Source organism: Phaethon aethereus, assembly GCF_964289735.1.
Source record: "Phaethon aethereus genome assembly, chromosome: 1".
Classification (NCBI taxonomy): Eukaryota; Metazoa; Chordata; class Aves; order Phaethontiformes; family Phaethontidae; genus Phaethon; species Phaethon aethereus.
The window spans coordinates 10,264,073-10,372,211 of record NC_138575.1 but is presented as its reverse complement, the minus strand read 5'-3'; the positions used below and the strand labels follow the sequence as shown (position 1 = coordinate 10,372,211).

Genomic DNA, 108,139 nt, shown 5'->3' with positions numbered 1-108,139 from the left:
ATTTCCTTTCGTTATCTTTAGAAATAGCAGTACACTGTATTAACACAACTCACTGTTCTTAGTGGTAAACTCAGACAGGTCACAATCAAAAGGAAAGATCTTAAGACATGCTGCTCTCAGAAGCATGAGAAAATTTGTGAAATGAGGAAAAAATATGTTGTTTTTTTCATCCACTTGAGAATGCTTAGCTATTTGAATTTGCTTAAATTATGCCATCGTATGCAACAATATACAGCGCAAGCACGGTCCACACAGGAAACTGATTCAAGCACTCAAAGTCTGAAGATTGTCATGTCCTCCTTAACGAGAAACTCTGATTGTGTTGACCTACTTAGAATCAGACAGTTAAGAAGATTTTGTTTAAAATTCTTCTAAACAGTCATCATGAGTGTACAGTATAACTTACCGTAACATTTTTGTTTTCAGTCCTGATATTTTATATATATAAACTTGTATCATTTACCATAATCAAGACTGATTTCTCCCTCTTAAGTCCAAATAAAATTTTGCCCAGAAAGAGTAGATGGATTTTGTCCATCAAGAGTCAGCTATGTTCCTGGGCAACCGGTAATGCTCTGGCCTGATCCTTGCCTTCTTCTCTGAGGGTTGGCGTATTTCCACTTGGATGGAGACATTTTCAGCTTTTTCCTTTTCTTATCTGTACACACACTTTTTCACAGTATTCCTCTACCCTCTGGAAGTTGCTGTAACCTATTAGTTGAAGAAATTCCTTGTACCATGGCTTTGATGCCTGAGGTATACTGCTCTGCATTGGGCATGGCATTTTGTGAGGTTATCTCCTCCTCATAGTCTTTATTGAACATTTCATCTACACGTTCTTCCTCAACTATTTCCAGGGTAATTTTCCTGACAGTGTGAACAATGCTGTGTTCCACCGTCTGACAAAAATATGTCCCTTTATCCAGCCGATGCAGCTTCAGGAATAAGAGGCCAAGGTCCATTTTGATTATTCTATCATCTGTCTTCACCTGAGAAGGAAATTGATGCAGTTATAGTGTACAGGCCTTTACTATTACATTAAATCTGTACAATTATTTCTGAAATGTACTTTCATGAATATAATACTAAATTTTCAGAGGAAAATTAGAGAACCATGATCCTTTAATTCAGAGTTTTTAAGTAACAAAATATTTTCTCAAAATAAAGAAGATGTTGAGCTGTGAAAGGAAAGTGGTCTAGTCAATCTGGCAAGCATGGCAGAACAGACAGTAGAGCAGATAGATTCCTGTTTGCCCAGCATGGGTTAGTCACTTGTGGCTAAATCACGGAGGGAAATAAGGCTGAAACATGCATATGGATGGAAAACAAATGGGCATTTGCGAGGTGACCTGCAATAACTCTTCCCATGAATGCTCTTATACATTAACAAATGTTTTTGAGACAACACTCATAGTTATTTGTATATCTAACTGCTGGACCTTTGTGATCTTAAAGCCTTAGTTCTGAGTTTGGTGTTTGAATTCCTCCTACAGCTCCTGAGAGCTGGGTTATTAACTGTGAGGCATTTGTGGATGCTAGCAAGCAGGGAGCACTGAGCTGCTTAATCCAGCCAGGAGAAGTGCCCAGGAGAACAGAAGCCTCATCTTTGTATTTGACAGCAAGGTGCGGAGGTGGAGGGAGGGGATTCTGCCCCTCTACTCTGCTCTGGTGAGACCCTCCCTGCAGTGCTGCGTCCAGCTCTGGAGCCCTCAGCACAGGAGAGACATGGACCTGCTGGAGCGGGGCCAGAGGAGGCCCCAGCAATGCTCCGAGGGCTGGAACAGCTCTGCTGGGAGGACAGGCTGGGAGAGCTGGGGGGGTTCAGCCTGGAGAAGGCTCCAGGGAGACCTTGTTGCAGTCTTTCAGTACTTAAAGGGGGTTTATAAAAAAGACAGAGAGAGACATTTTACCAGGGCCTGTAGTGGTAGGACAAGGGGTAATGATTCTAAACTGAAAGGAGGTAGATTTAGATTGGATACAAAGAAATTTTTTGCAGTGAAGATGGTGAGACACTGGAACAGGTTGCCCAGAGAAGTTGAGACTGCCCCATCCCTGGCAACATTCAAGGTCAGGTTGGACGGGGCCTTGAGCCTGAAAGATGTCCCCTGCCCATGGGAGGGGGGTTGTACTAGATGATCTTTAAAGGTCTCTTCCAACCCAAATAATTTTGTGATTCTATGACTCTACTTCTCCCTGCTTTTATTTGTCTTTTTCCAATAACTATATAATTATTCATGGAAAATGGAGTCACTTTTAGGGGAAAACATGAAAACAAATTCATCCTAGTAGTATAAAGACATACTGCAAGACTAGAGTCTGTTCAAATTTACAGTCCTGGTATCTAGTATCTGAGCTACTGAGTCTAATGGGGTGTGTACATGATAGGACGTCCTCCCCGCCTCACACTTCACTACCTTTTGTGAAAGGCCTGATTAATAGTTCTGTTGTAAGAATGATTATGCACAGCTAGGGATCTTCCAGCTAAATACATGAGGAAATATCAAGTGTGAAAAACCATGCAGAGATTTGGGACTTGGACAAAACTTCAGGCAAAAATGTGCCTGAAGTGGGGATGGCATTCATCTTGCTTAACTTTAGGTATTTAAAGCAGACTGTGGCATCCTTCGTTATTTTTTCATTCATTATTTACCTGACCAAATGAAGCTGTCTAGCTTAGGATGAGGTGATACCACTGCAACACCAGCTAGTTTGATTTCAAAGGTAGCCTATATCAACTAGCTCCTGCATAGATGTCTTTTTATTATAAATTTACTTTCAGATGAGTCCCAATCCAGAGATCTGCAGATGTCTATGGCTAAGCTGGCATCTCCCATCTGCAGTAGAGCCCAGCTGCCGGGCAGTAAGGCAACCGTCAGCGGCTTTTCTCCCTGTGTCCTTGCACATCCTAAGTGGGGATAGCTACACTGATGTGCATCAGAGAGGTACTGAGGAATAAAGATAGTAACACTTATGAAGCACTTTCATAATAGGGAAATACATGTAAAAGAGGCAGAGAATCCACCAACACCCATTTTTAAAAGGTTCTGTAGTGTAACAGGTGAGGCAGCAAGAATGAATACGTGTTAAGCTAGACTAACTTTGGGAGTAATATGTACACATTTCACCTCTGCAATAACGTACCAAGAGAAGTGCTGGATTCTCTTTTGAGATCTTAATTCAAGTTTTGCTACATTTCTAACATCTGCGTTCAAGATGTTGAATGCAAATGTCAGATGAAATTCTTATGTCTGTTAGTGCAAGAGAACAGATGAACATAATGATTTTCCTTTACATCCATGTACACTCCAGCAACCGATGACAGACCTTTCAGTGAAAATGTAATATTCCTAACCATGGGCTCTTTTAGCTAAAAGGTTAGGCTATAAGAATATTTACCTCTTCCTTCTTAGTTTCATGCGCTCGCTGGACAAACCAGATTACTTTTGCTTGTAAGGTCCGAGGGGTGCACTCCAGAAGGGTGCTGTTGTACTCTATTCCATAAACAAGTCTCTCCTCAGTCTTCTCCAGGACTTCACCTGGAAGGCAAATAAATGTTTTTAAAATATGTGTTACTGCCAATACTTGTTACGCTCCAAGGGTTTATTTACTTTTAAGAGTGAAGTTAAAATCAGATAGTGACTGAAAAGTAGTGTCTGGTGAAGGTCTGACCTGCTAAGTGAATTTTCCCATCATCTCAAACTCACAGGATCTGGCCATAATATAAATTGATCAAATTTTGCTATGACTCATCTAAGGTTTTACACCAAGAAACAGATCTCAGACTTCTACACTGCTAATTGCTTGTGTCTGGTTCTGATGAAAAGTTTATCTATTTCATTTTCAGTCAATGGAACAGGAGAATTTAATACATGTTTAAATATAATAAATAACTAATTTTTTAGGGGTAAAAATGAGAACACATAGCCTTTTGCAGCACAAAACTCCTAAAAACTGTAAATACTGTAACCAATATGATACATATTAATGTTATACACATGTAAAATGAATGTATAGTTTTGGCCCAAGGGTGCTAATAAAAACAAGGTGTATGAAATTAATCAAAACTCAATTCTGTTTCTCCATCCAACAAAACATCTGGAGGAATATAAGCTAAATATGACACTGGAGGAGAGCAATTGCATCATAAATGAAATAATTTTATTCCACAGAAGTGAGAAATATTCTTGAGACCAATCAGTTTTATATCCTAAAAAATACAGGGTTTGATATCACTATGTTTTCTCTGTTGTAATTCAAACTTACTGTATAATTAATATTTCATATTGAAATATACTTTTCCAAAATCCACTATATCCTCCAGTGGACTGCAATTTTAATGAAGCTTTCCCTAGTAAAACATCTATCTGATATTTAATATCTAAAATATCTTTTCTCCGGCTATCTATCTAAAAGAACCTTTTATATTTGATTTTTTTTTTCTAGAAATATATTGAGTGTTACCTTGCAAAATACTGAAGATGTCCAGGCAACACTTTTCTGTCTGTTTTTCCATTCCCACAACCAACGTTTGAAATCATTACTTTCTAAGATTTGGACAACAGCATTAGACACAATAATCTATAATTTTTTAGGACAAAACTTGATAAGGATCATAAATACACATTTGCGTTCTGACATGTCATTGCCCTTGCCTGTGCTAGGGAGCTCCTTCAATTCCCACTTCTGGCTGAGTGTCCTGGCAGTATTTCATACCCATGTCAGGATGCAGCCCTGTTGTTCGCTGTCTCTACCCCATCTTCCCACTTCTGTTTCCATTGGAAGCTCTTGAGATGCATTAGCCACATCCCTAATCTGAATGACAGGGCTGCAGAAGTACATGAGTGCTAGGGAATGAACAGGACCTGCCATCGAAACAAGGTCATTCTTAGACCTGGATGACATGGGTACATCCCCATGACTCTTACAACTTATTATAGGAATATGCCAGTAAAAACACTCAGGTGAGATCATGGTCTGGCTCACACTCGTGGCAGTCTGTGCTGTCTGCTCCAGGCATTTGCTAGCAATTTGTAAACGTGTGAGTAGATTACCAATGAACTGCTGGCCAAAGCACTGCTGCGCTGCATTTCCGTGCCGAACATCTTGTCTCCGGAAACGTCTGGAGGGGAAAAAATTCAATTGATTGAGATAACGTGTTTACCTTACAGATTGTTGGGTTCATGCTCAAGTGACATTCATTAAAAACATAAGGAGATAAATCTTGATTCTTAAAAATGTAGCATTGTTGTGAGAAGTACTTGTTTATGCAACAGTATTTTCTCTCTACTCAACCTATTGGGAATCACATATCTGAAAAAAAGAAACACACTTGTCTGGGGAAGAAGCACAACTATGTGTCCAGTTTATACATAACTACACTGTGTTATAAATACTAAAACAAGATCCTCTGAAACAACTGGGCAACATTCAGTGCTAGGAAGAGTCAAAGGGACTGTTAGCTTGTGTTTGGGTTCTCTCTCTCTGGAAGCCAAGGAAATTTTCCTTTTTTAGTTTACAACAGTTTGCCATGTATGGGAATGGTAGTTCTTTTATCCTTCAATTTCATGTTGGTTTTTTTTCACTTGGGAATCTCAAAGCACAGAGCAAATACTTTATTTTATTACATCTGTGTAGCAAACTTTTAAACCTCATTTTTCTCAATAGGGAAACAGACGTATTCATGACTTGCCCATGCCTAGAAAGTGAGCTAGTGGCAGAACTGCTGTCAGATCATGGAAGCCCTGGCTGCGACCTGGAAAATAATGCAATTGCTTTAAAAATTGAAAAAATGGTTGTGAGTTTTGGGCTTCGGGGTTTTTATACACATTTACAAAAAGATAATGAAAATTATAATTGTAGGGTGCATTCCCAGAAGAATTGTGCTTTTATATGGCAATTTTTTTCTCTGAGTCTCCTGATAAATAAGATTGCTTACTAGCGAAACAACAGAGCCTATTGGAATGGCGTATCTTGCCAGATATAGTATTTCCAACAACCTGAAATTTAGTTATACTAAGGATACCTTTCCTGTATTTGCATAAAGAATAATTCTACAGAGTATTACCAATGCCATACATAACAGATTAACAGAAATACGCAGTGCAACAAATCTTACACAGCAGGTATGTGTATAGTATAAATCATATATGATAGAAACAAGCAAAGCCAAGGAGTTTTGCTATTCTTTGCATCTACTACTTCACTAATGCTTTTCTCCAGTACTATGTGAATACAAAAGGCAGAATTTTTATTTGGCACAAACTGAATTTACTGAAACTATGTAGATTTACACTAGTTCAAGATCTTGCCCATGGATGTTGCTCACTCTATTTCTAAACTGGAAATAGACAATGATTATTTTCTGAGTTCTGCCACCTGTGTGGACTTCTGATGCAGTGGTGCTGGTGGACCAAGAGGAGAGCTTTAAGCTTTACTGGTATTCACAGCAGAACCAATGTTTTGCCATCATTGTTTTAGGGGAATCTGCAAATTCAGTGAGGATTATGTTGGGCCTTTTAGGCAGAAGCGCTAAAAATATATGCACATTATTAACCAAAAACTGAGATTCTGAGATAGCAACAGGGTTTTATCATGCCCTGGGAGTTGTTGTTGTAATGTATAGAGGCTTCAGCCCTCCTTACTGATAACTCTGCAAAGTGTCAGTGCTGAATAATGCTGCCACCAGTTTTGCATATCTGTGTATACAGATTATTCAGAGGAGACATTCTCTTGTACAAATATACATAAATAGTAGAGATTAGCCTCGAAAGAAACAAAAAAGGAAATCCCACTGCTGTCAGGCCTGGCAGCCCTATGTAGAAGGAACAGTTAACAGGCAATGTACTATTTACTCTTCAGTTCCTTAAGATCATTGTAGAGCTAAAAAAATCCTAGTCCTGTAAGGTAGGATATTTTTCCAGTTGTTAGAACCATTCAATAAAAAGAAATGTTATTTTGATGGAATTTTGCCGTTGTGAGTGTGAAGAGTGGGGAAGATGCATTTGCCTGTGCCTTCACTTGTTACTTTTCTGAGGAGAAGGAAAAAACGGGGAAGGTGTTGAAAGAGAGGGAGATGCTGAGAGATAAACACATTTCACAAATACTGACATAAGCCTGGTATATGCTATTTTTTCTTAGTAATCATTTCATTCAGAATTCCACGAATAATAGAGTACCAGACAAGTCCTGACATAAATTACTATGAGGAACAATTTTCAGTGACTAGCAAATGTACTGAATATATGGAAGTGTCTTTTGCAATCTATAATTTCATGAATTTAGATTTCAGTCTGTAACTCTGTGCTTTCAGGGACTTAGTGAAAATGATCCACAGGAAAACAATACAGTCGTCATCATCATCATCATCACCATCATCCTCATGTTTCTTAACCATTTCGCTGGGATAGATGAGGCAAAGTCAAAGTGGTTCAGGCAGGACAGGCATCGCTGCAGTTTGCATAAGTAAATCCGTGGGCTGAGTTTTGGGTTGCTGAACCCAACGTTACAGCAGTGACGTCTGGGTCAGCACCGGGGTTTAGCCGCAAGGCGAAGGCGGCCCTTTAACCCCGCCCCCCGCCCCGCCCCCGGCGCCGCTCTCCGTGGCGCCCCCTGTCGGGAAGCTGCCGTCAGTGCCGCTCCACACCTCCCTGCAGCCTGGGCACCCGAGGCCTGCAGACGGGCAGCGAGGAGAGCCAGCAGGCTTGGAGGTAAAAACCCATAGATTTGGGAAAAAAAAAATCTGTGAGGAGCTCTCTTGCCAACCATGAGAGACGGGGGTGCTCGTGCTGTCTGGGCATTTGCTGATGGAGTGGGTGGTAAAGAGGCCAGAGTGGAGAAGAAGCAGGAGGGTGACTGTCAGCTTCTTAAAATTAGCTAAGGAATCACAGGTTACCAGACCTACCCAAGCTGAAAGAAATTTTAAAATTACTCCAGCCCTTTTTCAGCCTGGATGGTGATCTGGCACAGAAAAGAATCTCACTTGTAGAATTTAGTGCTTGTTTAAATAAAAATTGAATCTGCCTAAATCAGATTGCAGAGCTGATAGAGAACTAAAGCATTTATTTAAAGTCCTGGACCTCTTTGCTTCCTCAAGCGTACTTCATGGAAGTTGAATGTGACATAATTTCCATCTACCGTCTTAAGTATTTGCAGCATTCGGGAGCTATGCACCTGTAACTGCCATGACATTGTAATATGCCACACTGCCAGCATCAAGATATGGGATTTTGGGCTTGGTTTTTATTTGTCCTTAATTAAATCCTATATTTAATTAAGTATTCAGGCTATGCATTTGCAAGGAATTATAGTATAAACTTTCAAAATTCAACACGTTAGTACCAGCGGCCAAGCAGAAGGATTTTGTGTTTATGTTGCAGTTCTCTCTATATCCTGTACATTCCTGAGTTTACAGTTTTTCTATTTCATGTTTCTCTAAACACTTGTCATATCTTGGAGGCATTAGGAGGTAAAGCAGAGGGCATCTGAGTCAAAGTGGGGAGGACACATTGTATATCCCTGCTTCGGTTCAACTCTTCACCAGTAGGACTGGAATTAAGAAGAGAGCTCTTAAGCAGTGCTCTTACTACACTGGCCGGGCTGCTTTTACAAGTCAAAAGCCCACCTAAGCGTACCGTAGCAGGGCACATTTGAGCAGATAGTGGTGGTATTAAAGCCAGCACAAGTATGCTGTAATGTACGGCACAGCTCTGTAAGTCCTGATGAAGTGAGGCCTGCCAGGTTCGGTGGGGACAAGTGCTCTCCAGTGCCCCTTGTACTCACATTACTTGTACTACCCTGTACAGCTTGAGCAGAAACCTGTTGAGAAATCATACACAAGGCCAAATCAAGATGTGTATGCTTTGTGACACAATGTTAATTGTATCTAGAGCCCAGGGCATCCATGGCAGCATTATTGCCTGCTCAGAGTCATGTGGTATCAGAAAACTCCATGTTGTCTACTGAGACCTGCCTTTTCCAGCAGTGCTTTCCACATGGTACCCAGCAGGAGGCAACTTAAAACAACTTCCATACACATGTCCTGAGTGGCTCTCCCCACCTCCCCATGTACCACATAGTTAGTATAAACGCGTAAATTTAAAATACTCTGGGCTCCAGCTATGAGCTAAAGTGAACAAAGCAAATGCCATCCGTCCCTCTCAACACTATTAGTTCTTGCTGGCTGTTCCCCGAACTCTTTATGTAAAACAAGTTTTGCAGACTTCAAGAACATTCAATTGAGTGCAAATCCCTTCTCCACTGCTGTAGTGCTTATCTTAAGAGAAGGAGCGTGATAACAGCAGTATTTTCTTCTTTTAGAGACTGACTTGCTGAATGTTGGGGAGGTGCCGCCCATATCACTCAATCCTGGATAAATGTGTGTGTCAGGGGACTTAAGGGCTGCTGCTCTGGAAATTTTCTTAGGTGAGAAATATGCTAAAAATGTACAACAGAGTTCAGGACCAAGTGAGTTTCTCTTATCTTTTCTTAGACAATAAGTAGCCTGCAGAACAACATAAATGCTGATACAGCCCTAGGAGGCTGCTGGGAAATTTTTTAACCCTCCCCTTCCCCAAATGTCTTTTACATCATTAGATGAGTCACCTATATGCTTTGTAATTATGATAATCTGATTTCTACTCACACTGTAGAAAATTAATCTCCCTGGCCCACTATACAGCTGCTCATCTGTCTTAATCTGGGGCCTGGAAGTTTTAGCTAGACTTTTCTCACACCAAGCAGACAACCAGATCCCGCTTCGTCCCTTAGGTCTCCTTACAAGAGGCATGAGAAGACTATGCAATCCTGCTTGCAAAAGAGGTGTAGATTTCCTACTTGGTTTAACCTATGCCATAGTATAATAGTCCAAGAGATTCCTAATTAAGCTGTGTCATTGTCTGTATTTCTCATTTTTTTATGTGACTTACCCAAAAACTTGTGTTATCCAATGTAACATGACTGTGTTCATTATCTTTTAGAAAAATCCACAGAAATGCCTGTTGTGCCTGGCTATAGTCAGCAGTGCATTTGTTTGAGTTCATGGAAAGATAAGGTGCGCAGGACGCACACACACAAAAAACCACAAACAAAAAAACATCTCCCTGGTTTCCTTAAGAAACAATAATCAATTTGGGATACTGTGACTTGGTTTTGACTGAACCATCTCCACTGGCTTTCAAAACTGTCTCCAGAAGTTACTCAATACATTTTAATCTTTGCAGTGCATGTAAGTCTAATATATATATAGATAAGCACATATTTGCAGAAACAGTAATTGCAAAAAAGCCACAGAAAGGATTTGAATTATACAGTACCAAAATTTTGCTGACTAAGGTTAGAAATTACTCTCTCTAGTGGCAAAGCTGACTTAAAGTCTTGTGAAAAGGCCTGGATTAAAATGTGTACGTTCTAGATGCTTGATCAAGGATCTGTGTAGCTGAATTGCAGAACCTGTGTTTGAGAGGGAAGAAAGGGAAGAGGACAGGTAAATGGGGAAAAAGAGTGAAAGCCAAGAGCTGCAAATAAGTGAAAGATGATAGAGAGGACAAGTCTCCCCAACGGAAGAATTGAAGCACCCAAATCAGGTTAATGTTTTGAACTGGCTTCTAGAGTAACTTGTCTTTATAAATTCACTGGAGAAAGCCTAAGCCTAACCTTAGCTTTTGCAGATAATCTGGTTTCATTTTGGCTGGTGAAGGTATTTGACTATTAACAGAAATTCTCCTTTTTTTTTTTTTTTTAAATATTGTTGTATATGTTATTGCAGTGTAATATATTTGCTGTATAATACTACCAAAATAGGTCTCTGATATTGTAAAAGATCTTTCCTCTACACACCAAAAGATGCATAAGGAAATTGATGTTTGTTTAAAACTTACTGTAAATAATTACTAAGTGACTTTGCTTCATTCATAAAAATATTCCTGGTACTGCAGGTTATGTCATCCTGCTAATCTTGATCTTTTGCAATCCCCTAAGGTTGTGCTAATAAATTAGCAGCTAACATATCTTCCTACTGCTCAGTTATTTTTATGAGGGGGAGATATGAAGAGTTTTGTGTTGCAGTAGGAACTCTGTAGTAGTAGCTATTTTTCAAAAAGGTTATCGCAGAAAGCAGAGGTTGTTACCTCTTTGCCTGCATTCCTGTGGGATAGTATCGGGAGCAGGAGATGCCATCCCAAGCGCAGTACGGATCTCGAGCGAGGCAGCAGTCAGCACAGGCGGTGCCGTACATGTCACACTGGTGGAACTTCACTTGTGCTATGACCGCCTCGGATCCAATGTAGAGCTGTTGCTGGAAAAAAATACACCATGTACAATTAAATTCCTAGAACTTCCACAAAAACTTCCGTCACCGATGGAGTTATTAAAAATACTAGCTTTAGCATTGCTTGCCAGTTGTGCATCCAGCCTGTGCCCTGAGGGAGGCAGAGTTACTCTTTAGGAGAATATCTGACTACAGACTAAACTCTCCTGCATGAGGACAGAGGAGAGAAAGAAGGTAAAATGAACAAGTTTACTCTGGTATTTCCTTGCTTCTGAAGTTTCAGCTTTATAAGCTTTGTGTTTGAATAGGCAGGGTTTTAAGTTTCTTTTTCTTCCTCAAGATAGTTTCCAATGCCTCCCTCTTTACATTTCTCTGCCACCTCACTGATCTGCAGAAAAAAACTTGTCAGGCAAGACTTTAAAAACAAAGAAGTTCTAATGTGCAAAAGTTATAAGCAACCTCAATCTTAAAATGAGAGTTATCATATAAGTTTAGCTCTTGACGTGGCTACTTACAATATGGTCATATATACACATGCACAGTAATATTATAATTTGTATTATCCCTCAGTACACAAGAGAGATATTTTTTTTTTTCTGGTCCTGTTCAGTCCTTCCTTGCAAATTAACTAGTCACAATCTACTTTAATATTTATTTGTAGGGGTTTGTGGGTTTTTTTCAGCATTAGTGCTAAGACTGTTTGAACCTTCTGAGTTCACATAAATGTCTTTTTCAAACAAAGTGAAAGTTGATTAGTCTGATTAATGAGTTGCTGGCATAATAAATTCAGAAGATAATAGACTGAATTTACTGAGATTTGAGAAAAAATCTTGTTGCTGGTGAATTTAAATGGAGTGAATACAGAAAAATGCAGTGTATACTGCAACAGGAACTGCTTATGCACAACTCACTTCCATGGTTTTACCAGTCAGAAAAAAGATTCCTAATGAACATTTTAAGCTGTGCTTATCGTAATGGACAAACTTAATCCATAATTCCCACTCTTAGTCCAAGCTTCCAAAATCTGATATTTTAAAATTCTTAAAGCTGGAAAATACAAGTAGCTCATATAGACCGGTTTGCCTATCACAAATCATGACATTTAAAACTAGGAGAGACTGGTAACAGTAATGCTGGAAGACTTTTTCAGTTGAGGTAAACCAGATGATAGTAGCAGAACTCAATCTGCCAAATGAAGAAGAAACCTGGGACCCTTATTTGAGGGGAATTCTTTCTTGTCTGCAAAGGCTGCACTGTGATAGTCCCAGAAGACATGAACAATATTCAATGAGACATACGAGATGGGATTTTCTCTTTCATCTTTTAGAAGGGCTAAAGACTACTGTAGGTCTTGGTTCATCAGAGGAAGGTAAAAAGCATCTGATATCTAGCCAACTGAACATCAAAGAAGAACATTCCTTCCCAGTCTTTGCAGATAACTAACTCACCCCTGAAACATGATATTTTTATTGTACCGCTGACTTAGTCAAGACTGGTTAGTGTTATAAGGATATTGAGACAAAACTAGCAAGGATGTCTCCACAGGCTCACAAACTCTAAGGTTGAAAGAGACAAGCCAAAATGTTCAAGCAGAAAGGCTACATAACTTTTTTCACATAAACTCAACTAAGTTATACTTCTGCTTACAGATCTCATTTTAAAGACAAAATTACTTGGCGCCAACCCTATACCTAACATGTATTCCAACATTTAATTGTCTTCAGTACCAGAAAACTGCAACCTCTTTCAATTTTAAGTTTATCTGTCTTCAACAAGCTGAGCTTGGCTATATAATCTTGATATCGTTTTGCTATCAATGTTCAAGAATCCCTATAGACATAGACTAGGAAGTCACTTAATTGGGTAAAATATTCTATCTGGCTATCCTGTTCTCTCTCAGCCTTTTCTCTGATATCTTGAAAAAGTTGTTACTTTTACTTCTCACAAAGTTTGTTCTTCAACCACTAGATGGCTTTGGCAGCTTTTTTACAGTTCTCACCAAGTTTGCCAGATACTTCTTGAATTAGTAGTGTTAGCAGTCCTCTTGGGAGCTGGATGTAATGGAGGATGACTAGTTCACTTTTATATCATATCTCCTTTTTACTCTTTCAACACAACACTTTTACCATGACATTTCACTGAGAGCTAAAGGTAAGGCAAATACCTGGAATGACACCAAATTCTTTCTCCAAATAATCACTTAGGTGCAGTGTTAGACAATTCAGAGCTGCTTTTCACATGGGAAAAAAGTTAGATCAATCCAGGAAATAATTCAGAATACTTACACCTGAGATCTTTCTCTGAATCACCATCAGAGGATTTTGTCTTTCTACATTACCTACAGAAAGAGTGCAAGTTGACAGGACGCCAAGACTAAAATGATCTTTTGGGCTACACACACACCCACACCCCTTAGTAATGCAATTTTCATTCATTCTTTGTTACTTGTGTTTCACTATGCTTATGTGCACCTATATTGTGTCAGATCTCTAAGATCTATTAAGATATAACTATCCTGTGATGTTTATAAGGGCTCCATCCTGAGATGATACAATGATACGGTACGGGTATCTGTGATGTGGTACAGATGAGAATCTACCTACAAGAGTAATAAATTGGGTATTTATATTAGCAGAAACTAAAAGAAACTCGAAAGGGAGTCACATCCAAACAGCCCTGCCTTTCCTGGGCAACTGAATATGTGGGAGAGCCAGCAAGGCTTTTTTTGCACTGATTCCCCAGGGGGCTGAATTCTGTCTGGATTTATCAGCGAGGATCTTTTCTGTGAGTTGCCATATCCACCAAGATAATCCCTACTGTGATTACTATGCCAGTAACTCATGAAACATATTGGGTTTTTACTTGCTTAGATACAAATGATAGTGTGAACAAAGGAGATTTAACATTATAACTGAAAAACATAAATGCTTCATAAAGGAACAGAGCATATAACCTGAAATTTATCTTACACAAGGATTACATGTATCAGACCAGATCTCGTTCTAGATAATGTACATCCATCTGTCTGTCTACCTATTTATGTGTCTGTCTATCTCTATACAGTTTATAGCTTTGTTACATTTGAGTCACAATCTTCACATTTCAAACTTGTCAAATGCTTACCCTTTTTGAAGAGATTTCCATAGAAATAATAGGAACTGGCTCCTAGAAAATAGGAAATATTTCCTTGCTTAGAAAAAAAGAATATCTTTTTTGCTATGACAATAAATTAGGTAAGATAGTGTTGATATTTACTTATTATATTCAGCTTTGCTAGATACTTTGACTTTCTGTAACTTCTGATGCCACAGAAACAGATGAGGGAATTGTGACTTTCAAAAGTATTGCTTTAAAAGAGTTTATTTAAAAACAACCAGCCAACACTTAATTCAGGATTTTCAGAGCCACAGGAACACTACAATTTCCCTGTCAAACATGACATTAGCTCTTGCCACCACTGAATCTCTTTTGTCCTACTTGAGAGTAACAAGTGGAGTGTTCTTTATAACAAAACATTCATTGAAGATAAGATAAAAATAGCAGGAATTCCTTCTTTTACCATTGTCCTCTCTGCCCTCTGCTCAGATTTCCTGGAGCAGTGGCAAGACATAGCGCTTAATAGGTCTATTGAAAACCAGCTTTATCAAACGGGACAATTTCTGTGATTTTTTCCCCAGGCAACAAGTCAATAGTTACACTGCCTAAATGCAGGTACCGTATTTAAATATCTAAGTCTGGATGTCAGATTTTTCCTAACTGATTTACTCTTTCTGAGGATTGGGCTTTTTTTATCCAGATTTCATTTAAGCTTCCAAGATTGTAGTAGGCACATTGTTATGCATGCAGTTATACTCTTTTAAAACTTAGTTGTATATGAGGGAAAATTAGATTAAATGCAATACATTTATAATTAAAAGTCACACTACAAGCTCCAAGCATGTAAACAGAAAGTCAGTAGTCCTGGTTTGCTGCAATACGCTTCAGTACTTCAGTACTCGGGCTATAAATCCACCTCAGAAAAACTTCAGTTGAAAATGAAGATTCCCTGTCATAAAATAACTAGACCATTAGAAAATTTCTTGCACACAATTATTATATATTTTACTATCCTCAGATTTTTTAGACATTTTAATTCTGCAGAAAATTCAAGACTTGCATATATGCTTCATATACAGCACAGTTCACCTTGAGTGCTTGCAGCTCTTCAAGAATCACTTCTTCCATTGATTCTGTCTCTTGATTGTAAATTGTAATGACTTTCAACACAATTCCATTATCTGTGAATAAATTTAAAAACAAAAACCAAAACAAAACGAAGGTTATAATTGGTGGAAATATTTATATGGCCTTTAAATACATTAAATGACCTTTTCAACCTGACAATGGATAGAAATTTGTAAATATATACAGGTAGTTGCATGTTGCTGTTATTGCTCTTACTTTTAGAAAATAAACACATATGACAATTTGTCCCTGGTAAATAAAAGTCAATTGAGACATATCTGAGCTAAACGATTAACTGACTTGTATTTTTTAAACTCTGGGTCATAACCCCTTGGTGAGCTGCAAAAGGATCAAAGAGGGTGACCATATTTCAAAAAAAGAAATGAGAATAGGCAGGACCTGTCTCCATCAAGGTAAGGGACTGTAAAGTAGCTTCAATTATAGGATCTGAGTGTTTGCACTAGTTAGGAAACTACTAACTATGCTTAATTGCTGTCAGCGGCTCCATTCCTCAAGGCAAGAGAACAAAAACCTTCAGGGATTCATTGTCTGAAGTTCTTGCTCTCCTCTAGGGAAACACTGAGCTGCTGTTGAGCTGAAGGTGTTAATCAAAGGAAGATGAACCCCAAAAAAGCTGCACATTCAAAAAGTCTAAGGCACATTGGAGTTTAGATTTATCAGCCTCTGTCACTACAACTCTTGCAGGAAATTAACACACGAATAGCATCTGGTCTTCCACCACTTCAGCTTTGGCTTGCTGACTATTATTAGAATACTCTTGCTTTCCTTAATCTGAAAATCTGTCATCAACAATGGCAAATATCACTTCTTTTCTGCTGTTACTTTCAGTCACCTTTGATTTAAAGGGGAAATATTAAGGAGACAAGCACTGGGAAAATGTTCAGCAGAAGATCAAAGGGGCATAAATAAAGAGCAACCATTAAACTGAGGTCATACACTACTTCTCAAAGAGAATACATAATCAAAGGCATCCATTTTGTGATGGAACAGTAGGAAGAAATCACATTCTGAGCTCTGATTTTCATAAGTAAATTCCTGTTTGAATCCTGCTGATGGACGCGTGAAAGTTAGTCCTGACGTTCAGACTTTGCCTTTGATGAACTTTTGTAACCTGCACTGCTACCTTAAGGAAACTTCTGCTCGGCTGTAAGACCCTGTTTACTTACGTTACACAGCAGGTGTTGGACTTGGACAAAAAAAAAAAAAGATTAACCCTTTCTAACATTATATCGCCAAAAGAAGCAGTGAGTTTTTGATGGGAGCTTTGCCAGAGCAGGGACTGTAGGGTTTGTTTCAGAGTTTCTAAAGCCCAAATTCCTATGCCAGAATTTCTTGACACCTAAGATTAAACATCACGAGAAGACTAAGCAGCTGTTGGGTGCCAGTCCAGCACAGCTCTAAAGTGCACACTTAAGCTCCCTTGGATTCAACTTTGCTGAACATAAGACTTGTGTACAAGAGTATTGGATACAATATCTCAGTCACAAATGCAAGTGGAAAATATGAAAAATATAGGCACCATTATAATATCTGCTGTACAGAAATAAGTGACACATGGCGCAATGTTTTATAGACCAATACCAAGACTATACCGAGGCCATTTAAAGGCTTAGAAAACAGCACTAATATAAATAAGCCTTTGCTGTTCTACAAACATGCTTCTTTTGAATGTTCTCAACACTGAAATGTGCTTATCAGAGGAATTTCATTAGTAAAAAATAATTCACTGTAACTGCTTTCTTAGACAAAACGGTCAAAATGATTTGTGATACCACTCCTGTTGTTAAATTGATAAAATGTGAATGTATGCTCCCTTGGATTTTTTCCAGACAGATTAGATGTGGCTAAAGTATTTTTTGGTTCCAGGCTTTTCTCTTATTTTCCTAAGTTTTCTTATTTTCCAAATACCCTTAGAATGTGGTTTTTTCTCTGGTTGCTTAGAGTTAGGGCAGGTCTATGATATATTTTGCCTTAATCTTATTTGTTTAGTAGATGTTTAATAATCCTTTTTAAACAAACTCTCTGTATGTTATGAAAATGACAGAAAAGAAAGACAAAAAAACTTAGCATAAAACTTCTAAGAGTTTCTTTTTAAGAAACTTAGGTATTTCCTCCTTCCTTCTTTGAGCTGTGTTGTAACCCAAATCTGGAAGCTGGCAGTTTCTTTATAATGATATCAGCTAGACTTGTAGTCTCCAGACTTGGGGAAAATAAACTGTGGAATAAAGTCAGTAACTTGAATTGATATTTTTGAAAATCATGTCACATTTGTTTCTCTCAGGTCTCTAGGTCTCAGCTCAGAACTATGCTGAGATACATGGTTGTGTTCTGAAGTTTCAAAAATACGGCCAGTTGTTCAGGAATTTAATTTAAGTTTCTTGTTTGGAAAGAAAAAAAAAGTAATCCTATAATTAAGTTTCTCTTCCCAGTCTTTAAATGTTTCATTGTCATTATTTTTCTATATAATTTTATCAGCGCAGTGAAGCACGTGTCTAGAATGACCAACCTCCTCTCTAAGGTGAAGACTAGCAGAGTCATGCAAAGAATGATTGTTAAAAAGAAATGTTGTATTGATTTTTTTTTTTTTGGAGTATACACAAATTAATTTCATTCATCCTGGAGATAAAAATCCCTATTAAATCAATTGTCTTCCTTGATTTCTTTAATTTACCTGTGCCAATAAACAAGACATCATATTGCCCATCTTCAGCTTCCACTCTGTCCACCGCTATTTGTTTAAGATTGTACTTTCCATCTGTTTTAACTAGTATTGGTCTCTTATGAACAGGCTTGATGGGCTGATACATCAGTGGATGAGTCCTGGCAAAATGAACAGCTTCATCAGGATAATCTTTAGTGGTAGTGTACAGGCCACCATTCACCTTGCTGGCACACTGCAGAAACATAAAACATAGGTTATCCTGAAGGTTTGCCAAATAAATTGTCAGAGACAGACCTTGTTTTCAGGGGTAATGACAAACCTACAGAAAACCTGGCATAAAAACAAGCACAGAAGACCATGGTAGGAATTGGGACAGTGAACTCTATGCTTTATGTATGTGTGGATTATTAACCATGAGGAGTGAAGAAAGGGAATACTGCACAGACTCTTGGCATTGTCATGTTTAGAAAGAGGGAGCTCCTTCCTCTCTGGCATACTAAGAGCAGAATAAACAGTGACACTTTCAGAACTTGACAGAAAACATAGCGCTTATGTCTTCCCCAAATTCATACTGAAGATGTAATCAAAATGATCATTGACAGAGTTAGGAGAAAGGGGTTTCCTCTCCCAGTAGAGACACAGCCATGTAAAGTCAGCAGAATACTATTGCTTGAAATCAATCTCTAGTCTTATTATTTTTGATTGCAAAGTGTATTACCATAAGAAACTAAGCACACTTAAAAATGATGCCAGCAACAACAGTAATTCTTGATCTCAGGCACTCTAGCAGTATTAGATTTGATTCTAATTCTTAACTCACATTGACAATAGCATATATAAGAGTTTAGCTTGAAATACCAATGTTTGCATTGACCAATCTACTATTTTGCAAAGCAAATAGACTTTATGCCAATGATTGATTAGAAGAGGCTTATTCCTTCGGTCAAATGTGTAATTAGGGATAATTTAATGCGTTAAACAGAGAAGTTAATTTTAGGATGCTTTGTGAAGGATATAGTGTTCCTTAACTGCACATAGATTCTACATTTCCAATTTGCTTTGTGATGTCTTACTGAAACCATTTATGATCAAGCTGGAAATATCTCAGTAACCGTTTACTTTCTCCGAATATTCTTAAAACAGTGTGGTTTTAAGAAGCATTTCAAGCAAAGCCACAGTAGCAGCCTTTCCCTACTTAAATTGGATTTTTCAATCAATAAAATGAAATAAAATACTTTTTATGTTTACTGGAAACAGTAATTTTAAACTTGTGGTCAACTGTAATTGACAATAACAAACTCCTGCACTTCTCAAGTGGGGCAATGTTTGTTTCCACTTTTTGGACTTAGCTACAGGAAAGTGTTTGTTCAGTGTTGACTTTAAAGTAATTGTCTAATCAGCCTAGTGATGGAATTTCACTGGCTGTTTGCAATAAAGAGGCAGAGCTGGAGCATGAAGACAGGCTAAGCCTCTGCTTTCCATTCGCTGCACAGCATACCAAGTGAATAGGCATTGCCAGATTCCCTTTGCAAAGTTCAAGCCCTGGAGAGATTTAATAAAAATAATCCTTCACAGGCCTTTCATTTTTAATTAAATAAAATCAAGTAGTCTAGAAATGAAACAGTAGATGCAGCCATCTCTGAAGTCTATCAACACCATTTTTGAGGCAATTAATGTCATTCCCAGAAGCATAACAGTCCAAGTGTACTAAAAGAATCAGCAAAACAGGAGCAGAGATTATGGCAGAAGCAGTGCTTCAAGCAGATTTCAGAGACCAGAGGACTGCAGAGTCTGTCAGAACCTGTGTGACTCTTAACAGTGGTTTTCTGTTTATTTAGCTTTAAGCTCTACTCTTATTCCTTATAGACTCTGTCTTTGTCCATTCAATAGCTAAGATCAAAGAGTGCTGACTCTGAGAGATGCCTAAGACTAGGTTATTTTTGGCCTCTTGTCACTGTCACTCCTGTAATGGGAAAGGTGGTGGGATTCAGTTTACCAATATGCTGACCTTTGGTGTGTGAAACCGAACGCTGCAGGCTACAGCCCGAAACATGCTTTCTCTTCATGTTACTGGAAAAGCATTGAAAAGACCTCTAAACTGTGCCCTAAATGAGCAGACAAGAATGAATGAATTAGTAGCAGAGCCAGAGCTGGCAGAGCCAGCTACTTCAGCCTCTGATGTCCTCTGCAACATATAGAGACAAACTTGATTAAACCAACTAACACCCGGGAAAGACCTGGTTCCTCAACTAACTTGTTCCATGACTTCGGGAAAATTACTTGCACTCTTTTATATCTCTTTCAAATCCTACGCCTTGCCTGTTGGGAGGGTACAATCCAGTCTGACCCAAATGTGGCCATTCAGAGCCAAGGTAGAGAAGCGCTGAAAGAACTCAGGGCAGCCTTTCTATAAATAGTTGTCAAATTTGCTGAAGTGTTGTTCAGTGTTCTCTGCTTCTCACCAAAAAAACACAATTCTGCCCCTCTACTCCACTCTGGTGAGACCCCACCAGGAGTCCTGCATCCAGCAATGGAGCCCTCAGCACAGGAAAGCCATGGACCTGTTGGAGCGGGTCCAAAGGAGGCCACAAAAATAATCCAAGGGGTGGAACACCTCTCCTGTGAGGACAGGCTGAGTTGGGGTTGGTCAGCCTGGAGAAGAGAAGGCTCTGGGGAGACCTTACTGCAGCTGGCCAGGACTTAAAGGGGCTTATGAGAAAGATGGGGACAGACTTTTTAGCAGGGCCTGTTGCAATAGGACAAGGGGTAATGGTTTTAAACTAAAAGAGGGTAGATTCAGACTACACATAAGGAAGAAATTTCTGATAATGAGGGTGGTGAAACCCTGGCCCAGGTTGCCCAGAGAGGTGGTAGATGCCTCATCCCTGGGAACATTCCAGGTCAGGTTGGGCAGGGCCCTGAGCAACATGATCTAGTTGCAGATGTCCCTGCTCATGGCAGGGGGCATTGGACTATATTAATGGTCCCTTCCAACCCAAATTATTCTATGTTTCTATGTTTCTATGACTCTATGATTCTATGATTTAATCTTCAGTGCTAGGAGACATCAATGTAATGACTGTAGTCCTTAATACTGAATTTATGCGCATGTTTAATGTTAGTCCAAGTAACACATGTGAGATATTCTACTGCCTGGAAAGAAAAAAAGGATACCACTCAAAGAACTTGGACCATATCATCTTTGTAAAGCGTAGACCATTCTGCAATCATGCATGGTACAGTCTCATTACTTAGTAAAACTGCTAAAACTGTAATTTTGCTACACAAAATGTCGAATAGGAAACCAATAATTCCTTTGAATTCAACCATTTTTTTCAAAATGTTATAGTTTACTTATCCGTTTTTCTACCCTGACTCAATACCAATGACTTTGATCTTCATCAAACAGTGAAAAAAAATTTGGTATTGGTGTCAGCACTGCCACAGTGGTAGCTTATTGGCCAAGATGGTCAAATCATAGTCATAATGTTTGTTTTTAAACAGATACTCTCTTTGTTGGAGCATCCACTTCTGCATTTTGACATATGTCTCTAACCCCAAGAGAAGGAGAGGAAAACATTAATTTAAACTGAGAGAGGACATGCATTCAAAATCATACTACAGGGAAAAAGGCTGTACTGGCATGGACTAGATAAGCTAATAGGCCTTTTCACCTCTGATGCCTGTGATTCAGTGATAAATGAGTTGTATGCAATGTTTAATTCTGCAAGTGATTCCTTTTACTATTAAAGACAATATTGATTCAGTTAGCAAAGGAAAAACAACATTGAAAGTAATTCTCCAGCAACTGTTTATACTAGCATTAAGCTCAAGGAACTGAACCCTAGCCTGTGATAAAGAGGTGAAGTATGAAAACTGTGGGGGTTTTTAGTCAAACAGCTATTAGAAATGTCTTTGCATCTCACAGAGTCAAAAATCTGCACAATGCTGACATGATAAGGGGTAGATCTTCAGTGAGTGATCTTTCTTTACGAAAAGCATCTTTGCAACACATGACAATTGCCATGGGTGGGTGAGTAGTTGTATTCCCAAAAAGTATGGGGCGAAGAAGAAATCCTGGATGTGATGTTTCTCTGGGTTAGCCTGGCATTGCCTGCTGTGGGTGTCCTCCTGACTTGCAGCAGGGAGGGGAAGGTGAGGGAAGCTCTTGTTGTGCCCCTTCTGTGAGATGCTGATGGGCCCTTGCAATGCAAAGGGCACCCTCAAGCCGCGCCGACAGGAACCGCTCCCCTCACCCCCTGAGCTGGGATGTGAGAGTCTGGGGCCAAAATACTACAGGGACAGAAACTTTGGAAACACCTAAAAAGAGAGTGAAACAGGAAAAGGGTTTCAGATGAAGATTGCTTGTGATGTCTTTGAGAAATCAACATAGAAATTAGGAATTCCTTGTAAAAATTAATTACCTGTCTCTAAGTAATAAGTTTGTGATTTCCTCCAGAATTTCTATTTACCAAATGAAAAAGTCTATTTACCAAAAGAATAAGTGTCAGGCAGGAAAAACTCTCTGCATGACAGCACCTGTATAGTGTCAGAGAATGCTACAATAGTTGCCAGTTTAATTGCATGTTTGAAATATGTCATTTCTTTTTTTCACTTAATGTCCAATGAAAAAGAAAAGAAGTGTAAAGAAACTTGTGTATAAATGAGCAAAAAGCCAGAGTGATTTTGCTAAGTTTTGTTCTTTGCAACGTTGTTTTAATATTTCTATATTCTTTGTAAAGGGTACAGAACAAAAATGCTAATAAGCTCAGGAACCTGATTTGAGGCTAATAAAATCTCCTTCTCTGATGTCTGAAAGGAAACTAATGAATGAGGGTGCTAGACCATGCTGCTAGAAAGAACCTGTGTTGAGAGAAGGATCTCAGGTGATGGAGGATTTACTCCTTATCTACAAACTTGTTTATTCTGATTAGTTACTTTTGTTAAAATGTATGCCTCATTTCTAAATTATGAAAATATTAAAATTTGATCCTTTGTGAAAAAGAGATGGAAAAAAGGAACCAGAACCACCTGATCTTGACATTGTGGATCATCTTTTTTTTCTTTCTTCCTTTAACACTTGTTAAATGCCCTGGTTTCAGCAGGCAATAGAAGGAAAGTGAATTGCTTTGTGTAAGCTTGTTTTTTACAGTAATAATCATATTTACATTGGAAAATGTTGCATGTATCTTAAATATATATTTTTAAAATGTAAATATAGTTACATGTTTCTAGTTCATCTTGACTTTATTTTCTCATCAAGTCAGTAGGGACAATTTGTTGTCCAGAAAGTTCCATTAGAAAAAAACCTCATGGTTCACTCAATGCACTTATATGAATTTGATTTTTCATTTATTTCTTTGACAATTAGATTAAAGTTCACAGAGTCACAGAATCACAGAATGGTAGGGGTTGCAAAGGACCTCTGATGATCATCTGGTCCAACCCCCCTGCCAAGGCAGGATCACCTTGGGCAGATTGCACAGGAACACGTCCCATTGGGTTTTGAAGGTCTCCAGAGAAGAAGGTCAATATAGGAGATCAAAAACTTCAAGAGAAGTTATCAAAATTCACATGCAAAAAATATGTCAGCAGCCAAATTTAGAAGAACAATTATTCTAGGCTCAATAGAAAGTGAGGTTCCTTCCCAGGTAATGCACTTACTGCTCTGAGCACAGTACCTGACCCACTTTCTAGAGGTGCCTCTTTCTACCCCTGTTGCCTGGGGTCCCAACTTTTGGACCTTGGGACCTTAACGCAAGGTTGCTAAATTCAATTCCCAATAGAATTGTGAAAAACCTTATATACTTAATTCCACTATTTTCTGTTGGGAAATGTATGGTTCTAGTACTTGATTAAACTTATTGCTGAGCCATTCCACACTTTTCCAGAAATGCTAGAGTATGTATATATTCAAATAAATATATCCTGGACTGTGAAGTCAGGAAGATTCGTATATTAGCAGCAGTCTGCTTTTTCTTCCCAAATTCATTTACATAGCAAAACAGAGGAAAAGAGATTATACTTACTGAACCAGGTCTAGGATAAGGTACTTTTCCTTCGTATAGAGCCCAGTGGTATTCTGGTCCTTCTTTATGAGCATATGGTCCATTGAAAGCTGCTCGGACACTTGCCATGTGGTAAACACATATAGCATATCCTCTAAATATATTGCTATGATGTAAAATTCGAATACATTATTAAAGCAATATGTCACATTCTGTACATAATAATACTGGTATTATTGTGTCATTAAAAATAAGACACATTTTAACAGTATTCAGGGAGAAAAAATATTTATTGTTTCTTATATGCTTTTCTTAAAACTGCTGTGTCCAATGTTCTTTACAAATTCTTTAATATATTTATATTTATAGCATTTCTCTGAGGCAGCTTTATGTTGTTATCTCAAAATTTGAAGATGGTGAACACGGGCTCTAAATTACTTGTTTGTAAACACAGAGGAAGTACAGTGAACTGAACTCGGGTCTTATATGTCTTTGATTAATGACTTAAACAGTTAACCATTTCTTTTCTCTAAGATTTTTGTTGTTGTTATTACTTTGGAACAATAGGAATCATCCAATGTTGGATGTGATCATCCTGAAATGAACAGGACTCTTTTTATATTGAGTGGGAATGTTGGTTGGTGTTATTAGTTAGACAAGCAAGATCATTCTATGTAGATCAATCCACAAAAAAAGTATGTTTTTTGCTTTTAAATTTCATTCATTTAGTTCCAGAGAAGCAATTAATTATTTTTTAAAGAAGCGCCAGTGCTTTCTAAAAAGAAATTATCTCTGAAGACTCCAGAAGGTGATTCAGATCATTTTCATTAGGTGCATACCTTTCTCTACTGGCGTAGGGAACCAGTAGGAAATGCTAGGTGCCTGCATCCCTAAAGGACCATATTTGTCTTGCTTTATTAAAAAAAAAACAAACCACCAAAGAAAAAATCAGGAGAGTGAAACAGTGGCAAAAGCACAGCTACTCTTCTCTGTCAGTTACATTCTAAATTAACAGTTGGATCTCCAAGAAACAGGTACTGTGTGTTTGCACTTGAGCTAGGCTGCAGTGGAAAAGGAGGCCACCAGCAACATAGGGACCAGTAGGAGTTTAAGCTGTTATCTACTTAAACTTGAATTACAGTGGAGCTCTTCAAGGAAGACAAGTGGCTCTGATAGACTGCTCCTCTAAGCGTGCAGGAGGGCATATACTTTGACACTAGGAAATTTTCAAGCAGAGAAACATTTAATTAATTTATGATCCAGATAGACTGGATCACTGAATGAGACTGCAAGCCCCTGAGTGTCATAGAGCAGTTTTTACATTAACAAGGAAGCCCATTGTGAACAGAACAGGGATTAAACTGTTTACTAGATATTTGCTAAGGGATATTTATCATGCAGCTTCTATCTCTTCAATAGGCTGTTCAAACATTCCTCTGCTTCTGCTATTATTTCTTCTAGTTGTTTACCTTGTAGTGTTGAAGAGGCCAAATATCACTGGATTTTTGTTATCACGGGTTTGCAGCAAAAACACATCCTCTGTAAAATGTAAATGCAATATTATTGTTAGCAAACTACTTTTCTCAGCCCCAAAAGCGAAAATTCATTGATTGTTAAAAGTGTAATCCTATTTTACTTATATATGTTATTTAATTTTATGCAGATATTAAAAACAATCTTTAAAAACAATGTAATAAGTAAAGGCATAGTTGACGATAGTCAGCTCCATACATATAGAACTTTGTATACATTGGAAACAAACCATAAACAACCATTCCCTGTTAATGAATACAAGTACAATATTTGACAGTAGGATGTGTTATGATGAAAGTATATACTTTGTATGATGGTTTTAAGTTTGTTGCAGTCTAGGTTATTTACCTAATTCATCAAAATGCGTATCAATTCCATTCCTCCCCGGCACAGAGCAAACTAGCCTGGTTTTGAGGAAAGTGCTCCATTTATTCACCAGCATTCGCTGGCCTCCCATATCATTCTGCATAGAAAGAAACAAATGCTGATGGTAATTTGAATGAGTAAGTCTAGAAACACAAACATCTCTGCTGAATTAGCTGCTTATTGTATCTTTTAATGTCCAAAGCATGCATTTCCAAACCACATGTCTATCACTAGTATTATTTCTCTGGAGTCAGTTTTCAAGTAGGATTGCACTGATCAAGTCCAGGTCTCATTAAGAGCTGCGGGTTTATAAGAATTTTTTAATTCTGTACCACATCCATGGGTAGTTTTGATGACACAGCTGTTGTAAAGTTTTTTGTTTCTGATTTTGTTAACTGGATGTGCTGGGTACATTAGCAAAGTTCAGCTTTGCTTTAGGAGCTCAGTGCAGGGTTAGACCAACACATTTGGAAACTGAAGCCCTGAATCCATCTATAGAGCTGGTACAGCTGGGGCAAGTCTGAGGCAATTGTCTACACAGTGTTCTAACAATTACTCAACAACGTTAAATAATTCCTGCTTTGCTATGGCTATCTCATCTTTTTCTTGCTGTTGTGGCTGTCGGACTGGCAATCAAAGGAGGCATTTAGTACCCTTTAGCAATTGGACGCAAACTTTTCGGTAGCCTCCTCAAAGTTATGGCCTTATATTCAGATAGACTGTGAATCTGGCTGTCGAAGGCTCTGTATTAGGCTTGCAAATCTCCTCTCACAACTTCACTCTAAGCTACTGAAATTAATTTATTTCCTCAGCTTCGCATTGAGGTCTTACAAAAAGAGAGCCTCTGTGTTATAAAAGTTGTCACAGCTCAGATGAAAATGTGAAAGCTGGAAAAAAAACCCAGTTCTTGAATCACCAGCTAGCTAGTTTTGGTATTCATTAAATCAAATTTGAATTATAGCATATGGATGTGAAGTTAATGTCCAGATGATAAAGCATTTGGAGTTTTGGACAAGTGGAAGAGAAAGGTCTGTGTGATTTTGGTTTAACCTGTGACTAGAGATAAGACATTTAGGTAGATATATTTCAGACTAAAGGAACTATTAAAATAATCTATCCAGACACCTACCAGAACATGGGCCAAAGAATTCTACTTCAGATCTTGATGCAGTCTTGAATTCAGAAAGGCAACAGGCTTTGTGAACATTAATGTCTTAGGCTGCAATTTGGTATTTTGCATAATTCAAATATTTTAATTTATATATGAATACTCATTAAGAACTTTTAATAGGTAATATGCTGGTGAGCATACGTGACATATGCTGTAAATTGAGGTGACAGGAGATTTTTAACTTGTATCTTGCTTTTTGCCCAATAGTTTCAGGAATATGTCCGCTACAGTTAGGAAGGAAGAATGCAATTTTTTTCAGGAACTAATGAAGATGCTAAAAAATAAACTTCTCATTCCTTCCTTTAATCAAGCAGATACAGTCCCAATGGGAATGGGAGAGCTCTTCTTATCAGCCTTACCGTAATTTATTTACTAGAAAGGGAATGCACCCAAATATCATTAGATGTTCAGAAAGGACTAATTATGGACAACTAAATCTGGGAGATCATATGTTAACAGTGATCTTCAGCAACTGCCTGAGATCTCCTTCCTGTGTGTGGGGCCAGGGAGCCAAAAAGAGATGGGATCACCATACCAGGAACATGGTCTGAGTGGGAAATGGGTAATCATGTATGGTAGTGGGGGGAAGAAAGGTGTCTCCTCACAACTTTTCTGCTCCTTCTGGTAAACCTTATGCCTGGCTGCAATAATAATTTGCTGGGCAATTCAATCTTTTATTTTCCTATCTGCACAATTTTCCTTGGTTGCTGTTGAGAAGAAGAATGATAGATGAAATGAAAACAGTAGTTAGCTACTGTTTATAAAACACTCTATAGATGGTTGACATTGCGCCCCTCTTATCACTCATGCATCAGAAAGAGGTTTTAAACATTTACAGAATCACAGAATAGCTGAATTTAGCAAGGACTTCTGGAGATCATCTAGGCCGACTGCCCTGCTCAAAGTAAGTTGCTTTAACCAAGTTGCTCAGAACTGTGTCCAATCAGGTTTTTAATATCTCCAAGGACCTGTGTCCAATCAGGTTTTTAATATCTCCAAGGATGGAGATTCTGGGCAACCTGTGTCAGTGTTCAACCACCCTGGCAGTAAAAAATGTTTTCTTACATTCACATAAAATTTCATGTGTTTCAGTCTGTGTCCATTACCTCTTTTCCTGTCCAGCTGGTTGCAAAATCCAGCTGGCTGATAGGATAGCCATCAATCCTCCACAAATGCAGGTGAGATAAGTCTCCTCCTTGCTGACAGAATAGGAAGGCAAGAGGGAACACCAGAGCGAACTGGTGTCTGGGCTGGTCCTGTCACCAGGAATGTGAGGGGACATCAGCTGTCAGGTGTGAGAGCTGCAAGAGGCCCTGGGCCTACTGCCAACACTAAGGGCAATGGAACCTTGGTATGAACTGAGAATATGGGTGGTAAGAGAGTCCTGGGGGCAACTGCTATTTCTGTTACTGCATAACAGCACAAAGAGAGATGGAGTTGAGTAACAAGATTTCTGAACTTTGCCCTCCTCTCTCAGCAAAATTCAGCTTCAAGCCCAGATTTCAGACTGCTTTGGAATGCTTGAGGTTATTTAGATGTAGGGTTTTCATTCAAACCTATAGCTTATTCTCACATATATTAATAGATGGCATAGTTGCCTGTAGAAGAAGGACCAAAGAAAGGAGTTTTGGTTTTTTTTCATTTAGCTGGGGAATCAGAAAAATGATCTTACCGCACATACACGTCCCACTCTGGTATATATGGCATGAGTGCTTGTCTCGGCCTCTAATGCTTTTTCAGTAAAGAAGAAATATACTTTGTTATCATCGTGGTCTTCATTGTCAGGAATCATGTATGAGCCAACAAATTTCGGTTCTTTAAAAGAAAACAAAAAAGAATGTTATTCAAGTTTATTAAAACATGCTCTTATTTATTAGATCCTTAAAATCAGCTGGTAGCAAAGAAAAAAATAAAATTAAAAAATCAGGGAGCTACCTAAGGGGAATAGGGTGATAGAAATAGGAAAAAAAACTTATTTTTTTGTGGGTGGGTATCTACAGAACATGTGGAATACATTAATGTCAAACTATTTTTATAGGTCCAATTCACAAATCAATATTCCTTTGTATGTGTGCGAGAAAAAGAGCTTCTTCCAGTCCCATTCTCTGGGGTTTATATATTTTAATTGGGATTAGGCTAAAACATGGCACTAATATTCACATAACAATCTCGGATCCCATACAAACCAGGTGTAGGAATGTCAGTTTTGGTCAAACAATCTTTTAGATAATGAAAAAGCTCTGATAGTTCAGCTAATAGATGTTATATGAACGCACATCTTCAAATATAGAAGATGTATTGTGTATCTTTGTCATGAAATAAAAACCTTCTAAATTTTTCCTGTTTTGACATTTTGCTGTAAAATTGAAACCTAAGTTTAGACTTCAGTCCATGCCTGTATACCTTTTAACCCCACACCAAACAGAGCTGTGAATGATTTTTTACAAGTTCTTTAAATGAGAATGTAATTCATACAATTAGTATGATTTCTTCAGAAGCAGTAGGTAATGGAAATATTTTCTAAATTCCTGTTCTTTGTGAAAATAGTCATTGCATTTTAAGACATTGACGCAGCACTTGCTAATTTTCTGAAATGTTTTAAAGTACATTTTAAAATATTCCATTTCTGCAAATTTATATTTCACATATAGACAAAATAAAAAGCAAAGTTTGAGGCCATAGTTTAGAGAATTCTATACTTAAAATAATGAAATCTTCCAGAGGGAAGGGACGGGAAGGCAAGGCAAGGCAAGGCAAGGCAAGGCAAGGCAAGGCAAGGCAAGGCAAGGCAAGGCGAGGCAAGGCGAGGCAAGGCGAGGCAAGGCAAGGGAAGGCGAGGGAAGGCGAGGGAAGGGGAGGGGAGGGGAGGGGAGGGGAGGGGAGGGGAGGGGAGGGGAGGGGAGGGGAGGGGAGGGGAGGGGAGGGGAGGGGAGGGGAGGGGAGGGGAAGGGAGGGGAGGGGAGGGGAGGGGAGAGGAAGGGAGGGGAGAGGAGAGGAGGGGAAGGGAGGGGAGGGGAGGGGAGGGGAGGGGAGGAGAAAAACTTCACTTTCATATTGTGAACATCTGCCTGATTGTTGCTACCCATATATAGCCAGTCTAAACACTCAGTTCAGCAAATCTCTAAGTATTGGACTTAAGGTATATCTAAGCATGTTATAAACATATTTAAAAAAAAGTTTAATTTAAATCAAGTCTGAGGTCAGATTCATGTAGGGACTTATGCAACAGAACTCTTTTCTTTCTTCTGATTCTTGAGAAAACTGCCTTGAAATGTGAGAGAAAAAACTTCTATGTCCTTTCACTGAAAAGATGATGCTCACCATATGAATCACCATAAAAGGCAATTAGTGACTGTCCTTGCCAAACATGAGCAGTAATTATATCACTGTTATGATGAAATATTGCAATACTTTTGGAGCAAAACAAATCAAGATTCTGACTCTCCATTTAACAGAAATTTCAACTCTTTGAAATTCAGTTACATTTCACGTTGAAGAATATGAAACAATTTCTAAATTTCCCAGCACATGATTTTTCTCAATATCTTTCTTGTGGAATATTTTAATTTTCTTCTTAAGTTACCTGGTTTAACTTTCTATTTCATTATATGTTTGTTATTGTGCGTTATTGCATGACATCTCTTTACTACACAACTTGGCAAAGACTGAGTTGTTTTATTGCAACATAAAGACAAAATGATCTCACCTGGAAAAAAGGAAATTGTATTCTATTTAGAAGCTCCCATTAATTAAATAAAGAATTTAAAAATATTATTTTAATTATATCTGTTATATCATGAAATAGTATAGAATATCCAGAGTATAAATTAAAAACAATTTTTAAAGTGAAAAATGAAGAACTTAGAAAATCTACTTGTTAAATCCAATATGTGATTAAAAGAAATGTTTCAACAGGTTCATCCTGGCAGGAGATTTATAAAAATTTTTGTGGAAAAAAGATAGCTTAAACAAATACCTCTCCAAATGACTATACCTATAAATGAACAATATAATTTTAATTTGTGGTTAAACAGAAATTTTCTAGTCATCCAAAACACTTCTGGTTCTATGTTCTTCCTTCTTCGCCTTCCCATACCTTTCAACAGGCGCTCACTATCAGGTTCAGTTCGGAGATGGGCCATGCGATTCATGGTGCGAAATAGAGCAGCATCTCTTCCCCAGTAGTCGCTGTAGAGACCAGTAAAAAGTTCACCACCTGCAGACCACAGATTAAAAAAAACAAAACCAAAACAAAACACATTGGTGATGCTCTACTTATTAATTTAATTACATATGACAGGAACTGCATTATGAACATGTCTTACTAGTATTTGCTCCAATTCAGGTAAGCACATGAGTCAGTAAGTTACATGTATCCTAAAGAGCATATGGGTATTTTTCCTACCAGCACTGCAACATTTACAGTTGGAACAGCATGAGCACAAGAATTTTAAATTTCATTCATGGGCTTGGCTTCATTTTCAAAACTGACTTAATGACTTTGGGGTAGATTCACACATAAAATTTGAAGGAATTAAATTAACCTCTAACCCTATATGCCACAGTAACATCTGCCACATCAGGCACCTAAGTTCAAAGATCTCAAAGTCATTCAGTTAGTGCCTGGCCCTAGAGACACCTACCCTTTGTCGGCACCTAAATTTTCACCAGTCCAAAGACTCTGACCAGGGGATTGCTCTGAGCACTTCCAGATGTGCCCTGGTCTTGTTAATAAGCAGCAATGAATTGCTTGCTCCCAGAACTGGAAAGGACATGTTGGGTTTATGAAGAGCCAGAAACATCAGGAGCCAGAAAATGGGATGAAAATGCAGCAGCAGTGTTTCAGAGGAGGCAGAGTTAAGGAAAACACCAGTGATAGCTGCACCAACCCACTGGTTTGGGCTACACTGTATGGATACAGCTCATACCTGAATCCACAGGGGAGTGTGGATTAGACCTCACGGGAGTGTTTCCTGAGCATAGTTACCAGATTTGGCTCTTTGCAAAACATGGCTGAAAAAAAGATGCATTAGTGAAGCACATACTGAAAATACTGGAGGGCTGGGTGCGGTTATCTCCCCAGCTGGAGAGATAAGAAGCAGTACCTGCTACCTTAAAAGTGTTTTCTATAAACAAGCACATGTTTTATTAGGCTGAGGGCATTTTCCAGTCAGTCTACTGTTCCACCTTACCTGAAATAACTTCACTTTGGGTATAACTTGCTGGCTGAGGGGCTTAGGTGAGAAAAAGAGCCTATTTTATTCTGGTACAACAATAACTTGTTTTCATATCTTTAAAATATTCACCAGAGTAGGGACAGGACCTGAGATCTCATCCCTCTTGCACAACTGGCGATGAGTATTTTCTGAAAATTTTATGGGAACAGAAATTGGGTCCCATTTTCAAAGTGTTTAGGTAGCATTCAGAAATCAAAAAAACACAAGAGAATATTAGAAATATGCTGATTGCAAATAACTGTTGAAAACCTGAATGTAATTGGGTACAACTGGATTATACATATGTTCAAAAATCCAGCCTATCGCTATCTGACGCATTTAAAATTGTGATATTGGGTATATTTTACTTTAGTGAAACACCAGCAATAATTCTACCTTTTAGTTATGCATGGGCGCAATTCCCTTTTACTGACCCAGCATTAAGAATAATATATTTCATATCCTAGTGGACTTAGATTAGAAATTTTTTAGGCCCAATTTAAGACGCAGTTATTGTCACTAGGTGGCATCCTTATGTTAGAAAATAACACAGAAGGAATTAAACTGCACAAGAAGGAAATAAATTATTTCAGGTTCGTCGCTAATCTGAGTGGAGGTTTCAATGACACATCTTCCTAACCCCTAATCAAAATAAACATGACTGAACCATTCAAATAACATTTGCTGGCATTTATTAAGGGTTACAGCAAAAGCAAGAATTGTGCTTGTTGGTCTCCCTCAAAGTGTGAATTTTGTTTCTCTCAAGAGATATAAATGAATTGAATGCTACCATATCTCTGAATAATGACGCTGAAAAGCTTGTAGTTTGGCAGCTGGGGCTGGTTCAGAGAACTCTGCTGATTCAGTGTTGAGTGCAGCTTTGCTTTAAGCTTCACCGTATATAGAATGGATATTGTCTTGTAAAATACATGGTGGCTACTTAGTATAAAATAGTGGCGAGTGAAATAAAAAGTTAATATAAATTATAGCATCAGTAGAAGTGAGGGTTACCAAAAACTAAGAGAGCTTTCTTTTTTAAACAACACAGAGCAGCTTAAACAACTTAATTTGCTAGTGTCTGAATAATGTTCCAAGCAATATTCACAATCCTAATTAATGAGTTACCTTAGTCATAAATCCCCCTTTAAGAATTCTGTTGGAAAAATATCTCAGACTGGGTGTTTTTTTAATAATTATCATTATGTGTAATACAAAACATGATGCTTTCATCCTTTCAACACTATAGAGAATCTTGGAAAATGCATCAGTGCAGCGAAAATGATTGGTAGTGATCAGGATTAACATTTCTAAGTCCAGATATTCAAAAGTTTGGATATGAAGCCTATTCCTTCTGTTTGACATAGGTATAAAATGTCAGTATACGTAACTAACCTGCTGATACGGCATTCTACCATATACCAAGGAAGTTATAACTGATCTGTGAGATCCTGAGGACAAGAAAATGGAAGTTCCAGTCTTGGATGGATGTTGTTGCATGAAAGATATTGTACAGATACAGAAATTAAATCTGATTTTTACCCTGACATGTTACTAAACTAAACATCAGACAAATATCAAGTGTGAGCAGACAGTTCACCTTGCCTAAGGAAAATGATGAGACAATACTGATGAGTGTGACTGGCAAAGATCTCAGCACAAGAACATTCAACATAATTCTGAGATCTTTTGCACTTTTGACATTAAAAGGATCTTCTCTTTTCTTCTTCACACCCTTTTGCACATCCTTTAAATCCATGTTACAAATTCCGAACACTGCTAGGTTTTTACAGGTGCTGACTAATTCTAGATTTAGATACAACCTGAGATTGAGATTTGAGAACTCATGGAAAGGTTTCTACTCTTTTCTCCACTATTGAAAAGCTAGTACTATGTATCAGCTCACTCCTGTCTTGGTTGCAAGGTTTTATACTGCGACATATCACACTGTTAAACCAGTATCTTCCAGTGAAAATCAACTGCAAATGGAACAATTTCACCGACCTTCACCACTCCTCCCTTCTTCCAGTTTAAACTCAGTTTCACATGTATTTGACAAATTAATTGCTGAAATTTGTATTTTAACATAGCCTGGTTAATCCTGCTAAAACAAGAATAGAAACTTTCTGTTTTCCTTATTTAAAAAAAAAAAAAATCCCATGGACCTCAAAAACCAGTTTTATCTCAAGTGGTACATGCATACTTTTTAGCTAGCACTCTTTTCAATCAAAGTTCAATTTGGACCACTTAAAAGATAACTTTAATTTTTGCCCTTCACTCAGAGCAAAATATTAACAAACTCAAATACGAACTTTTCCTTCTAAAACCAAGAATTTCTAGATAACAAGCCTTAAAGTAAACCAGATTGAAACATGTAATTTCATTTAAAAACTTAATATATACAAGGGTTTTCTATAAATCATCTGCTTCCACCTTAGAAGTGGGTTACTTTCATTTATTATTGGCATGCTTTGTGTACCTGCTTCAAATTGGAAGGTAATGCAAACATAAGCTATTATTCACCAGTAGCTCTTTTTGTGTAAAATCTCCATTATATCACTTTCTACAAAGTGGACTAGCTCTGTTATGAATAAAGGAGTAGAACATAATGAGTAGAATGAAAGCAGCACCTTTTGTGCATTTCTTTGACTGTCAGCCAGTTGTTACTCACATGACAGCTGAAATCAAATTGCCAATTCACTTTTTTAGCATGGGGTACTATTAACAGTAGGAAAAAAAAAAATTAGAACATATTAGCTATTGCTTAACTGTTAAACTTTCTCCGTATATTTGTATTTGCTGTCTGTCACTCAAGTATTCTGTCTTCTGTTTTGAAAGAATAGGTATTTATTTTAGTTCATTGTCTAGAGTAAAAGAAAATACAAAAATGCATGAAGCTTTTAAAACTGTAAAATCAGAAAGTATTATAGGAATGGATTCCCTGGATAGAAAAACATATTCAAATGTAGTTTAGGTTTTATACTGTTTGATAGTGATATATTGCAAGTAACAAAGCATAGACATAAGCTAATTTCTCAGCTTTCAAGAGCTAGTGTGGTCTAGTGTTAATCAGTGTGCATGATCTGATATCAAAAATAGTTTTTGCTATTGAAAGCAGATGGGAGAGTTCATTAGAAATCAAAGTCCAAAAGTTTTATATGCAGCTTATCTAAACACATACATTTTATTCAGCCTGTCTGCCATCCACCATCTATTCTGTTTCCTGATGCTGACGATAAATTGCTAAAAGATAATTGTTCATAAATTGAGGAACTCATCACAAGCTACTTTATCACTGGGGCAGATAACCTGTAATTAAACTTATGACAGCATGGATATTTAGTTTTAAAGCCAAGTCACGAACTATTGTTTTCTTGAAGTGGGTATTTTAACTGATGTGTTGAAAAACATGAAGAGATACAGAACAAGGGATTCTTTTCCTTCCTAAATTAATCTAGCTAATCTGGTTCTAATTAGTGATGGTGCAAATCATCTTTCAAGATCACATTTTTAAAAGCTTTTAAACTTTTGTCAGAGGTATGAAAAGTTTCCGTGTTAGTCTAATTCTCACTAATTCAGTCAATAGCCACACTTTTGTAGGCTGCTGTGTTAATGTGAGTGGCAGAGGTGAAAGCAGAGTTTGAATTGTTTAGTTAGGAGGAAGAGGAGGCTGGGATGTGAAAGCCTTTGTTAACAGGTTTGCATAAAACCTTTTCAAGGACATGCACATTGGCTGAACCTACATGGGACAGTGGAAGCAACTCTGGGGTACAGCCCCCAAGACCTTGCTGGCTCCATACCCGGAGCGGATTTCACTTTCTAAGAAAACCAGAGTGCGTGAAGAATAGGGGAAGCTCCAAGCATTGGAGAAAAGACTGGAAAACCAGTCCTGGATGGTGCATGGTGTAGTTGTTATCTCCTGTCGTGTGGTCATGGCCACCATGAGCTGGAATCAGGGCTTGGCTGAATGAAGGAGCGAGCATCCTTTCCTTCAGAATGCACTTGGCATTGAAGTCTCAGTCTCATTTTTAAATGTCAATTAAAAGATCCTATAACATTATCTGTGATTGCATCTATGTCTCCTACCCTTTTCAAATGGACACCTATAGAGATAAAGGATATACATTCTGGAGTCTAAGGAGCAGCATTAATTCTGTTTATTCTGTAAGGTGTGTCTCTGGTTAGTAGAAGCTAGCAGAATACAGTAGAATAGAGGGAAATGCAAACTTCTTTATGAAATTTTTCCTAAGTGTTGGAAGTGTTTAATTTCAATAGTATAAAAAGTCTCAAAGCATAAATAAAATAACAAACTTTTTGAAGAATTTTATTATGCTTTTAAAGTATCATTCTATGATCACTTGAATGTATAGAATTCCCAATGGAGGCCTAGAAAAACAGCCTCTAAATACCTTTCAGAGGTCACACTTGTTTTGAGGAAGGTGTGAAAGTTTGTCTGTTTTTTGGTGTTGTATCAGTGATCTGATAAAAATGTATTATTTTCTCCTGTTAATCTTGTCACATTACAGAATTGTCAGCTTTATGAGATTAATTTTATAAGTCTTTGTGAGTGGATATCCAAGACTCTGACCAATATTTATCATGGAAGGGTTCATTTAATGGATTTCTCTTGCAGATAGAACTGTGAGGATCCATAGGACTTCCCATGATCAAGGCAAGCTAATGAATAGGCCAGAAACACAAGGACTAGCCATTAGTCTTGAAGTGCTCAGTGGGACAATCTGGCTTCCATTTAAGAAAATAAAATTCACATTGATCTCACAGTAGGAACATGATCAGGTTAATTTATTTACTTAGTTCTGTCTGAGGAAAGGTTGAGAAGGACTTCAAAATTAGACCATGAGGTTTCAGGCCTACAGCAAATTCCATGGGATGAGTCTTTGTTCCCAGGCTGAGCTAAGGCTGGAATCTGTTAAAAATTGTAGAAACAATTTAGAAATAAGGGTGGAAGAAAAGCGTAACAATCTGTGCTTCATGGATTTTGGAAGGTCAGTCAAGATACAGCAGTTTTTTCTGATTCTTTCATGACTTCTTAACACACTAACTGTTCAGATTTTGAGCTGTATTTTTTTAATGGGAATGAATGGGAATATTTTGATGAATTGTTACAATTTGAAAGATTTGGCATTACTGGTAAAGATTCTTCTTGTAAGTAATTTCTTAATGTAAATTAACAAATAAAACTAGCACATAAAAGTACATCTGTCGCTCATGACCAATACTACCTTACCACCATGGGTGAGCTATATCATTGTAGTTAATAATCAGAGATTTTAGCTGTCTGATTTTAAGATATGAAGTCAAATGTAAATAGCAAAGTATGCTAAAATCCTCTAACTTTTTTATCCCTGAAAAGTTGAAAATTTATTTGATCTATAGCCCTTTTTTTCCATCTTTCTTTCAATAACTATTCTTTTCGAATGTTATTTTTGCCAAAAACAGAAATCACTCTGTCACTCCCTAAGTGTGTCTAGCTTTTACCCTTTACCTGCTGTTCCAGTTTATTTTTAGTCAACGTACTATAATATTGCCAAGACTGTGTTTGTTTGATCTCACGAAATGTTTTCAGGTAAACATTATGATGGAAAAAACATATGTTTTGCTAATCTACAACTTCAAAGGTCCCAACCCTACAGTGATACACTTACCAGCAAGGCACAGAGGAGCCCTGTCTCAGCACAGCTTTCTGGCACTGCAGGACTTAGATGGAATTTTATATTTATAACTGTTGAGTATAAGATGAACTCTCCTAACAGAGAATCACCAGTCTTGGATAGATTTTTTAGAAGGCAGCATTGGAAAAATACTATTTTGATCTCAAAAGAGGTAATTTATATTAACAATAAATGCTTGATATCATAACAGTTAAATTAACATTTTTAACTTTAATTTTTAAGATGCTTGTTACTCAGATTACGTCTCAGTAGATGAAAAATAGTAAATTTTGTGTATTTATCTCAGGTGGTGTAAAACACTAATATAAACATATTGCTTTGCTTTGAAGGAAAGCAGGAAATTATTGTTTCCCAAAATACACAACAATCAATTACCTCTTCAGGATGGCACGTGTCATATAACATCTCTTCACGTCAGTGAGACACCCCTGCTGAGGTTAACACTGCCTGGGAAGTAATATTAATGTGGGCAACACCATGAGGATTAAGTCTGACATGTGGAAGGTTGCAATGGAAGACTGACAACACCTCAGTGTGCTGAAGAAAGAGACTCAGAATCAGAGATTGACAGGATGGTGAAGCTTGTGACATAAAGATCATTACCAATTAAGATGGAGGTGAAGGAAGAACTGGGGTCAAAAGGGCACCTGCCTCGTCCTCTCTCAAATTTGTGCGATTCCAGTTGAAACAGATGATCCTTAAAAAAAAAAATCACAGAAAACAGCATAAACCCTAAAGGCAAAGAAAGATGTCCTTAGAGAAGAGCTTTAATTTTGTTATACCTTTGTAATGGATTGACTTCATTAAGCAAAACCACAATTACTGTTGCTCACTGATGTACTGGCAAAAATTCACTGGGTTTCTACAAATAATCTTTGTGTGTGCACTGCCCGAAAAGAATCAGTAAAATGCGCACTAAAATTACACTTGTTTCATTTCTGTGGGAGTAGGGAGTGAAGATTCCTCTATCTTTTCTCCAAATTCTCTAAACATTAAATAGATTTCTAGCCATGGAATGTATTTTCCCCCTTTAAACTTTTTTTTCCAGTAGTTGTTAAATAAATCATGCTGTGTTATCTTCTCTTGGTAGCTTTGAGATGTTTGTACCTCTTCTTCATAGAAGTATGTTCAGGAATGAATTTCCGATTATGGTTTTCAGATAGATGTGATTTCTGCAGTAGATTTAACAGAATATCAGTATAAAAAGAATATTGACAACTTAGTTTACTTTGTCTGGATAAAGCTCGAAAGGCTGAGAAAGAATTTACAATTTAAATTTTAATTTGCAATGTTATATTTGTCCCAGCTTTCTCAAAAAAGCCCATTAATGTTTCATTAAAATATCAAGCACAATATTTTTTAAATTTATATATTAACAAAAAAGCATACCACAAAACATGGGGATGGGGGACAATAAACAGGTAAATAGAGAGAAAGCTATGAAAGCTTCATAAAAATATGCCACCCAGCCATCAAGTGTTTGACTAGTAAATATTTCAATAGTCTTGCAGTTCCAGTTCTGTGTAAGTTTTACTCAAAAATCTACTGAAACACAGATTATTTCAACATATTGGATAAATGTAACCTAGCTGTTCAGTAAACTAATCTGAGATTCACATTGCTAATATATTAAAGCAAATGTTTTGCAAGTCATAAAATTACATGTGACAGGACCCCAAATACCCCCGAATTTTAAGGAGGATCTGCCTGGATCTTTCCCCTACAGCAAACATTCTCAGAGGTCCAAAAGTATTTCTAACCATAAAAATCATGTTTTGTTAGACCCGACTTTTCAGGTATGTATTACAATAAGTCAATATTCACACAGAAAAAAGCTTGATATATCTAGACTGGACAAAATAGTGTCCTGGTAGCCCTTATTCAAGTATATGTAGTTCTTTTAGCCCTTATGTCTTTATAGCAGGTTCTTTTTTCTGCTGTCGGTGACATTCATTGTTGTAGCATACACAGCTCGATCTCTAGAAAATTTTGCTTTTGAGAGATACAGAAACCAGATTGTGTGTCTGCTCTCTGCAATGCTGTATTCCCCACTCTCCTTCAGATCTCTCACCTATGTCCGTTCATCCCACCCTACAACCTACAGATCTCTCTCTTCCCAAGCAAGTGCAATTGCCCCCAAAAGCAATACTAATGTTCTCTTCGGGTAGGTCCACTCATGACAGTCATGCTCTCCTGAAAAAAACATAAAAAGACAAGGAGCAAAGAAGCAGAAGAGATACTGACCATTGCATGGGGTGGAAAATGGGTAAGATAATAATGAAAAAATAATTTTTTTAAAAGGACAGAAAGAAAAAAGCTACAAAGAAAGTGGGAAAGTTGTAGAGCTGTTAGTTCCAACTCATTGATGAATAATGCTTTTCATTTGAAACAGTTAATCTTGAATTTGTCACAAGCCCCTGCCCTTCAAAGCATTATTCACTCCTTAATCCCCAGACCAGCCAAGCTGAGGTACCTATCTTCCATTCCCATCTGTCTAAATAATACATGTCATTTTGCTGTAACTTCTGATAAAAAAGTAAGATGCCCGTTAGTTAGAGAGCTTCCATAAAAATGGGTTGTAACACAGAATGCAGTTCTGGAAAAAAAAAACATCTGTTTCATGTCTATTTTAAGTGAAAAAGACACCCCAAAATAAAAATAGCAAGCAAAAACCACACAAAATTTAAGTAATGATCCTAAACCCAGAAGGTAACAAGGCATTCAGAATTTGACCTTGCCAGAAGCTCCTATGTTGGCCTAATGCTGGCACCTTGGTGCCTGATGTTAAAGCTGATGCAGCAGAAAATAATCATCCTGGGTAGGGATGGGTAGTGCAGGAATATTATTTTCTGCTGTATCAGCTTCAGTTGTACATCAGTAGTAACTGCTCCCCCTCTGTTGCGTAAATGTCAAACAACAAAGAAATATTTCTCTGTGTATGGAAATCTCAGCCCCATTCCATACTTTTCAAACATCACATATGAGGTATTTTTCAAAACTAAATACCATAACAATTTGGGTCAAAACTAGGAAAAAAAAAAAAAGAGTAAGGAGAACTCAGGAAGAGAAAGAAAAACCTTGTGAAACTGCATAAAAGGACTAGGAAGTCATTGTCATAAATATGATGTAAAGGAAATATGTCTAAAAACAACCTGACTGTCAAATGTTATTTATTCGTGTATTAAAAATAAACTTACTCATGGAAAAGTTTCTCTTCTGGGATATCAACTAAACGTCATCAATGCATCAGTTAAATAAAGAAGAGAACTCCTATTTTTAGAAAGAAAGGTGTAGAAGGAAGTGGAGAGATAAACTGAGAGTTAAAATTTAATATATTTTTCTGGTCTTAATGTTTTCTGTTCCCTTTTCCCCACAGTAAAATAAAAATGGACTTGTGAATTAAAAGAAAAATAACAAATTTAAAACTGATTACAGAAAAACATACTCTGGTAAAGTGATCAGGTGTGGAAACAAAATTATTTCGAAATAATACTTGAAGAAGTTGTGTTAACCATACTTTGTGGTTTGTGGTGTATGGCTCATATTTCATCTCACATAGGGAACAGAAAGTGAAATTTTTGTGTTGTAGAATAAGACCTGATCCCGCCAGAGCATCACAAACCACACTTCGTATTTAGGTCTTCCCCTGGTAAAATGCCACTGATACTCCGACCAGGAAGGCTTGGCTGGTACAGGGAGTCTTCCAGATGATGTGGAAGGATTTTGTGTTACTGTACACCAAATTATGATATCACAATGAAAAAGCTACTAACGTAGCTAAATGTTCCCCTGAGAATTGGAATTAAATCAATGGTAAAGATAAACCCAACTCTTTTAACGTTCATGACATGAATGTGTTTAAAGCAGCTAACTGTATGACCATGGCATGAAAATGCCAGGCAGTACGCACAGCATCTTTGCTTTACCTTCATTTTAACAGCTGGAATTGCTGAATAAGGATTCTAGCTTAAATATAAAATCTAATGCTAATACTGAAGGTAGACAAAAACTTGGATTTCAGTGCAACTTGCAGAAGTTTCTAAGTGGATCTCACCAGTTTTGATATAAAGCAGGATGCATATCTCATAAATGCTTGCAGATGCATGCAACTGTCTGAAAAGTCACGGAAAATGCAGGCAATGCCTCCTCCAAGAGAGATTTTCCACCTTCATCTTTTAGGACAACATACCAAATATTCCATGGTTGCAATAAGTTATTCCCATCACGGGGGCAAGTAACTGAAGATCATGTGTTAGATGGGTCAGCCTCCATGGGATGCCGTTTTAAATGAAATAAGTGTTACACATTAATAATCAGTTTGAAGGCTAATACCATTATTCTAACCCTCCTTGCTGTTTGTGACATTGGAATCTCTTGAGAAATGTCAGAAGAAAACTGACAGTTTCCTCACAGATTATCCAGCACAGCAATTCAACATTGCAATTTATTTTATGGACACTTTTCAGTGGTTAAAGTAAAAATTATGCAAAAACACATATAGAGGGCTGGGAGTGGAATTACAAATTTCTACATGTAGTTTGGGAAAAGAAATGGGGCTCTGGGTTTGATTTATGATACCTGTGACTCAGGAAATGTAATACACTTTCAACTATTATTAAAATAATAACTTTTTTTTTTTAAATAGAAGATATTTCCAAGGGCATCAAGCATTTTTCCATTAACCGGATATGAATTGATAATTTTAGACAATGAAGAATAATGTAGGCTATCATGAAAGAAAAGGTCAATCAGAGCCACTAAAATTTAAAGACTGAATTTAACTTTTGTTGCAGAAAATTGCTTTCTCTAATGCCAAATGCTGCTTTGCTCTGGTTCAAGACAGCATTTATGCATGTGACTAATTTAAAACATATGCTTACTTCCATTCCTATTCAGCAAAGTACCTAAGCCTATTCTCAGTGTTAATAAAATGGCTCTATCTTTTAACTCAATCAGGGATTTAAAAAAACAAAGACTTTGGTTGCATTTTTTTATGATATAGTTTTTATGAGAAAAAATAATTTTATTTTCTGTGAAGGGATTTTTTTTAACTTTTATTATTTTCCACGTAACAAAAAGATAAAACATAGCATACTGTCATTTTTTAAAAGGAAATTTAAACCATTTCAGAACCTTTAATTACATACCTATCTGCGTATGTATATGCTCCAACAGTATAGCCAAGGTCTACTGTCCAGGAGACCTGTGCCTTTTTGTGGCTGGTAGTTTCTTGGTTGTTTTCTGGGGTTTTTTTGTTGTTTGGTTGTTTGCTTTGTTTTGTTTTAAGAAGTCCACGTTACTTACATTATGGGATGATAAATCATATTTAGAGTGCAGATTTTTGTGAATATAGTTTTTAACGCTGGCTATACTACTCACTGTAGCATACTTACTGTATAATACTTATTTACTTACTGTAAATCACTGGACAAAATTCATTCCTAACATTAATGGTCTCATAGTTATTCAACCTTAGAGTAAGAATGAAATTACATGTAAGAGCTGTTTGTTGCATTTCATTTACTAGGGGTCATATATTTGAGACTTTTAAAACGAGAACTATGAATAAGAAGGCTCATATGCAAAGTGCTTCAAATGGGAAAGCATACATTAGAGATACATTGCTTGTGTGAAACTATGAGAAATGTTATTTAAATACCTTAACAAAGCCCTGTGGTTCTAGTGTTGTATGATGCACTCTTTTTTTTGTTCAAATAATTCCTAAAGCATCAAAAAAGTGAGGGTAGATATCAAAGATTCACTTTATTCAATCATAGGGCCCTGTTTGATGAAGATAGCTGTTGGGAATGGATGGGACACATTGGGACACACTGATTCCACAGGGAAAGGACATCCTAATGGACCGTCTGGCTGACCGAGTAACCTGCTAAAATGGGTTTTCAATGAGGGTCATCAGAGTTGGAGACTGAAGCCCAGAGAATGAGGGAGAGCTGCAAATGGAGAGGAAATGGGAGGGAGAGGGCTGCCAAAGGGATGTTCACATCCCTACTCTGAAGACGGCATGTTCAGAAGCTTTCCTTGAACCTCTGAACAAAAGCCGTGAGGTTAATTTTCGCTTGTAACGTTACATCTTCTCACAGAGCATTTCCTTTGATGCCCATTGCAGTTTTGGCCTTGTTCTTTATGAGAATGACACTGAGACACTTGTCCCAAAATAGGAGATATTGTTCTTGGAGTCACTGGTTCCATGTAGTCCATTTTTTTTCCTAATATTATCTAAAAATCAAAGTAGCAAAACGATAGAGTAACACATGGGAAAAACTGTGATTTAAACACTTCACCTATTCAGGTACACAGTGAGACACAGTTGCAACTTTATTGACATGGTCTTTAACACCATGGAAATGAATGTAATTTATGAAATCTCCAAGAGATTAACAGACTTTATTTTGTAAAAAATGAAATTTATAAATATTTAACATAGCAGGTGTGCTATCTCTAAACAAATAAAACATCTGTTGCCTGTTTCTACTTTCCCATTTATTCATATATTTTTTAAGTCTGGTTTAAACTTAACATTACACCTTTAAAGTCTGGCATTTTGCACATCCATATGTACCCATGCACACCCACACAGCCTAACATGAGGAACCAAAGAACTTATTTCAAAATTAATCAAACATAAGCTTTGTAGAGCATTTCACTGGTGTAGAAGGATATTTTTTGTCATGTGAGAAATTGAATATGGAGTGAATCCAGAGAAATTTTATGACCACAATAGAAAGTGAAGTGCAATGCACAGGATAAACCTCATCTTGATTTCCATTCTCTTTTGACTATAACATTTTTAGTATAAATTCACATGACACTTCTTTGCGAATATTCTTTTGTTCTGTATATTCTCAAAACACTTTTTTCACTTCTTTTTTCTTGTGTAGTTTCTTATCCTTACATTTTTATTTTGACATAGAAAGACACACAGAATACACTATGCAGAGGCTTCTTTTAGGAAGGATGAACCTTGACTTCCCCATTTAAAAAAAATATGAAAAAACACAGAACATGTCTGTAAATCAGCAGAAAATATAATTCAAATATAACTCTCCAAAATGAACTTTCAGCTCCATGACCTGTCTTAAATTGTACACTTGCCTCATCAAGAAGACATGTGGTAGAAGAGAGATACAGTACAATACTTTGTCTTTGCATAACAACGGAAGATAACACACTGGGTCAGGCCTGTAAAAAATTCTTATATCATACAGCCCTTTGTGTTTAAGCAGACTAGTTTTTGGTGCTAAGAAATATTTGTATTAGCAGTATCTGATAATTATAGTCCCAAATATTAGGTAGGTGCCTAATTGATATAAATCCAACTAACTTATTCAAGAAATTAAAAATCTAAAACTAGCAGAAAATACCATGGAGTTTATGTAAAAGATTCTGTCTTCTGTAATAAGTCCCTATTGCAACCTATTGTCTTATTTAAGTCATCAAGAACACAGGCATGCAGATGTATGGGTCAGTAAAATTAAGATGCTCCAACAGTGAAGGAACTTTTCATTTCATGATGTAATATTGTCTTAAAAATATCCAAATACTCATTTTCAAAAGGATTTAAGCACTGGCAAAAAATTGCTCCGCTTGTTGTCAGAGGATTACTAACTGTGAAAATTACACTTTCCATGTTCACTCAACTTTAATTTCTGAGGCAAATGGGAATACAATATTAGGAATAGAGTACTCAAAAACTGGCTGAAATAGTCAGTTCTTTGCTATTTGACATAATTAAGATTATTCAGGAGGCAGTATTTCCTCTCAGGATCTGTTTTCAATCCTCTCTGTTATTCAGTGACATACTGAAAAGATCAATCGTCCTGTGGGATGAGAGTGCATAAAATATTATGGACATTAAATCCTCCCTAAAAATTCAGATGTATTTTTCAGGTCTATGCATTTTATTCCACAGTTAAATGATTAAGACACATTGGGCTCCAATGTGGAAACATGTTTAAAATCTGGAGTTATGTCAGACTGCTGTCTGGGTTTTCTAAAGGATTAGCAATTTGTGACTTTGTCAAAATATCTGGCCTAAAGTGACAGAAATAATATATTTCCCTGATTTAATGCATGTGAAATACTCCGGCAATATGAGAAAACACACAAGCCTGCATATAGAAATCAAGGTACTTATCCTTAGCAGTTCAGAACATTTAAGCAGAAGTGATTGACTTGGTCAAAATTTTAGGAGACACACCTTTGCATCACCTTAGCTGGACACATAAACTCATTAGGGTCCTATGGCATAGACTAGGACCTTTAGGATAATTAAAAAAAAAAAAAAAGATGATTATATTGCGTTAGTGTGATAGCTAGTATGGGTGAGAGTTCCAGGGACCACATAAGGCGTCTCTAGAATTAGAGGGTTTGGATACCTGTATGTGGAGATATAGTCTTATGACCAGGTGAAAGAGGAGTTAAAGGTAGTACAAAATTGCTATACAAAAGTGAAGGGACTTCTGCGGGGAAGTGAACAGTCTTTACACGCAGCCTTGCTAGCCAAGACTTTCCCTTTTCCTTGATTTTGACAGTAAAACTTGTGTTAAGACTGTGAGGGTCACATCAGAGCAGATACCAAATAAAAGTTCTCTCATCTAATGATTGCTATCATAGCAACTGGGGATGAAGATCATGAACAAAAAAAAGGGATACAGCTCTATGGTTTGAGCTTACAATCTAGATTTTGGTGATGGATGGAGCAGTGGATGCATTGGGCATGGAGAGCCCATGTACATCTCTGTAGTGTGGAGCCTTAGATAGCCAACAGTCCTTTTGCAGAGCTTCAACAGGGCATGCCAAAGTGGACTGTTCTGGAAGAAAGGGCAGAGGAGTGGATCCACTGCATCTTGATGACCCATATGAACTACAAGTCATACTTCTTTTCAGTTCACTTTTTGATCTGGAATAATTTTCCTGGATAGATCTCAGTCAAATAAGAATAATTATCAGTCATAAATTATGAAGAATTATAAAGTATTAATATATTTAGTTTATATATATATAAATGTATTTTATAAACCTGCAAAAATATTAACTAAACCCTGTCATTGTTCATTTTTTGCTGGATTTAATTATGATGACTAACATCTTATTGAGCAGTACCTCCACTCCTGAAACAATGCCATAGACTTCACCACGTGCCCTCACTTAGGAAAATACTTTCTCTCACAAATAAGGGTGGCAGAATCTAAAAATAATTATGATGAGAGGTGGAATACTTTACTTAACCCCATCAAATTACCACACAGGTGGAGTATCTCTCTCTCTTTGGGATAATAGTATTATTTCTCTGTACTGATTCGTTCTCTCTTGACCATCTGTCTTTAATCTCACAAAGGGCAGGTTTAATATGATGGAAAATTCATTTCATATGGCTGATCAATTCACATTCTCTACTAATCTGCCAAATTGAACCTAAACTTAATGTATGGCTGTATTTAGACAGTATTCAGAAGTAATGAATGTAATTCACCTCATTTTATGGATGGAGTGTCCTGTCAGACAAACCTGTTGTCTGTTACAATGTGTAAGACTGACTGATTAGAACAACTGTGTTGATACAAAATACTTGTTTTTTCTCCAGGGCATTTCACATAGTACTATTTGATGAAACAAGATGCACTACACAGTTATTAAGAAATATAAACTGCTGATATATATCCAATATAGTTGTTATTAGGTATGCATTGGTGAATCGTTCTTTGCTGAAGATTTTACTAAATTTTGGTTTTGATAGAAAAAAGATTTTTCAATTTAGCAGTGATTTACAGTCATATGATTCTTTTCCTAGTAAAGTTTGCTAAAGACTTGGGCAAGGGGGGCATAAATAATGGAGAGAAAAAGTTAGTGCGAGCTCTGGATGAGTTCAGGTTATGGAACGCTCTCCATACTGAGTTAAAAGTCAGAAGTTAACACAGCAGATTTTAATAAAACCATATCCAAAGTGCTCTATCTGGGAATAGGGAGCACAGTTTGTGTCTGAAGTACATCATGTCTTAGAAGGTGGAGGTTCAGCTCCTTGTTCAGGCTACGTTCATGTATTAGACTGAGGCGCCTCATTTGGGATCTTTGACATACCAGGTACCTCGTACAGCTGATGATCACAGGCATCTCTAGAAACCTCTTCACTGACCTCGTCATATGAGATTGCTAATTAGGTGCCCCAATTAAGTGTGTAAACTGGGGTAACTTTGGGCTCCACAGAAGAACTTTGGGTCAAGTGCAAAATGCTAAAAAGAGATTTCTCATTGTGACGCTGTGCCAAGAACTCAGCACTTGAATCTATGAAAAGAGGAATCTCAAACAGAGGTAGGTTAGTGACCTTGACTGTATACACACCATCGAATAGCATGTCTGGTTCTAGTGTCTGCACTTCCAGAACATGTGAAAATAGTGCAGACAGGTCACAGGAAGGACACAAATATGATTGAGGAATCCTTGTGACAGGAGGTTTAAGGAGCTATATTTATTCAGCTTATCAAAAAAAGTGAAGAAGTGGCTTGATCTTTGTGCATAGGTACTTACATCTGGAAAAGATGTGGAAAGATAATGGGAGACTTTTCAACTTTGCTATCAAAGGCATATCAAGGTTAAATGGCAGGAAGTTAAAGTTAGATAAAATTAATCTTAAGTAAGTGGCTATTTCCTAACATTGAAAGTAATTAAATATTAGGACAGCTTACCAGAGAAATAGTGGAGTTACCATTATCTGGATTCTTTGCAATGACAATACATATTTTCCTGAAAGTGTTTTAATTTAATGACTGGAAGAAATTGTCCATGCAATGTGTGACTGACTATATAAAATGTTTTAATGGTTCCTTCTGGCCTTTGTTTCTATTTATGCAGCATCCATTATCCCTTTCCTAGTAAAGCATGGGAAGAACAGAATTGCCCTTTCTTCATTATCCTTACTGAGCTTTACCTATACAGCTGTTCTTTAAGGTAATTTTTATAGCCAAAACTGATTAACTTTGATTTCTCACATAACCATATACATTTGTTCAGAAGGAACTTTTTCTCTCTGATTCACAAGAGGGTATTTGTTTGGTTGGTTTTTTTTGGTAAGATTCAGAGATTGACCAGTTGCGTTGTGTTGTTATTGGAGCTGGTGCAGAAAATCTTTTTCATGTTTGACTATTACTTTCTCATTTTCTTCAGAGTACATAGATAAGCCATTAGTTCAGTAAGAAATACTTCATCAGGTTACGGTTGATGTGGGTCTTCAGCTTTTTGTTTTTCCCTCTTGCAGAACAGCACCTTTGTTGTATGCGGTGAGCATAGGGGTAATGTTCACCTAATTAATTTCCTGCTTATTATGAGTCTAGGTATCATTTCAATACCTCTTGAAAAGTATGCATATTTAAATTCCAAAACCTGAAATGCTTTAATCTAATGGAACTTTGGGTCTTTTGGTTGTTTTGGTGCAATTTGACAGCCTGTGATGTGGGCATTCAGACTATATGATGTAATGAACCCCTCTGCTAAAAAATTCTATGACACTGTGTTGCTTACTTGGCAACACTTCATATATATGAACACTTGATATTGGTTTAAACATCACACAGCTTAATGACTAGTTTCACATGGACTATAGATAGAGAGGACTGCAGTAAATAAGTAATTTTGTAATATTTAAGATTGCAGATTCAATTCTGAAAGTAGAGTGAGTTGAAAAATCTGCTAAAATTTAGTGGATGGCATTCTAAGTGGTGGGCTTTTATCCATGCAGAGGGACACTGAGTCTCTCAGCAAATATTTTCAGGGCATGAATTCATCACACATTCTATCTAATGAAGGACTGACCAACACCCACTTCTGTTTGGTCAGTGAAAACAAATGTTCCTCCTCCTTAATCCTCTGTAAACTGAGAGCAGAGATGAGGTAATAGGAAAAAGCATGGAGAGGGAGTAACTGGGCAGAGCGTTGTTTGTTTTGATTATAAAAATACATCAGAAACAATATCCTAAAATAATAAATATAAATACACATACAATTTTGTTTCTTAACAAAGCTGAAAGAATGATGACGTTTCTGAGTGCTGGTCAAGAGCAGAAAAATGGTGTCCTGTAAAAATTACACTGAGATATGACTGAAACATTCTCTCTTAACTTCCATGTTAATTCACTTCAATTTGTTAAACAAGAGCTGAGGAGCTCATGTTGCCTACATTTGTTTGGGGTGGAGAGGCAAATGAAAAGCTTATTACACAGTTGAACCTTACCCTGTTTTTGCTTGGAATCACAGAATACGTAGAAAAAGAAGTGCCCCTTCCCACATCCAGTAAACAAGAAAGAAGAAATTCCAACCTGACAGAACTGTTCTCCAAGCAAATAAACCTGCTGCTTCACTACAGGCGATGCCTTTCTAACAAGCCTTAAAGACTTAGACTTTAGAGCTGTTATTCCCTGATAAGCAGAATCTCACCTGGCTAATTGAAGAAGAAGTAGCATAATAAGGAATACATCAGATTAGGAACACCTAGAAGAGACTCCCAGGAAACAGTGCATTTTGTGGAAAGGGTGACAGTCCATCAGCCTTCTCAGGTGGAGAAATACAACTGGAGGCAGTTAACTGAGTTAGATGAGGCATTGAAAATGGTACTCTGACAGCTCAATGTACATAATAAAAATTTACAACATGTTCTGGAAGAAAAATTCTTCCCATGACTTTCATTCCCTCATACGGTTTTGTCATGCAGAGATGCCTTCCTCTCCAGGAATCAGCTCTATCTTGTCACCATATAGTTTGCATAGGAAGGATGCATATGCAGTTCATCATGTGAAATTTGTAGTGCAGGGTGCCTTATTGTTGCTTTCCTCTGAAAAAAAATGTTGATTTTAATGAAATGAGATCTCTTTCATTTCTGGATGGTAGAAAAAAAGAAACTGGAGGAACCTAGCCTTTTCTGACCTGCATAGATTTGTGACATTTGGAAGAATTTCATGAAGTCACAGAATCACAGAATCATTGGGATTGGAAAAGACCTTCAAGATCATCAAGTCCAACCACCAACCCAACACCACCATGCCCACTAAACCATGTCCTGAAGTACCACGTCTACTAGTTCTCCAAACACTTCCAGTGATGGTGACTCCTCCACCTCCCTGGGCAGCCTGTTCCAATGTTTGATCACTCTCTCGATAAAGAAATTTTTCCTAATATCCAATCTAAACCTCCCCTGGCGCACCTTGAGGCCATTTCCTCTCGTTCTATCGCTAGTTACCTGGGAGAAGAGACTCACACCCACCTCACCGCAACCTCCTTTCAGGTAGTTGTAGTGAGCGATGAGGTCTCCCCTCAGTCAGTGATAAAGAATTCACTTACTGGCTTGCAATTAACTTGCTTATGGTTTTTTTGGACAAGATTTTGTAATATAGAATCATAGAATCATAGAATAGTTTGGATTGGAAGGGACCTTTAAAAGTCATCAAGTCCAACCCCTGTGCAATGGGCAGGCACATCTGCAACTAGACCAGGTTGCTCAGAGCCCCGTCCAACCTGACCTGGCATGTTTCCAGGGATGGGGCGTCTACCATCTCTTGGGGCAACCTGTGCCAGGGTTTTACCACCCTCATTATGAAATATTTCTTCCTTAGATCTAGTCTAAATTTGCCCTCTTTTAGTTTAAAGCTATTACCCCTTGCCCTGTTGCAACAGGCCCTGCTAAAAAGTCTGTCCCCATCTTTCTCATAAGCCCCTTTAAGTCCTGGCAGGCTGCAATAAGGTCGCCCTGGAGCCTTCTCTTCTCCAGGCTGAACAACCCCAACTCTCTCAGCCTGTCCCCATACGAGAGCTGTTCCGTCTCACTGATGTTTTTGTGCCCTCCTCTTTGATCTGTTGAAAACACCAATAGTTGTTCTGTCGGCAAAGTCAGCATTCCTATTTTTCCAAATTTGTAATTTATTTCTAAATGGCAGCAAAACATTGGGTAATTTGCTGAAATGTTTAAATTTGTGAAAGTTACATTAATCATAATCAAAGTAATTAGAAAGAGAGAGAAAGATAAAAAGCTACATGTTGCTGTCCGTGACTATAACTCTGTATTTTTAGAAAGGTAATATCTGGCAACAGCTTTACTAAAGTGAACAGCCTGGAATTCCAAAGCAATATTAATTAAACCCATATTACAATAGAATGACTGTGTTAAACCATTACATGTTCAATTTTTTAAATGTATATAAAGAGTATGATAGAATAGATAATTAAGTTGATTTAGAAAAATATATTTGGTTAGACTTTCATGGTACAACACAATGTTTATTGCTTGTTGTTTTATATGATCAACATATTAAAATATAATTATTTTTATTAAAACAAAATAAATAGTATCATGAAATTTCTATAAACTATGAAAAGCATGAAAGAAGCATTTCTATAATGCTAATGTATCATAACACAATTTGATTGTGAAATATTTTAGAGAACATTTCAGCTACTACATAGTAAGTTAGATTAATATTTTCTAGAGAGACTGGTTAGGAGAATGGACATTTTTATTGGGTTTTTTTTGAGAAACTTAATGGTTCTGATTTTCCATAAATTCCAATGAGTAATGGTCTGCCAGTGAGGCAATACATTTTGTCTAGTTTTTGAGACAAAAATCTCCTTTTGGGTTCACTATTTGTTGACAAGAACTCAGTGTTCTGCAAGACACAGCTCAAACCTGGTTTTGGATAAGAAAACATGAGTTTTCTCAAAAACAAAAATATGAGTTTGTAGTTGCATAAGAATGTAAGACTTTATGCAGAAAGCAGAATGCTAGATGGGGATGCCATATGGTATGATTATGATCATGATCATGGCTTTCAGATATTCTCACTGTTCAAAGGAAGAACTGCAATGCTTAGTTTTCTTACCAAATGGGTATTCAGAAATGGATTACTTTAGGTAAACATCCGTTGCAAGCCAACAACAAAATAATTTTCCTGCAACATGGGACTAGTACACAGCAAGAACAAGAGCCTCAGATAGATATTTTGTTCCACCAGACTGTTCCTCTTTTGCCTGCTCAGTAAATTGCAAGAGGAAAAGTTATAGAAAATATAGTCCTGCTATTCTATCATGTTCTTAATTGCCTTCATCTCTAATTTGTATTTATATACAGTTTGTCATTTAAGAACCCTGCGGTTTTTACTGAGGGTCACATCTTCCCTTTGCTATCAACTCAGGAAGCACTACTGAAAATTATGGCTAAAGTCCCTGACCCCAGAGCAAATATTTCCTCTATGTTGATACTGCTGATTCATAGTTCTGTATGGAAGAGTGAATCTAACTTCATATGCTGTGTTTAGCTAGGTATCTAGACACATAGAATCTTCTATAAGGGCTCCCTTTTTACCTGCCACCCTTTAGACCTCAACATGCCTGCCAAAGCGTCATTGTTCAAATGTATAAAAAGCCCAATATACAGCTTGTGTTACTTAGTTAGATTTTACTTATATTGAAGTTCAATATATTTAATAAGAAATGCCAACAATATCTAAAACATGTTCCTTTCAGCTAGCTGCATATTATGAACTGCATTTAACGGCATATAACTGCATATTTAAACCAGTGTTTATCCTTCAAATAAAAAGTCTGAATTTTACTAGTTTTTGAAGAAAGATGTGTGGGTTCCTGTTTCAGAATGAAATAGTATCATTATATTTTTAAGACTGCTTCATTTGTTACTCTCCTTTTCATCATAGTCAGACAGTGAGAAAGAGGCAAGAGAGTTGAGGTGGAAGAAATGGGGAGACAATCGGAAGTCATTGGACTGGGATACTCTGACCAAACAGAGACACCAGCAGAGACTGAACTGCAGTTTTCAGAGGAAGGATCTTGTCCCTTCACTTCTTGCAGTTACACAACATCCCTATCGGTCAAAGAAAGCAAGATTACAATTTGCCCACTCAATCACATACCATGTGTTATTTTTAACCTACCACACACATAGCACCTGTCTTTTTTAATCCCGAGAGTCAGGTTTTCAGATAATAGAAACTAATATAGCCACTTATTAGTGTAGCAAATATATTTCCTGTTGGTCTACACAAACAGAAAAATGGTAATTTTCCCATGACTTCAGTGTGGGTAAAATTTTGTAACCTCAGCTTAACAAGGGAGAATAATAAACAAAAGGAAGGGAAGGAAGGACAGTGATACATAAGGGGAGCATCATGGGCCACACATTCTTATATAGGAGTCTTGTTTCTCATTTTTTGTTTGTTTGGTTTCTATTTTTATTAGCCTGTTGCTTATGCTTTCTTAAATAGTGTTCCTAAATATACAGAGATTGCTTCCTTTAAACTGTACTAGGAAGCCTGACAGGAGGTTCATGAGAGGAGCAAAGAGGACATGCAAAGTTGCCTTATTTTAAAATTGTTTATTATTTAGTTCCGTCCTCAGTTTTAGAAGACAGTGTGTTTCTGCAATTCAGATAACTTCAGATGTAAGTGCTGTGCGGGGGTCTTAACTTTTGAGATGCTTCTGATTTTAACAGCAGTTGGAGGTGCACAACATGGATTGGACCCTTGGAGATTGTTTCTCAGAAAAGTTTATTAGCTTATTTGAATCTTTTTTACTGATGTAAATAATTTATATATAAGTACACTTTAAAAACTCTATATCTGTAACTAATATTTATTCAAGTCAAGTGTTTATTTTAAATCAGCTCTAGAAGCTGTCCTCTGTTTTCCTGCTGTTCTGACCAATAGACCAATAAACAATACTGTAGGTATGGGACAAGTCTGGATTGTAACTGTCAGTGAAATGTGCAGTACAACAATTAAAGTGACGTAAGAGACAGAATAAAACCAGATTGGTTTGGAGACCTTAAGCTGAAATTTGTGAGAGAAAGAATTAGGGAAAATATATTATTTATGAATTGATAAACTGGGTAATTCTCATGTGGAATAACTGAGAAAAAAATCAAACATAATTCAAAATTTAGCTTTAGTTTTCTAGTAAAAAGAGAGTTTTTCCAATTTATGGAGGTTCAGCTGCATAAAACATGAAACGCAACTCTTTCATATTTTCTTTTCTGTATATATATACACACACAAGCTTAAAGTTTTTGGCAAATGTTCTGAAATATCTGGAAATGGAAAGGAAAGCACTTGTCACTTTATCTATTTTGAAGTTTTACTTTTCCTCATGGTCATCAGTAAGGTTGGTCTTTATGGTTCACTCTGTATTATTTTATAAATAATATCCACAATTTTTAACCTGCTTCCAACGCAGAATCATATAATTGCAATCAGCTTGAAAATCCCACTCCTGGACATAGGTGGAAGCAAGAAGTCTCTTGGATGGTGCTTTAACACCAGCTCCGTAACAAGTGCTCAGCTTTACCAGGAGACATCACTAAACATGAACCAACTAAGCAAGATCATTGTCTCTTCCTGACATTTGCCAGTAAAAAACAATCTTACCTTTGGGCTACACATGTTCTCCATCTATTAAGTCCCACCTCACAAAGTGCATGATCAAGAATCCCTGGTCAGATTCCTGAAGTGGTCATCATATGTGTACCTCTAGCTTCCTAGTGAAATCCTCCTCTGGCTGCACGGCAGCTCAGTGGGGTCCCTTACCAGCTTTTTTACCATATAATTGAATAAATTATTTCTTCAGCATTACAAAGTATATGATAAGGAATAACTTTGAGTGTCAAATTTTCACTAAGTCTAGACTTCCAAGGTCCAAACCTAGTAATGTAAATTATAACTTGTCCACAGATTCAATCTGGTAACAGCTGTAGAAATTCATCCCTTCTAGAAGGCTTTTTTATGTCAAGTATTTCAAAATATATTAATAAACTCCATATATTTTTTAGACTGCCAATGGGAGTGTGATGAAACAAGGATGCAAGAAAGCAGAATATAAGCAGGATCAACCAGTCCGCATTCTCCATGTAGCAACACATAGGTTGCATATAATCAGGATTTTGTTGAATGCCTAAGGAGGCTTAAACACTAACTTAAAATGAGAGCTTGGTAACTTAGCTGATTCTTTAACTCTGATCTAATATGAATGAGACAGAAGGGATACAAATTTCTGAAAAATCCAGGCAATTTCTCTTTTTGCATAAGAAATACATTGACAAAATCAATTATATACTGCATTTAATGACCGTCTCTGAAGTAGTTTCACTCAGCTACGTTGTGTAATTAAGGAGCTAACACACACTTGCTGGATATGATCAACGCGAAGAAGCTGAATTTAACAAAAAATTATTACAGTATTCTGTCTCCCGTCAAAGTAATATGTTTTTTATATGGTGTATAATTTCATTAAAAAATGCAGATTTAGCTAAAACCCCCCAAATATTTAATAAATTTGGTAAGAATTGCTGTATCAGCTTATCTAGTAAAAAAAATCTAAGATGAAAATGACTTTGAGTTCTTTGCATAATTCTCCAAAATGTAGTTTCAATAGTTAGTGAGTTCCTCTAGTCATGAACTAGACCAGCATTTTACATTTCATGAATTTTACACCAGCATTACATTTCATCAATGGAAATATCTCTTGTATAGTTTGTGTGAGAACGCCGAGAACTTGATTTTAAATATTTATTTTTAACCATAGAGGCTTTGCTGGAATCCAGACCAGAAGAGTCACTACTGTAAAACAAATTTCTTACCTCTGATGGATGTCCAGCTCTAATAAAAGTACAGAGTGGATCAAAAGCTCCTGTTCCACAAGCTAGAAGATGTGTTCTGTTGTATCGGTGAAGGACACGGATGTAATTTGCACATTCATCCTAGTTTACATAGAAAATAAACATAGGAAAATATTAGCTTTTTTTAAAAGACTTTTTTTTAATATCTCAAATGCCCTTAGGTGATATTCTGCATATTGAAACTTTTTATTCTGTTAAATATAAAATCTTATTTCTCCCACTTCATGCTAGTACCCCAGTGCCACCAAATTAGTGGATGGACAATTTTGACATGAAAAAAAGTTTAGAGCACTGATTTATCACAACTCATCTTAGGTGCTTAACCAGTTAGAGTTATTAAGTTATAAAACACAGTTCTATGTTCCTTTAATCTCAGAGATATTCTGTAGATCTAATTTTTTTTTTTTTTACTGAGTATTATTAGATGGACTAGACATTAGATTCGGAGCATGAGATGTGAATAGTCAGCAAATGGCTTCTCTCTCAAGTTAAATAAAATTTATCTCAAGAAAAATAACACTTTTTTCTTACATTTTTTCTGTAAGACCACTGCACCATTAATTCCTTGTGTAATTAATTGCTAATCAATTTTTTTTTTAATTTTATAGCCTCATGATTTATCTGTTCCCACTGTTAAAACCCCCCTTTCAGTAAGAAATTATTCGTTTCCCCCAGGACAATACTCTGGGACTCATTATTGTATTTGCAGATTCATAAATATTACAATTAAAATTTTTTCAAACATCCCTTTGAGATGTGGGGTCATTATCCTTTCTGTGCTATATTAGAAATGGAGACACAGAGATAAAAGTATCCACTGATTTTGGGACTCCTGGGACTTGGTTTTACAGAGTATTTAACATTTTAAAATAAATTCTATGTTTGGAGCAAAATTTCTGTTCTTTTCCACTCATTGCTCAACATTTCTGCAACTCAGACCCTGGGTTTTAAGACACTGACACCAAGTTTAAGGAAACAATTATAATGGGATTAATCTTAGCTAACTTTCGCTATTCTAAGGTTTAGACATGTAGTTTATGTTATTCTCTCAGGCTTTTTCAATAGTCAACAAAGAAGGCCAGACATCTCCAAAAGGCAATTAATTCTATACCAAAATGAATATGTAAAACAAAGTGGAGGAATTTCAGATGTTCAAAAGAACATTTGCTGTCCTTCACTGATGATTACTTTAGGCTTCAGACTGCTATATTTATATGAGAACAGTCCTGGGTCTTACTGACCATCTGCAAGAACTTAATGTCACAGAGGATGAGTGTCTGTGGCAGGGCCGTGGGCAGAGTTCAGCTCTTGCAAATGCACATTGGGTTCAAAACTAAGAAACAATCTTTCTTTTTTCTTCAAACCCTTGTGCCATGCAGTGTAAGTCTTCCAACTGCTCCAACAAATAAATAAAGATATTAAAGAACACTCTCCTTTGCTACATGATTCTCCTTAACCATTCACCTTGAAGGTACGTGGAGGACAGGGAGGTGATTTGAAACAGGCACCATAATTTCACCAAGGGCAAGTCCTGCCTGACCAAACTAGTGGCCTCCTATGATTGGAGTGACCACATCAGTGGACAAGGGAAGAGCTACCAATGTCATCTATCTGGATTTGTGTAAGGCCTTTGACATGGTCCTCCAGAACGTCCTTCTCTCTAAATTGGAGAGATATGGATCTGATAGGTGGTTCAGTGGTCAATGGCTCAATGTCCAGATGGAGACCAGTGATGAGTGGTGTCCCGTAGGGGTCCGTACTAGGACCAGTACCGTTAATACCTTCACCAATTACACAGACAGTGGGATCAAGTGCGCCTTCAGCAAGTTTGCAGATGACACCAAGCTGAGTGGTGGGGTTGACATGCCTGAGGGACAGGATGCCATCCAGAGGGACCTGGACAAGCTTGAGGAATGGGCCTGTGTGAACCTCATGGGGTACAACAACGCCAAGTACAAGGTCCTGCACTTGGGTCAGGGCAACCCCCAGTATCAGCACAGGCTGGGGGATGAAGGGATTGAGAGCAGCCCTGCCGAGAAGGACTTGGGGGTACTGGTGGATGAACAACTGGACATGAGCCAGCAATGTACGCTCGCAGCCCAGAAGGACAATTGTCTCCTGTGGTGCATCAAAAGCAGCATGGCCAGCAGGTTGAGGGAGATGACACTACCCCTCTACTTTGCTCTGATGAGACCCCACCTGGAGTACTGCATCCAGCTCTGGAGCCCTCAGCACAGGAAAGACATGGACCTGTTGGAGCAGGGCCAGAGGAGGACATAAAAATGCTCCGAGGGCTGGAACAACTCTGCTGTGAGGACAGGCTGAGAGAATTGGGGTTGTCCAGCCTGGAGAAGAGAAGGCTCTGGGGACACCTTATTGCAGCCTGCCAGGACTTAAAGGGGGCTTATGAGAAGGATGGGGACAGACTTTTTATCAGGGCCTGTTGCGACACGACAAGGGGTAATGGTTTTAAACTAAAATAGAGCAGATTTAGACTAGATCTAAGGAAGAAATTTTTCCCAATGAGGGTGGTGAAACCCTGGCCCAGGTTACCCAGAGAGGTGGTAGATGCCCCATGCCTGGAAACATTCCAGGTCAGATTGGACGGGGCTCTGAGCAACCTGATCTAGTTGAAGGGAGGTTAGACTAGATGACCTTTAAAGATCCCTTTCCAACTGAAACTATTCTATAATTCTATGATTCTAAGATATAACATGCTAATTGAAAGAAGCAGGTAACATACACAGGCAGGTAACCTATTGTGTAGTTAAATATTATGTATATGCAAAGGTCAAATAAAACGTGCAATATATTACTTTTGTAATTTTGTCTAATTTGTTACTTTTTTAAAAAGTAAACTAAAAAACCTGCATGAAAAGTCTTCCTTCACATGGTATCCACATTGTCTCTCATCTGGACAAAATTTTTTAGACCCACTGAAAAAAATCTGCTATTTGAATTGTTAAGGAAATTGAGAGAAGAATGAGTTGAGATTAGTGGGATGTGATCCTCTACGCATGGATCAGTGCTCAAAGACAGAGATGCCCATTTTGTATGTGAATTTCAGAAACATTTGCTGACTGGTGGTAGCTGAATGGTAATACACAGGAATTTTATGACGTTTTGCCATTTTTAAATATTATATTTAAATAATATTTAAATAAATGATGATATTCCTCATTCTCCCTCCCCTCTAAGTATGACCTTCCTGACTTATCCCTTCTGTTCTCTCTCAGTGGTGGTCTGGTCTTTACTCCATGGTTTCTTTTTTTATCCACATATATCTGCAGCTCTTGATCTTTGTCCCATTGAAGTAGAGATATTTTAGGATTTTTTTTAAGTGGGCAAAAATTACACATTTTTTCTCGTGCACCTTCATAGAAATGCCTGGAATTTTCTGCAGAAAAAGCAGGATGAGGCAGATACCAAATATAGAAAAAAGTCATTCTAAATGGATAAATTTATCATGTATAAACAAATGAAAAAAGGTGCTATTTTGGGAAGTGTCAGGCAACTAGGCATTGCTGTTGACCCCACTAATAATATCATGCACACATAACAAGAAAGAGATGCATCAGCCAAGGGGACATTAAAATAAGTTTTCCTCCTACTATATTAATTAAGTGTTGTGGTTTTCTTTAGGAGGGTCTGTAGAGATATTATTAGATCTGTGGAATTTTATTCATCTGAAACTTCCCAGTGTGAAGGAGTTGTTAGTCATCACTGCAGAATTTGATTTTTATGTTTGAATTATTTCCAATTCTGATAAAATAATTGAAAAGATCAAAAGCTCTCACACCACAGGCCAGTAGGTGTCTTTCCTGGCACACTAGATGAGAGCACAAGGATTTTTTCCTTGGCTTGATCCAGATCAGAAAAGTGTGGCCAGAATTTAAGATGATGCACATGCTGTTAAGACAAGGCTTTTCTAACTGCCCTATTGAGTCTGATACAAGCTCTCTGAAGCTGTCTTTATGACTACAATACTTGCAATTTTACTGCTACAAGATGAACTGGTAACTTTTAAAGGGCGTAAGTGCTTGTAAAAGTGGCCTGTTCTGTTACACTGAAAGAGGTAGCAGAGAACACATGAAGTACCTCAACACTGAGGTACTTACTACAACATTTTCAGTTCTATTAAATATTAATTATGCACTGAGTAACAGTTCTTTTGCAGAGGAAAATAAAGAAGGAAACAGTATGGAAATAAGCAAAAAGATTTAAAAGAACACTGATGAGTAACTTTTTTCTGAGACTTTGCAGAGCGAAAAATAACATTAGAAACAGCAAAGGGTTAATTTTAAGACATAATGCCATTAAGCCAATATTGGTTTACAGGTACAAAAAATGAAGGTGGAAAGAAAAGTAATAGGAAAGTTTTTGATTCAAATTTAGATTCCTTTCAGGTTGAGCAATTTATCTTACTGAATTAGATTATTTAGATTTAGATTCCTTTCAGGTTGAGCAATTTATCTTACTGAATACCAAGAATGATAATGAAAGGTTTTCATTCATTATAAGGTTTGATTATAATGAATTATCATTCATTATAAGGTTTCCCTGGAATTAATTGGTCTTACTCGTTCACAAAGTCCCACACATAATTAGGTCTCATGTGAGGATGAGGATATTCTTTGGTATTACAATATTTCCAGCTTTTACAATTTTAGCAGCTTTTCTTAAAGCCTCCAGTTATGGAGTATTGTGTTTATTTAAAAAATCTGTGATTTTCTTTTAAAAAATAGAGACACATGGCTTTCATAGTACAGGGAGATGTGGGAAACACATTATTTTTTTAAAATTATTCCATTCATTACAATGTAAATTTGAAGACTTAAAATAACAGACTGGATTGAAAAAGATTTTGAGTATTAGGGAATCTCATGAGTCTGAGGGGGATACCTTTACGTTACATTGGAAAAACAGTACCTATTTCTATATTTATTTAACACAAAGAATATTGTCAAAGAGGCAGAAAATAAATCCCATCATGTAGTAAAGGAAAGATGACGCAGCTTTAACTGTAATAACCTATTCTGAGAGGTAGTATTAAATAAAGTTCAGAGAATTTGAGGTTTGGATTCATTTAATATAACCACCAAGTTTGGATAATGTAGAAAACCACCATTTTCACCCAAAGCCAACCACACCCATTCTCAAGGGTACAAAAGCATCCAGAAAAATATAATGAACTTTTAAGATACTTCAAAAAGGATCAGTTCTAGGCCAGGTGAATGTAAAGAGTCAAGTATCGAGTTGGAGTTTTTATTACTGTTATTTTCTAATCTGGTTCACTGATTCCCTTGATGTGGACAGTTCTCATGCTTGTACCGCAACAGGAATCTTTATAGCTTCCTAATCTTCACTGGGAATTTGTTGTGGTTATCATCAAGGCTGCCTGTTTGCTGTGTTTGTGTGGGAAAACTGTGCATGTGCCCTTATATGTCCTACGTTCCTGTCACTGTTGCTATAAAACTATCATCATTTTCAAATCCTTCGGTACAGTGTGAGCTCTCTCAGCTGGGGGATTTATTAGGTGTCGTACTTGCTGTGTGTTTATGAGGTGCAGATAATGAGCTTGGTGCACTGCAAAATTAGAGAGCTCCCATCCAGAAGAACTTTCATCTGTGGTGTCAATGATATCAGCTGCTGTATGTCAGTGAGCTTTCAGGTCTTTCCCCAGGAACCAATTACAGCCAAAGCGCTGGATCACAAGAACAAAACAGTTTTGGGGCTCATTAAAACTGAATATTTTTATTAATATACCATAAAACCTATAGGGTAAAACATTTTAGAGCATATTTTATAATTGCTAACAATTTAAGTGTTTTTTTGAAATTATTCTAGAGAATGTGAATTTTAAAGATAAATTAGAACATGAAAAAATTTAATGGAGGAGGTATCCTATGTGTAGGAAAAGAAAGGGAAACAGAAATGGTAAAGGAGAATTATTAAGGCATGTTTTTTGATATCACCAGAAAAAAGAATTAGGAGAAAGTTCAGATGATCAAAAGTGTTCCTTGCCCATTTATGGCTTGAAAAGCAATTAAACTAATAATTCAGTGTGTTCACTGTTACTCATTTTTAAGCTGCAACACTTAGAATTATATCTGTGCTTTGATCTCTCTGAAGTTTAGGGATGCCTGAATCCTTGTTTTGGACCAACCACTGGTGTAATTAAAGTGTATTTGATTTGTAATTAATGATACTTACAGCATCTCTTCCTTTAATTATGCATTCTTCTGCCTGCAGAGGTGTACTAGGCCAATGGATCTGAGGGAAAGAAACCCAAACATAAAAAATCATTCAACTGTCAGCCTCATCATATCAAGCCAACTTTTCCACTACTTTTCCTGTGAAAGATTCATAGAACAGAATTATAGAATCATAGAACAGCCCAGGTTGGAAGGGACCTCAAGAGATCATCTGGTCCAACCTTATGAAGAGAGATCCTTTGTCCTCTTTGTAGCTGCCCTTTAAGTACTTGAATACTGTAATGAGTTTCCCCTGAGCCTTCTCCTCTTCAGGGAGAAAAGACCTAAGTCCTTCAGTTTTCCCTTGTAGGGCAGCTTCTTCAGCCCTTTGATCATCTTTGTGGTCCTCCTTTGGACCCTTTCCAGTTTGTTCACATCTTTCTTGAATTGTGGGGACCAGAATGGGACACAGTACTCCAGGTGTGGCCTGACAAGCAGTGACTAGAGTGAGATGATCATGTCTCTATCTCTGCTAGTAATGCCCCTGTGGATGCAGCCCAGGATCCAATTTGCCTTCCTCGCTGCAGCAGTGCACTGCTGACTCATGTTCACCTTGTTGTCCACCAGGACCTCCAGGTCCCTTTCAACAAGGCTGCTCCCCAGCCACACAGATCCTCGTCTGTACTGGGTACTTTGGTTACGTTGTCCCAGGTGCAGGACTTTGTACTTGTCTTTATACTTATCATACTGTATATACACTTTTAATTGTATGTTATAAAGTTTAATCAAGTTTCTGTTACTTTTTGAAAATTTTTCAAGTAAAATATTCTAGTTATATTTTTAAATATCTATAAAAGTTTACAATAAAGTAAGAAATATTTTTGTTGAAACAACTGTTTTACTTAGGGTAACTCAGCAAACTTAATACTAGCCAACAGAACTTAAAGGAAGTTAATGTACAGAACATTTTATATAAATTCAGTACAAATGCTTCTGCTAAATTGTCAGTGACTTTCAACATAAAATATTCATTCTGAACTACTGATTTCCTGCTTTAAGTGACTCTTAGGAGAGAAAATAGTTTACAGTGAAGTTAATGAGGGTCAGCAATTAACCTCATGGGAGTAGGATCAGCTCTTCACAGTCAATTACTAGAAGTGAAGTCAAATTACACGTGAGAATTTTTTCAGTTACCTACTGTATAAAATCTATGTTTCATTCCAGATGCATGATTTGTTTGGATGAAAACAATGTTAAACAATGACTGAGCAGACTGGAATGATTACTTCATTTCTTAGAACTTTTAAAAGTGAAAACAAAAACATGTTCACTTCAGTGAAATCAGGCTTGGCTGAAATCAAATAAGTATCAAAACATGAATATCATCATTAAGACATTTTTGTCAATAGTCCAATCACAAATTATTATACTATCTGCAAAACATTTTAAAATTAAGTCCTTCTTCTGCTAGGCTTGTTTTTCTTCATTTTTTGTAATTTTAATATCTTAGTTTTCTTGAAATAATTCTAACTCAAGAAAATCTGGGGATAAATTATAAGAAAAGTAAATTGCAAGAAAAATGGGGATAAATTATAAATCCTGGAGGCCTAGTGCTTAAAGCTATATGTTATTCTCGCCAACTTCAGCAGCCTGTCAGTGTTCAGGTCTCAGTGCCCAAATCAGACCACCGATGTCCAGACAACATCTAAATCTTGCAAAGTACCTAAAATTAATCAGAACATTTGTATTCAGTCAGATGATCTTATAGTCATTTATGTATGATCAGAAGTAACTCTCACCTAGGCTCTGTATTGTTGCTGTGTTATCTGGGGAGGTATCTGAACTCTGCTGAACTCCCATGAGAGCACTCATCCAGTCACTCTGATCACACCATTCCTGGTTCACTCAGTGCAAAACTCAGGGTCCACAGTTGTTTACTTTACTCACTGTCAAGGACTGAATAGGCAACCAAAGTGCCTAAGTCAGGAGATATGAATTCTAGGATCTCTTAAGCCTAAAAGTTTGAAGTCACAGCTTCCACTTCCCAAAGAAATGTTCCAACTAGCAGGCTAAAATGGGGGCTTTTGCCCATGTCAGGTATAGGTGGCTGTTAGGACCAGAAAAACCACAGAAGGAATGAAACACTTGACTCTGTAACCTAATATTATGTACAGTGTCTGTAGGTAATTATTTTGTATTTTAGTCCCAGTTCTACTGAAAACATTTTATATACACATTTTCCACTTGAGACATACTGAATTAAATGCATGCACAAAATTAGGAGAAAAAAGCCAAAGAGGTAACCCAGTGCTCCTGCTTTATCTGGAATGTTGAAAAGCAGCTGCAGTGTAAGCAACAAGAATTTAGCTCTGAGCACAGAATCATAGAATCAATCATAGAATGGTTTGCGTTGGAAGAGACCTTTAAAAATCATCTAATCCAACACCCTGCCATAGACAGGGAAATCTTTCACTAGACCAAGTTGCTCAAAGGCCCATCCAACCTCACCTTGAACACTTCAATGATGGGGCAGCCATAACTTCTCTGGGCAAGCTATTTCAGTGTCCCACCACCCTCATTGTAAAAAAATCTACTCTCTTTCAGTTTAAAGCCTTTATCTCTTTCCCTGCCACTACAGGCCCTAGCAAAAAGTCTCTGTCTTTCTTATAACCCCCCTTTTTATATTGAAATGCCTCAATAAGGTTTCCCTAGAGCCTTCTCTTCTGCAGGTTAGACAACCTCAAGTCTCTCGGTCTTTCTTCATAGGAAAGGTGTTCCAGCCCTCCGGTCATTTTCATGCCCCTCCTCTGGACCCTAGTTTCCACTTGGATATTGAGCCATTAGACATTGACAATGTCCAATGTCCAACCTCTTTGGACATAGCCATCTAGCCAATTCCTTATCCATCTAGTAGTACATCCATTAAAATCCATAGCTCTCCAGTTACAGGTAAGAATCGTAGGCCTTACAGAAGACTAGGTAGGTGACATCTGTAGCTATTCCTTTGTCTAGCTACAGAATAGCTAGACAAAATCTGTTCTTGTCTGGCTTTTGTCAGATGATGCAGTCACTCCATTGTACAAGGCCACTAGGTTAGTCAGGCATGATTTGTCCTTGGCAAAGCCTTGTTGGCTGTTTCTAATCACCTCTCTGTCTTCCATGTGTTCTGACATATCTTCCAGGAGGGTCTGTTCCATGATCTAATGAGAAGCAGGTGATGTGTGCACAAATCTCTTGCAGAGATGGAGGGCTTTGCTTCCTGGGTGAGTCACCCTAATCAAAACGCTAATATGTAACAGGAGCTACCCTCTCTCCCTGTAACTACCACTGCTGCTAGGTATGTGCTTTCCTAAGTGACTACTGCACAAAACCTTCTCCAAACGAAGCCCTGGTTCTGTGTTGGTTCAACCATATGTGTTTCCTATTGGGATGCTTGTAATGGCTTATCTTAGCAAAAGATGCCTAACAGAGGAATTAGACAGACGGACATCTCTGTAAGTTTTCCACAGGTTGTGCAGAAAATGTATAGGAATCTATCTTAGATGTTAGTAGCAAATTATCTACCTCTAAGGCAAGCCCATGTCAGTTGCCTGAAGTACATATGAGCCTCCTGAAGAAGCTTTATTTATCCAGAAATTATTATTTAAGACTCAACTCTTTCGAGGCTTATGAGCCTTAACATAAATGAGCATTGTTTTTAATCCCTTCAAGATTATTTTAGACTAGAGACTAAGAAAACTTCTGTTTATCAGATTTTGCTACCATAACAAATTTCAAAATTTGATTTTACATGCAACTTGGGTCTAAGCAGAGTAGTAAAAAATGTGTATAGTAAAAAAATACTCTGCAAAAAGTAAAAAACATATTTTATTCTTTTTAATCTTGAAATCTTCATGAAGATTTCTTAGGTCAGTAAAACATCTGAGAAGAGCTGTTGGGTCTGTTCTGATCATTAGCAAAGTAATCTATAGTAAGTGGCTCAATGCAGTAATACTTTACTAAGATGTTCTTACTGTACTTAATTAGATTTATGTAATTATTGCTGTTTGCTTAACTAGCGTAGGATAGGATGTGTTTGCACTGCATAGAAATCCAGATATTAATCAACTGTAATGGTAGTCTTTAAACTGCCATGTATAATTTTTCTTGATGTTTATGCTTTGAAACTACAACAACTGCCAGCTTTAACTTTGAACTGATTCTTTGCCAGGATTACAATCTTTTGGCAAGCTGTCAATAACTATTGTTGGGAAATTTTCCTGTTCATCTAGACTGAAATAACATCACACTAACATACATTTCACTGGGCTGCGTGCTTGACATAATTATTGTCTTGGACATAATTTTTCAAAACTTTTCATCCCCACAGATTACTGTGAAGTAAATTTTTAACTTGCCTGTTTAGTGATGTTTTCTCATCTTGCACCATAATATTATCATCCTTGAGACCTGGATAATGTAATTTTAGCACTGTATTTAAAAGACAGGGAAAAGCTACTTTTAAATGTATTCTTCATGGGAAAAAATGGAATTATAAGGCAGTACAGACAACAGCTTCTGAGCAAATTCAGATGGGGAAAAACTTTAATTGGAGATGGAATGCTAATTAGTGTCTCCAAACAGCTTCTCTATTCAGTCACTAGTCTCAAAAAACAGGACGGCATGTCTAATGAAAACTAATTTCAAGAAATTATGTAAACTTTACAGCACTTTAGGCCAAAATGGACTACCGTGTGAGCTAGTTTGAACTCTAGTGTATGACAGAGCAATTAAGCAATTCAACTATCCCACCCCTGGTTTAAGTCAATAAATAGTGCTTAATTAACACATAACTTGTGTTTGGCTGAAGCACAAATTCTGCAAAAATATCAGGTTATGACTGGATATTAAATATATATATATATATGTATCAACAACTACATAGCCATCTTGCCTCTTGGGAGGTAGTTCCAATGGATAATCAAACTCACGGTTAAATATTGTGCTTCTTATTTCAGTTTGAATGTATGCACAAACCTACATGGTTTCCAAAAGAGGCATAAGCAGGCCCTGTTCTTGCAGACCTGTGTTCAGCCAGCTCTGGAGTGGAAATACAGCTAGCTTCCCTAGGGGCAGGATATATTATGAGGGTTCTATAGTTTATTATAAGAGATATAAATCCTAATCTGGAGCTATCTCATACTAGATCAGAAACAGCACATTGAAATCTGCCTGCACAAGCCTGTTTACAGAAGCAGGAAGGCTTCTCTTGAGAGAAAGACCTTCAGGAGCTCTTTGAAGAAGAAGCTAAGAAGAAGGACTACCTGTAAGGAGTTTATGGGCAAATAGGAAGTACAGTTTATTTTCACTCCAACAAGAGATGAAAAGTAGAACCAAAGGTCATCCTTCTCTATGAGCTGTTAGATCAGTGGTGGTGAACTACTGGCATTGGTTCAAGTTTGCTGTCAAAGATCTACTCTGGCACCAATTACAGTGAACTGAAATACTTTTAAAAATATGTTTGGCACCAGATATCAAAGTTAGTTCTCTATCAGTGTGTTAGATCATTACAAGCCTTAAAGACTTTGGATCAAATCCCAAATATGTGTAAATTTTTATTCCAAAGGTGGTGTCAAAGGGAATGAGATCTTAGCTAAAGCAAAGGTCACATGGAGGGTACTTCCAAAGCTTTGGCTTTACACAAGGTTCCGAGTACTTGTATGGCTTTAATTCTCTGTAAATATTGATATCCACATTTTATAATCTCCCTCATTCTTGCTGTTAGTGTTAGGGCATTCTTCATACAGAAACCAAAGCATGTGAGTAACTTTGTTTGGAAAACTTATGGTAATATAAGTTAAATATTATAAGCAAGACAGTTTTTGTGTGTATTTATGAAATGAGAGATACAAAGGGTACAAAAAATGCAAAGTAGGCAAAGGAAATAACATTTGACCAATGAAGAAGTGAGAATCTGTCCAAGATGGCATGGAAAGTCTATGCCACAGTTGAGAGCTCAACCCGAATCTCTGGATTCCTCAACCAGTACAAGAATGACAGTAGTTTCCTTCCCTGGAAGATTTTTCCCATTTTGTATGTATCTTTTCTTTACTGTATTTGAAAAGTGGTCAGGAAAATGCTTAGGAAAAAATATGCTTAGAATAATGTTGGTAGACATATACACAAACAGATAATAGCCTACATGAAAAAGGCATTAATTTACCCTTCACGGAATGACAGAATCACAGAATTACAGAATCACAGAATCATGGAATGGTAGAGGTTGGAAGGACCTCTGAAGATCATCTGGTCCAACCCCCCTGCCAAGGCAGGATCACCTAGGGCAGGTTGCACAGGAACACATCCAGTCGGGTTTTGAAGGTCTCCAGAGAAGGAGACTCCACAATCTCTCTGGGCAGCCTGTGCCAGTGCCCCGCCACCCTCACAGTAAAGAAGTTTTTCCTCATGTTAAGGTGGAACTTCCTGTGCTGCAGTTTGTGCCCATTGTCCCTCGTCCTGTCACTGGGCACTACTGAAAAGAGACTGGCTCCATTCTCCTGACAGCCACCCTCCAGATATTTATAGATGTTTATGAGGTCCCCTCTCAGCCTTCTCTTCTCCAGACAAAACAGCTCCAGGTCTCTCAGCCTTCCCTCATACGAGAGATGTTCCAGTCCCTTAATCATCCTTGTAGCCCTCCGTTGGATGCTCTCCAAGAGTTCCCTGTCTCTCTTGAACTGGGGAGCCCAGAACTGGACAAAATACTCCAGATGAGGCCTCAGAGTGCTGCTTTGTATTTGAAAGCTGAAGAAAATTGAACCTTAAGGAAAAATGTAGTCTATTAAATCCAGATTTATAGGATGCATACCTCATATGCATCACAAGTTGAGTGTTTTTGGAAATGCTGGTTTACTTTGGCAGCCTCAATGGCAGGTCTCAATGCAAAGGCATTTCACGTCCACTAAGCATTTTGCTGTTTTTCTTTGGGGGTCTTCTAAAACGCTTGCTAGAACTGAATTACTAGATCATTTTACAGAAGAAGGAATACATCTCTGATTGGGAATGGGTTTTAATTTGGTTTTTAGAGATCATATTCATATTCCAAATTGTGGAAATAAGGATGGCAATGAATTAAAACACATAAACTATTTTCTAGAACACAGAAGACAAAAAACACCTATGCAAATCTGCCCCAAAGCTACCAACTTAGTGAAACATCTCTTGCTGCTAGTGACTCGTCCTGATTTCCAGAGGATAAACCCCAGGAACTTGCGTCCACTCTTATACTTTCACTAGGTTATAACTGGTGTTTGAGATTTATTAAGTCTTTAGTCTGAAAAAAAAGGTCAAAGGCTAACCAACAGTTAAAGGCAGATTAATGAAGAACTTTGGTAATAATGAATCAACCAGTCTCTCAACTCCAGGAACTTCCCCCAATGTACCTGAATAATTAAGCTCTTGTATAACAGAAATGTCTCATTCCACACTTTTGCAGATAGTGCTGTGGGACAATCAAGTTTTCCCTAGCTATCACTGAATGGGATCTGCAATGAGCGAACACTGGGAAAAGGGAAAAAGATCATGCCATTTTATTCAAGGGAGTTAAGTCTCAGTGAGGTCATGTTTCCAAACATGCTACGTCAAGCTCAATTTATTCCAGGTTCTCATCTTTTGCACATCATAAAAGCAGGCAAGCAGGCAAGAAGAGCTTCCATTAATTTGTTATGCTCTGCACACAGGTCTCAAGACAGTGTGTATGGTTTCAGAGTAAATGGCTGATCTTCCATCTAAAAACAACAAGAAGGAGAGCAACAAACTTCAGGAATATGTCCAGATGGGATGATGGTGGTTGGACAGAAGCATGAAGTGTTCTGTCTTGTCATCTTTCCTCATACAGATTTACTGCCAAAGGGGGAAGAAGAGAGGGGGAAAAAAACTTATTTTATAGAAACAACTGCTTCCTAAATGTTTTCATATCCCTGAGTTCTAATATCTTGTCACAGGATATTAATAATTTTTATCAAATTAAAAAGGAGTTAACTCATATCTCACTGTGGAAGAGCAAAGCTCAGAATGTAACATTGTTCTCTGAGGAGTTAAAAAAAATTATTTTTTTTTTAATGTAGACAAGTTTTCAAATGTCCTCCCTGAGTATATCCATTTCCCCATATCTAGAATTGCCTTTCCCCAACAGTTTATAAAAAGGATAAAGCATATTATATCTGTTCACAGTAGAGGAACATGCTAATTACACTTGGAAATAAGCAAGGTGTTAACATGAGAATAGTGATATTCACTTACAACAAGGGGGCAGAAAGAAAATAATTTGAAACATCAGTGCTCAGTGCAGTATGGAAATCAATAAAATCATATTTCTCCAGAGGGGCTTTATTTACTCTCACTTTTTCATTCATTTACTAATTTGAGAATGAATGAAAACGTATCAAAATACTTTGGGGAAATTTCAAAAAGTAGATAAGGAAAAATCTGAAATATTTCAAGATGTTGTTTATCCACAGTCAAGACGGTTGGGGCAGAACTGATTAAGGAAGCCAAGACTCATATCAACTCAAACTCTCCACTTCAATTGCCAGTTTGGCAGTCAGCTGTCATTTCTATGATGTACCAGTCTCTCTGGCAGGATTATGACTTAAACCACCTTTCTCCCACAGACCACTGAGTAACCTTCAAATGCCACTTTCAGAAACTATGTAATAGCACCTCTGGATCAAAGTCAATGCAAAATCCAGTTTCTAAAGAAGGCTAAAAATTAGCTGCATGGTTTATGTTGCTATTGAATACCCTGTATAATTTATATGCTTTTTTAATTTTTTTTTTTTTTTTTACATTTTCTCTTTTGCTGTGGAAAAGTCACCCACAAATACCAAGGAGAAATTATGTCTTGATAGTATAGTGGAGATACAGAAATCAGATACAAAAGAAGTGTGAGATGCTCTAAACATCTGTAAACATGCTGAAAAGCAGTGAGAAATAACTATATGTCCTCCAGACCGCTTCACCTAGAGTGACCCTTATGGGTTATTACTGGGGAAAATAAGGTAATTAGTAGGTTTTTTTTAAAATATAAGCAGGACCTTAAAATTTGTGCACAAAACATCTGCAAAATCTCCGTTATCTCATTTCCAGTCATGCAAACTCTGATAGTTTGTGCTACACATTATAACACAAAGTGACTAATATATATAGCTTTTTACTCCACCTCTCGGTAGTTGTCGCTGACTCGATCCAAACTGAGGGAATACAAGAGGTCTCTTCCTCCCACAAACAGTCGCTCTTGATACTCATCCAGCAGCATGATATGAAGACCAAGATATCCAAATGGGCTATGAAAGACTGACGTCCTGTTTAAATCCCAGAGCTCTGAAATACAATTAGAGTGTGCGTGATAAGTACAAAACAGCTTAGCTTTCATGGCTTCATTTTCATATCCTCCTAGGGAACTAGACAAGAAGTTTTGGAACATTAAAATGCTACTCGTATAATCTTTGAGTAAGAAAGAGACACAAAACACTTGGGAACAATTTTCAAAATGGGACAGCTCTCCGGGAGATTTGTGTATGAATCTTTACATCATAATCTTTGTGCTCAACATACCATGAGGTGTTAAATAAGTTTTCTCCTGAACATTTTCTGAAAAGGAAAAAAAAAAAGTGTTTAGGACCTGAAGTACAAACAGGAAGAAATTAATGAACTGATGGAAACTGAAAAAAATTACTGGAAATTTTCTCCTTGTCTTTCCCTCCGGCATGTCAAACTGCAGGTTTTTACTGTACACACAACATTGTTCTGGTTTTGTTTTTGAGGTGATGGGGTTGTTTGATTTAACCCAGCACTGTCTCCATGCAGTTCGCTGAAAGAGTTGCCACTAATTTGAATGAGAACAGTATGAAATCTGTAAAATGAATACTCATAATTTTCCAAATGATTACTGATTTTGTTGAGAAATACCTTGGCCAGTTAAGGAGAGCTGGGGCTTAGCTGCATGTGATCACGGCTAAAGGGACTTCCACAGAGAAAGGGAAATTCATTCCGGGTAATGTTGCAGAAACTTGGAATCAGGCCTTAGGAAGAAAGAGAGAGGCAAGCACAAGGGTCTCTCTGCACCCTCAAGCAGATGGTGCAGAGCACGACTCAGCCCGGAGCAGGTCAGAGAGGCTGAAAACTGTTTTGCTATCAAGAAGCCTCAAAAGAAGTCATTACAAAGAGTACCTTAGGACTGCCTCCAAAACAGTGGAGCTGGGACTGGGTAAAAGGAACTATTTTACTATGTCTATATTGTGGCAAACTGTTTTATTTTGAAGAAAAAAATCACTCTTGCTAGAAGCAACTAAATTCCTTTTACCTTATCCCCATAGCTATGTCTAAGCATAACTTTTCCAATTGTTTGGACGTGGCCCAGCAGCTGATGTTGGAAGAAGTTGGATTGTCCCAGGACTAGTGAAGACAACAAATGGGCCCTCATCCAGTTTGGACTGGAGGCTCCAGGTCACACGCCACAGCGGCAGTTATGTTCATTTGTCCATGCTACACCTTGTCAGTCACATAGAGGTCACAGCTGGTCTTCTGCAAGAGGACTGCTTTTACATGTCAGAGAAAGTCCTCGCACAGGTCTGTAACTTGGGATGCCATATATGCCATCCATATATGCTGTGGTTTTCAGAAACTGAAGTATATCTTTAAGCTGAACATGCAGCCTCATAAGGTACACAAATTTTAAACCACCAAAAATCATAGTCTTTATTAAAAATTTATCCTGTGTTCCCTTACGAAAGGGCGTTCCAAACCAATAAGATTTGAAATACATATATTTGAATTCAAATTTACCTTGCCCAGAAAAAGATCTAACACTACCAGTTTTCCTCATGAGATATCTTATATCCTGAAGTATAGAAAAGGGAACAGATTTTTTGAGCCATGGCAAAAAAAATAACATTCAATGAGGATATTAACTTAATAAAAAAAATTGCCACATTTTTTTTCTTTTCAATTATTATATATATTGTGTCTGTGATGATAAGGGAATTTAATAATAGGATAAATATGTTTTGTTGCATTTGTTGACTAGGTTTGATTCAGGTCAACAGGAGCTGAAAGCAACTGTTTTCTGAAAGCTGTTTCCCTAGATGATGAAAATCCTATCAAAGGAGTCATACTAGAACTTCAGCCTCACAACTGATTTATTTCCTGAGATATCTTCAAAAAGAATATATTCATTAAATAGTTGTGGAGAATATTATTAATATCTAGGCTTTCCATAATATTTTTTAACAGTAGAGGTCAACACACTTTGTACCTGAGTGTGACTGGCCTCATTTAACAAATGGAAAAACTGAGTCACAGACAAGAGCATAATGATGAACAGAACAAGAGTCTCTTTTGTCTAAGCTTTGCATACTGACCAGTGGACATACATACATTTTTTGACAGTGATACACTCAGCACAAAACTGCAGAGCAGTGTGGAAATAGCGCTTTCAAAGCAAGCTTCTCTTGTCAAGAAAATCCAGCAGATTGCTGTTTCAGAAGAACATCGCCTGTTTGTGATCAAATTAGAAACAGGATGAAAGCAGAACAGAAATGTTCTTCTGGTCCTAAATAAAGCCACTTTTTATTTGCAAGAGTATAAAACATCCAATACATTTTATTTTTCAGTCATTCTTGGAGATAAAAGAATTGCATTTTAAATTCTAGTCATATACAAGCCACAAAAGGATACTGTGGTAGCTTCTGATTTATTTCCATGTTGTCCCGAAGGCAAATTTTTCATAAGTGAGACATTTCTTTACATCGATCAGAGATATCACTCACGTGTTCTCAATGAGAACACAAGACACAATGAACAGTCTTCTACCTGATCACATAAACTGGTAACTACTCATGTAAGACAGTCCTGCCAAGTACACCTGCAACCCTCATTATCTTAAATGAATGTTAAGAATATTAAACACCTTTCAAGATCAAACTTGTAAAAAGAGATATTTCTAGGACTACCTCCAGCAAAGCTATACGAGCATGTTTTTGCCGTGGGTGTAGAGACAAGCACAGAAGTGAACCTGACATCTGGAAGGGCTGGAAAACACCAAGCAGTGGGACCTGGGGAGTGATTTTGTTACTGAAGCACAAATGTACTAGTAATGTAGTTCCTTTGAAAGGTACTAGGATTTCTGGACATTTTAGGATACCTGAGTTATTAGTATAATGTAGACAAATAGGATACAGCTCCTCCTGAATGCCGGGAGAATGGGTGGGATATCGGGGAGTTTGAAATGGCACTAGATGTCTGTCATTTCTCAGCAACTGAATCTCACCATGATCTTAACATAAATGACCCAGGTTCTGAAGCAGTAGAATGTTATCCATGTAGTGCTATGCCCCTTCAGCAAAGCTAGTTGGCTTCAACGTAGCACTGCAGGAATTCAGCTGTACTGCTTCCAGACTTGAGCTGCTGCAGCCACAGGTTGCACAGCCTGCACACTCATTTAGTGAATTGCTAGTTCATGGATGGTTGCACTTTGTAATATTGAGATACCCTCAGTCATTTAAATCAAGACACAATTGCGAGTGAAACACTTAAATTCAAAACTCAAAGCAACTTTCCCCGAAATCTACCCTGAGTTTCCTTGAAAAAGATTATGCTTGCAAGGGTCGCCTTGTGACTGTAGACTCTTCAAGTTGTCAAGAGTTGTGCTCCTGGTCATGCCCAAACCCTTAATATGAAAAATTCAGTTTCTAGATCATACCTACACTTGAGCATAACCCAAAAAGAGGTGTTTATTCTACCTGATACTAGGTTTTAATAGCTATATTTATGCTAAGCACATCTAGCATACTTACAAGATCAGGTACAACCACAACTTTCTTTGAGAACCTGGCCAGAGAAAATAGAGTGCTGCCTAATGTTTTTAAAATATTCTAGTAGCTAAATTGGTCACCTGAGGAATAGCAGACATGAGTTCAATTTCCCTTTCTAAATGATTGAAACCCAGATCTTTCTCCTTCCATAAAGAGGTCTAATCACAAGCTATTAGCTACTAGATTGGTAGGAAAGGATGGATGCTTTCTCCATTTGCTGTTGAAGCTGTGCAACAAAATATTTAAGCTTCAGGAAGACTGAACAAGCAGTAGCAGGACTTCAATTTAGTAGTTAAATTGTTTTTCTGGGAAAGACATTCTGGTTCTAGTGCTCAAAATGCATTTTACACTAAACAGTGGATAAAATGTGTGTTCTAACACATGGACTAGAAACTCTCGGCTCATCTCTCACATAAGAATGGCTAAGGATTTCAGCTGGGTAAAACCTTTCTTTTATGGTGTTTTTATAGATTTTTGTGACACAAAGCCCTTGCACTATAAAGATCCTGTGTAAAGGAATAAAAAGCAAGAGAAAAAGAGGATGAATTGTTCAGGAAGAATGTATTGTTAGTGCTCAACACACAGGACAAAAGAGAAAAGACCATTCCTACTCTTATCTTTTGGGAAAAGCAGAGCTTCAAGTTGCCTGGGTGTACTGTTCTCCAAATTTGAGAAAATGTTATTCAGCTTTTGTACTACAGTGTTTTTCCATTTTAATCTAGAAGTTCAACATCATAACTAAAACTACACTATGACAGTACAAACAATTTTTTACTCAACAAAGGGCGGACTGCTTCAATATTTACACATTGCTATATGGCACTTCACTCGCCTGTGAAAGCGTTAAAGCAAGTCTGGACATATAGATTACATTTCCCAAGAGAACAAATCTTATTTCTTGCTGTTTTAAATGCCGAGAAAAAACCTGAAGGTTTATCTGTCTGCCAGAGCTTGCTGACAAACGTTCAGACTAATCTTCCTTACCACACTTTCTCTTAGGATATTAAATGCAAAAACTTCGTTGCTGCTACACAGCAGCCAGACTATAGTGAGTTCTCCTGGATAACAAGCTGTCAGAAATTAGGCATGTAGTGAATAAGATACAACTTTGAACCTTGAATACAGACAAATATCACTGTAGATTTTTTTTTTTCCTCAGGGAGTGAAAAACCTGCTGTTGCTTTTCTCTGTTTTTCATAGCATTATATCGTCACAACTGCACAACTCTTGCGTTTGCCCTTTTTTACCCTCATAAAAATCTTTGGTTCCCCTTTTAAATTCTACAGAAATATAGTCTCACCTCCCACACTATTTCATTCTGCAGAACGTTCTTCCAGAAAAGATGTTTTCCAGATGCAGGGCACTGACAAATGAGTCTGGCACTTTGAAGATGTTGAGTGCGTAAGGTGGACGTGTCAGTGCTGCTTTATAGGAAGAGGTAACAACTGGGGTTGCCTTCTGCCCCCACCAATAACGTGAAAGGCCACAGATATAAAGTCAGTGAACACGTGGATGACAATTTGTATTTCCAATTACTAGCATTTATTGGTCCTGGAATATAAATATTAGAGTGGAACAAGTTTTATAAGTGTGGTTTGTTCAGGGGTTTTTTTGGTGTTTTTTTTGGTGAGCCTTAGGTAATTTTAGTTAGTTCAGCTTTTTGCTATATAGCTGAACAGGTGATAAGTGAAATCTGCTTATATGTGACAAGAAAGGCACAGAAACAAAAATAAGGAAAAACAAAAAGGAGGCATAGGTGAGAGCCTGAAATATGAAACACAGTTTACAAATTACAGGTTAAGAGTAACATTAGGCAACGCAAATATCCTTCAGTTTTAAACCAGCAGTACTTTAAGGCAGATTATTATTCAAGGGTACTCTAAAGAGTCATCCATCACAAGGACAAAAATATAATATTACAAGTGGCTGGATCTTTCTGAAATGGTTAAGACCTCTAACTGGCAATATTCTGGATAAACTTGGTAACAGAAGGCAGAGGTTTTCTTCTCTGGGGAAAAAAATAAAGACTAAAACTCACCTCCAAAAACTATGCTGTTGAGCAAGAGTGTGTTAGCAATTTTTAGTTTCCCGTGCTCACAGTCATCAGTCATCAATATTGCTGCAAAAATAATGATAGAGTCATGATAGTGATTGCCAGGTAGTGAAAGGATATACTGACTTGGGTGATCCAGCAAGCAACTAAACCAGTTGAGCAATAGAAAAGGGGACAGTGTAAACTGGCCAGAGATGGCTGAAGTCAATGCTGCCACATGAGGTTTGCTAGTAAATCTAAGCCAAGAACTTTAAAGGCGGAATTAATTGCAAATAGCAAACTAACCTAAAAATCTTGATAGTAGTAATGCTGAAAGTTGCCACTATGCTTTTAAAACAGCTCCTAATATACTTCGGTATCTTTTTTGGGGAAAGCAAGTCAGTAGGAGAAAAACTGAAAAGGCTGCGAGGGAGACTGAAGTATGAACTTTCACTGCTTGAGGTTTTATCTGTGTGGCTGCCAGGCAGATGCCTCAGAAACTTGTCAGGCTAGGAGACGGAAAGCAAAGTCTAGAAATGACAAGTAAAAGTTATAACTACTCTTACATGACTCAACCTCTGCTCTTAACAGCAGGTGAGTTTGGCTACCCAGCTATATTTGGAGAATGTAATTGGCTTCATGAAGCGAGCTGGTGCAGCAAAGTACATGAATAACTTCGTTTGTTTGGAGCTCTTCCTCTGAATGCTCGGATCTAGTGATGAAGTTTAAATTATAGTGAAAACTTCAAACAGAGAACTTTACTTGTGATTTCGTTTAAATTACAGAGGCAAAAGTTTCTGAAATTAAAAGGTACGGTTTGGGCGGACAAGAATATTTTCGATCTGTATGCAATACAAAACTCTCCTCTCTTCTTTCTAAGAATATTGGAAAAACCTGTAACTGGAACATGCAATAAAACATAGGGTATATTTTTGGTTCTTCTAATTCTACTCAGTTTATGGCAGAAAAAATTCAGTGGAACTTGAAAGTCTTTAACACAGCTAATCACGTTAGCTCATGGCCTAATCCTTGATATTTCCATTTCAAATTATTATATGTCACCTATATACTGTGACATACATACAATCTGTCACATCTAGCAATTATTTAGTTTTTCTTCCCTCCTGGCAAAATAATATACTCTATTAGTCCCACTATAATTGATCTGATTTTAGTTACTAAACAACAGAAATATAACTATGACAAATCTAGCAGGGTTTATAGTACTGATATGCTACATACTGCTTAAAAAGCAAAGTGCATGCTTACACAGTATTTCATAATGTTTCTAGTTCTTGCTGGAAACTTCTACAGTGTACATCAAATTAAAAATAATCACATATAATCTTCATACAAGCTAGGTTTACTTCAATTTTAAGGTTCATTTCTAGAATTACATGCCAGTCCAAGAAAAAATATCTGATATTCAATTTAAGGTTACTAATTCTTAAAAAGAAATTCATTGTACTGTAATAATATCTTGGTATTTTTGGTATTTAATAAAACCTACCTAGTAATGATGGCCAATTTACAGGCTTAGAAGAAAAATTCTTTGTAAATCAGCTGAAAACATTTACAGTACCTGCTTAGCAGTAGTGTATGCTGAACAGCTACTTGTTTTCTGACAGTAATACATATTTCTGAATTTCACAATTTCTGAAGCTTATTGTTGATTAATTACATCAGTAGTAAGCTACTATGTCTTCTAATAGAAGGCCTAAACCAGAGCTCATCTGCCATTTTTCTCAATTATATTAATTAACTTCGAGCTAGGTAATCACACCAATATAGAAGAAATAGATATGAAACAGTATATGAATAATAGTTTTTCTCCTGTATTTTATCTGAATGTGAGAAACAACAGACAGGGAATCAGCTCAGAATGAGAGGAAGTCTTCATAATTCCAATGTTAAACTTTTATTTAAAGGATGATTTCTTCCATGCTTTCACAACATGTTTTGAGTGATAAAATTTAATAATTAGTAATAATAATTCAGTCAACATTAATTTTCAAATATTTTAAATTAAACTTAGTATATTGATTCCATATCTGTTCCCATTTAGCTGGATATTCCTTGTAGAGTGATGAATCACTTTTTTTTTTTATTCATTTTGGTGTTAGCAAATTTGTGGCATGCATTCAAACAAATTACTTACGACCAGGTTAACATATTCCTTATACCAAGGACTCCATTATCAAAAAAATTTGCTTAGCTTTCCAGTGTGATTTTTCTTGGAAGAGGTACATATGTTGTTCTCTGACAACGCAGTTCAATAATGTGGTTGTGATAGAAAATATGAAAACATATCGATTACTTATGCAAAAGGCATAATACCATTGTTGTTACAAGTCCCCAGGTCTCAGTCTAAGGTAGAGTAGATGTTTATTCATATGAGCAATATTAAACTATTATAATGCGGCTGTTTAAAATTCTCTAGTGACTTTAAAACCCAATGATCCTCATCTCTTTAATAAAGCATTTTTAATAGGTGATAATAAGTGATGTTGTGGATAATAAAAATATGTATTAAAGTTAAAAATTCTTTTTTAAACATAGAATGCATGATAGAAAGCTTCAAAAATGTGTTTGTCTATAAAAACATTCCAGCAGAAATATAAATTGGAAATTTTTTAAATGAAATTTATTTTAGTCTAAGCATCCATGAAGTAGTCTTTGAGCACATTATCCACTTCATCCAATGTATTTCTAAGGAAGCAAGTATATAAAGAGATGTCATCTTTAAATTATACTCACAGAAGATATTTTACATTATGTTTAATAACTTAATAGTGTTAACAAGTGAAAGAATCGATTTATGAAACTCTTGAGTTTTAGAAGATACATATGGTTCAAATAATCACAGCCCTCTTCTGATGAAACACAGACAGTCCAGTCTCTTGAGGACTTGATTTATTAAGGAGTACCATTTACTACATGCTTATTACCACACCAATCTGGGAAGGGTAGAATTCTTCCTATGGAGAGATTTAGTGTTTTGACAGAAAGAGAATCTGGTGCTTTCATTTAAAATGAAGATACCAAAAGTCAGGGTTTTTGCTATTCAAAATGACTGTTAAATTGAATTTCCTTTGAAAAAGATGGATAAAAATGAGCTATCTCATGAGATTTTCAGGGGCATATGCTCTTGGACAGGATGGCATGTGATTGACAGTATATGTAAGGCTATCTGGAATCATCGACGTGATAAAAAACAGAATGAAAGAGAAAGGAGGCATTGTAAGAAAAACAAAAGGCAGAGGGAAAATTGAGACGGAAATAACTAAAAAGATGAAAGGAAACTTTCAAGGTATTTTTTTCTCCCAAATCAATTACTCACAGTAGATGCAGAGTTAGGGATAATACTCCATAGGTAACTTTAGAAAGATTTGCCACACCTCACAGACTGAAATAAACTAGTGTTCTACTGAGCACAGCAACTCTAAACAACAGTGAATACATTTGTGTAGAAATAAGTACATTGGTACCCCAAAGTCTGTTATATTTAATTAAACAGAATAACTTATCTGGAAAGATTTAATTCACAGGAAGGACACAAATATTCAGCTGCTAAACATCAGTGGCTTCAGAAGACCTACCTAATTTGAGTTTACTAGCACTAACGTATCCATGGTTTGGTCCTGTTTTTCCTGATATGTCCCAAATACTTTTAAACATTAATGAAAACTGAATACATTAAAGGTGTGTTTGTTGCCTTTATTATAATTATGTTATCTTTTTTCTTATGAGACAGATTTTTATGAAAGAAATCAAGCTTTTATATTGTAGGTAGGATGTCATATTCAGCTTTTGTTTTCTTCAAAGTCAGTTGTCTATTTAAAGATATTTATCCAGCTGTCTTTTTTATCAGACAAGAGAAAGCGGGATTCCCAAATAAGAATTTTAAATTCCTTTATAAAATAATCTAAATGCATATAATCTAATAGTAGTCATTTCTATACTCCAAATTTTAAGGCATTCTATTAAGTTTTAGATACAGAATTAAATGTAGCTGAATTCCGCCCCAAAATGCATTCTCTACACAAGCTAAGGTTGTACTTCGTCAGTGTTTGCAATTTTAAACACTACAGTGAAGGGCAACATAGAGAAATAATTGTCTTTAAGAATCTTCGTTGTCTCTACCGTTTCTCCCTCAGTATGCCTAATTCTCTGTAAAATGCTGGTTAGATTAAATGTCTTGGAAGAAAGAGACAGAGAAAAACTTGATTTGAATAACTTGGGACATATTTGAAACCTTTCAGAATCAATAATGCTTTGCAAATATTAGCATTTGAAACCAGAGATATGCGTCTGCCATTTGACTTTGAGCTGGTAAAACTCAACAGAGTTGATCTTAAGTGGAACTAGAGGAAAAAAGTCAATATTAGGCAGCTATTAATGATCACATAACTATTAGGAATTGTATTACACTTGTAATTACAATTGTAATCACTGCAAATTATCCTTAAACCTTCACAGATATATGCATGCATCCTCCCCCTCACATATTATTTGTTCCTGGCAGATTTTGCAAGGCAGGGGGAAATCCCAGTGCTTGTTTAGAAGTGTATTGTACATTTGACATAAACATTATCTTTTCTCATGGTAAATCTAACAGAGCATCATGGAGAATCTCATGGAGAATCTAACAGAGTCAGACAATAGACCCTACTGAATTTCAGATGTTACTAACTTGTGCTCCTAAACCCTTGAGATGCTTTTAGAAAAATACCTAGTGGTAACAAAAGCCCTGTCAGACTGTAGAGAAATCTACATGTAGAGGGAAGAAACAATCTCCCCAAATTACAAGTAACATCTCAAACATCTCATTTGACCTCATGAAAACCATAAAAAAAAGCAACAACTCTTCTCCCTTCAAAATGGAACATTACAGAATCACAGAATCGCTAGGTTGGAAAGGACCTTTAAGATCATCAAGTCCAACCATTAATCCAGCGCCACCATGTCCCCTAAACCATGTCCTGAAGCACCACATCCACACGTTTTTTGAACACTTCCAGAGATGGCGACTCCACCACCTCCCTGAGCAGCCTGTTCCAATGCTTGACCACCCTCTCAGTGAAGAAATTTTTCCTAATATCCAATCTAAACCTCCCCTGGCGCAGCTTGAGGCCATTTCCTCTTGTCCTATCACTAGTTACTTGGGAGAAGAGACCAACACCCTCGTCGCCACAACCCCCTTTCAGGTAGTTGTAGAGAGTGATAAGGTCTCCTCTCAGCCTCCTCTTCTCCAGACTAAACAACCCCAGTTCCCTCAGCCGCTCCTCATAAGACTTGTGCTCCAGACACCTCACCAGCTTCATTGCCCTTCTCTGGACACGCTCCAGCACCTCAACATCCTTCTTGTAGTGAGGGTCCCAAAACTGAACACAGGATTCAAGGTGCCGCCTCACCAGTGCCGAGTACAGGGGCACAATCACTTCCCTACTCCTGCTGGCCACACTATTTCTGACACAGGCCAGGACACTGTTGGCCTTCTTGGCCACCTGGGCACACTGCTGGCTCATGTTCAGCCGGCTGTCAACCAGCACCCCCAGCTCCTTTTCCGCCGGGCTGCTCTCCAGCCACTCCTCCCCAAGCCTGTAGCGTTGCATGGGGTTGTTGTGGAACCCCATGCGAATTGTGAATTGTCTCAGTATGACTCTGTCATGATTCATTTTGCATAGTATGTATAAACAACATACACTTATGAGGTGTTCCTCCAGTAGTTTTTTCCTTACTGGACATTTAGAAATTCACCATCTTGATGCTTGGTTTAATATTGGTGCTTAACTCCAGATGCTTTGGGGTCAACCTGTCTTCTTATAACTGACTTTACAGTAGGTAGAGCATGACATAATTTCATTATTGATATATACATTTATAGAGATGCTATGGAAATGAGTGGATGCACTTTTGTATACTAGAATGCTTGTACAGAAGCCCATAGTGATCTAGGGATTAGATCATAGAGTCATAGAGGGGTTTGCGTTGGAAAAGACCTTCAAAGATTATCTAGCCCACGCCATGGGCAGGGACATCTTCAACTAGATTAGGCTGCTGAAAGGCCTGTCCAACCTGACCAGGAACGTTTCCAGGGATGGGGTATCTACCACCTCTCTGGGCAACCTGGGCCAGGGTTTCACCACCCTCATGGTGAAAAATGTCTTCCTTCTATCTAGTCTAAATCTGCCCTCTTTTAGTTTAAAACCATTACCCCTTGTCCTGTTGCTACAGGCCCGGCTAAAAAGTCTGTCCCCATCTTTCTTATAGGCACCCTGTAAGTACTGGCCGGCTGCAATAAGATCTCCCCAGAGCCTTCTCTTCTCCAGGCTGACCAACCCCAACTCTCTCAGCCTGTCCTCATAGGTGAGGTGTTATAATCCCTTGGATCATTTTTGTGGCCTCCTCTGGATCTATTCCAACAGGTCCATTCATGTCTTTCTTGTAGTGGGGACCACAAAGTTGAATGCAGTTCTCAAAGTGGGGTTGCATGAGAGCCAAGTAGAGGTGCAGAATCATTTCCCTTGATCTGTTGGCCACACTTCTTGTGATGCACCCAGGATACCATTATCTTTCTGGTCTGCAAGTGAACGCTGCCTGCTCATGTGTAATTTTTCATCCACCAATATCGCCAAGTCCTTCTCCACAAGACTGGTCTCAATCCCTTCATCCCCCAGTCTATACTGATACTGGGGATTGCCCTGACTCAAGTTCAGGCCCTTGCACTTGGCTTCGTTGAACCTCATGAGGTTCGCACAGGCCCACGTCTCAAACCTGTCAAGGTCCCTCTGGATGGGATCCTTTCCCTCATATATATAAACTTCATCAATCAGCCTGGTGTCATCCACAAACGTGCTGAGGGTACACTAAATCTCACTGTCTATGCTGCTGATGAAGAACTTAAATTGTATTTGTCCCAATAACGACTCTTGAGGGACACAAGTCATTACTAGATTATGTACTGCTCAGCCCTGTGAAAATATACATTCCTGGACAATCTTTTTCTCTAGGAGTTTGCAATCTATGTGGAAGACATAGCCAAAATAGAGATTACTTCCAAAATTAGCTTCAATATAAATATGAAAAATTTGAAGATATTATATTAGAACTGTGTATCCCAAGTACTACATTACTGAATCTGTGTCGTGGTTTAACCCCAGTCAGCAACCAAGCACCACACAGCTGACCGATTTTCAGCCATGTCCAGGAAAACAGGGCTCCATCACGCGTAATGGTTACTTGGGAAGACAAACACCATAACTGCGATTGTTGCCCCCTTCCTTCTTCTTCCCTCCCGTCATCTGACAGCAACGTTTTTGGTTAGAATACAAGAGAAACAGAAATTTATATTCTGCACATTATTTATGAGCATCGGACTATCTGAGGACAGGTTAATTTTGTAGTACGTGCTGCATATTGCACCAGTATTTATCCATCAGGATACAATTCTCCATTCTTGATACCATGGAAAATATGTAAAAAGAACAACATGAACTGTATGAAATAGCTTGTCACAGAATAATGTATTTATCAGACTGTCACAAGTAAGTGCTCATAGGAATGAATAGGTCCTAAACATATATTATTTAACTGAAAGCTATTTAATTGTTTATATTATATTTCATTAATACTTTAGAGAAAAATGTTACACTCAAGTAGTTCTGCCACTTACTATATAAGCCTAACTGAGGTTCAAGGGATTCTTCTTTATTTAAAAATTGAAGAATTGAGAATATTTTATTCTATTCTGACCCTTGTAGTATATTATAAAATAGTGTCTTGTCTGAAGGCAGTGAGACAGTTTTCTTTATAGAGAAAAACAAAAAGCAGGAAAAGCATTACAAAATGCTCATTTGTGTAGATGTAAATGCAATATATCTAGTTTATTTATGCCAGCTTTATTCACAGAATCATCTCTGCAAACAGTTTCTGATTTTAACATGGTCTCTTGCAAAGGGATGTATTTCTCACTCTAAGAGTTGCATAAACAACCCTTATATACCAGTGGATGTTTGGCACTAAGAGACCACATGGGCCATGATGCGTGTTATATTTGTATCACAAGAAAACCAAATGAAAATGGTCTTCACTGCATCTTTTGTAATCTCATATACTTGTTCAATCTGAGTGCAAGATAAATATAAAACATTCTCTTCCCATTTTCCATTGTTGGAAGCAATGGAAAATAAAGTTGTTAAAACACAGCACAGTCGTATATATTTGCTTTTGAAAGAAAAAAAGGGAAAAAAACAGGAAAGAAAGAAAAGAGCAAATACTGCAAGGACAAGACAAGGAATTGTGTTGGGTCATTTAACAATAGGGATACAAATAATGTGACAGGTGGATCTATTAGCTTCAGAATAATCTGCAAAGGCAAGCACCAGAAGTGCTATTAGATGAGCCAATTAAAAAAAGATAGGAGGAGGCATTTGACAATCTACTCTGGTTAATAGCCATGCACTAGTTGGAAAATGATTCGCTATCTCCCAGGTTATTTCCCCATCTTCATTTTCCATGATACAGTTTACACTGAGTAAAACAGAGTTTTCTGTACTCACAGGGTATTGATGCCAGGTCATTAGTTTAATGTGTCACCTTTCCAAGTAAAATATTTCTACATAAAAGTAAGATAAAAATGAATATTTACCTCTGTCTCCTTGGGAGTACAAGCATCTGAGAAAAATACTCTGTGACCCATAGAATGTGTATTTGTGTGCATGTATATATGTATGTTTATATTGATATCTAAAATGTTATTTCACACAAAGATCTTATTTTATAAGCAAGCCTGCTTGCCATCTCAGACTATGTTAATGAAAGTGGTGTCAGCAAATTAATAATCAATGTACATATATGATAACTGTAAGGAGGATCTTTATTTTCAAAAGATTATGGTTCTAATATAAACTTGATAAAAGCAGTGCGTCTGTTGCTTTTTTTTCCTGTTATAACTTTTTTTTTTCCTTTTGAAAGTAGTCTCAGTGACACCACTACAGAAAACAAAGATCACCTCTAAAAATTGTCACAGAGTTAATTTATGTTTACACATTTTCTACACAAGCCTAGCCTGGTGCTGTTATTAATGTCATTTGGCAATAACTATTTTCTCTGTGGTTATCAGTTCTTTTGTCCATGGTCATCATCACCATCTGAATAGCTTTAAATAATGCTAAATATCTATTGAAAACAATTACTTTTTCTTCCCTACAGAGGTTACCATTTTGCTAATTCACAGCTCAGTTGTTCAGTGTCTCTGTATCAATTACTAAACTATTTCAAAGAGCCTAATTTTTTTTAAATTCACTGCTTCCTTTCTTGCTCTTTTTAGAAGAGTTATAAAGATCAGAAGGCAGGTCCTTTAGAGGCATTTCTTCTCGCTGTGTATCTGTTGGTGAGTTACTATGGTAGGGGTTTATGTGTGCTGTTATAGTAAGGCAGCATATAGACACTGTCCCTACTGAAAACTGGAAGCCACGGTGTTTGCGTAGGTGCCTTGACTTCCACTAAGTCCAGCTGCCCCTGTTCTAGCATTTATACCAAAAATGTAAGCATCAGCCCTTTAACACAAATTATGCATCTTGAAATTCTATCCCAAGTAAGTTGTACTAAAGACATCTAAGGAATCCCTTCATGTTAAATATTTACTACTCCTTTCTACATTCTTATGTCAGAGAGCTTTAAATGAAAAAAACAAGTGGAGTAAGTCTCCAGAATATTACCGTGAACATTCAGAAGTTTCATTACAGGAGAGTTCTGGAAATTTTAATTCATTTATGCTTAATCACCTTCATTTGTCTTCTAATATCATTCAATTTGGGCTTTCAGTCACAGAACTCCACATGGTTATAAACATTAAATTTCACATCAAGCTACAAACTCTATGCAGGTACTGGTATTTTTGTCTTGAGTTCTGATGAGTCTTTGCGGGGAGAAAAGGAATAGAAATATATATGGTCAGAGTGTAGTGCCCCTAATCCTGAAGTGAATGGATTCAACATAGGTAGAGATTCAATTTCAAACGTGCCATTCAGCCTTAGTGCCTCCAGGAGAAACACCATAGCAGCAAAAGAAGATGGCATTTACATTGTGCAAAAGATAATATCATAAATTGCAAGTAGTTTTTCACTGCTGAAATATACTTTGAGGGCCAGCCATGTAGCAGTGAAGCTCATTCCAGTTAGCCTATTTCCATTGCTGTAGATGAAGTTTCACTTATTTATACCTGCATAGAATCTGGCCCTTGATGCACTACATTTCTGTTTCTGATTTATTTATACATTCTGTTGATCTAAATTACAGAAAGAGCTTTCCTGTGTTAGGCACAAGAAGATATGATGCCTACTATTAAAATCCAAAATAATTCTGATTTATCAAACAATTTTAAGATAAATTTAAAAATTATCATCCAAACTTATCAGTAATGTTTGTAGCCCTTTCTTTTATGACTGCAATGATCTCCAATGATATTTAACTGACAGTATAATTTTCAGTTCAGATGGTAAAGATTCATGTGTTTAGCCTAAAGATTGCAGGTTCAAGCTCCACAGTATTTGACCTCTCCTTACACATTAATCATGTGTAAGAAGTGGCAGAAGCTTTCAAAACATATTAACACAGGTGGACCTTTGGTGCTTATTTGTAGCCCTGTTGAATGAGCATGCTTCAGGCTGTTTGTATAGGTCCAGTAGCAGGGTTAGAACTTGGGAGTGATAAGGTTACCTAAACTGTAGCACAACTAAAGAAAGTCAAGCCATCCAAGAAAATCAAGGTTGATTTCTACATGTCACATTTAAAAGCTAAATATGTACATTGCCCGAGGAATGCATTTGAAACAGCAAAGTCTGGATGGAAAGAATGTTTTAAGAGCACTATTTCAGCAGGGATATTTCTACTGGGAATAAATAAACTGCTGAACGTGCCTCATTTTTTAATGTCCCACAGATGTACTTGATTCTATTGTCTGTAATTTAATTTAATGCTTGGAATGTTGCAGTGATATACAGTAACTGATATGTCCTTTGATTGAGAAACAGACAGACCAAAAAAGTTTCTATTTTTTTCCTGCACAATAGAGCCTTCTTATTGTAAAGAAAAGATTAGTTTTAACATGAATTTCTATTATTCAATCTTTATTAGAAATGGCATACACAACTAAGAAAAAGACAATGCCTGCTTTGTGTCTTTTCTTATTAATAGGAAAGTTTTTTCTGTTGTAGATGTGTGATATTTTTCTTTATGTTGTTAATTGTGAGCAATATCTTGCAAATTTAATGTTTCAATACAAGCATTAGTTGAATAACACCATCAGCAGTACTGTGAAAATCTTTTTCTGCAATTATAGAATTGTATTTTACCTATCCTTAACTTCACTGTTGTTAAATACTTCTATTTCCTTGAGGAACCAGGCACTTAGCACTCAGTACATGAAAGATACAAAGCAGTGCAGTAATATTCAAAAATACTTTCACTTTGAAGCACTTCTACTCAGAGAATTAACTTAAATATTTATATTAATCCATAACACTACACTGTGACTCATAGTGTAATACAATTCTAATGTTTTACTCCATGTTATTTCAATATCTTTCTAATACATATGGATTAGAAAAATAATATGTTTCAATGTGTCAATACTTTGGTTTCTTTTTAAATCTGTTTAAAGCTGTTGTTTAGCAGCTGTATTTCAGACAACCAGCCAGATATAGGATATCTGTATTTTAATTTTTAGAAGGGTCTAATGGAATAATTATAATGCAAAAATTCCTCAATTAAACAAAAAAGGTATTTAACCTTTTTTCTGTTTTTTTTTTTAAAACTGGTTATATCTCCCTTTTTTCTGTAACCAGAGTGTAGTGATGATCTGTCAAGTGATCTGAAGGCTGTCTTATTTTTTCTGTAAACCTAGACCTTAATTTTATGGACTTTATGTTAGGAAAGTCTTATGGGCTGTTGTACTAACGTAGACTAAAATTCTCAACCCAGGTGCAAAATAATGTGACTGTTGCAGCACTGAATTTTCTGAAAGTCTTTACAATTGGAGTGTTGAGTGTATGTGAGAAGCTAAGGTTTTTAAACTGAAAGTTTCTCTTGTGATTATGGAGAAGATGCTGAATGTGTGACAAAACCATGAGGAACTTGAAGCCAGAAGAAAATAAAAGATAAACAATCAAATTTCATTTCATTTTCAAAATCCTTTCAAGTCAATGTTTCTGATTTAATGCATACATTTGACTCTTTAGGTTGGACAGTGCTTAGTTACATGGTATATTAGCTTGTGTTCCTTTCATAAATTAATTTTGCCATAAGCAACTGACTTAAAGTTATGGTTAGTTATATGCAAAGTTTGTTTCTGACAGAAACAAAACTCACGCAGAAGAGGCTGTAGACATCTGGAAGCTTCTTGATGACCAGCAAACCTCAATCTAATAAAATTTTTGAACTGTTGGAAAAAGTACAGTTTTTGGTTCTTTCTACCATTGGCAACAAGTATGAAAACTGTGATGTGCTTTTTTGTTTTGTTTATCGCTTTTAAAAATGGTGACTAGAGGACAACAGATCTATACCCATCATATACTTTTTAGCACAAAGGAGCTAACAGGAAATCAATGTCAAACTCAGGGATTTGTAAGTATCAGTTTAACACTGTTTAATATATTATAAACAAGGAAAGAGTGGTACTAGAGTGCTTATTTATTTACTCGCGCATACAAATCAATAGAAACAGAATACTAATCATTGATTAACATTATAAAATATGCTACTTCCATCTTTTGAAGAATTGGAGATTGTTGAAGGCTGAATCACTTGCTACTAAGGATACCTTTTGAATATAAATATTTGCATTCCTTGGAGGATATTCTCCACAGGAGCTAGGAGCACTTAGCTTTGGCTTTATGCCTAACTACACACCTTTAATGTGCAACCATCTCAAAGCTCTTGTAGACCGTATTGTAACTCGAGGTTAAGTGTGGCATGTTAAGGGGAGACCCATTTCAATCAAAAATGCAATAAGGGCATTAAGATATGCACTGCTATAGCTTCAGTAAGGTCTCTTGTTTGTTACTGTCAATAGGGGCTTATTACGGTTTGCTTAATTACGTGTGCACAGGGAATGATATAGTTGCTAATGGTGTGGACAGTGGCACCTGAGCTGCATTTCAGAGTAGGAAAAAAACCCAGCATTTTAAAACTGATCTTCACATTTTGGCACTTCAGTCTATATTTGCAGGGTAGCAGGTTCTACTTTCAGAACTGCTGAGAATCTCTAGCTTTCTGTTGACTTACTTGAAAAAGCATTAAAAAAAAAGAGAAATATTTGGTAACGTTTAATTATGACATATTAAGTAACAGAAATATGTTAAACAGGCACCATCAGCACTGCCCAGAAAACTAATGAATTACATGGCAAAAATAGCTTTGGTGTCTACACAGTGCTCAGCACATAGGAATCTGTCATTTAGACTTGGTGAGGTAACGAACTCCGAAAAATATTCCAGTTTATTTAAAAGTCTACCTTGAAATTGGAAACCGATTGGCAGTTGGCAGGTTGCTTGCCAGCTATTTTTTTCAACTACAGGTTCAAAACATATGAGCCTCTCGGCTTCAAGGCAGGGAGAGGGAAGCTGCCTTTGAAAAAAAGCAAGAGGAATAAGGCAAGAAGAAGATGACTGAAACTAAAACTTTTTATGTCTTGAAAAGAACATGACTACTGGGAAAGCATCAATTATTAGTGCTGTGAGCAATAATTGCTACTACTAACAAGCATCCTCACTCATAGATACAATGGCACATGTTTTGAGACAGATTTGGTGGCAGATTTTTAATGAGCTCACTTCATAGTTACAAATGCTCTGTTGCTCCCCCACAACAGAGAAGTGTTTCATGTCTTTTCTCATGAAACTTAAAACTAACAGTCAATTTACTTACTGCTTCTGTAAAGATCTCTTCTTTCCCTCTGAACTAGTGAGCCACATATTAATTTTCTCAGTTCAGTTTTATAACAGATTTTGAAAAATTCTTAGCTCTTTTTCTTTCATTACATGGATGTGGCCCACTGCACACCAGGTAGCAACTTCTCTTTGTTCTTCCATGTGTGCTAACACCAGATAGATGTTAGCGTGCAAAGAGCAAAACCTGCAATGCTGGTGATGATGCACCTGGAATAGGAGCAGTCAAAGGTTGAAGAAGCTTTAGTGAGAGCTTCAGAGGTGGTCACAGACCTTTACTGGTTCTTTTGCCTCTTCTGCACTTACGTGAGAACATTTTTCTTCTGTGGGATTATCCACAATTGGAATGAAGAAGTAAGATAATGATTTGAAGGTGACCGTTTGGCTTCTGCATAAGTGGATACTCTCACTTACTGTAGTTTAATTCACTTCTTTTCACTCTTTATTGCTTCCAGGCATATACTCAAGCCACATAATCTGCCACTGAACACTGAAGTTGTTTGTCAAACGCAAGTATAGGATTCCAGCACTGCTGATGCTTGTTTTTATTTTTTTTCCTTTGCATGAACACCATTAAAGCACGTGTGTCAATTCAAATTTGAATTGTTTTCATTACATGTGAAGTGGAAAATAGACTAGCAATGGCTTTTTATGGTCCAATACTTTGTTAAAATTACACTCCATAGAAGCTGTAGAACGAAAAATAGTCTTGCCAAGAGAGATGAAAACTGAGTGTGTGGTGGAGAAACCAAATATTATGGCAGCAAGAGTGTTTAGTGGAAACACTCCCTGGAAAGCCAAGGCTTTTTGGTGGGTAATTAAAAAGGTGACTAACTGGGAGGATGATTAATTCCCTTTTGTATATAAATGCTATAAGAAAAATTCTCATAAAAGAAGCAGCTAGCTACAAATGTCAAGTATGAGATACTATGAATGCACAGATTAATCAAACTAGTCTATATCCCATTAATCAAGTATCTCAAAATGACATAAAAAGAACTTTATACCTTTTTTATGACTGTTGATGGACTTCATGCATTTTTGGGAAGGAGACAAAATGTCAGCTTGACGAATGTTTTCACGTGATCAAAAAGCTCAAAATGATGTTATTTCTGTTGCATGATGATGAATGCAGAAAACTATGGCATAGCAAATTGCAATATCTGCAATGAAGATGACTTTGTCTTGGCAAAAATTTTTATGATATTTTACAAAAATTTATGGAGGAAAGTCACTGTGAATCATGTTTTCTCTATTCTGCATTCCATTCGATTATGAAATGTAAATGAACAAACCAAGAGAGAATTTTCAGAGACTGAATTAAAATTTATTTGCACTAAAAAGTGAACATAGTGAACTACTCTGTGTTAGCAGTGTTATTGTAGGAGATAACTAATGAATCATATTCGGTACTTGTCATCATTATCTAAATTGCATTTAGCCACTCTTATTCTAAAATAAGATAACAACATCAATAGCAAAGAGCTGTAGCTGATGCAATTAGAACACAACCTGTAGAGCTGTGAAACTACACCACCTCTTCTATTTGAGAAATATTAATGCAATAAGCCCTGCTACTGTGAAAGACCATGGTTTCCTTGGCTGTATAAGTATTACTAAATAAAACCATTTTATGGCTCAGATGCCACATGGCATACATCCATAAAGCTAAACTGTTCCACTGTCTTCATCTCCAAGCAACATAACATCATCCAATCCCCCTATGTAGAATGATCCTTGTTGTACTGTCTCCTGAAGCATGCACAAATATTATTTGGAAGAGTACTAGTTTTCACAGTTGCTAAGAACATTAAAAATTTAAATACTAGGCATTATCACAGGTCAATGCTTCAATGAGTGATGTGCTCTGGATTTGTTTTTAAAATTATATGTAATCTTTATTAAATCTATACCTGTTAGGTTTTAATTTGGATAATTTCTTATTTTATTGCATGTCTATCCTATTCCAGAATAGGATAATTATTGTTTAATTGATATATTACGGCAGAGGTTAGAGAGCTAAGTGAGAAGAGTTTCTGTTGTCTCAAGCATCTCACATGTGTACAATAAAGGACCCAATTCTTTGCCTTTGAGTTTGAAGAAATAGTAAGGAAACGTTCACTTGCTGCATCATAACCAAGGGCGATAATGAGCACGAATAATGTTACCACAGTAATGTTAATGAGCAGTGGTAACTTCAGTTACCACCACCAACAGGTTAAGATAACATATCTGTAATCCCTTAATTAATGTCTAATTAGAAGCTGCTTTGACATATTTAGGCTGACCACATATCTTAATAATAATAATCTTGTTTAATCCAGGAAACACTTGAGTATGGACTACAAAATTAAGAAATTTCTTTTATTTGAATTAATCCAAATCTCATCTAAGGCTATGTCCAGCCTCCAAGAAATCTGTATCACAGAATTTGTCTATGGAAAATGTTCTAGGATTGAACAAAACAAGCTAGCTCACAGTGACAATATATGAAATAATTGCTTCAAATCATGGAAATTGTAATCTGTAACTATCTTGAAGACAGTGAAATATTGCTCTCTACAACTACCTGAAAGAGGGTTGTGGCAATGAGGGTGTTGGTCTCTTCTCCCAAGTAACCAGTGATAAGACAAGAAGAAATGGCCTCAAGTTGCACCAGGGGAGGTTTAGATTGGATATTCGGAAAAGTTTCTTCACCGAGAGGGTGGTCAAGCATTGGAACAGGCTGCCCAGGGAGGTGGTGGAGTCACCATCTCTGGAAGTGTTCAAAAAACTTGTGGATGTGGCTCTTCAGGACATGGTTTAGGGGGCACGGTGGCGTTGGGTTAACAGTTGGACTTGATGATCTTGAAGGTCCTTTCCAATCTAGTGATTCTGTGATTCTGTGAAATAATATAGGTCACTTTTACCCAGCATGGTCTCATCGGATAAACATGTGTTCTACAGAAGGTATATATTTATAAAGCATATGCTATTGTGCTTAGGCACAAACTCTGGTCCCTAGGGGAAGCAGTACAATTGCATGAAAAGTGTTATGTTTTATAAGTAATTAAGCAGCTATGACTGGTTCTAAAGCCAAGAACAGAATCTAAAATTTGTAGTGAGAATTTTGAGTCAATGTTTTTTCCTTCTACCATCAGTGCCCCCCACATTCAGAACTGTTAGTGTTACGTATTGACCTGAGGATGTCTGCTTAGAGCAGAACTGCAGATACACTACTCAGCATATTGAAAGGATGTGGGTTTTGGGCATAGGAGGGAGCTGTATACTATGTCTCCTTAAGGAGTCATCTACAAATGACTGCTGTTATTTTGAACACATTGTTTAGAATTTCAAGCTTTTCCCTTTTTTGTGTATACTAATATAATCTATATTATAAACCATAATAGTATGATTCTACCAACGTCTTACTCAACGAAAGCATGAAAGAGTTTTGGTTTCATATGCCTCTACTAACCTTTGCCTTCTCACTTCAACTATGTGATAAATCACCATCTTGTTTGCAAAAGCCAACTTTTCTCATTTAAGAAATGAGTAATAAGCTTGAGTGTGCTATGGGATCAACCTTGCTGTGCCAATGTATCCTCACTCACTTTTTGCTCTAGGCATAGTGCTACATTTTCCGCTCTATAATGTAGACATGCTGATTTGCATAATCCAAAATTAAGCAATCCAAACTACAAAACCACATCAAAATAACACAAAGGAGTTAATCAGCCCCACAAGAAGAGTACAGATATGTTTTCCACTACCTCAAGTCTATTTAGCTAATTGTTCTGAAATATTTTTCTGATACTAAAGAGAGAATGCAAGACTATGTTCAAGTGAAATAATTTGTTTATCTTGACTGGCATTATTCTGCTGTCTCTGGCAAAAATCTGATGTTTCAGGACCTATGAAAAATTCAAATACTGACTGGGTGACCTAGTACATGTGTTGTCCCAGAGTCTTCTGGTATATAATACACAACTAGAAACATGAAAATGGATAACTATTATCATTCATGAATAAGTACTAATGTCAATAGCATTAATAGTTAGTAGCTGATTCTATTAGTACATTCAGTTGTATAAGTAAAATATTCAGTCCTGTAGGTTGCTGAAAGCACATAATCCTTTAAATATGATTCCACCTTATGATGTGGATATGATTTTAAACAATATTGTATACTCTTCTTCATATTCACTTACCAATAGTATTTGAGAATATAAAATCTTTCCCAATTCTCTGATAAGAGTTATATTTAATTATGTCCTTTATAACTAGATCACATGTAAATAGATTCGGATAATATTAGGACAAATAAAAAGCTACCGTAATAAATCTTAAGTTAGAAGAGGATGACATTATTAATCTAGACTAAATATCAGCTCCAAGATATTATTGTCTTCAATATTTTTAACTATTAATAAACCACAAATATTCCCACTGCACAATTCCAGCAGTTAAACTGTGAATACTCCTCTTCAAGAAAATATTTGCCTTTTTCTCATTTTACTAGTGTTGTGAAAAATGTGCCACTAAACCAAAATTTTCTTTATCACTATTAAAGCATAAAACATAAAACGATTTGAACACCAACAATATAAAACCTTAAACAATGATCCTATGAAGCCATTTAAATTAATAAAGCATCATGTTTATATTAATAGAATCCTAGAATGGTTTGGTTTGGAAGGGACCTTAAAGATCATCCATTTCCAACCCTGCTGCCATGGAACTTCCACCTTCCACTAAACCAGGTTGCTCAAAGCCCTATCCAGCCTGGCCTCGAACACTTCCAGGGATGGGGCATCCACAACTTCTTTGGACAACTTGTTCCACTGTCTCACCACGCTCACAGTGAAGAATTTCTTTGTATCTAATCTAAACTTACCTTCTTTCAGTTTAAAACCTTTGCTCCTTGTCTTATCACTAGGATAAAAAAAAAAAAGTCCCTTGTAAAAAGTCCCTCTCCAGCTTTATTGTAGGCCACCTCCAAGTACTGTAAGGCTGCTATAAGGTCTCCCCAGAGCCTTCTCTTCTCCAAGGCTGAACAACTCCAACTGTCTCAGCCTGTTTTCACAACAGAGCTGTTACATCCCTCAGGTCATTTTTTTGTGGCCCTCCTCACAACCTGCTCCAACAGGTCCATGTCTTTCCTGTACTCAGGGCTCCAGAGCTGAACGCAGGACTCCAGGTGGAGTCTCACCAGAGCGGAGTAGAGGGCCAGAATCACCTCCCTCAACCTGCTGGCCATGCTGGATACGGGAGTCCTTCTGGGCTGCAAGCGCACATTGTTGGCTCATGTTGAGCTTCTCATCAACCAACACTCCCAAGTCCTTCTTGACACGGCTGCTCTCAGTCCAGTCTCCACCCAGCCTGTATTTGTGCTATGGATTGCTCCGACCCATGTGCAGGACCTTGCACTTGGCCTTGTTTGAACTTCACAAGGTTCACACAGGCCCACCTCTGAAGCCTGTCCAGGTCCCTCTGGATGGCATCTGTTCCCTCCAGGTGTTGACTGCACCACTCAGCTTGATGTCATCGGCAAACTTGCTGAGGGTGTACTCGATCACACTGTCCATGTTACCAACAAAGATGTTAAACAGCGCTGGTCCCAATACCATCCCAATTCTAGAAACCTTAAATTGGTGTTTCTCTCATTTATTTTACTATATTTGAAGACCATTCTCCCAGGAAAAAAAATACATGAAAATCATTACCTGAAATACAATAATAAGAATAAATAATGCAGTATTCTGTAGAGGACTGTTGTTTACCTTTTATCATCTTCACCTACCCTTCACTGTATTAAACTTTGTAACCTTGCTTGAAGTACAAACTAAGGAAAAAAAAAAGAAATACTGATCTAAGGTTTCTATAGATATTCATTTGTTTTACACTAACATTTCCCTTTGAGAATGCATTCATGCAATTCTGTAAAGCAGAAAGGAAACTGTAGCTATTTAACAAAGTGTATGTTATGACCCTTAAAACTCAGTACAGTTAAACCAGGTAAATTATAGACGACAAGTCTCTCTAGAAGCCAAGGACACTAAATACAAAGCCATAAAGAGAAAAAAAAAAAAAAGAAAAAAACCAAAACATCTATCTCATCTGCTGCTCATTAGTGCACAGTAACTCACAGACTAGATAAACATATAAATGGACTCCCTGCTGTTTATACCTAAGCATTGTTTGCATGGAAGTATGTTCTATCAGCGTAAATGTGGTTGTATTTCGTTCTGGTCACACGTTAGTGGCATGTCCATTCTGTTTCATGTGTAAGACCTGCTGATGTCACATGGAAAACTCTGAAACAAAGTCTATTTAGAGGAAACACTGTTGTGATAGAATATATTTGCTGTTTCACTTTTCTCCTTGATTTATTCCTGGATACATTTGTACAAAACCATTTTTTTTTTGTTTCCCAACATTCATTTTCTTTTCCTGCTTATGATATTTAGCTGAGATCATATTTCTAAATTTGCAGTTTTGCAGCTGCTTACTATTGCCTTGCTACTACACAATTCAAACAGGATTTTTCTATGGCATGAGCTGTGATGAGTGGGTGACCATTTGTGTGGAAGGAAAGGAGAGGACACTGTGCCATGCACTTGTACTGTGCTCCATGAGCCATGTGCACGACCAACCTCAGACCTGTTTCAGATCCTGCTACTGTAGCTTTTTTCCTGAGTAAAAGTCAGTAACTCTGGCTTCTGAGCTGCAGAAGGGACACCATGTGTTCACAGAGCCTTGCTGTGGGTTCTGGCATCAGAAGTAGGAAGCTGGAGAAGTCTCACAGTGCTGCACAAAGTTTCTACCTTCTCACTTGGAGTCCCAGACCATGGGCTCAGCCCTGGGAGGGAATAATGAAGCTTGTCTTAAGGCTTCATTTTTGCCTTCATCCTCACTGGTGCTGGGCTGGAATCTGTCAGCAGTCTTACCCATGCCTTGTATAATAGTATTTCCAAATTCCATTAGAAATACTTTGCTTAATAGATTTTAGGAGCCCCTTTTTCTTTTCATGGCCAATCTCACTGTCTAGCTAATAATCTCTCTAGGATCAGGCCTTAGACTTCTATTTGCTCCTTCCCTGTGGGTCCCAAAAATCTTGGCTGCAGCTTTTAACACAGTCATTTGTTATGGTCCTTTATGTTCACAACCAAGAATTCAGTACTATTAAAATTTCATTCAATTTATTTCAGTCTAACACTTTTTTCTTAAGGTCATCTATTTTGTGCATTATCTGCTAATTTCATTAGCACACTGCTTGTTTTTATGCCAAGCCCATAAATGAGTCTGTTAAGATGCAGTCCATGAATAACCCTTCTGTAATTAAAAAAAAAAATCCCTTCTTCAAGCCCAGTTATTCTCCTTTCTTTTTTTATATTTTAAGGTGTGTGTTAATATTTGTCCAACCCTAACTCTTTAGGTGACTAACAGCATCTTATAGCACTATATTAAATATTTTACTGAAGTCTAGACACACTTGTCCTACTACATTTCATCTGTTTGAAGAAATGAATCATATATCAAATAACAATAAATTAGTCCAAGCACATTTATCTTTGATGAGGCTGTCTTCAGTGTCACCTTGCTGTCGATTTAATTCCATGTTTTAAGGACTGTTTTTTCCCTTTAAGTTGAAAAGATACTCCCCCTAAATTTAGCAAAACAGAATGTAGGCTACTAGTGTAAAGTAGCCTTTTAGGTTCCAAATAATGAGTAGGAAGACATAAGCATATGTGAAGAATAAATCACTTCATATATACATACCTACACATATACACAGACTTATTTAGAATTAAATATGATACCTACTGTCTCTCTTAAATGAACTGTGAGCCATACTTTTAGATAGCTGGATAAGCCTATAGTTTGGGTTGAAGAAGATTTTGTTTTCTGACTTGAGGTTATCAAATTCCTTATGTTTTGTTTTTTTCCTAAATCAAATACAGACACTTCCCTTGTACATATCTATTGTTATTTATAATGTTTTATTCCCATATTCAATAATACTACCCTTATTGAAAACAAATATTCATTTAGCTTTGGGTTATACTTAGATCATCTCTAAGTTCTGCCTAATCTTTACTGAACAGTGATCTAATTGTCTTCTCCTTTATCTTCTTTCTTTGAGACACCTAAAGATCTTATAGCTGCAGCTACTGCGAAAGCTAAGCTTTCTAGATATTTTAAAAAATGTCTATTATATAAGTGTATTGAATGTGGCACCAGAAAATAAAAAAAAAAAAAAAAGATTTTATTCTGCTTAGATGGAGACAGACTAGGCATATTAAAGAAAAAAAACCCTACTGACTTTAATGGGCATGACTTAATGGATCCTAAGAAAAAAAGCATTGATGCAGCCAACAGAAATATATGCTACCTTTGTGCTTAAAGCATGTCTGGGAAAGCATGTCTCCCAGTTCCAGCCTCCCAACCTCCCATTGGGTACAACGGAAGTACTTGACTGAGAACAGTAGCTGAACTGACAGCTTTTTCATTTCATAGGCTTTTACTGGTGCATTTAACATGCCTGCTACAGATATTTTTTTCTGAAAGCCAGCTGAGGGTGCCAATTCTAACGATACTACTCTGAAAATAACAGAAAAAAACCCGCTTCTGTACGTATAAACATAACTATATCCTTATGTCAATGTTATTTTTTGTGCTTTTCGATGTCAAATTGGACAGCAGTGACACAAAGCCCGTAATATGAAGTAAAATGAATTCCAGATGGATTGCCCCAGTTTGTTATTTCAGTAGCATTCAGAACAATTTTAATTTATTTTTACTAAAAATTGTAGCTTACAAAGATGCCTTTGATGATGTAGCTCAAGGGTGTAAATACATAAATATATATTTGTGCTATAAAATGACCACAAAGTCCTTAAATGCCAATAACTGTAACAGCTAGTCAGATGTTTCAGCATATGAGATTTGGAACCTTTAGCAGTGATCTTCATCAAAACTATTCTATAATTTTAGAATTTTATTATTTTTTATATATATATATAAAGAGGACACATATGTAAAATTCAGATCTTAACTTTCATTATTTTGATTAAGACATCCTTATCTATCATTAACTGTTCATTAAGAGACTTCAGTGAAGTCAGTGTGAACTTCTTTTATGAGGCAGGGGGCAATTCAGTTAGCTTAAGAAGGCACGTCAGTGAAGATGGAGATGGCTTGTGAAGCCAAATGAGCAAACATGCATTTGACCCTAGCCTAAAAGTTAGTTCATTATTTTGGAGGGAAGGCTCTAAGGTTCTGGTTCCTGCTTCCCAGGACAATTTCACTTTTTTAATCCAAAGACTGCACATACTTTCAAGGTATGAGGTATAGGATCTGATCACATTTCTTAATGAATTGAATACATTAATCACTGATATATTGTTTGGGATTTACATGAGTTGTAGGCTTCTAATGGCCAATGTATATATGGTTGAGACAGATTGGATCTCATTCTAAAAAATGAGAAGAAACAACTTGAACAGCTAAATATTATCGACTTGCTATGTCCACTGTGGTTTCTGTTTCATCAGGAGTAAAGACAATGAAGTTAGGTTGAATATTGATTAAATTGTTGTTTTTCTTTTATAGATTGGAAACTATGCATTATTTCGTGGATGACCTCCTATAACAGAAGACTAGGACAAATCGAGTGCTTTACATTAAACTTGGCATGTTTGGTTGTCTGAAGGTTGTCATACTCAGCACTAATAAGCTTCTCTGAATTTCAAATTGAATTAAATGTATATAAGGATAAGATAAGAATTTAGATAAGGAAAAGAAAGATTGAATTTCAGAGGAACCTCAAGTGGAAAAAAAGAAAAGGCAATTTTTTCTGACCACTTCTTTTCAATAGCCTGAATATAGGAGACACATTCAGTCTTCCAGATGCTGGATGCTTTTCACCCTCAATAATTTTTTTGAGTCATGTGGATTCAGAGTCATTCCACCCCAAGTAAGAACTTATCAGAGGCACACAAGCTTCATAGCCAGTAACTAAATTTCCTAATAATTAATGGTGAGAAATATGCCCCACCAAAGAGTAATTTAGCCTACTTAAGATCAGCATTGCCCTTGGGAAAGGCCTATCCTTTTCCACTGACTGCATGAGAAGCTTATTGAGACCACAGTGTTAATTTAAGCATTACAGGTGCCTGAATTTATATAAGATGAACATATGCTCTGACTTCTGCAATGAATGTAGTGAGACAGATGTGGTTATGATGTCATACGAGATGTTGTTTCCATGCTGTGTGATCTACAAACATCTTGTATTATTGGTGAAGAATGTGCTACTCTGATAGTCTTTGAGCCAGCAAAATTATTTTCAGTCACAATGCCAGTACATTATGTATGGTGGCAGTATGTGTAGTGGGTAGTGGCAGTAAATATTTTCCTGCCTTTGCTAGTTATTTTTCTTAGCTCTGAACTGCAGAGAACCACCCACTCAGCTGCAAGAATAGTTCAGTCCCTATGTCATTCAGTCTTCACTGCAGACTCTGGGACCAGTAGGAATGTCCAAATATCTGAGCTCCAGATTGTCTACACAGTTTGCCAGTTACTGTTTACTTGCTAGCCAAATAATTGCATGTTTCCTGTCTTGTACTGATAAAGACATTCAACCCTATCTACTTCATTTAAAAAGACAAAAAAAAGTACTACTTAACATTCAGTAGAATTTTATTAGAATATATGTCAATCAGAGTCAAGACTATTTTGGTTTTAGGCCAAAGGAAATTACAGATACACCATAATTTTTATTAATTGCAACTAAGTACTTCTCAAAACCTTACTAAGTGCCAAGGAAATTGCCATCAGAAATTGCAGTGGTAACTCAAGCTTTTGTAGCAAATGCAATTCAATTGTAATTTCAATTGTTTTCAGTCAAGTTCATTAAAAACTGCTAGGGTTGCTGTTAAAGCTTCCAGGGCAGCAGGCATTTGGCAATAATTCCACAGCCAAAGAAGCCAAAAGACTGGGCTCTGCTTTCACTTTTGCATTTATGGAATAATTTCATTCAAAACATTTCTCAAATAAGATCTCAGGATCACATTTAGAGGACAGGTTAATGACATTGACTTTGCCTAAAAGTGTTTAAGCTTAGAATTTTTTTTTTTCCTAAAGATGCAGCTATATGCCTAGCAAATTACAAATTCTGCATTAAAGGTAGGACATCCAACTTCAGAAGTCTCATATGTAGATATCTTCTAGCTGTGTAATCTCTCTACAGCAAAGTGAGTCATTCTAGGAAGATAACTGTTCAAGTCATCTGCATGTAAGTCCAACATCGCTGACCTGAATTGCACTCCAGGAGTGCTTATTTCTCTTTGTTGCCTGTGACGGATGCCAATATGACAAGCTCAGGTATAGCTATTGGCACAAGAATTTGGTAATCCCATTTATCAACATATTACTGATATGATAAATTTCATTACCCCCATCCATCTGATTCACTTGCTGTTCCAAAATTAAAAACTGACTTTTAAAGACTCTAACACTATTGGTCAATCTGTCTTTAATAACTTTGGATTTCAGAATCTGCTCACAACCCATTTATACAACCATTGTCATCTTGGCACACAGACTATGTTTTTGGGTATTTTTTCTCCTGAGGACTGTCCATTAGCACATTGTTTTTTCTCTCTAGTCCTCTCAGGTTACTTACATTATAAAGCCAACATATAATATAAAGTTATAAATCTGAAACATTTCCAGTATGATTCTGTGATAAGTAAATATGCTGTCCTAGATATAGACTAAACTTCAGGTTTTACCTAAATGTCCATTATCACCTGTTTATGCATAGTTGAGTTGCAATACTACCCCCGTGCAGCATTTAAAGCAAAACTTCCAGATTCCTTTCAGTTACTCTGTTAAAATATTTGGCACAATCTCTCTAAGAATAATGTTTTACTTCCATGTTTTCCTGGGAGTTAGCTTAAGTTTAACAGGTTATCAGTAGATCAAAAGAGTTGAAAACATGGAGATTGAAATAAAATAATAAATATCAATGTGCTGGAACTAGAACCAGAGCTTTAGGAGACTAAATTTAACGTTCATGCTTTCGGTCTTTAGTTTTGTTTAAAGTTTTTTATCCAAGAAAATATGAAGAGGGACAGCCTTCTGGTTAAAGCTGGGCTGAAAGCTTTTTTGTTCAGTATTTCTTAGCTCTTACTCAGATTATAGGATAGACTTCCAAGGAAGTATTTGAAAGGCTGGTACAGATCATCTTCTATAGAGTCTATTTCAAATTGCCATGACACACTATTCACATTGACAATACATTAGTGAGCATAACTAACGTCTGGTGACTTCATGTTGTAATCTTAAAAGTCCAATCATTGCTGGTTCTTCAGATGACCTTCAGCATCTCAAATCTAATACGAGTAAATAAAATAACATTCTCTTGGTTCAGCAGTTACTAGGGGTAAAAGAAATCACTGAGGCCAAAGCTAAGCCTAGTGTCTTGAGGTCTGCCCGTAGCTGGTCCACAGACAGCAAAGGGGATATTAAAACTGTTAGAAGTTTGGCTGATTATGAAAAACAGTTGGTTAAAACCCCAGTCTCCCCCACCCCCTGTGGAAAACCTAGTATCAATGAGGAACTGATCACACAAATTCATGCAGCCCTTATGATCTTGCATGAAAATTTGCCAAGGTTTCAGAGATTAGGAAACCTATGAAAATATTCTCACATAATTCAGAATGAGAACCATCATTTCTGAACAAACCGGAGGAATTTTTTTCACCTAGCCTGATTAAACCATCTAAAATGGTCTATAAGAAAAGTCCAGATGAAACTGTATATTCTATACTGATGCAGCCTATATGTCTGTGCATGTTTTAAAATAATGAAACCTGCCCTGGAAATATAAATTTATGTACATCAAATCTTAAGAAACAAGGAAAAAACCCAACAACACACTCATTCTCATCTAAGATGTTATGGCCTTTTAACATAGAATGTTTAAAATAATTACACAAGAAAAGTTAAAATATCGGTTCCAACCATTCCTTTTATTGAACTGGTTCTCCCTGAAATAAATTGATTTTATTTCTTCTTCAATCAAAGTAAATCTGTATCTATTGTATCACAATAATTTGTGGTGGATTTATGGCCAATGTCATTTTGCTCTGCAAGAGTTTACTTCTATGTACCAGCACCAAACAATGCATTAGTTTAAAGTCACCAAAGAGGTTCTTCTGATAAAGTCATAAGTTATATCTTGCCATCTAGTAACATTTGAGAAGGATTTTTTCAGCCGACTTATAAATTTTGTAGGGCTGACCACGAGATTAGTAATTACAAATTGTCCCCTTAAGTTCCTCATCACAATTTAAATTGTTATATTCTCGTTCTTCCTGTCAGAATGCTTTTTTTTCAGAGAGAAGGTTTGTCTTGTGGCTGCTTCACACAGTCTTTTTATAACACTATATTCATCTCAAAACTAGTATCACTGAGGCAGTGGAGTCCACTAATTATTGGTATAGAGATACTCATAAGAATACATCTATATAATTTTAGCAATACAAAGTTTGTACAGAAATCTCAAGTTTCACTTTATTTTATTTTAGTCAACACAAATAATCTCATAATCCTTAGATGACTCTGCAAGCACAGACAGAAGCAACCATCTGTAAACTGTGCTGATGTAGCAGTAAGGAAATATGTCATCAAAATACTATAATGCTTTCTCCATAGCCTTCAGGCAATTTCTTCCCTTTCAGGCAACATCTTAGATTTAAAATGCCTGCTTTGTGCTAAAACTGCCATATCATTAAATCTATATCTTTTTTTGGTCTCAACTATTCCAGTTATTAAAAGATAAAATCAACATCTTTGACGGATTAAGTAATGATCCAATAAAACTGCACTCGACCAGAAGATACATTTCTGACTGTGTAACTCCTATATTGAAGAGTTCCTTTATGAGAAAACAAATACATTTTAAAGAATACCAATTGGTTCTAATTAGTTTATACCTGTTCCAAAATGCAGTGAGATAATCTCTTTTGTTAACAGATGGGGAATATTTAAGACTTAAATCTTCCAAAATACAGGCTAATGCAGGTATCATTGCAATTAGAAGCACATGATGATGAGGAAAATCATATCCCTAAACTTAATTAAATACAGACATAACAAAGAAACATTTATAAAAATATTTACTTTTTTTGGCTTGTAGGCACTAAAATGACAAAAGCAATTACACTATATACTTTGCAACCTTTTGCTACTTAAAGTGGAAATTGCAAAAATTCCTTGCAAGATATAATACATGTTCAACTTTATGTCTTAAAAACAAGCTAACTATTTGGTTGCAAATGCATCTTTATTAATTGAAATTTTTCTCAAAAGAATGAAATGTTTTGACTCCTTTCTAAAGGGATAAAACACTCTGTATATTTAATTAACATTCTCAAAGTTGAGAAAATGTTTCATTTTAATTAATACTTTCTATTTTTTTCAAAGTGCAAAAGTGAATTTGATTAAAACCGTACAAAAATATCTTATCAGTTTTCATGGTACTGAGGGAACTTTAAATTACATATAAGCATAGTTCTTTCCCTTAATTTTCCTTAATAATTTTTAACCTCATATCTCTAATTAGCTTGCATTTGAAGATAATTCAGGTTCTATTATTAAAAAAAACACATTTTAACAGTATGTGCATTGACTATATTTAACTATGTATAGATTTCATGTGATTTAATCATTCCTGTCACATCTTTAGGCCACTGTTTTTCATTTCAAAATCAGTTGCAATGATATTTTGGATATTCACTGCTGGAAACATAAACCCTGTTTAGAGTGTCTAGACATGTAGACTCTGCATGTCTAACGTATTTCAACCAATATTCCATACTATGTCAAGGCAAGGAGTGTGGCAACTCAACCTCATCCCTGCTTTCCAAATGTTGGGAGATGCATCAGTCTCCCACTATTGCTTGAGGAGGGACAAGAAGTCAACAAGAAGACCTCAGTTGCCTTGAAAAGAAACTCTCCATTTCTCCCCCCACAGAAAGCTGGACAATGAAGAGACAGAGAAATCTGCTTCTGCAAACCATGAAACACTATTGCTCAGGAGAGTTCAGGACGGTGCCAGACAGACACTCTGTTCCTGCAGCTGGCTGCACCAACTGGCCCACACATATCTTCAGTTAAGAAAGCCCACACCATTGGTTGATGTACAGAACACTAAATATTATTATTCTAGCTGCTGGGGATAGATAATACACCAAATAAAAAAAAAAGAAATAGAGGAAAAATAAATAATCTTGCCCGTAATATTAAAGTGTATCTTTTGCTCCTTTAGGCCATTACTTGTCTTCATACTTTACAAGTTCTTCTCCTATCCTTTAAGCTTTCTCCTTTTAATGTCTTTTTAAGAATTTTAAATATGACTCCAATATGTGTCTATTACCTATTCTACTAGGTTTTAATGTAGGATGCATGCACATGTCTGCAAAATCCATAATGGGATTAAATCACTGATTTTGCCATTTCCACTTTTCCTAGTTTCTTCTCTGTTCTTGTGCATTTTTTAGTAATAAACTCATGCTAATATGATCAGATAGTGAGTTAATAGAGGCCCATGTCCCTTAATGTTAGCCGTCTGAAAATTAGATGTCCAGTCTAAATGGGTACGGGGGGATCCTGCATCTCTGTGTACTTAACCACAAAATGTAGTCACTTGGTGATGGAATTCCAGCCCACCTATCACATGAACCACCTTTGGAAGTGTCTCTTTCTTTCCATAGACTATAGAGAAAATCTGAGCTAACCGGACTCTTTAAGCTAAGTTAGATATGATGACTATAAGCCTTAGTTAACCATATTTTAAAGCAGGACTTTTTTCTTCAGTCTGTTTCATAATTGGTTTTGACATTCTTTATTTTCCAAATTACTTTCTTATTATGCTATTAACAAATTTTTACTGTCTTTAAATAACATTTAAAAAATAGTGTTTTTAATACAGGAAGTTCTTTTCTCCAGCATGTAGACAATAGTACTTTTCTTTTTGAATAAGCTTTCTTTTTTTCATATTTTTATTTTACATGAAAAGCACAGGGCACACTCTTCTGATAGCAGTACTATTGCAAATGGTGTAAAGAAAAAATTATACATAGTTTTTAAAAAACAACACCCATGACTTATGATCACAAGTGCATTAAAAACTTGTCCATTACTGAAGCAGACCTTATCTCGTCTGTGATTTGACTGAGAACATTATTTAACAAATTGGTCATTAATTGCGGTTGAAAATAATTCAC

The 108,139-nt window shown here is 36.9% G+C and overlaps 1 protein-coding gene across 1 annotated transcript; it reads right to left on the bottom strand.

Annotated features, from left to right (window-relative positions):
- Positions 1–537: 537 nt before the first annotated feature.
- SEMA3E (semaphorin 3E) lies at positions 538–72,340 on the bottom strand (the record flags this gene model as incomplete). The annotated part of the gene is given in 19 exon segments (XM_082003215.1): positions 538–602; positions 605–667; positions 670–793; positions 795–989; positions 3,397–3,536; positions 5,052–5,119; positions 11,124–11,290; positions 14,387–14,428; positions 15,449–15,540; positions 18,180–18,402; positions 24,200–24,344; positions 25,648–25,717; positions 26,060–26,174; positions 28,921–29,063; positions 31,345–31,464; positions 38,758–38,851; positions 56,798–56,917; positions 63,050–63,109; positions 72,230–72,340. Coding segments are annotated over 19 exon segments (2,142 nt in total). The 5' UTR covers positions 72,326–72,340.
- Between the last annotated feature and the right edge of the window lie 35,799 nt (positions 72,341–108,139).